The 144,179-nt window shown below is 39.1% G+C and overlaps 4 protein-coding genes across 5 annotated transcripts; 2 read left to right on the top strand and 2 right to left on the bottom strand.

Moving 5' to 3' along the window:
• Window positions 1-28,054: 28,054 nt before the first annotated feature.
• Window positions 28,055-29,465, bottom strand: LOC140245571 (uncharacterized). Its single transcript, XM_072325136.1, has 3 exons — window positions 29,315-29,465; window positions 28,576-28,876; window positions 28,055-28,517 (listed from the first exon to the last, which is right to left on the bottom strand). Exons 1-3 carry the CDS (start codon window positions 29,463-29,465, stop codon window positions 28,055-28,057), a joined length of 915 nt encoding a protein of 304 aa, XP_072181237.1.
• A 44,259-nt stretch (window positions 29,466-73,724) lies between these two features.
• LOC140245455 (histone-lysine N-methyltransferase EZH2-like) lies at window positions 73,725-99,036 on the top strand. The gene is made up of 21 exons (XM_072325033.1): window positions 73,725-73,791; window positions 76,013-76,200; window positions 77,861-77,989; window positions 78,868-78,984; window positions 79,688-79,808; window positions 80,599-80,694; window positions 82,165-82,315; window positions 83,310-83,473; window positions 84,087-84,178; window positions 85,617-85,788; window positions 86,396-86,559; window positions 86,924-87,012; window positions 88,778-88,818; window positions 90,136-90,261; window positions 92,018-92,131; window positions 92,656-92,729; window positions 93,174-93,269; window positions 93,911-93,992; window positions 95,495-95,575; window positions 97,849-97,933; window positions 98,926-99,036. Exons 2-21 carry the CDS (start codon window positions 76,027-76,029, stop codon window positions 98,999-99,001), a joined length of 2,244 nt encoding a protein of 747 aa, XP_072181134.1. The 5' UTR covers window positions 73,725-73,791; window positions 76,013-76,026; the 3' UTR covers window positions 99,002-99,036.
• Window positions 99,037-109,107: 10,071 nt separating this feature from the next.
• LOC140245570 (uncharacterized) lies at window positions 109,108-120,795 on the bottom strand. The gene is made up of 10 exons (XM_072325135.1): window positions 120,422-120,795; window positions 119,456-119,579; window positions 118,258-118,375; window positions 116,521-116,678; window positions 115,514-115,721; window positions 114,476-114,694; window positions 113,359-113,439; window positions 112,100-112,222; window positions 110,157-110,369; window positions 109,108-109,490 (listed from the first exon to the last, which is right to left on the bottom strand). The coding sequence occupies exons 1-10, from the start codon at window positions 120,793-120,795 to the stop codon at window positions 109,108-109,110; spliced, it is 2,001 nt and encodes a 666-aa protein (XP_072181236.1).
• A 2,936-nt stretch (window positions 120,796-123,731) lies between these two features.
• LOC140245072 (dynein axonemal assembly factor 19-like) lies at window positions 123,732-133,693 on the top strand. Of its 2 annotated transcripts, none has more exons than XM_072324669.1 (4): window positions 123,732-123,812; window positions 128,771-128,921; window positions 129,774-129,942; window positions 130,998-133,693. In XM_072324669.1, the coding sequence occupies exons 2-4, from the start codon at window positions 128,773-128,775 to the stop codon at window positions 131,577-131,579; spliced, it is 900 nt and encodes a 299-aa protein (XP_072180770.1). In that variant the 5' UTR covers window positions 123,732-123,812; window positions 128,771-128,772; the 3' UTR covers window positions 131,580-133,693. The 2 variants fall into 2 exon arrangements, with proteins under 2 accessions (XP_072180770.1, XP_072180769.1); XM_072324668.1 differs by lacking the exon at window positions 123,732-123,812 and adding an exon at window positions 124,080-124,320.
• Window positions 133,694-144,179: the final 10,486 nt, after the last annotated feature.

Genomic DNA, 144,179 nt, shown 5'->3' with positions numbered 1-144,179 from the left:
TTTGGGTTCATGTCAGGTTAATGTGTGTGTGTGGCACACATACACACACTATAGCTTCTGACCACACGAGCAAAGAGAGTTAAGGGTTTGGGACGAACACCGATCTAGGGCTTTCAATAGCTCAGTCGGTAGAGCACCGGTCTAGTAATCCGGAGGTCTCGGGTTCGAATCCCGATGAAAACCCATTTTCTTTGCTCAAAGTTTTCGCTATTTATTATTACAATTGTTTCTGGTCAGTTTTCCTTTCCTTGTTTCAAAATATATTACAAAAAGCTGCATCGCTTCGGCGATCCCTCACATTTATTCCAAAGTTGATTTACATCCTTTGGGTTCATGTCAGGTTAATGTGTGTGTGTGGCACACATACACACACTATAGCTTCTGACCACACGAGCAAAGAGAGTTAAGGGTTTGGGACGAACACCGTTCTAGGGCTTTCAATAGCTCAGTCCGTAGACCACCGGTCTAGTAATCCGGAGGTCTCGGGTTCGAATCCCGATGAAAACCCATTTTCTTTGCTCAAAGTTTTCGCTATTTATTATTACAATTGTTTCTGGTCAGTTTTCCTTTCCTTGTTTCAATATATATATATATATATATATATATATATATATATATATTGAATTGAATAACTGAAACTGCACTGGTCTTGCACTCGAGACACAGTGAACAGTTCCAGCACGTTTATTTTCATATTTCACTTGACATCAAAATACATCCAAAAAAAGAATACAAACCAAGTAAGATAGAACATATGTCATACGTCGGGACATGAACAGAAAAAGTGTGTCAGCATACATAATGTACATAATACTATTCTCTATAACTTGTGAAATATGATGGAACCGCAAAAGCAAAGCTTGTAAACGCAGGTTCCATGAAAAAATACCGGTGTAAATTTGCTATGCAATCAATGGAGATAGGACACAAAGTAATAATGACGAAACGATTATGAAAGCTAAAATATCAAAGTACAAAGGGAAAAAGAAATAAGAGAATAAAAAGAAAAAACAAAACAAAAAACAAGAACCCAAAGAATAAGAACTAAATGAAAATATGGCATATATAATTAGGTACACAAGTATATACGTGCACATCATCTATAATCAACTTCATAATGAGGTCAAAATGTTAATACAAATACGGGTGCAGTGATTATATAACGGGAGCATAAACCAGAAATATACATTGAACGAGGATACTGCGCATATAACATATTGAAATATTCTAATCAGACTGATTATATTCATTTATTAACATTAATTTCAATTTTTGTTTAAATGTAAACATACTAGAACAATTGATTAAATCGGCGGGAAGATCATTCCAGAATTTAGGTCCGGTAAAAACAATTGTTTTTTGAGCAAGGAGTGTGCGAGTACGTGGAAGGTGAAATGATTCTCTTTGTCTTGTGGGGTAAGCATGGACGACATAGTTCTTCTGAAACATATGAGTAAATACGTCAGGCAAGCCGTTGGCTGATAACTGAAACATAAATGTGCCTTAAGTTGTATAAAAACAAGTCAGCAACCTTGAGGAGTCTGTTTTCAAAGAAGAAATAATTCGTGTGACAATAATAATCGGCTAGATTTATTGAACGAATAGCCCATTTTTGTAGTTTGAACATTTTATCAATGTATAATTTGGCACAGTTTCCCCAGGCAAGTATTCCGTAACAGAGGTAGGGTAAAATGAGCGTTGAATATAAGTTTTTCAAAATATACTTTGGAAAAAAAATGTTTTAGCTTATTTAAAATCCCAGTATTTCTCGAAAGCATTTTAGATAAATAATTCATGTGATATTTCCATGTTAATTCATGGTCAATATGAAGACCTAAAAATTTAAACGATTCAACTTGAATCAAACTATTATTATTCATTTTTATATCGCCAGGCAAATGGATCACAGAATTACTAAATAACATATAAACAGTTTTGTTTATATTAAGAGACAACTTGTTTGCTTGGATCCACGTTTGAACCGACTTTAATTCTCTGTTCACTACATCTAAAAGGGTTGTTGGGTTTCGATGGGAAAAAAAAAAGATATTAGAATCATCGGCAAAAAGAAGAAAAGATAAAACATTAGATGAATTTTTGAAATCGTTTATATAAAGAATAAACAAAAGTGGGCCTAAAAGGGATCCTTGAGGGACCCCACAAGATAGTGTTTTTAAGTTGGAACTGAAACCGTTGATATTTATAAACTGTTTCCTGTTAGTTAGGTAGCTCCTGAACCAGTCCAAGGCCTTTCCACGTATCCCATAGTGCGAGAGTTTGTATAGCAAAATACCGTGATCGATAGTGTCAAAGGCCTTGGACAGGTCCAGGAATATACCAACAGTATGTGACGAGTCGTCAATAGTGTGGGCTACTTTATCGATAAAAGCAAGCACAGCATGAGTAGTAGAGTGTTTTTTCCTAAATCCAAATTGAGACTCACAAAAACTATTGCATTCGTTTAGGAACTTAATTACACGAGAATATATCAACTGTTCAAGAATCTTAGACATCGCCGTCAAAAGAGAAATTGGACGATAATTACTTACATCTTGCTTGTTACCTTTTTTATAAATCGGAACAACTTTAGCAATTTTCATTTGACTAGGCACTACGCCAGTAACAAGGGACAGATTAAATATATATGTTAAAGGAGACAATATTGCCGATATAATATTTTTCAGTAAAAAATTTGTAATACCATCATGTCCAGCACTCTTTTTTGCTTTCAACTTCAGAACTACATCCCTCACCTCGTATTCTTGGATGGGAGCAAAAAACACAGATTGAGGATTTGGATCAGTTAGAAAATAATGAAATTCTTTATCTGTTACTGGGATATGACTAGCAAGACTGGGGCCTAAATCAACAAAAAAATCATGAAACGCATTAGCAACATGTACCGGATTTTGGATCGAGATACCATGCTGAGATATTTCCTTCACTTGTTCCGATTTATCTTTAACTCTGAGAACTTCATTAATTACCTTCCACGTACTCTTGGTATCATTTTTGTAAAGGTCAAACTGCCTCGTGAAATACCTCCTCTTAGCAAATCTCAAAGTTGTTGTAAGAATATTACGATAACATGCATATTTACCTTTCGTATTTTCATTCGGATTCCTCTTATATTTACAAAATGAATTATTCTTATGATTGATAGACTTAAGGAGGGATTTGGTGATCCAAGGCATTCTTGGTCTTTTTTTATAGGTAGAACGGGTGGATTGTCGTAAAGGAATAATTTCATCATAAAGCCTAGAAAATTCATCCAGAAAAGTATGAAATGCAGTTTCTGCATCATTATCAATACCAAAAACTTCTTCCCAGTTTAATAGCAGTCAACAATCTCTCCCTGAGTGTATCGATGTTGCTCTCAGAAAAAAAACGACAACTAAATCTTTGAGTCTTAAGACAACAGCTTTTCACAAGAGGAACCTTGGCGTATATCGGGAAATGATCAGATATATCAGATACTATAACACCAGATGATACAAACGAAATATCGTTAGAAAAAATATTGTCTATCAAGGTGGATGATGTATCAGTCACACGGGTAGGTTTTCTAATTAACGGTATAAGATATTTGGATAACATCAGGTCTAAAAATTCTTGGCAGTGGACATTTTCATTGTAATGAAGCAAATTCAAATTAAAGTCCCCCATGATAAAAATATTCTTTTGGTGTAGGGAAGGCGTTAGCAACAAATCAGAAAACGTTTCAAAAAAGTCCCGGAAATTGGAAGGCGGCGGCTTATAAACTTCACCAACTACAATGTTCTTTTGTTTTGATATTTCAATTTCAATAAAAATACATTCCAAACTATCACACATTATATTTAAATCCTTCAATGTTTTAACTTCCAAATTGTTTGTAACAAAAAAGCCTACACCACCCCCTCTCCTGTCAAGCCTATTATTCGAATGAAAAGTATACCCTGGAATAGAATAAAATGAAGACGGCAAGTTGTTTATCCAAGTCTCTGATACACCAATAACAGAACAATCAGATTTCACTTGATTTAAAAATGTTTCCAGCTGATCAATCTTTTTATTAAGACTTCTGATATTATAATGCAAAAGAAGAAGTTCACTCACAGGAGTCTTTTGCATTTGTTCAATCATTTCATTCACGGAATAATAATTAGTGGTAATGTTGTAAGCTAACCGATCATTGGGATCAAAATCAAATCGCAGCTCAGGTGTGGCCGTGTAAAGGGACGGTAAAAATACAGGGTTGTCAGTACAATCAGAGAGGTGAGTCACCTCCTTGGTACAATCTGAAGTCTTGGTCACAAATGATATATATATATATATATATATATATATATACATTTATATATAATTATATATACATAATTTTCAGGCCCTGGAATTTTGATATTCAACGCCAAAATAACTAAATTTAAGCAACACCGGAAAGATACCAGAAAGCACTCATTACCAGCTTTTTACCTTCAAATGTATTTCGTCACTTCTTTTGAAGTTTCAATAATTGATAATAAACAACACTTTAAACCAATTGTTACCTCTGGCGATAACTAGACATTATTGTGTTGTATGACAATGTATCGTATACATAATCATTGTATCGTATTATCGATACGGAATATTCGTCGTCAGATGGAAAAATAAACTTCGAGCAGTCCCACCACCCACCGGCCATGACATCCAGAACGTCAGCTAAACAGTTGAGCACACCATCCTTGTCAGTACCAGGATACGTCACTTCCGTTTCCTGTGAATCCGAAAAAATAAGAAATCCTTGGTTTTGCTCGTTAACTTTTTTTCTTGTTTAAATTCAGTTCAATTCAATTCAAAGCGGCCAACGTAATCATACATTTCAGTTCTACACTTCACAAGAAAAAACGATTATTCATATTTTTAGCTTGTGGTCTTTATGATTCGCATTAATCAATAATTGATATACACGGCCTTTTGTCGTTACTCACATCCAAAAACCATGTCCTGTCATTATCATGACTAGGAGTGTCTCAGAAATCAGAAACAGGGGGGTACCATGGTCACTGTTATTGTACGTTATAGCATTATCCTCTCATGGGCAAAATATTATGGGACTGTTCTTCCATTTCTCCCGCTGGATAACCCTTGTGAATAATGCATCAATATTCTGCCAGCGGCCACTATGGCACCCGAACTGCTCTTAGTTTCTAGTAATTAGTTCTGTTTAATTTGTCACGATCACGTCTTTGTAAAGCACGTCGAGAATTGAAAAAGCACATTAGAATTAAAAAAAAAAAATCAGAAGACATGATAATGAATTATTGTGCTCATGCCTTTCTGTTGCCTCCGAGTTTCGTATAAAAAAAGGTCTGAAATACGGAACACTATACAGTGGTTGGATATAGATAATGGACAGGAGGGGTACTGTATAACGTAGTGAGGATATATTCTCACCCCAAATACAAATCCCGCCACACTCAGAAGATCCTTATGGGCGTTGAGACTGACTCCTCCGAGCATCTCATCCAGAGCATCACATGACACCTTTGAACGTTCATCGCCAACGATGAGACGGTTAACAGCCGACTGAAGCTGAGAAAGTGTGATTAAACAGATTCATTTGCATTGAGGAAAAGCAAAGTTTTGCCGTCATATTACATCGAAGCTTTGAACAAAAGAAAACCAAAAAACTTTGTATACGGCCTGTTCGAAGTCTCTGGCACCTAAAGGGTGGAGGAAAGTCCTACGAACTCATTACCGCTACATATATTTGAGTTTCTCATCAGCCGGTCTCTGGTCTTAATTTCATGCACAAGTCAGGTTGAAGAAAACAAAAATCGATAGCTATGTCTCTGTTCCAGCTGGCATAATAGTACATGCCCTGTTAAACTTTAAAATCAAGTTTTCTTGCGGATGTAGTTTGTTTGTGTTTTTTTTTTATAATTTCTAGAAGACGAAACAAACAAACAAAATGTTCCGGCACCCGAAATTTGCATTTGGCTTATGTTAGCCACTGTTGAAATATAATGGACTGTTAATAATATTCTTCACCATGCAGGTGTACATAAAATCACGCAAATTTTACAGATGATGTCAATTCAAGACTGAAAGCTTCTACAAGATTTTAAATGAGATGAATGATGACAAAGACGAGAAATACCAAAACATAAACTATAATGTCAGGTACAAATTGGAGTAAGTTACCTTCTTGGTTATCTGTTTATAAACTATAAACACTGACAAATCGAGAATTATCAAACACTATTTTGGACCTAAGAATTGCACTTTTGCAATTTTCACTCGGTTTTATTACAGTAGAATATTCTTTTGAAGACAAATAGATTTTACAACGCACAGCACATCTTACCAGGTCATTCAGCTTGCCAAGTGGCGTCGTCATTAGGTCAATAAGAGACTTTCTTACGACACTCAGTCCGTCGTCTGGTAAATCGAAGATGGCCTCCATTCCTTCTGTGATTTCATTCCACAATTCTCTTCCTGGATCTTCTTCTTCTTCTTCTTGTGCTTCTGCTTTGCGAACTGCTTCTGCTTCTTCTTCTTCTACTTTCTCGTCTACTTCTGCTTCTTCTTCTTCTTCTTCTTCTTCTGCTTCTGCTTCTAAATAGGCAAACGTACAGGAGAAAAAGCTGTATCATGTTTTCGGTGCGTTCGAGCGCTCTCCTAAAGCGGACCGTGCAATCTCTTGGACCGCACCATGCCCGAGCCAGAGGACAGTTCGAATGCTCCTTACCTCATTGAAGACCAGTCCTGCATATACTCGGGCAGGTATCAATGGGAAATACATGTTGGAGCAATATCAGCCCGTCCTCAATGGGTTAAATTAGTGTACCGTTGTAACAAACGATACCGAGCCAAAAGTGGACCACTTCCCGTTGCGTTCAGAATGTGATGTACCAACACCACCGAACTACAAAAGGGCTTTTTACACTTGCAAATTTTTGCTTAGTCCGGTACCAACGGTGGGGCTGGGGGGCTTAGCCCCACCGTTGGTAACGGACTTTCCTAAGCCCACTTTCTGTTTACACTTGTTTTTGCCAAAGTGGGCTAGCCCCACCCTTAATCCTGTACTATCTGGCCCTGCAAAATAGCAGGCGCCAAGAAAGCGAGTGTAAACAGAACGAAAAAAATAATCCGGGGCTAAGCAACGGAGACGAAGTCCGACCCCCCACTGACCAATCAGAAACGAGGTAATCAAGTGCTGCCGGTGCATGCGTGTACTTGTACAGTGTACAGCGTAATCATGAATATTCATGTGCTTTGGAAAGTACGGGACTAAGAAATACGAGTGTAAAAAGGTCAGTTTTCTCCTTAGCCCAGGACAAGAGCTTATTACGGGATTTATTGGTGAGTGTAAAAAGCTGAAAAAATTGGTACGGGACTAACGATAGTCCTGGGTCAGAGAAAGTACGGGGTTAAGAAACACAAGTTATGTGAGAAGTACTGTAACTGTTGGCGGCGGGAGATGAATGCGCGTAACGCACTACGTCATAATACGGGTAAGTAGTCCATTCTCTCATTAGCATGACCTTATTGCTACAAACAGAGCCGTAAATTAAAAAAAAAAAATCGAGAGAGTTCGGTCAAACCGGTTTCAGATCATTTGCTTTATAATCGGTCAAAAGCCCTCCACGTGCCTGCATGACGTCATATTGGGACCAACTTCGAGAAGATAATTGCTGATGCAGCGCAATATTGATATGCACAGCGCTAATTCTGTGTAATAATCAATGCTAGTTAATTGCTGACTAGACAGCATTGCTGGCCGCTCTTGCTTCTTGCTCAAAAGTGAACGTGCAACGTACAATAAAGCATCTGTGTAGACAAGGTACAATAAATAAGCTTAGGCAATAATTGTATGTATAGTTTAGGGAGGTTTTGTGTGATTTTGCTGTATTTATGATTTACGGGCAGAACCCTAATTGCTTATCTTGCTTTCGATACCAGTTTTGAAGCCTGGCTCGAGTAGATTCATTTCTCTCTTCTTTTTTTTTTTTTTTTTCCTTACAAAATTATTCTTTGATGAACATATGGCAAATCCTCCAAATCGCGGATTAAACGGATGACCTAATTTGTCAGTCTTGACAAATTTTAATGTCCAGTTTGTAATCAAACTAGTCACTACTGATCTTATCTCGTCACTCCTTTCTTCCTTTTTCTCTCATCCACATCATTCCTCTACAGGAAATTGATAACCTACCCTAGATTTACAAAATATTCTTCATTTTTCTTCTGCACTCGTATCAGACTTGTACTGTTCCGTCCTTCAACTAAAAAAAGCCCTTTAAAAAAGGGAACTGAAAAGGAAGCAATTGATTCATTTCACAGGAAATCCATACTATGCAGTAAAATGCGAATAAAATGATGTAGTTATGCGACTTTCCATAAACATCTTGGAGCAGGGGATCCCGTAGATTGATTGGCAAAAACCTAACAGCTGAAAGAAAGAAAGATATTATTCAGAGGGGTGAAGGTTCAGACGCGAGTTTCTTCACTTTGTCTCCCTCTACAAATTAAAAAATTGTTATGATCGCCACTGCTGATCTGTAAATTAACAAACATGTCGAAAAAAAAGAGGAACCAGTGGGACTCCAACCTGTCATTTACTGCTTTCCGGGCAGCGACACTACCACCAGGCTGTCCCTGGTTGCCGGCAGTTACACGATGAACATGGAACAAATACCCAAGCTCCGAAATTCCGACATTGTTATGTTAAGTAGTCCAAGGCGGACAAGGCATATGAAATGAAAGAAAGAAAGTTTAATTTGTAGAGGGAGACAAAGTGGAGAAACTCGCATCTGAACATAACAGCTGACAATATAACCGAAAAGTTCATCAATGAATACACAATAAGTAAATTATGATTTATGTAGAGCATAAAGACCGGTAGTTGGAACGTTAATATAAAGACAACAGTACAAAAAAGAAGAAGCTTTATTTAATTTGATTTAGGAGGGGCTCCGGTATTTAATATTAAGTTTGTAAATTCTAAGTTCATTGTTCTGTGTGGGTAATTGATTGGGTTCCTTAAATAACGGACCACACAGTAATAAATTATGTAAGAGGCGGACCTGGGGATTCTGCAAAGGGGAGGGGCACCTCTACAAAATTACAGGCGACGCACGATCCCCCTCCACTTTTTCTTTTTTTTTCTTCATTGCATTTGTTCAACAAAAAATAAAGGGGCTCGCGCCCAGTGCACCCCACCTAGATCCACCACTGGTATTTGATGAAAGAGTAAATCAAGTATTGTAACAATAAATTTGGGAATCATAATATTGAAACCAATTTTGAAAGAAATCCAATACACTGATACGTTACTGAGTATTCAAATAAAAAAAAAATAATAATAATCAGACAATAGTTCTTAAACATTTCTATATTGAACTTCGAACAATTCATCTATTTCTTTTTCATTAGCATTCAATGCTCATACAAATCCGGTCGATGTACTGTACTACACAACTCTCATCACCAGACACTCACCCTACCATTTCGAGGAGCTGGCAAACGCACGCTGGCTGTAAACCTTTTTTTTAAGGCCCTCTCGCAGTAAACGCCCGGGCGAGCGAACCGAGCTCAGCGCTCGCCTAGCCTGGGCTCAAACGAGAGGGCCTTGACAAAAGGTTACTAGTACTATAGGTGGCTGCATGGGGCCCGCGCGCGCATCCACACCCTTGGTCCAAAACATGTATCTTCTTGGTTGGCCGAACTCTCTCTAATAACATACTGTACGGCTCTGGCTGTGAGACTGTTGGACTCAAGATTTAGAAACGCGTCCACAATGTAGAAACGCCCACTATAGTGCAGAAATACATCAACCACAATGCAGAAATCGCCCATAACCGTAGAAAATTTCAACCACAAATATAATGTAGAAACGCCCACCACACGTAGTTAGAAAGTTGCATACATCAACCACAAAATAAAAATGTAGAAATAAGGTACACTAAACTTTGTGTGGTTTATTTCGGCTGTAGTACCTGTATACGGAGAGTTCATTTTTTTGTTCGTAACAGTTTCTGAAGAGTTTTTTGTTGTTGCTGTTTTTTCGCAATTAGGCCTACCTTATTTTGGGATCGCGTGCTTAACAATTTATGTTGAAATCCTCTAAGATTTTCGATTAGTGGTCGACGTTTGCGAATTATGTTTTTACATTTAATTCAGTGCATGTGGCGTATCAACATTTACGGGCGCTGTCCAATTTTTACATTATGTGGGCAATTTTCTACATGTTTCCTATACATTCTACATTGTGGATTCAACAAAATCCCTCTAAATCGTGTCCAAATAGCGTTCCACAGAGCGCTCGAACGCCGATAATCTGACATGGTATGGTACGTCTTTGCATGGTTTGGTTCGCCCTTTTGTTCGAATTTCAGCGCTCGATTAACGTGGTCCGAGCTAATGTATAATCTGATGAAGGGGACTTTGGGTTTTTTTTTTTCTATAATTTATCTACATAAATATTAAATTTCAAATTGGAATTCATTTTATTTCACAGGCTGAAAAGAAAAAAAATCAAGTCTACAAGGCAAACAGATTGACCTCCCTGCAGCCTATCCCGTTCCATACTGAATTCTGAAATGCCCATAAACTTAATATGCAGGCCTACTCGCCTACACGTTCCTGTACGGAACGGATTATATTTATTAATGATTGTGTATATCATTATCAGTAGGCAGCTCTGGAATAAGGAGGACAGAGCATGATGAACTCATAATAGTACGATATCTGATTTATCAGAATGTTTTCTTCAATCCAAGTCAGTGGACAGACACATATATATAGATATTTTCAAAATATCACAATAAGCGATATTTAGAATACTGCTATTAAAGCGGGTGCTTACTGGAAAGGCGGCATATGGCATCTCCCTAATTTGATATCAGCTAAAATTTGCTCATCTAACACATGTTACAGTATAACTCCAGAAGCTCATTATCGACATTGTATCACGTTACATGTACAGTAGCCTATGTAAAAATACTAGTTTGAAAAATGGATGATGTTTCACACGCACGCAGGTTGCGAAAAGGTCCCGAATTAGAGCAGATTTGCCAAGAATTGTCCCGAATCCATTTTGGGCATCCCGAATAAAGCCGAATGCCAACACAAAAAGTGGCCAGAATCAGCCAAAATAATGTCAGGAATGTGGCCAGAATCAAGCCGAATGTTTCCTGAATGCCCCGATTACAGCCGAAAAGAGCCGAATGACGATCCGAATGTCGACCCGAACGAATTTGGCCAAATGCGCTAAATTCGAGCCCTCCCTGCACGCGTATAGCCAATCTGGCTATATTCGCTAGGCTATTCGGGTCATTCTGGCCGCTCATTCGACGTATTCGGCTGCTGTTCGGCCGTATTCTGGGCTATTCGGTTCAATCGCCTGTTTTCTGCACTGTATTCGGGTAACGATTCGGATGGATTCGGGGAGGTATTCGGTGCATTCGGGGCAGATTCGGCTTTTTCAAAGATATTCGGGTCTATTTGCCAAGATGATTCGGGCCGTTACTCCACTAATACACGATTAGACCCGAATCGGTACAGAATACACCAAATGCTTCCCCGAATCCAAACGAATTCTATCCGAACACATCCCGAACGTGGTCTGAAATAAATTTGTCAGGGGCCACATTCGGTAGCAATTTGGAGGGTATCCGGCTGGGTCTCAACATTTCAAAACGAGTCGAATCCCTCCAAGAATGTTCCAGAATCCCTCCCGAATTTTCGCCCATTCGGGAAAGGAGAACAGAATACTCTCGAATCCATCCGAATGCGTGTGTTCGGGTGGATTCGCAGCTGATTCGGTTCCGGTGTAACTGAGGCTTTAGTGGCCCGCTTTAAAATGGATTGGTACTTTTGCTTTTATTTCGGGACATTATATATCTCTTACGGGCCACCAAAATTTGAGATGTAAAGATTGAAGATGCCCGAACGTGCTACCAGACAAAAAAGAAGTCAGTGCCGAGCTGTCATATAACATATATATGTGCATATTATTTCATATTGTACATGTATGTTTGAATTAAAGTAATATAGATAAACGCCGTTTTCCCTTTTTAAAGTAACTTTATATTTTTTTTTTTTTTTTACAATAGCCCCGCACTTGTCATGAATAAAAAGAAATAGATAAACGTAAAAGACGATGCTATCATACACATGTATATTCAATTATTATTTTGATGCTGAGATATATCTTAATAACCCTGTAATGCCTCAAGTGGGGAAAAATAATATATATATATATATATATATATATGAAGGGTTTGTTTGCAAAAACCGATAAGTCCATATTTGCCAAATGGAGATATTTGCGATTAAAGGTCAAGAAAAATAAAGAGAATAATAAGAAATTATTTGCTTCTTTAGACCATAACTTCAGAAGTGTACCTTTATATGTAGTGACCAATATATCATTTTAAAGGTATTATTTTGTACTTTATGACAGATATCTTACTTCAAAATCTTCAAAAATGGACTTATCGGTTTTTGCAAACAAACTCTTCATATATATATATATATAATTTTCATAGAAACTCTATGTCTTCGTTACTCTTTCCTAGTAGAGATCGTATACAATGTGCGATATTATTACAAACTGTCTCTGCTGCCACTACAGCGACATTTACATTGTATTCTTCTTCTTTGAAATGTAAAATGTCATCAGGAAAACTATACATATTATCTTTTTACAGAAATTAAATAAAACTCGTCATATATAGGAAGGGGCATATCTTTAAAGTAAAATTCCAGACCATGCAATATTATTGTCTAAAAAGAAAGAGGTAATATTTCCCTAATGATTTTTTTTCTTTCTTTTAGACTAATTGTCAACAGGTACAGAATTTTCCTTTAGACATGAAAAACAATTTCGTTCAACTATTGACGGCCCTTGTAACCGAAAAAACACAAATTGTTCTTGATTTACAGTAACTTAAGTGAGTGAAAACAACCTATACATGTATCAGGAACTTGATTCCAAATTGGGAGTACTGAAGAAGGTGAATCTAATAGACCGAAAAGCTGCTTCACTATACACCGCTGAGTCATAGACAGGCTTAGAAAAACACTTTCATATCAATTCAGCTATTTTCCCCCGAGCGTCCAATAATCAAGAGAAAGAAATTTCATTCCATTTTATTAATCTAATACTATCTCATATCCGACAATAAATATGGAAGAGGTACCGCTGATATTATAGACTGGCATATTGAATAGCAGGGAAAAGTTCACTTACTCTTAATATTATGACCTCCACTCGGTGTAAGTTTCATTTTCTCGAAACCGCCCTCACGGCCCGGAAGCAGAAGAAACTGCATGGTTTGGTCAGCCCTGATGAGTAGATCATGCATACGGAATGCCATGGTGGTATTGGCGGGAATCTGCAGGCATCGTGTGCCTTCTGAGAAGACTTGCCCACCAACGCAAAACTGATATGCGATACAATGAGTTAAATACCTGTCAGGGATCGTATATATAACCACGTGACCGTGAAACATTTTGATATGCTATCCAGTTGCAGAAATGTGCGTATGTGTGTGTGTGTGTGCGTGTGTGTGTGTGTGTGTGCGCGCGTGTATGTGCATGTGTATTTAATGAAGTAGATATTGATTAATTTTATCAAGTTGATGAAGATAGACTTTTTCTAAGACTCATGCAGCATTATATCTAATTTTTGTGTATAGGTATGCTCTGCACACAAAAAAAAAGGTACGTAAAAAAAAAGTATGCTTCAACAACGTAAGTGTTTGTGTAATGAAGCAGATGGCTTGATTAAGTTGATCAAGTGACTCTTTTCCGAGGTTTATGCACAATTTTATGCCATTTTTTAAGTACACGGTATGATTTCAAAAAGAAAAAACCCACAAAATATATTGTACTGTTAAAATGTTATAAAAAGATATGATTAAGCTGCACAAGAGAGAAAAATACAGCTGCTTATTTTTGTTCACATTTATTTCATTGTGAACATGGGCCTGATATCGAATGAAATTCAAATAAAGAATATCATAAAAGAAAAACGTGTGTGTTTTTGTGTGTGTGCGTGTGTGTGTGAAAATTGAAAAAAAGTTCAAGTGATGGAACACACACACACACACACACACACACACGGACACACACAGACACAGACACACATTACATTGTTTACTGTTTCACCCGGAAAAAATCGAAGTACATCAACATCAAAATATGGCATTATAATGGTTCAATCACGACACCGTCGACTTTTCAAAGCAGAGTATTAGCAAAAGATAAATAAATAGATAAATAAATAAATTAAAACAACAAATTTTCTAAGATACTCCGATAGGCCTATACAATTAGCTTTTATCATGGAAGACCTATATCGTACAATGTATGAGCAGATCATAATTTGTTATACTATTGCAACCAAAAAAAAAAATGTGATAATGAGTTAAAAAAAGAAAGAAAGTATAGGCCTGACTGTACTTTTTGAATCTAGACATATGCATATTACAAATTGAAGAAGGATGGGAATGGAATGGAAGGTCCCACTAAAAAGCAAAGCTTGTACCACATGGGAACCTCAACTTCCAATCTTCGGATGCAACTTTCCGTTAAAAAAAAAAGTGGAGGAGTCAAAAGTGGTAACATCCTATGTACTTCAATGTATTGTGGAAAAAAGTGGGGTATCCCCCCCCCCCGTTCCGTCAGCCCTGTGTCTGTACATCGTGTTTTCTTACTTACCATCTTTGCTCCACCCACACCAACACCGACGTCGCCGTTAACCTCTACTTTGTTCATGGTTTTCACATCCACTTCCGATTTATTGTCGAGTGACGTCACCACCAGGCAAAGGGAATACCGAGAATCCGACATTGCCTCACGAACTAAGGCATGCGAAGGATCTATTTTTCTGAGTAAAAAAGAAAAAAAAAATCACCCCAAGAACATTACTGTAAAAATCTTGAATGTGTAGGGCAAAATACTGCTTTTTCTTTTCTATCAGGAGAATGAAAATGTCAGTGTCTAGGGAATAAACATCAGTACCGATCCGGCGTCACAGAACTCTACTGTGTCCAGGGCCCTGTTTCATATAGCTGTTCATAAATTTACGCATGACTTTACGAAAGACTGGAATATGAAGTGCCAATGTGTTTGAACATTTTGCCCCCTTGATATGACTGTATGTCAATATGTCATTTACATTTGGGCTCATACACTTTCATCTATAAAAGGGTGTCTTATCAGGTACAGAAATGATAACGATCATCTGCAAATTTCCATTTTAGCTACTGAAATGAGCAATGATTACGAGGCCCAATTGGCTTGTCAATCCTAAGTCGTTCGTAAAGACGTACGTAACTCGTACGAACAGCTTTATGAAATATAGCCTCTCAATACATGTACGGTGTATGTATATATTGAACTAAAGAAATGAAAAATGACCAGAAACAAAATGATAAATAGTGAAAACTTTGAAAAGTCAGAGTTCTCGGGTTCGAATATCCATGAAAAACCATTTTACTTGTTTAAAGCTTGCACTATCAGGGCTCCATACTAATTTTTATTTTTGGTGGCCCAAAGGGAAACATCCGACCTTTTTTGATGGCCCGATCAGGCTACCACATTCTTTATTTCTGAAATTTTGGTGGCCCGACTTGCGTTTTTGGTTGCCCCGGGCCACCGGGCCACCGTTAGTGTCGAGCCCTGTATATATATATATATATATATATATATATATATATATATATATATATATATACACACTTGGTGATTCTATCCTACTATGAAGAGTGCTCGATATCCTCAAAGGAATTGCCTGATGATTGCGCCTCACGGAGGTTGCATGAAACTCAGAGTTGCAATAAATACGGAAGAACCTGCAGTCAACCGCGTGAACTTGTTCCAATACTTATATATATATATATATATATATATATATATATAGAGAGAGAGAGAGAGAGAGAGAGAGAGAGAGAGAGAGTGTGAGAGAGATAATTCCCTTCCAAAACGTACGCGGTGCCTGATGCATTGTGGGTAGTATAGTGAAAGAAATTATAGACTTGAGGCGGATATGTAAATATCCATGTATACATCATTATTATCATTTTATTATTTTTTTTTTTTTTGGGGGGGGGAGGGTTCGTCCGATTTGTTGAGTGCTCGAGATCAGCGGTTTGCATGTGTACGTAGTGTGGAGTACGGTCATGACCACTTTGTGTATACGCCTGTATAATGAGTGGGGAAAGCAGACGATTAAAATCGGCTAGTTCAGTATCAGAATCAGCAAATTTGTGAATCTCCTTGCTCTTTTCCTAGGATGCTATTGAAAGGAGATGTATCACTAATTAGTGGGTACTTAGATTAACTGTTCTCTCCCCACTTCTGGCCCCATGGACCCACTTCCTTTCTCTCTGTTTTACCTGTTGTTGACAGCGTTTACAAGGCTTGGGACATCGAGAGAATTATCAACGATGTTGACGAGATCGAACGATATGGTGGCTGAGTACCCGCCTTCCAATTCAACGTCTACGTATCCATGCGGCACGGATGCCTCAACATTTCCTAGAAAGCACATAAGTACAAAAGGGGATCGATATTAGCTTATAGACATGATAGAATAGGCCTATATTTATTTGTATTGCCCAAATTGGAGCACCCTAAACAAAGGTATATAATAAGATAAGAATTGCTCCTACTGTGTTTTCCAAAAGAGACTGCAGTTGTGTTTCCTTTACAATCTAATAATCAAGTATAGGTCAGGCCAACTTGTAGGTGTATTTTGCTATTCACTTGCAAAAAAAAAAAGAAATATATATATATATATATATCGTATACTGTAATCACCTTCAATAGTGGAGTGAACTATAAGTGCCGCTTACCACATCATTAACAAAACGAATTCCTTTTTTTATACCACTTTCGTTTGAAGGAGAATTTTTGGTTTGTAATGCAATACTTAGGGACTACCACTAACAGAAACAGCAACAACAAAAAAATTGCAGTGATTTTTTTCAAATATTCAGTCTTATCAAATACTGTCAACTTCAAAAAAAAAAAATAATAACGTATGAAAGTTCCATTTCGCGCGCGGCAGACCTTCGGGGCAGACCTTCGGGGCAAAGTGAAATACGGAACGGAGTAGAAGCACAAAACTTTCTCCTAGAGGTTGTCTGCAATGCATAAACCATATACCAACTGATAAATTGGCCTTGTATATTCTTGTATAGGTTTGAATGTCCTGTTTGCCTAGAAACCTTCTTTTACTGTTCATCGTTAAAGAGCATATATAGGCCCTATCATATAACAAATGATTTTTTTTTTTTAATATCTTAAGTGTTGAAGTGATGGATTTTTCCACTGGACAGTTTTAAGCGTTTTCTGAACTGCAACTAAGAAACAAATAATTTGCAACATATTTCAATGAATCGCATGCAATTTTCGTAAACTGTCGTGTCACGTGACCAACCTCAGACTAAGGTGTAAAGGGATGATACAATTTTGGTTCAGATAGGGCTGCAGGTTTCAAACTTGTGCGTGTATGTGTTTGTGAGATACAGAGGAATTCACAGTTTATTTGATGAAAATTGAAATGGCTGAGCTTTCGAAAAAGAGGGATCCTAATTAAATGCGACAGGCCACGACTTTGATTGAATCTCTTTGTATTGTTTTTCATCAAATGAACTTTCAATCCATCTTAGAATTGTACGTTTCATGGAGTGCTTTTGAAATATTTATCAACACTTTAAAAGCTGAATCCTCACCTCAACCATAACTACACCATCCCTTTGATGACGTATAAGAAGTGAGTTGAGATCATACTCTGCTAGCGATTCATTCCTTGACACGTACCAAACTGCATCTTAAAATATGGTGAACGAGACATTAAAATCAAGAAAATCATATAAAACAAGGTGTCAAAGCAGAGGGAAATGTCTCCTAAAACAAATTTTGGTCACCAAAATTTGCCGTCAGGTCGGGTACTGGTGGTCTAAAAGGGGTCTAAAAACACCACCTCTCCATCGTTCTGGAGACGTTTTTACCTTCTGAAAGATAAATATTCATATTCATAAGGACTTAAGCTTTCCAGAAATGTATAAGGTAGGCCTACCTTGTTTATTAATATCGTCCTTTTTTTTTTCTTGTTCACCATACTTTAAGCTCATTCTCCTGCGTTGACACCACCATGCTTCCGGTGGGCACGGCGACCGTTTGCTCGAAACGAAGTGCGCCGAGGATTTTCCTGTTCCCCTCTTCCCTTCGTATTCTAGTCTTGTCCGTTCCATGTCCTCGCTCCGGTGAACATACAGCGATCAAACTCTGTTCTCAAGGCGTCTGGGTCAGGTTAGAGTATCAACATTTTGTTGGCCTCCAAATTTTGTTATCATCCGTCGTCGTGTGTTTTGTTGTGTTCACCCCGTTTTTATCACGGCATATACGAGATTCTTCATTAGCACCGGGACTAGCTGCCACGGCATTCTTTTTTTGACAGTTTAAAAATCTGACACGGTATCCATAGCAATCATAGTCCGACACGTCTCACCGCGTTATCTCACGTCCATCCTGTTTTGTCCACGGCGGCCGTCGGGAACATGGTGTATTTAAAACGCAGCATGCTCCACCTTGTCCCCCTCAATTTTTCCCTGACCATTGTATCTTTCCCGACATGCATCACTGTGACTTCGGCCAATTTTTGCCAGCACTGACTTAGGCCCTACCATTTTATTGAAGCTTAGGCCCATGCATCCACCTTGGTTTTCGAGATATTTCAGATAAGCACGATGATTTAGTATAAAATAAGATATCATTATCATTTTTTTTGAGGCATCAAAAACAGACTTTTCCGTAAAAACATAACAATGACTTTTTGCTTGGCTCAGATATTAGGCCTTCGTATCTATTTTCTGCATATTTATGTAACAATTTTCACCAAGAAGTTACCGGATATTCTTATTGAATGTTCAGAAAAAGAAACTTGATTCACAGTTATCCCACCAGCCAGTGGCGTAACTACGGGGGGGGGGGGGCATGGGGGGAACACGTGCCCCCCCCCCCCCCCATCCGCTGGTTAAAAAAAAAAAGAAAAAAAAAGAAAAAAAAACCCTACCAAAATGGTAATTCAAGGGTTAGTAAACTGCTTTTGAAATCGACATGAAAGGATGATCAAGAAAAAAGATATTTTTCTAAGATTTCTTTTAATCATATAATTAAAGAGGTATTATAGTGAAACATTGTTCAAAAAGCCCGGAGACGACAAAAGATTGTGATTCAGTGTGATTCCTGGTTGGCATTTTGAATACAAGCAGGATGTGCGCAGTGTACTCAGAACATCGGAATGGCAAAAAGAGTCGCTGCAATGTTGCGCGATGTGATGTTTGATAGGTTGTATACATTTGCTATCAAAGCTTGATCATTGATTTTGCAGTGTTGCTTTACATACTAGTCTATATTAAAATGCCTTGCATTGCCAATAATAAGACTTGACCTTTATTTAACCGCATTTAACCGTTATATGCCATTCTCCTGATATTACTGCCAGTAATTGCCAGCAGTTGCACCCGGTGCGCCCCCCCCCCCCTGAATTTCCAAAGCGAAAAAATATAGCTACAAACGGCAGTTTTGGGACTGTAAAATGTCAAAATTTTCAAGCTCGCTCGCATTTAATCGTTATGCCATTCTCGCGATGTTACTGCCAGCAACTGCCAGCTGTTGCGCCCGGTGCAACCCCCTTAATTTCCAAAGCAATATATATATATTTTTTTTTCTATATGTTTTTTTTTCGGTTTTTAAGTATGAGTTTTGTTTTTGTTTGTTTGGTTTCTTTGTTCATTTCTGTATAAATTGTATATCTATGTTGTATTTTTTATCCGCACGGACCTGCGGAAGAACAGCCTTCGGGCTGAAGTATGTGCCGTGCATAAATAAATGAATGAAATGAAATGAAATGAAATGAAATATATATATACATATATTATTATATATAGCTACAAATGGCAGTTTGGGGACTGTAAAATGTCAAAATTTTCAAGCTCGCTCGCATTTAATTGTTACGTTATGCAATTCTGATGTTGCTGCCATGAGGTGCCCCCCCCCCTCCCAATGTCTTGACTGACGGTACGCCACTGCCACCAGCCAAAGTGACGCCTTTTACCTTTCACGGACTCGAACAATTTCCGCAAAGAAGTTACCAGATGTTTTTACTTGTATGTTCAGAAAAAGTAACTTGATTCACATTAATGCTACCAGCTAAAGTGACGCCATTTGCCTTCCACGGTTTGAACGTCCCGTTTCCCTAGAAACCTTCTTTGACTGTTCATCGTTAAAGAGAATCTATAGGACCTATATGAATAACATTTTTTTTTTTAAGTGTTGAAGTGATTGATTTTTTTCACTGGAGAGTTTTAAGCGTTTTCGGAACTGCAACTGAAAACAAATAATTTGCAACATATTTCAATGAACTGCATGCTATTTTCGTAAACTGTCATGTCACGTGACCAACCTCAGACTATGCGTAAGGGCATGATACAATTTTGGTTCAGATAGGGCTGCAAGTTTCTAACTTGTGTGTGTGTTTGTGTGTATTTGTGTGTTAATGTGTGTGTGTGTGTGTGTGTGTGTGTGTGTGTGTTTGTGAAACACAGAGGAATTCACAGTTTATTTGATGAAAATTGGTCGTGAAATGGATGAGCTTTCGAATAAGCTAGGGATCCTAATTAAGTACGGGAGACCACGACTTTTATTGAATCTCTTTGTATTGTTTTTCATCAAATGAACTTTCAATCCATCTTAGAATCGTACATTTCATGGAGTGCTTTCTGAATATTTATCAAAACTTTAAAGGCTGAATCCTCACCTTTAACAGAACTATACCATCCCTTTAGCAGGTTGTTTAGTGACGTATAACAGTGATTCGAGATCATTTACTCTGCTTGCATTCATTTCTTGACACGTACAATACCAAAATGCATCTTAAGCCCACACTGCTGCGTTTACACCACCATGTTCCCTGCGGCCACGATGGCCGTTTGCTCGAAACGAAGTGCGCCGAGGATTTACCTGTTCCCCGCTCCCCTTCGTATTCTAGACTTGTTCCTTCCAAGTCCTCGCTCCGGTGAACATACAGCGATCAGACAATGTTCTCATGTCGTCTGGGTCAGGTTAGAGTATCAACATTTTGTTCGCCTCCAAGTTTTGTTACGGCCTATCATCCGTCGTCGTGCGTTTTGTTGCGTTCACCCGTTTTATCACGGCTTACGGGATTCCATTTTAGCACTGGGACTGCCACGGAATTTTTTTGACAGTTTAAAGGTCTGACACGGTATCTACGGCAATCATACTCTGTCACGTTAACGTAGCCCGTCTCACCGTTTTATCTCACGTCCATACCGTTTTGTCCAAGGTGGCCTGAAACATGTCTGCCGTGGCCGCCGGGAACATGGTGTATTTAAAACGCAGCATGTTCCACTTTTCCCTGACCATTGTATCTTTCCCGACATGCATTTTATATACTGTGATGTCGGCCAACTTTTGCTAGCACTGACATAGGTCCTACCATTTTATTGAAGCTTAGGCCCATGTATCATAACCCTGGTTTTCGACATATTTCAGATAAGCACGATGATTTTGAATAAAATAAGATATCACAGTCATTTTTTAGGGATCAAAAACAGACTTTTCCTTTGAAACATCTAAACAATGACTTTTTGCTTGGCTCAGATAGCTATTTAGGCCTTCGTATCAATTTTCTGTATATTTATGTATCAATTTCCACAAAGAAGTTACCGGATATTTTTAATTGTATGTTCAGAAAGAGAATCTTGATTCATAGTTATCAAACTAGCCTAAGTGCTGGAGATGGGGTTCTGCTTGTAGGCCAGTAGGGTTTTCCTCTTAGCTTCAACATCTGGTTTCATCTCATCCAAGTGAGTTTCGTATATATACCAGTCTTCACTCCGACGCTCCTTCTTCCCGAACACAGAGAAGGCTGAGGAGTAGATAGTATCCCGAAGGTGACACCATTTACTATCAATATCATTGTCATTTGGGATAGGAGTGATCATTTTCTCATTGAAGGTGACTTGAAATCGTGGGCCTCTCTCGAGGTCATTGATACAGCTGGTGTTGATTCATGGGAGACCTTTGGTTTTGGTTCGATGTATTTTATTTGTCATCGATCTCACTTTCCTACTGACGAGGGTGAGACCTGAGTCGCAGTCTGCACTGTGAAAGCTCCGTGTGTGGAGAATACTGCTTACGTCTGTAAGCTTGGTGATGACAAGATCAAGTTGGTGCCAGTGTTGAGACCGATGATGTCTCCAGGAGACTTTGTGGCGTTCTTCACCTTTGAAATAGGTGTTTGTCACAGACAGACCACGATGGCAGCACAGCTCCAGCAGCCGCTGTCCATTATCATTCATCTTTCCCGTGCCTTGGTGGCCGAGACAGGAAGGCCAGGTGTTGTAGTCAGCTCCCACTCTAGTATCAACATCTCCTAGAAGGTAAAGTCTTTCAGTGATAGCTGTATAATACATGTATACCACCTTTTGTGTTTTGCAGAACATATAACTTTGCGATAGTTTTAATGCAAAAAACAGTTTTATTACTAGTGTATACTAATAGGCCATATCAATGTAAATCACGTCCTATTTGGGAAACAAATGATAGCTCGGTCACAATATGGTTCACATTTTAGTACAGTTTTCTTTTTCTGTTACTTTTTTCAATCATAGGCATAAGTAACCCGCTTCCCTTGGTACCATTAAATTACCTGGTCTGAACTTCTATCCGTTCTCCGTTTCTCTTTCATAAACACTAATCATTCGTTGCTTACAGCCAGACAAGCTTGCTTTCATTTAGATTTCATCACACTTCTATCTGTACAACCTCATTTCGATTTCGACCAGTTATCATTACAATTACTGTGTTATTATCATGCATCAATTTTGTTTTGTTTTGTACATAGTTGACAAGGTAAAAAAAGCTGTGTTATTATTTCTTATGTAATATTGATATATGAAAAGTATAAAATAAATTGAAATGAAATGAAACGAAAAAAATATCAGAAGATGCAGCATCCCTAAAGAGTTCTTGGAGCATGAGCTTTTCGCATTTTTTTTTCAGACTGCTCCCTCTTTATCACCACTCAGTGAGAGGTGACTTGAACAACTTAGACAAGCATTTCTGAGGCCATTATCCTCGTCAAGCGTTCGCTTATGATGATGGTCTCCTGAATTTCTGTTATATCCAGAGTTGCTTATTTTTTTTTTGTGTTTTGAACGACAGGTGTACGGGATATTATGTTTGTATTACAATTATGCATAAAATAATGCCTGCTTGCTTACATTTTGCATTGTGTTTGAAGAAAATGTTGGATATTCAAATTCAAGATTCAATTATACTGTGCTCAATTAGTTCAAGTTCAAGTATTTCATAACAAACAAACAAATAATTAGGAATACAATGAAATGTTCGCATATACAAATAATGTCACGAAATCGGTACAACAATGTGATGAACATAGTACCAAAGACACAGGTATTATTAACAGAGATACAAATAAATGTTATATCACATGGGAAAGGCAGAGACAAAATTGCTGATAACGGAGGGGACTGCTAACAAACAGAGCCTGTAGTATGCAGCCCCTCATGAGAAAGGGAAAACAAATCTAATTGCCAAAAAAAAAAAAAAAATACACACACTTTGCCAACAGATAGAAAGAAAAAAGACAGACAGTAAACATATAACATGTACAGAACGCACATTAATAATCACGAGCCGACTCTCTCCTAAGGGAAGAAAAGATAAGTAGATAGAAAGATCAATTAGGAAGGTAGTGAGTCCTTGGGGGACAAGAAAGGGGGTAGGAGAAGGAAATGGTGGGTCGTAACCAGGACACCAGATGCACAGAAGCTAGGGCTCGCTGAGGTACAAAGAGTAGTTACGTTAAACCGGAGCAACAACAATTTTAATAGTCTAAACTAAAAAAAAAAAGAGTATCTTACCATGTTGCATACTTACTTACTTATCCCTCGACCTCTGCGATCGTTGGGGAGGCACGAGGAATAGTACGCGGTCGACCGTTTTAGAGGGGGGTGTTCAGTGGCGTACCGTGGGTCAAGACATTGGGGGGGAGCACCTCGTGGAAGCAACATCAGAATTGCATTACTGTACATAAATGCGAGCGAGCGGAGCGAGCGAGCTTGAAAATTTTGACATTTTACAGTCCCCAAACTGCCGTATATAATATATATATATATATTTGCTTTGGAAATTAAGGGGGTTGCACCGGGTGCAACTGCTGGCAGTTGCTGGCAGTAACATCAGGAGAATGGCATAACGATTAAATGCGAGCGAGCGAAGCGAGCGAGCTTGAAAATTTTGACATTTTACAGTCCCCAAACTGCCGTTTGTAGCTATATTTTTTCGCTTTAGAAATTAATGGGAGGGGGCGCACCGGGCGCAACTGCTGGCAATTAATGACAGCAACATCAGGAGAACTGCATAACGATTAAATGCGAGCGAGCGAAGCGAGCGAGCTTGAAAATGTTGACATTTTACAGTCCCCAAACTGCCGTTTGTAGCTATATTTTTTCGCTTCAGAAATTAAGGGGAGGGGCGCATCGGGCGCAACTGCTGGCAATTAATGACAGCAACATCAGGAGAATTGCATAACGATTAAATGCGAGCGAGCTTGAAAATGTTGACATTTTACAGTCCCCAAACTGCCGTTTGTAGCTATATTTTTCGCTTTAGAAATTAAGGGGAGGGGGCGCACCGGGCACAACTGCTGGCAACTACTGACAGCAACATCAGGAGAACTGCATAACGATAAATGCGAGCGAGCGAAGAGAGCGAGCTTGAAAATTTTGACATTTACAGTCCCAAAAACTGCCGTTTGTAGCTATATTTTTTTCGCTTTGGAAATCAAGGGGAGGGGGCGCACCGGGCGCAACTGCTGGCAATTACTGACAGCAACATCAGGAGAATTGCATAACGATTAAATGCGAGCGAGCGAAGCGAGCGAGCTTGAAAATTTTGACATTTTACAGTCCCAAAACTGCCGTTTGTAGCTATATTTTTTCGCTTTGGAAATTCGGGGGGGGGGGCGCATTGGGCGCAACTGCTGCTGGCAATTACTGGCAGTAACACCAGGAGAATGGCATATAACGATTAAATGCGAGCGAGCGATCGTCGAAGCGAGCGAGCTTGAAAATGTTGACATTTTACAGTCCCAAAACTGCCGTTTGTAGCTATATTTTTTCGCTTTGGAAATTCGGGGGGGGGGGGGCGCATTGGGCGCAACTGCTGCTGGCAATTACTGGCAGTAACACCAGGAGAATGGCATATAACGATTAAATGCGAGCGAGCGATCGTCGAAGCGAGCGAGCTTGAAAATGTTGACATTTTACCGTCCAAAAACTGTCGTTTGTAGCTACATGTATTTTTTTTTCGCATTGGAGGGAGGGGGCGCCCCGTGCGTCCCCTGGATCCGCCACTGGTAGTCAAGGGTGTCGGTTTATGTTCATGATTGGGGGGGGGGGGGCGTCGAAGTGACCAAGCGGGAGAAGGATGTCCAAAATCTGCACTTTATATAGAGCATCCCCTAATTTGTTTGTGTTTGTGAGTGTGTGTGTTTCAAATAGATGGAAAGTTAGGAAATAGCCAAGGTTAAGTCTTATTAATGGGCAATGCAAGGCATTTTATATAGACTAGTATGTAAAGAAACACTGCAAAATCAATGATAAAGCTTTGATAGCAAATGTGTACAACCTATCAAACATCGCATTGCGCAACAATGGAGCGACTCTTTTTGCCATTCCGATATTCTGAGTACACTGCGCACATCCTGCTTGTATTCAAAATACCAACCAGGAATCACGCTGAATCACAACCTTTTGCGGGCTTTTGAACAATGTTATACCTCTTTCTATGGTTAAAAGAAATCTTAGAAAAATATCTTTTTTTCTTGATCATCCTTTCATGTCGATTTCAAAAGCAGTTTACTAACCCTTTAATTACCATTTTCGTAGGTTTTTTTTTTCTTTTTTTTTTACCAGCGGATTGGGGGGGGGGGGGGCACGTGCCCCCCCATGCCGCCCCCCCCCCCCCCCCCCCCCGTAGTTACGCCACTGTCAGTGGCGTATCTAGGGAAAACGGCGGCCGGGGCAAGCGCGAAAATTGCGCCCCTAATTTCTGAAAAAGTGTTCAACCTCAACCCCATCCCGGTAGGGACTTTGAAGAAGTCCTCATGATATGCTTTTTGAAGCACTTAAGAGAGGTCTTTTGAGGGTGATTTATAGGCAACCCCAAATTTTGATATATTTTGGAGAGCGAGCGCAGCGAGCGAGCCGAAAATTTTTATATTTCAGCTTTATACATAACATGGAATTCTTGTCATTTTTGGTTATAATACTAATCTTCGAATACAATATTAATCAATATATAGTGACGGCCTTATAGATAACGATTTATACCAACAGTGTCCAACCCCATCCCGGTAGGGACTTAAGAAAAGTCCACATGATATGCTTTTTCAAGCACTTAGAAGGGGTCTTTTGAGGGTGATTTAAATGTAATAGATATTGAAGAATTTTTGTGAGCGAGTGCAGCGAGCGAGCCGAAAATTTTTGTATTTCAGCTTACAAAACATGGAATTCTTGTCATTTTTGGTTATTAAATCTTCGAATGACAATTCTAATCAAGATATAGTGACGGTCTTATAGATAACGATTTATACCAACAGTGTTCAACCCCAATCCCATCCCGGTAGGGACTTAAAAAAAGTCCACTTGATATGCTTTTTTCGAGCACTTAAAAGGGTTTTTTTAGGGTGATATAAAATCTGATAAATTTTGATAAATTTTGGCGAGTGAGCGCAGCGAGCGAGCAGACAATTTTTGTATTTCACCTTACAAAACATGAAATTCTTGTCATTTTTTGGTTATTAAATCTTACAATTCTAATCAAAATTACTACGCGTGAGTGAGCCGAAATTTTTATATTTCCACGTCATCATTACGTTTTGTTCTTTTTATCTTTTTTTTTTTTGGATAAATCTTGGCGAGCGGGCGCAGCGAGCGAGCCGAAAATTTTTGTATTTCAGCGTTACAAAACATGGAATTCATGTTTTGTTTTTATCTTGTTTGATTTGGTTTTCTGCCCCCCCCCCCCCACACACACACACACACACACAATCTCCTTCCCCCCGTCCGGGCGAGGGTTTTTTTTTCTTCTTCTTCTTCTTCTTCTTCTTTTTCTTCGTCGGTTTTTTTTTTCTTCTTTTTCTCGTTTTTTTTCACGTTTTCGTCTTGCCCCCCCCCCCTAGATACGTCACTGTTGGTACTTGATACTATTAACGCAGCATGCATTGTACACACATAATAATCATACACAACTTACGGTATACCGCGTACGGTATAATACCGGTAAACGGTGAACATTATGAGCAATGTATCTTCGCGATTCGGCCAGAAAGCAAAGCAGGGATCGGGAATGTCTACTGTTTGCGCGTCAGCTTCGCGCACGGTGCAGTAACGTAGTATTAACACGTACTGTACACGAGTTCTTTAGTGCGTATAATATTATGTAACTCCATAATGTATCATCATCCACACACAACACATTAGATAAAACAAGGAAGAGAGAGAGAGAGAAAATGAACGCAAAAGAAAGGAAAGGCGGAATTCAAAACGGAATAAAAGCGGTAAAGACAGTTTTTGTTTCATTTGTCAACATCTAAACATTGCTGAAGAGGGTGTTGAATAGCTCAAACACCTCCTTTTGCCCAACGGAGGTGTTTGAACACCTTAACACCTCCGTTTTTGGCCAAGGGGGTGTTTGAACACCCAAAACACCCCCTTTTGGCAAAGGGGGTGTTTGAACACCCAAAACACCCCCCCCCCCCCCTCGGTACGCCCTTGAACATGACCAAACCAGGCCAGCTTGGCGTCTCTTGACCATTTGTAGGAGAGTCACTTGAGGCCCCACAAGGCTGGTGACCTTGTTTCGGACGAACTCGTTGGTTTTGCGTTCCCAGTAGTGGATACCAAGCAGTCTCCTCAGCATTTGTTCTCCAAAGCTTGGATTCGCTTTTCTGATTCGGCTAGCATTGTCCAAGTCTCGCAGCCACAGAGGAGAATGGAGGTGATGGAGACCTGAATAACATGTACTTTGTGTTGAAGCTTATGTTGCCCTTCCATAATTTGTTGAGTCTAGCCATCGCTGCTGTTGCTGTGGCTATCCTGGTTCGAATTTCCCCTGTACAGGTATCGTCCTTGTAGATATTTGATCCCAGGTATTTGAAGTTTGTTACCTCGTCTAAGGTCTCTCTATTCATAGTGATGTTTGCACTGATGTTGTTTGGGCTATTGACCATCACTTTGGACTTTACTGTGCTCACGTCCATGCCATACGCCTCTGCTCTGTCCACCAGTCTGTTGGTGAGGTCCTGTAATCTCTGTTGGTGCCCTCCATGAGGTCGATGTCGTCTGCGATCGAAGATTACTGACGGGTCTACCACCAATTGAGATTGAAGTATGGTGGTTCTGTAGTGTTTCCTGCATGATCTTCTCCGTGCAGGAACAGATTGAATAAGACAGGAGAGAGTAATCAACCTTGCCTCACGCAACTGTTGTCTTGAAGAACTCTCCCAACTGGCCGTTCAAAAGCACTGCACTGCTAGAGTTGGCATAGAGAGCCTGAATAACCTGCACCAGTTGTTTGTCTATGCCAAAATCTCTCATGATCATCCAAAGGCCATCGTGCCACACTCTGTCGAAAGCCGTTTTGAAGTCAATGAAATTGTGGAAGACGTCTCGCTGGTGTTGTAGATGCTTTTCGATCAGCACTCTGCAGTTAAAGATCTGTTCCACTGTGCTCCGGCCAGCTCTGAATCCTGCCTGTTCTTCTGCCAACAGCTCATCCGCTTTGGTAGTAAGTCGGTTGAGGATAACTTTGAGCATTACCTTGCTGGGGTGGCTAATGATGTTTATGGTCCTGTGATTTTGACACTGCCTTGGGTTACCCTTCCTTAGAAGTGGAATGATCAGGGACTGGGTCTATTCTCTTGGCCATCTTTTCTCCTCCCATATCTTCTGACATAGTTTAGTGAGGGCCTGAACTGTAGCTTCTCCTCCGCACTTTAACAGTGGGGACGTTATCTACTCCCGGTGACTTCCCTGGTTTTAAACTGAGGATTGCCTTTTCTTCCTCATCCTTTATTACAGAGGGCCCATTTTCCTTATCATCTTTAACCTGTGTGTCTGCCTGAATACTGGTGTCAAGGTGAAGCTGATAATTGTACAGTCACTACAGTACTCAGTCCATCTTTTCAAAATTTCTTCGCTGTTTGTCAGGAGGTTACCATCTTTATCATCTATGAAAGTAGACTTTGGCTGGCTGGTTTTGGTCAGGGTCTTGAGAGTGTTGTAAGCCTCCTTGATGTTTCCTGCAGTCAATCCTTTGTCTATGACTTTGCACTGGGCTTCAATCCAGTTCTCCTTGGCAGCTTTCATTTTCTTCCTGACCCCCTATTCATCTCTCGGTACTGTATTCTTGCCTCATCACTGGTGTGTTTTGCATACGTCAGCTCTCGCCTCTTGTCACAGAGGTCAAGCACTTCCGTCGTGACCCAAGGTTTAGATCTCTTTTGTTGCTTCCCCAGCACTTCGTCATCCGTTGTCAATAACACTTCATTGATATTACCAGCAAGAGTGTCTATGTCATTGTCGAGTACACTGAGCACTGCAAACTTTCCTCCAACTTGAGCTTTGAATATTTCCACAACCTCTGGTTTTTGAAGTTTCTTGAGATCGAAGCGAATGCGAGGGCTATTCTTTTGATACTTCGAATTCAGCTTCAGCTTGATAGTTATATGCACAAGGTTGTGGTCACTGCCAATGTCAGCACCTGGGAAGGTCCTCGTGTTTGCTTTATACTGGACTTGAAGCGTTGTGGTACCAGAATGAAGTCTATCTGGTTGTGCACTTGATCATTCGGTGAGTGCCAGGTTACAGTTCTGAACCATTTGTGTGGGTGCAGAGTGTTGGCCAGGGTAAGGCAGCGACTTTTGGCAAATTCCAGTAGCCTAATGCCTCTGTCATTAGTATCTCCCATGCCAAATCTCCTGACTGTCCCTGCCCAGTTCTCGTGTGCATCTGGGCCTACCTTGGCATTCCAATCCCCCTAAATTATCATGAGGTCTTTCCTTGGAACTTTTACTATTGTGGCCTCCAGCTGGTGATAGAATTCCTCCACTTCCTCATCATCATGGCCTGAAGTTGGTGCATAAGCTTGGATAATGGTCAGTTTGTGTGGTCTGGCTGAGATGCGAATGGAGATCAGCCTGCTGGAGATTGGGGTGCAGCTGATGACACTGCTGGAAATTTCTTTCCTAACAATAAATGCCACGTCGTGTTGATGCTTCCTCTCATCCCCGGAGAACCAGATCTTGTGTCCTTCATCTGTGCAGGTTTCATCAAAGCCAGTCGCGCAGGCGTGCAGAGTTCGGACATTCCACGTTCCGACAGTTATGCCCTTAGTTGGCGGCTTGATGGTGTTTTTCGCTCCAGTAGTCAACTTATCACGCCCACCCTGGAGTGAGTCAGCGGGACGCGCGGTCGTTGTTATTCCGGGCCCCGACCGATCCGGCCTGCTGGTACTTTGCTTCTTCTTCCTCATGTCTTTTCAGTGGGCTTGAGATAGCTTGGCGGCGCCCATCTCCTCTCCAAGCTAGTTACCGCAGGCCGTAGACCACTAATATAATATTGTTATATTGCATAAGAAGCTTTTAGATAATTCTTTAACTTTAAGGGAAAATATTTAAGGCTTCTCTTACTATTACATGTATCAAGAGAATTCCAGAATATTGGTCCAGAGTGAAGAATAAGATTTTGTCGATTACTAAAATATAGAATTTTCGTGACATGCTATGTTGCCAGAGTTGGCGTAATTATGCTTTCTGGCATAATTTTAGGCGCTTCAGCATGTAGCATTTTGCTTTCATTAATTTGCCTGTTTTTAGCATGATTCTAGCATAATTGCTACAAAAAGGCGTTTTGTGTACTGTCGTACCTCATTTTGGTTTGTCTGTTACTTTGTCAGCTGATTTGTAGATAAAGTATTTAAGTGATAATAGAGCACTATGAAGACCTGTTGTTTGATATACTTTTTTTTTTGGCTTTTTCTTTTGTTTTGTCGATTGAGCGCCACAGTTCAATTGGGAGCCTGAGGACACTTTTTTTCCTTCTTTTTGTTTGTCAGCTGATTGGGCACCATGATAATGTAGCAAAAAAATGGGAGGACGATATTTGGCACCACATTGCGATTGGCGATTGGGCCCGTTAATGTAATTGAGCACCACAATCTAATTCATTTCTATTTGTATTTTGTTTTGTTTTGTTTGTTTGTTTGTTTGTTTGTTTGTTTGTTTTTTTCTTGCTTGTCAGATTATTAGGCACCACAGTTGGTGGACATGATGTGACATAATTTCATGGCAATTTAGCATAAATTTAGACCGCTTCAAGCACAATCCCGTTTTTTTTTTCCCGCTGGTCACACCGGTGACATGTCTCCTATAGCTACATAATATAATTAGCGTTCGTCAGCCGGGGCCAGGACTATGTTGTGCAGGACTGGCTCTACATGACTGTGTCCGATAACTTACCTTGAATCTTACGGGCATAGAGCCTTCTCTTCGGTTGCTCCGCGTTTGTGGAACTCGTTGCCAATAAAATCTTTGGAATTATAATAACCTTAGGACACTTTCAAATCCGAGGTAAAAACTTGTGGCATATTGTGATAGTCGGGAGCCATTATATATTCTGTACAGATAAAATGGTGCTATAAGTGTTCATTATCAAGATGTCAACCTTGTCTCATATATTCTTGTAATGTTGTTGTGCCAGTCTTTTCCGATGTTATTGTTCTACAAAATTCTATTGGCATAGTAATTGTCTCTTTTTTTCGGGATTCCAAAACCTTTTAGATATGTATTTTCTTATTCATATATGAAGGGCCCACTTTATTACAGGCCCATCAGTAGCGGTTCTTTTCATTTTTCTTACATTAAGTATTTTTCGCTTTGATAATTGCTTCAATATTGTTGTATTATTCTGTTTATTTTGCAATGTATCCCCTATAATCCCTTTGTTACAAAAATGGGTTCCATCCAATATTTCTCCATTTCAGTGTGTGCTGTAAAAAGTTTACATTTACTGACTTCACTGGTGACTGATCAAGATGATCATTCAAGCACGAACTTTATAGGTTAACTTTCATCCATTCTAACTGATTCTCCCCCATATGAGTCTCCTTAAAGGGATCGTATAGTTCTTGTTGAGGCCTAACTTCAGGTTTCTAAGATTTTGTTGGTGAGATTAAAAGAGAAACCTCAGACGAAATGGGAAAGATCATGTACTTCCAAGAGAAATCCAATGTTTGTTTGATGAAAATTGGGTTTTGAAATGGCTAAGACATACAAAACAGAGCGATCCTTATAACAGATGGGACCCTCCTTTTATAATGATAGTAATACACTGAAGTGAGTAGATGACTATTTGTTCAGTCGCGTTCAGAATACTCTCGTGAATGGTGTAAAATCACCCAAAAGAGTTATTGAGTGTGGCGTTCCACAAGGGAGCACCTTAGGTCCTCTGTTACACTCTTAAAATAGTTGGGCAAAAAAAAAAAATCACAATCTTTAACCAACACTGGGCAACATACTGTCCACACAACTTTTGGTTAAAATATGCCCAACTGATAGTGGGTAGTGAGTTTGCTGTGGGTTGGGCAAATTAAATTGCCCATCAGCTGTTGACCGATCATACTATATATACCCAACTTTGCAATTTCCCAACCGTCTTGACATGTGTATGTCAAGACATTGTTAATTTCTATCCTATCATAATCCTACAGCTAGTCGTAAAGCCTATTTATACCTACAAGTACATCTAGGCTTAGCCTACATTCTAGACCTAGTAAGTACCAGGGATATTTTAATCACATATATAGGGCTATGTAGTTGTAATGCTTTAAGACATGGTTATCATATAGATAATAATAATAAGGTGTTATTTATCCAGGGTAGCCTCTTCAGTGTTGCCACTGCTCTACCAGAGGGCCCTGCCATTATTAATACCCTAGCGTTGCCAGGTACCCATTTATACACCTGGGTCGAGAGGGACATTGTGGGTAAAATCATCTTGTCCAAGGACGAAAGCGCTGAGCGGGACTCGAACTCGGGTCCCCCTATCGGGAGTCGGGAGTCTAATCCACTATGCAACAGCGCCCCCACATGATTAGACTTTAATTATAAAAATATGAAAATACCTCATCAAAGGTAAAAGTTGAAACTGTGAATTTCACGGCAATAATATTCAGTAATTTTCTAATACATTTCAGACATTTCAGATTTTATTGAAATCATAAAAAGCATTAAATTTAACAATATTTTATCTTTTTCACGAAGAGAATTTGAATATCTTATGAATATTCATGAGCAAAACAAAAAAAAAACAGTAGAAACCAATAGAAACCAACTGGTATCAACTGGTATCAAATTTTCAATGTTTTAGTTATTGGGTTTTAACATGGAATGAAGTGGTAAGCAAGTCCAGTCAGGTATATTGGTTTCAAATTATGTCATCTAACTATTTTCACACAAACCGACACACACACACACACACACACACAAACACACACAAAACACAAACTATGCACACACACACACACACACAAACACACACAAAACACAAACTAGCAAGATTGTAGAAGTATCCTGTAGTTTGCTCCCACAGACAGATATTCCCACAATGTTCATTTTTTAAACCCTCCGGTGTTGACGGAATAAAGGGAAACGTAAGAAAATTATGTCAAAATACGTCCACAATGTAGCTCTTGCCCATATACACTAATTATAATATATATCATCATACTATAATTCGAGCAACGTTTGTCTGTTTGTTCCTCTATACTCCTCCCAGGTCCTTGGTCCGATCTCCATCAAACTTAGTGGGTGGACGCAGGTTCACCGCGAAATTGCCCTTGAGGGGTTCATTTTTGGAAGGGTCAAGGTCACTAGGTCAAAGGTCAAATAACTGTTTTTCGCTACTCCTTGGGATTCCCCCAGAAATATCCTCAATGGGGATTTCCAAGGTGTAGGCCTACTTATATGGGGATTCTCCGAGAAATATCCTCAATGGGGATTTCCCAGGTGTAGGCCTACTTATGCTTCCAGCAAGTTTTGCCATGATCGGACCAGTCGGGCCAAGTAGTAGCGCGAATCAGTTATTATGCCTCCGCCACGAAGTGATGCCGGAGGCATTATGTTTTCGGGTTGTCCGTCCGTCCGTCCGTCCGTACGTCCGTACGTCTGTACGTACGTCCGTCCGCATTCGTTTACGCGATTCGTTTACGCGATAACTTGAGTAATATTGACTGGAATTTTACCAAACTTGGTCCAAGTGTAAAGTATGATGGGGCAATTACTTCATTAGATTTTGGGTGAAATCGGCCAAAGGTCAAAGGTCAAAGGTCAAGGTCAAATCATGAAATTGTATTTGTTTGCGCGATAACTCAAGACTGGACGAAGCAGCTTTCACCAAACTTGGTCCAAGGATGATGTATGATGGGGCAATTAGTTGAGTAGATTTAAGTGACATTGGCAAGAGGTCAACGGTCAAAAGGTCAAGGTCAAATGCTAAAAATGTTGCTATTTCCCCTATATCTATGCCATGCCCGAAGGTATTTTCTTGAAACTTAGTGTAGACATGTACTACTGTGTAAAGATTCTCCAGAGAGAGTTTCATGTCATAAGGTCAAAGGTCAAAAGGTCAAAGGTTAGGTGAAAATGTTACAATTTCACTTTTCTCGCAAATGGTTCAATGCATTTTCATGGAACTTGGTACATACGCATGTACTGACTGGCAGGGATTATCTAGGGAACTTATGGGTCATGGGTCAATATCATTTGGATATTTGTATCCCTAAAAGAAAGGATAAGCGAGGGAATTATAAAACAACGCCAAAGCTTCCTTGGATTTCGAAGTCCATTTTGCGTTCGATAAATAGAAAAAATAAATTGTTTTATGTATTTAAAATGAAAAGAACTGAACAAGCACGATTGAAATATACCTTGTATAAGAATACCCTTATTAAGATAATACGTATTGAAAAGAAAAAATATTATTATAAGCAATTAGAAAGATATAGATGTGATATAAAAAGTACATGGAATATATTAAAACAACCAATGAATGTATCAAATGAAAAGTCTGGTATATCGAAAATAAGATATAATGATGAAATTATTGATAATTCTGTGGATATAGCAAATATTTTTAACACATATTTTACAACAATTGGAGAAAACATTGCTCAAGAAATTCCTGATACTACTAAACATTTTTCTGATTTTCTAAATCAGTATAATATGCATTCAATATTTTTTACTCCTACCACTAGATATGAGGTTATTGATATTGTATCTGGTTTGAAAAACAAAAAAAGTTCAGGTTATGATGACATTAGCAATATGATTTTGAAAGGTGTCATATCTTCTGTTGCGGATCCTCTGGCACATATCTTTAATTTGTCAATGTTAAGGGGTGTGTTTCCAGAACAAATGAAAGTAGCTAAAGTTATTCCTATATATAAGAATGGAGATAAGTTAGATACAAGTAATTATAGGCCTATTTCTTTATTATCTTGTTTGTCCAAGATTTTAGAGAAAATTATATATAAAAGAACGTTGAATTTTTTGAAAATGTATGGTGTTTTTACAAATTCGCAGTTTGGGTTCCGAGAAAAGCATAGCACCTGTCACGCTTTGTTAAATTTTGTTGATAAAGTAGCACATGCTTTAGATAATCACTCTCATATGATTGGTATCTTCCTGGACTTCTCCAAGGCCTTCGACACTATAAATCATGATATTTTACTATACAAGTTGTCTCATTATGGTATACGTGGGAAGGCCTTGGAGTGGTTCAGGAGTTATTTAACTGATCGCAAACAATATGTTTTTTGGAATAATCATAACTCTGATATGAGAGAATTTAAGTGTGGCGTCCCACAAGGTAGTCATGGTAGTTTGTTGGGCCCGCTGTTGTTTATTGTTTACATTAATGATTTTTGTGTTTCTTCCGATGTTTTATCTTTCATACTTTTTGCCGACGATTCAAATGTATTTTATTCGCATGAAGATCCAAACACCCTTGTGCAGACAGTTAATTCTGAGTTAAAAAAAAGTATGTGAGTGGATGCGAGCAAATAAGTTGTCTTTAAATATCCAAAAAACTAAATATATGCTTTTCAGTAATACTTTAGATAATTTGAATATGGATATTTGTTTTGGTGATGCTGTTTTAGAAAGTGTTTCCCATATTAAGTTTCTCGGAATTACAGTCGATAATAAACTCTCCTGGAAATTTCATATTGATAATGTCTGTAAGAAATTTTCACGTAACATTGGTGTTATAAATAGACTAAAATTTTCAATTCCTCAACATTCGTTGTTTACATTGTATTCATCTTTGATATTACCCTATTTGAATTATGGAATTTTAGTATGGGGAAACACTCATCAAATATTATTGGATAGGGTTTTACTGCTACAAAAGAAGGCTCTTCGCATTATTTGTAACACCGTTCCATATTCTCATACAGATCCTTTGTTTTTCCATAATAACATTCTGAAAATTAAAGATTTGTTTTTGTTTCAACTCGGGCAATTTATGTATACTTATAATAATAACTGTCTTCCGTCTATCTTTAACTCAATGTTCATGCGCAACCGGACATATCATGGATATCCAACCAGACAGTCAAATGAATTTCATTTACCTTTATTAAGAACCGTGCTTGCTCAACAAACTTTTATTTATGTAGGTCCAAGATTCTGGAACTCCCTTCCCATGGACATACAAAATGCACCGTCATTGAATTCTTTTAAAAAGAGATTGAAGAGTTTTCTTTTGAAGTCTTATAATGCAACCGAATAAATATAATCCTGTAATGTATTTTCTGTCACTATAGGCAGCACTCTCTTGAGGCATTGACCATTTTTTACCGCGTTTAGTATTTTTGTATTCCTCACGTGCCCTCACGGTTGCAGTCTGTTCCGCTGGAAAGCAGCTCAACACTGTTTCACTCTCGAAAACACGTGGCTATTTGTCTCTGTGGGCTTCGCCCCTTGGTGTATGCATCAAAATAATCTAGGTTTTTTTCTCTCTCTTTCTCTCTCTTCTCCCCATTTTCTGTTCCCTATTTTCACACTTTTGCTTTCTTTTTCTTCTTTCTTTCTTTCTTTTTTTTTTATTCCCAACTTTCCCAGTTTCCCGCAATCTTTGTAGTTGTAAGTTTTTCACCCCCTTTACTTCCCCTCTTTCCCACTTTTCCCTCAGAGGTGCCCACATGTTACAAGCATAGTCTTTTGAGTGGGTACCTCCACTTTTTTTCTCACAGAGTGTATAAATAGAGTGTATATTTCTTTTTGTACCAAACATAAGGACATGAGCATGTTGTTATCCCTGTCTGACTATGTATATATATGTATGTATATAATCAACGACTCGCATGCCAAATGTATCATATTGGTTTTTTTTTTTTTTTTTTTTTACATTCTGTTGGAAAAAGAGTGAAAATAAAGTTTGAATTTGAATTTGAATAGTCAGGGGGTCAACGGTCAAGGTCAACTCCTCAAAATTTTACTATTTCCCTATACCAGTACTAGTATATTATGCAATGCTTGTATTATTAGTTTTAAAACTTAATATATTCATGCATTACCTAATGGAGATTCTCTGGGAAATTTCCAGCCAGAAGGTCAAAGGTTAAGGGTCAAAGGCCAGGTTTAAATGCAAAAAAAAAAAAAACTATTTTGTACTGTACTTACACTCTTTCTTCATACCTTGAGAATTACTCAATGCATAAACTTATAAAAGGGACGGTGAAAAGTCAAGTAAAAATCCTCAGTTCCCCAAATATGTGTACCTGCACTCTTAGACAATTATAGCAAACCCAGTTTGAGGAAAGTGAACATTCAATACATTTCTGACAAACCTGTCATATCAGTATTTTGCCATTTATGTGAAACTGTCATCACACATTGTGAAGACATTGTACTATACACCTATTGGGAGAATCATGCATTATGGCGGAGGCATCAGTCGCCATAGCGACATTTCTAGTTTGACCTCCGTTGACCCAGTGACCTTGACCATTTCTGGGGGAATCCCCATAGAGGATTTCTGGGCACTGGCTGAAGCCAAACAAGCATGATACATGTATACTCTCTCATAGTACATACCAAACTATTGCGATAACTTAATCATAGCCCCACCCCCCCCCCCCCACCCCCATGCCCAGCTTCGACTGATTCAGCACTCCACGGGTACATTGACTAGTATATATATATATATATATATATATATATATATATATGAAGAGTTTGTTTGCAAAAACCGATAAGTCCATATTTGTCAAATGGAGATATTTGCGATTAAAGGTCAAGAAAAATAAAGAGAATAATAAGAAATGTTTTGCTTCTTTTGACCATAACTCAAAAAATGTACCTTTATGTGTAGTGACCAATATATCATTTAAAAGGTATTATTTTGTACTTTATGACAGATACCGTACTTCAAAATCTTCAGAAATGGACTTATCGGTTTTTGCAAACAAACTCTTCATATATAAACAATACCGTATGTGTGTGTGTTGTCTAACCCCTCCCATTCCTAAAACGTAGAACACCCTATAGTAATTCTTGGTACCCCCTACAAAATCGTAAGGTTCAGCCATCCTTCCATACGTAGGCCTATACCACACACACACACAGACACACACACACACACACACACACACCGTCACGTACACACACACATACACGTGTACACGCACTACTTGCCAATGAAAATTTACCAACTTAGAAAGGAACGTAACAAAATTACGCAAATACTGGTAAGAAATACCAAGGCTTAATGTGCAAAATAATGTTGGTAAATTATATAACGCGAATTTCTACCCAAGTATCAGTTGCCCAACAAAAATTACCCAACACGCAAATGGAGTGCGTCACTTACACATCAGCGGAGCAAAAAGTACCCCAATCTCCATTACCAATTTTGTTGGTAAATATTCGCCCAGTATTTAGATAAAGATAATTGCCCAATGTTGGTTTAGTCACCTAAAAGCTCAATCGGGCGATAATTACCCAGAATGATGATTTTTTTTTTTACCAACCCAACAATTACCCAACTAAATTTACCCAATATTTTAAGAGTGTATTTGTTATATACGTCAAGTACCTAACGGAATGCCTTAATGAATGCAACGTGTCTCTGTATGCTGACGACACTTGTGCATATACATTGCACATAAGAATGCTGAATCTGTGGTAGATAGACTCTCAACAAGGATTTGGAAGCAGTAAATCACTGGCTTAAAGAGAATAAACTTGTAAATAATGTAAATAAATGTGAGTATATATTTTTTGGTTTAAAAAAAAAGATCTAAAAAGTGTAAAGCATTTTAATGTGCATATTGATTCATGTAAAAATCAAACGAGTAAGAGATATTACATATTTTGACGTTATTATTGGGGAACATCTAAATTGGAATCATCTTATTGGAAAGATATCAAGGATAAAACGGAATATATGTATTGTAACGGACTTTCCTTATATAAAAGGTCGTATAACACCACAGACTGCATTAATATATTATAAGAGTATATTATATAAGGAAAATTTGATTACTGTCATATAGTGTGGTCAAAATTGCAGTAAAATGTTAATTCGTAAATTGTAAAGTTTGCGTACCTTTCTGAAAATCAATTGGAAGTATCCAACACAATTTTTATGATCAATTAAGTATTTTTAATATTTAAAGAAGAGGAGAGACACAGAATACCATGCATAAAATTGCGCATGAAGTTTATCCCTTAAGTCTGTGTGAGTTGTTTTCATTTACATATACAAATTACTTTTTTCAGATGCAACATGTTGAAATTTGAGTTATGTAGATTTTAAACTAATTTTAAACGTAGAGGTTTATAATGCAGGGGATGTAAAGTGTGAAGTGATTTTCCAGATAATATCAAGATTATGAGTTTTAATAATTTAAGGCTTCAGTTGAAACAGCAGCAGTTGTAGTCTAATATTCAGTGTATTATATATCATAATTATTAATCCTTATCAATATATCACAAAGTTTCGTATCATATTAAGCGATGAGTATTATTGACATTTGCTTCATGTCAATCTCTTGTCGATGTCTGTGTTTTCTTCATGTGTTGTTATATGTAAATATATAGATAATTTCTCCCTATGTGATTTTTCTCCTTTTTGTCTAATCATTAAATTGCTATACTCTGAATCTACTGAACCCATGAGGGTTTTCTTTTATATTGTATACATGCACAGACTTGCAGAATAAAAGCCAATGACTGGGCAAGTTCATTTTTATCACCGTGTTGAAATAAAATGAAAGTGATTGAATGAAAATGATTTTTTTTTTTTTTACTATGCTTTTGGATGTCTTAGCCATTCCAGTACCGATTTCCATCAAATGAACTTTTAATTCCTCCAAGAATGGTATGCTCTGTTCTATATCATAAGTGGTTTCTTGGTATCTCGCAAAAAAAAAAATACATACGCCCAATTCTCATCTCCACAAACACCATACCATCCCTTTAACTACCGAGGGCATTGATAACGAGATTGATAGCCAGAGAGCTAGCGACCACTCAGTATACCCCATCAAGCCCAAAAGGTTTCACCCCTCAGAGTTGCTGGGGCCACCCTCCTATCAACAAAATGCGCGTCAGCCTGGTCCAGGAGGGCGGGTTCGGCCCCCAGGGACACCCTCCCCCCCCCCCCCCCCCCCCGAAAAAGGCCCTTGGTGGGTGTAATTTACCCCATGGAGCCCATGGACCAAACTTGGTCTAAAAGAACGTCATTCATTCATTCATTCATTCATTCATTCATTCATTCATTCATTCATTCATTCATTTCATTCTTCTCCTTTTTCCAACAGAACATAACACAGTATAAATTAGGAATCATATCACACTCGTATACATACAACTTGCAAATGATATCAAATGATACAATAATAAAGTCACGTATATGCATGTATACGCAAAATAATACAATGTTATATGTTTCAGCTGGAAAAAAAAAACTGAGAGGTCCACTAAAAAGCAAGCTTGTAGATTGTGAACCATTCAAGAAAAATCTAATGAAATACTTATTTCCAAATGCTTAGCACAAGTGTAATTTTAGACAAGACGGAACAAAATAGGAGACACACAGCAACATGACACGACTCGACAGAATAGATGGAAAAAATGGAAGGAAGGAAGAAAGAGAATGCCTACACGCTGATCAAGGAAACGAAAGAGGGAATTGAAGAGGGAATTGAAGAGGTGCTTCAAACAGCTGGTGGCTGCATACAGCCATGCAGAGATTATGATGGCTATTTCATTATAAGGAATTCAGAGTTTGATTGATTGATGGTTGGATGATGAACCCTGTGGTTGTTGGGACTTGGTTAATAAAAACGAAATATCAGAGAGGGTTTAACAGAAAGGATTTCAATTTCAATTCAATTCAATTCAATTCAATGTTTATTTCATTTTTCGACAAATAAGATATAAACATCACTTTTTTTGGTAACAGAAAATAAGGTGCGTAAAGTATTTATTTGTTTGTTTGTTTGATTTATTTTTCTTCCAACACAATTTCATACATAAATCAAAATTATCTTCAGTAATATCACATGGAATATCAGTAAGCAGATTACAAGTACATGATTCGAAGAAGGAAAATCGATGTGTAAATTAATTTCATTAACAAATTATAAATCGTATTACCAATTTTCCAAATAATTATCTGAGAAATTATGCGTAAGAAGGACTGCCACTATAAGCAAAAGCTTGAGCACGTGGCAGCCCAGGGACCTATCTACATAATACACCAAAAAAAATTATATTGTTTGCGGAATGGAGAAATACTACAAAATATAAAACACTGTACATACATTGTTTTTTACATATGTATAGTGCATACGTACGAATAAGAGTAACGTGAAATATGATGATGATGATGGTGATGTATGATGATGTTGACAGGGTAATGATGAAGAAAAATGTGATAATGGAGATGAAAGTGATAGTGGTGATGCTGAAGATAATGAGAATGAAATGAAATGATAGACACAGAAACTTTGCGTATATTTATTGTAGTTTTAAATCCAATTTAAAGTATGTAACATGAAAGAATGTACAACGATTGTACCACCTTATGATAATCATACACTATCATATAACTCAAGTGATTAGAAGTAATTATACAGTATGCAAAAATCGAAAAATTTCCGCTTAAAAGAATACAAAGAAGGAGATTTTTTTATTTCGCAACTTAATGAATTCCAGAATCTAGGGCCTGTGTATATAAATGTATTCTGAGTCCTATGGGTGTACAACATAAAAATATAAAAAACTGACAAAATATGTGGTCGGGGAAGGGTCTGCCAGATCGCTAGTTTGTAGGCACAAACCCCTGTTGGGCGTTAAGGAGTCTGCGTCAAGACTACACTTTGTCATAGGCCCTGTACTGTAGCGTCTCCCAACAGTCTGAGGGACAGTGCCAGTTGAGTGCACGTCGTAGTCTTGGCGCAGACTCTGTTACTCCCAGCAAGGGTTTGTACCTGCAAATTACCTGGTATACACTGGGACCCAGAGTAGTTTGCAGGCAGAAATTGAACAGGCACAATAGAACACACACACACACACACACACACACACACACACACACACACACACAAACTTTCACACATTTTACATACCGGTACACAAAACATGTCACATAGGTTCTACAGCCATGATAGTCACCTTGCACACAATAAATGTCAGACCTATAAGAACTTCATACCTTTTGATTGTTTGAATGTAGGCTATCAATGGACTTTTCAGCCGGAACACTAAAGAGAATTAAACATTTGTGTGAGTTTTTATCATGTTTTACTGGCCCCACTGTCTACTTTGTATTCACCTTAATGACACACAAATGGAGCTTTTCAGAAAATGCTGAAGTAAACCTTTCATTGTGAGTACACTTCAGTTACAGACCAACAACAGAAGTACTAAAGGCAAATCTTTATTGTATAACACATTGAAGTAATTAATATCATCATCACTGCATTAAACATAACTTTGATAAAGTTCATGTTAATAACAGTATGTCGGATACAGCTTGCAGTATTTCCTTTTCTCACTTTTTTTCGCATTTAAAATGCAAATACCAAGTCTCAGTCCTTACATGATTCTTTTGAAAACCTCAAAATGACAACTTTTTTTAGTTTTTTGCTGATAAAACCACCCTTTGTGTATTAAAAAAAATCAGAAATGATATCCATCCATTCTCACACTCAGTAGTGCATGTCACCTCATTGTTTTGGACAAATATCTACATGATGATATTATCTAAGAGTAATGAGCATATTATGGCGTTCTGCATAAACTGTGTCCATGTATTGCTGAACTTCCATGAAACATCAAATAACAAGGCTCACAATAGAATGCTTATTTCAGCACTTTTGTCAACTTCTTGTTCCTGGAGATACTTTAACTTTAGTTCCCAGCCCCACACAAATGAAACTCAAATTATGGTGTCACATACTGCACACAAATACTGTCATTGACCCTGGCCAGTACACAACAAGTTGAAACACTGACTACGGTATATAGCTCAGTAGCATGCAGGCTGAGAGTGTGAACTTGATCTTGTGTTCTCTTTACAGCAGCACTTTTGTCAACTCCTTATTTCTGGAGATACATTATCTTCAGTTCCCCTGCCCCACACAAACAAAACTCAACATGTAATGTCACATACTGCAAACATAGCTTATGATTGCCATTAGCCCTGGACATTACACACAAAGTTGAAACGTCAAATTACCAACTGAATGAAACGCTAGCTTCATTTCTTTTCTTTAACTATATAGCATGCATGCCGAGAGCATCTACGTGGCTGTTCTTATTCAAATTCATGATTTTCTTCGTCGAGATGTTTTCATTGCAACTAATTGACAAATTGCCCTACATCGACGTAAATAAGCACTGAATTGGTAGCCATGATAAAAAAAAAAAATCATGAGCGTACATACTCGAGCAGGATTCGAACCTACGACCTGAGGAATGTGTGAGCATGTGTGTGTGCGTGTGTGTGTGTGTGTGTGTGTGTGTGTGTATGTGTGTGTGTACATGTGTTCTATTGTGCCTGGTCAATTTCTGCCTTCAAACTACCCTGGGTCCCAGGGTATCAACCGGGTAATTTGCAGTTACAAATCCTTGTTGGGAGTAACAGAGTCTGCGCCAAGACTACTACATGCACTCAACTGGCACTGTCCCTCAGACTGTTGGGAGACACTACAGTACAGGGCCTATGACAAAGTGTAGTCTTGACGCAGACTCTTTAACGACCAATGGGGATTTGTACCTACAAACTAGCGGTCTGGCAACCCCTTTCCCGATCAGATATTTTGTCAGTCTTTATATCTTTATGATGTGGGCAATTCCGCGGTAACGGAATTACAAATCAGAGAATTTTGGCTCATATTCTTTCACCCTGTATACAAGATTGATTACTTTGCCTTCTCTTGATACATTTAAAAGATGCAGAGGTACTCACACTGTCACCCCAAATACAAATTTGTTAAATGTTCTCACTTGGTAACGGAATTACCAGAAAATTTAGTCACAACTTCAACTCTGACTTTGGGAGTTGTTTCTCTGAAATCTATAACACATACACTGTAGATTGTTGTCTGATTTCATCTTTGATTGTATTGACTTCAATTCAGTTGTATTGCTTTTCAAATATTTCATCACATTTTCAAAGCAGCAGGCTTTTTCCCTATAAAGTCAGTGGTAACGGAATTACACAAATGGTAACGGAATTACGCCTTCTGAAATACACTGGAAACAATATACATTCTTGGTACTCATGTATTCTGAAATGTCTTGAATATAACCACTAAATAAGTACTCTCTAGCCTTTGACCTTGAACTGGTACAAGTGTATAGGTGCCAAATGAGTTTTTATTGTCAAAAAACATAAAATGTTCAGGCTAACGACCGTGATTTGAAGTCGTAACTATGTCAATCAAGATCGCGTAACTTCTAAGTACCACATCCATCAAAATTTGTCTACTTTCAAGTTAAGAATTTCACACTCTGCAGGTAAATGACATCTAAGACACATGGTAACGGAATTACGCTAGAATAGCCCTACACAAGTACAATTCTGTAAATCCAGTCAACAATACTCAAATTTTCTTGTATTTCTTTTGTTGATATCATGCAAGACAGATTTCTCTGTTTTCTTCTTCCTAAATATGCCAATAATTGACAATATGTGTGAATTACTTACAAGTATTGTACATATATATTATGTGCACATGCATAAGAAAATAATAAAAAACTGTCCGGATTGAAATCATAAAGTGCCAATTTACCGTGCAAGAGCACAGTGTGCAGCCCCATCATTGAACACAATGTTTAATACTAAGGATGAACACTAAAGATGCTTGAAACTTTTAATTTGTTAAGTGAAAAGATGCAGTTGTGGTTCAATGACAAATATAACAAATTACAATTTAATCATAAATAGAAAAGAACATTTTCTTATATGATTATGGTACTGCACCAGTGCTTAATCATTATTATCTATAGATATATGTTGTGGCATATATTAATCACTAAAAACTTGTGACATTTTGCTAATAGCTGAAGTTGCCCCCTGGCATATAATGTAGGGCATAATTTGATAATTCCCTTACAGTGTAAGTCCTACTTAAGCCCACAAAAATAAAATGAACTAAACTAAAAGGAAATAGAAAACAGCAAAATAACTTTAACAAACTACAACTTTTACAACCATTAGAGTCCACCAAATTCTGTTACAGTGTATTTCATAGAAAGGTAAGAGGGCCTCTTTTATCTATCTGCAGCTCAACCTGTGAATAATGTTAGTATTTACTTCTGACCACACAAAATTTCCAAATGACGTCTTCAGAAAAATAATCATGACCAGGCCTATAAATTTCCTACAAGTTTCCTGTCTTGTCTTTCTTCTTTGACTTTGTCTATTTTCTCATCCTGAGTGTTGTCATAAATTTACTCACAAGAAATGTGCATCTTCTCTTTTACAGTAAGTTGTATTTTGACTGCCTAAAGGCAAATTATAAAATACACTGTAATGCCACTTGTATTAAAGGAAACTGGATTGTGCAGCAAATGGTAAGATGAAGAGTAAAGGTAGAAGTAGAAGCCTATTGACTTTAATATTTAAAATCTTCTTAGGATGGGAAAGTCTAGGCCTAAATGTTACATTTGAGCTGTATCACAATTACTGACTGGGTAAATGTTCATCACAAATGGTGTTTTTGTCTTTATTCCTTCGAAAAAGAAAGGATTAAAGAACAAATTTCAAAGGGTAGCAGATGCTCTGTATCAAATGGGCATGAAAATCAAAATAGTGGAGGAAAGATCGAAGAAACAGATGAAAGAAGGTCATAGTCATACACTTACCATTAAAGATAAAGGACTTGAGGATGAAAACAGGACATGTTCAATAAAAGGTCAGACTATCGACTTGGTGATAATAAAGCCTTTAGCATACAGAAAGATCAAAGGTGTCACATTCAGTGGGCATCCCGTGTCAATTAATGACTTCTATCACATTGTGTATGATCCTTCTCTTAAATTCTTGATCTTTGCTCAAAAAAATTATCCTGTTCATTTCTCTCTGTCAGTAGCAGTGCTCTCTTTTCCTTTTAAAGAAATTTTATGTCCTTCCTCTTCTTTGTAACCTTTGTTCAATTTATGCTGCATCACACCCATTCAATAGTCCCTCATCACTATACTTAGATTTTGTATGAAACCATGAGACTTGGAAGCAAGAAAATATACATTGATATCTCAGAATTCAGTATGATTTTGAACATTTGAGAATGAGTATCTGTAGCAAACCTTATAAAATTATCAGTTAGCACAGTCTCCATGTGGTGATACACATGTAGTTCTTGTACATGAGAAAAGGTGAAAGAAGGGAGGAGACTTTCAGCACAAGAAGTCTTGTCAAGCGTGTACCCTGATGTCAGGACTCACTGTCAGAGGCATCCAGCTACACTGTATGCTGAGTCATGTCAGTGTATCATACCATACAGTTTCACTCCTTTACTGCCAATCATTAACACTGTTAAGCTCAATAATAATGCCCTGAAGCTATTTCATGAGCAGTTCACATACATATTGGCATGAAAGTAGGATATGTCATTCTCTTCCATATTAGATGTGCGTGTAATTCCGTTACCATGTAATTCCGTTACCACAATTACAGAAGAACTGAAGGAGATATTTCAAAATATGTTTTGTGACTTTTCAGGGAGTCACATGTAGAGAAAAAATTTACAAGGGGAGAAAAAATCAGTGATTAGTTTGTTCAGGAGAAAACTTTTTTCAATTTTATGGTAACAGAATTACGTCAATTTGTCAGTAGATTTTGAAACTTTCTCCAAAAAAATATCATAATGAGAGTGACTGAATGCTTCATTACATGTGATTGTTGAAGCATAGGAAGAAAGATGTGGAAGTATGGATAAAGCAGAGAGGTTTTTAAGTTGTTTCATTTTAAATTTTCATTTAATATTGTAAAATTTTAGATAAATACAATAAATAGTCTTCCAACTTTAAAAGTGTGTACAACAAAAACGAGGAAAGTTATTAGAAGGGTTTTTTGTTTCCGTAAATACAACAATCCATCTGTACGGGAAACTGAAATTTCTGAGCATTTACTTAACTTTGAATTTTGCTGTTTTTGCCCTTCCCATACGGAATTGCCCATGTACACCCATAGGACGTTCTTTTAGACCAGGTTTGGTCCATGGACTCCATGTGGTAAATTACACCGGCCAAGGGCCCTTTTCGGGGGGTCCATGGGGGTCGAACCCGCCCTCCGGGACCAGGTTGACGCGCATTTTGCTAATGAGGAGGGTGGCCTAAGCAACTCTGAGGGGTCAAACCAGGGAGGTGAGCCTCCCTGGTCAAACCAAGGAGGTACTACTACTAAACCTTCTGGGCTTGATGGGGTAAATTGAGTGGTCCCTAGGTCTCTGGCTATGAGTCTTAAGAAGAAGGATACAAAATAGGCTTGATCTCGGTGATCTTGTCTCAGTGACTACATAATCCTATAAAGTCCCCTTACTCTGACCTTTGAGATATTTCTTTTCTAAATGCGTGAGAGTTGCATCGAGTATCAAACTATAGCCCTTTTAGCAAGCATTGCAAGAGGCGAATTACTCTTTCCCTCGGATTTGACATTGTTGTTAACAGAGGCCGCGTGTGTGAGAGAGTGACAGCTTATGCACGTGAAAGATCCCGTCTCATTCATCCATCGCAAATAGCATCGACGGTGCATTATAACCTCGTGCAGTGGTCCAACCTCTCACAAAACTGGACCCCCATGAAAGACCAGCTATAGTACATGCGCATATGAATACGTGTTGTCAAGTCAGTAATCTTCGTCGGAAATTTAATGAGGCTCAATAAAAGCCTTTGATTTATTCCTTTATATCAGTACCAGTTGGAGTTTATACGCAAGTGTAACTCACTTACCGGAGTGGTTATTAATCACCAGGTGATACGAAATTTGCTCCTGGTACAAATTATTGCTCCAGTCAAATTTCTCCAAACACATAAGGTTTAGGTTGCTATTTTGTCATAGGGTTTTAGGTTTAACTTGATAATGAGGATTACGATTAAGTTTAGGGTTATATTTGTGGATAGAATTTATGTTCGGCTTAGAGTACAAATATCTCATGGGAGTAAATGCCATGGAATCACCCACCTTTGTCGAAGAACTTCCGTGATAAGTTGAATTTTCCTTTATCCTCCGATTTGATCGGAGGAAGGTGGAAAGGCCCCAACTTCATATCGACGTCTTCATGTCTCAGTATGTCAGAGAGCTTGAAGGCAGTAGGGGTAATCTTTTCCCTCTGCCAAAACCATTTCTTGTTCTTCTTTACGATGAGATGACCCGGTCTACATTTCTTAGCATGAAGCAAGTCTGGGGATGGGATGAGATCCTTTGACACTTGTTTGACAAGCTCAGTTGCTATCGAAGTGAATATGACAGGAAACATTTTGAACTATTGAATAGTCATAGGCCCTTTTTATCTCTATAAAACCTCGTCCTCCTCTTAACCGAAAGAGTGCTCAGTCGGTAACCTGTCAACCAAATGACACCGCGGTTTGATGCACAGTGCGTCTTGCTAAGCAACTAAACGTCGTGTGCTATCCGATCCCCGTTACGAGCTATATATAAACATTCCGCCCTCCGATTAATGAACGAAACTCCAGTGTGTGAGCATCGAGGTGTGAGCGAATCATAACTCACGTACGTAAAAGATCCTGCTTTATTCATTACTGTTTAAATGCACCCAGCCTCTCAATCGAGTGAATTTTTATTAATTTCCACAACATGCTCCACCCACAGACAAACAAGGATTATTTTTTCAACTATAGCACGCTACATTTTGGTTGACCTTATTAACATTTCTTCAAAAGCTTAAAATTGTCATTAATCGAATTGATTTCAGAACATAGTATGCTGCATAGATATACTCGATGTTACACGTCATGCAATCGTTATGTTCGTCAAGTTTGTTGTCACTTCGCATTTACGTATCCCACAATGTCACGATGGAATTGGAGGTTATTTTGTCTCGTCACCTTTTCCCCTATCGAAAACCAAAAACAAACAAAACTCATTCGTTTACATTTCTGATAATATAAAAATGGAGTATGTTACGTTTTTCAAAGAACCGTTTCGACTATGTATCACCACTCTAGCCAGAATGACATGAAAGCATCCTGTTCAGCTTCGAAGGGTAAAATAACCAGCTTTACCTTTGATATGTTTATTACATAGGCAGTAGTTCTTACCCCTAACTTGTCCTTGTTCACTGTAAAGTACCATCATTTCATTGCTCTCTCCTTTATACCCTCATAATTTTCACATAGTTACGTAGCACACTCCTGGCAAAGAGCAGCGAGCTTAAAGGGGCTGTACACAGTACTGGTTGAGGTGGAAATTCATGTTTTTTTACATTCCTAAGTGAGATAATGAGAAACCTCTTGTGAAATATGAAAGAGCATGTGATTTTAAAAAGGATTCAACGTTTATTTGATGAAAATTGGTTTTCAAATGGCTGAGATATCCAAAAAAGTGAAAATAATAAAAGACTACATGCCACAACTTTATTAGGATCTCTTTGTTTCACCTTGTTTTGCGATATCTCGGCCACTTCAAAACCGATTTTCATCAAATAAACTTTTGATACCCCTTAGAATTATTGCATGCTCTTTGACATCTCATAGAGTGGTTTCGGAATATCTCGCAAAATGTTAAAGGCTGTAAATCCTCACCTCGACCAGAACTGTATACACACCCTTTCAGATATGAGACGCGACCGCTAGGACAACGCTTAATAGACAAAAAATAATAATAATAATAAATAAAATGAATCAAAAAATGATGTTCTGCACATGCGCGTGAAGCTGTTTCCATGATAGGTTCAAGACTCCAACTCTCCCGTTTTCGACGGGAGATCTCCCGCCGAAAACCCATTTTTGCAAAATCTCCTGTTCTCCCGCTTGAGATTTAATTTCCCCCTGGCTCTGTGTCTCCCGTTGGAAAGGATTTCTTACTTATTGGTATTGTATGTTAAAAAAAAATAAGCCTTAGATAGCACCAGAGAGCATCTAGAACCCTATAGGAACTTCCCGCTTCGCACACATCAACTTGGAGTCTCCCGTTTGCTAGGGGTTTCAGGCGGGAGAATCTCCAGATCAAAAGGTGCTTTGGGTTGGAGTCTCATCATCTTTAATAGCTTTTGCGTTACAGATCTAAAACCTACTAGTATACATTATACACTTACTCTATACTCTGCTCTGTTCTGGTTGACTACAGTGATTGTGCACTGTACGACATTAAATCCTTTCGACTAAGAAATAACCATTTACAACGTTTCCATTACCCGCGTTATACAAAGTTTTTTTTTTTTTTTTTAATGTTCACGGCATATTATATCAATACGTATTATACACTTCCCCCTGTTACAACAAAATCACGAGGTTTCAGTTTTGCACGAATATCTAATTAGAAATAAATACCGCATGGCAGATTATGTTAACGTGTAACTTGTATTCAAGCAAAGGCTTAGAAAGTACCTCCTTGCTTCCTATTATGTTGATTGATTAATAATATTACCTATGATAGATTAATTCAAGATGTGTATTTTGTACTCAAAGATGCAGTTGGAAGCCAATCATCTAATTGCCATTCAATAATGCTGAACTCGCACTCTTCTGAATATCACTATGTTCTTCACAACTCTCTTTCAGAGTAAGAATAAACCTAGTCAGTAGAATTTTACAAGATTTTCGACATATATTGAATGGTCGGCTTGTTTGCCTTCGAATGAAATTATTCTCCCGAGGCTTTATCTATTAATGCAGCATATCACTTGAAGCCATAAATACCTTGCTACTGCACAATATAGTATGCTATAATATTAATTAGATATCTCATGAATTAATTTTGTCCTGTGATTGGTCGACAGCATTGAAAGTGATAACAATATATTTCTGCCATGAAAATTCTTGTCCCATCACGCTGGTAATTTGCTAAACGTACCACTAATAAGCCACATTTTCATATATGAGATTCTGCCAAGGATTTTTCTCCTCACCACCACTTGTTCATTTTAAGACCTTTGGATTTTGCTCATTGTATTGACGGGAATATAGTACGGTTGTCCGTGAACGAGCAAGAAGACTCATGGTTATATAGGTTTCAAGGACAAATATGAAAGGCGGTGATAGGCAATGCGGAGCCTCAGATCATGCAGATTATAGCTTCCCCTGTCCACATACAAAATAATGAGTGGGTACCGCTCACCGCAGATCAGGATGCATACACTTGGCGTGTGAAAATCTTTATGGGGGCAGAAGAAAATGATTTCTTTAATTGCGTAATCGGTCAACTTTAAAACTCTTAAACATTGATTAAATCCCACTTCATTTGCTGTCAGTATTGAAATTATTTGTGAGGGTTATAAAACATAATATTGTTCGAGGTGCGGGCTAAATCATGTGCTTTGGTTGTCTTCAATAGCATCATTTCCTTCGGGCTGCGCCCATAAGAATATATTGCTATTGAAGTCAACGAAACCACATAATTTTAAGCAGAACCTCTCATGAGTCCTGGTATATTATAATATACCATGATCTCCTATGCGGTTTTTTCTTCCTTCACCACTTCCCACCTCAGTCGGCCAGCCTATTATGAACCTTCTGAATTATATCACTTTCACTTCCTGCATAGTACAACTCTGACATTGCGGAAGCGAAGCGGAAACGTAGGAGACTCGAGCGCTTTCCAACGGTAAAAGTGAAATTGACAGAAAATTATTGTGTGCTCAGAAAATGTGGTAAACTCCCTACTGAAGAAGACCAAACGATCTTACTATGTGGGCCTCATCGAAGACTGTGGCGAAGATTCCAAACGGCTCTTCTCCGTTGCCAACCGCCTTCTCAATCGAAAGCAATATCTTCACCATTACCATCCCACACGAACAGTTCTGCAATGGCCGAGACTTTCACTGATTATTTTCGGAATAAGGTAGAGACTATCAGTAACTGCCTCTGTCCAGGCGAATCGGCGCATGAGACCCTCACGACAGCTTCCCTTGAAACCCTGAAGCCCACTGATCCCGACGAGGTCCAAGCTCTTCTTCGCAGATTACCTCCCAAGTCATGTCCTTTAGATCCAGTCCTCACTATATATATTGATAAGAGATTGTTCATTCACTTTCGCTCCTATTATTTCAATGATTGTGAACCTAAGTGTTGATCAGTGTAACGTCCCCTCATGTTTGAAATGTGCATATATAACACCTCTTTTGAAAAAACCTTCCTTACACCCAGACTCACTCCAAAATTACCGCCCCGTGTGTAACCTTCATTTTTGTTTAAAATTCTTGAAAGGATTATTTTCTCCAGACTTACAGAGTATCTCTTGGTTAATAATTTATTCGATCCTTTTCAATCCGCATATCGCCCTTACCATAGCTGTAGAAACCCTTCTCATTAATGTGTCGAATTTCATTCTACATGGAATGGGTCGGGTAAATGTTACTGCTATGATTTAACTTGATTTGTCCTCCGCCTTCAATTTTGTTAAACACCCTCCAATCTCTTGGTGTAAAAGGTCAGGCATACGAATGGTTTAAATCTTACCCTTCATGCCATTCACAGCCAGTGTGTGTCAACAGTTGTAAATCAAATGCTATGCCTCTCAATTTGCGGTGTTCCTCAGGGCCTGTGGGCGGGCCCACCCTGTTTTGTATTTATCTTATTGGCCTGGGACACATATCGCGTCAACACCAAATTAATTATCACATATACGCTGATGACATTCAACTTTATTTATCTTTCAAACCTAACCAGGCCGATGCCTTACATGCTTTGAGTCAGCTTGAGAATGCAATGAACGATGTTTATTCGCGGCTGAACTCACATTCTTTGAAATTGAATACGGCTAAATCTGAGTTTTTAATGTTTGGTTCGAAGACACAATTAGGTAAACTTGACATAAATTTCATCTCTTTTTCCGGCATGTCAATTAGTGTGTCCCAAACCTGTCGCAACCTGGGTGTAATGCTAGATTGTAATATGACTATGTCTCATCAAGTTTCTAGCATTTGTAGATCTGTAAGATACAAACTTCGCAATATCGGCTTCATTAGAAAACATTTGAACCGATCTTCTACCGAAAAATTAATCCATGCTTTGATATCCTCTAGGCTCGATTTTGGAAACTCCGTCTTATTTAATTTACCACAAACTCAGCTCTCCATGCTACAGAGGCTTCAAAATGCGGCAGCACGCATCATTACCGTCTATCCAAGAAGCACACTCACATCACCCCTATTTTGAGATCACTTCATTGGTTACCAGTCAAAGATCGCATTATTTTTAAGATTTTATTTCTGACTTTCCATTGCATTCAGGGCGCTGCTCCTCAGTATAACATTGACCTACTCCATGATTACATCCCTGCTAGATCTCTACGCTCATCCAACTCCGGCTCTCTTATAATTCCAAGATTCACTACAATATGGGGCACACGTGCCTTTGGCCATGCTGCTCCCACCTTATGAAATAACTTACCTTCAGCAATAAAAAAAAAAAAAATTGTTCTTCATCAGACTCCTTTTAAAAACTCACCTGTTTAAGGCCTCCATTTGATTACTCATTACATGTATTTGTTATTTGTATGTTCTTTATCTCCTTCATTTTCTCTTCCTTCCGCGCCTAGAGCACTCTGCAGAGTGGATTTGGCGCTATATAAATCATATTTATTATTATTATTATCATTATTATAGTTTCTGTTAATAAGTCTTTGTGACCCTTTTCAACAAGCTGAGATTATAATGGCCCTCACAACATTCAAAATCGTTCCTATGCGGTTTTTTCTTCCGTCACCACTTCCCACTTGGTTTCAGTCGGCCAGCCTATTATGAACCTTCTGAATTACATCACATTCACTTGCATAGTTTCTGTTAATAATTCTTTGTGACCCTTTTCAACAAGCTGAGATTATAATGGCCCTCACAACATTCAAATTATAAACCTGCTTCAAGTTCGTAACAGTTAATAGTACATAAGTAGGCCTAAATATACCCATGTCCACGTAAGATGTATAGAATTACGTAATATGAGTAAATGTTATAACTATGTGGATGTTTGGGAAGAATAAACTAAATTGAAATCGAAACTGAAAGTGAAACTTAATAAGAGAAGGTTCTTGCTCGATTGTTAATGCGGTATTCATGCATTGAAATGGTGCATGACGACTGAATTGTGAACGTGCTCACGCTTCGTGCATTGGTAAATCATACCTCGAGCAAAAGAAATGTGCCATTCTACAGTCGCAAAAGTGTCAATAAAATGCGAGGAAATCTATTACACCAGCCATCATAGTATATCCTGGTTCATTCGTTATTTTCAAGAACCTGTGAAGGCCAAATTCTTGTTTCATTATTCTCGTTAGTTAACATGCCATCCATGACTTTAGATAAAGTCACTGGATCCGGTATATTATATTTTGTGTCGATGAAAATCCCCGTGCATTTCCCCCTATACAGGGTGGCCCAGAAAAAACGGAACATTTAAGATCTTTAATTTCAGCACTATTATTGCAAATATGTCATTATTTTGCATACTGTTGGAAATGCCATTCTTTTTCTAATAGAATGACACCAAATTCTTTAATTTGGGTTAATGCGTTATGACTTTAGGACCATTTTTGTCAACCCTTGCAATTTTCAAAATGTGATCATTTTGCACTCTCAGAGATACCGAAACCAGCGAGAATTCAGCTTGCCATAGAACCAGTAGCGTTCACAATGTGTGGAATGTGGGGCGGAAGGTGTAATTGTCATTAGGCGTTTTCACATCAGCCCGATAAAAATCCAAGCTCGAGAAATTTTTTCGCGATTGCGAGTTAGCGCGCTATTTCATTTCTTATTCACATCAGCCCGAATTTTTGTCGAGCTAATTCGACAGCTGAGTATGTGCAAACAGCATAAGTAATGTGTGTGCCCTCTCAAAAATTCCTCGTGATTTGTGTGCAGTTTGCCTCGATCTATCGGGTCACACACGCTAGGCATAATGGGATGCATCGCGCTAATTTCTCGAGTCGTTTTCATTATCAAATAGCGCGCTACTATCCCGCTATTTTCTCGATCAGAGCGATACAATTAGCGCGTTAATTTGTGTTCACATTATCAAATAGCGCGCTATTTCGCTATCGGGAAAATTTCCCAAGTCATAACAATAGCGCGCTATTTCGAAACATCGGGCTGATGTGAAAACGCCTAATGTCCGTTATCAGTAGGCGTTTTCACATCAGCCCGATAAAAATCCAAGCTCGAAATATTTTCCGCGATTGCGAATAAGAGCGCTATTTCATTTCTTATTCACATCAGCCCGAAGAGAGGGTAGCCCGAAAATTTAAAAAATTTTGAATAGCTAATTCGACAGCTGAGTATGTGCAAACAGCATCAGTAATGTGTGTGCCCTCTCAAAAATTCCTAGTGATTTGTGTGCAGTTTGCCTCGATCGATCGGGTCACACACGCTAGGCATGATGGGATTCATCGCGCTAATTTCTCGAGTCGTTTTCACATTATCAAATAGCGCGCTACTATCCCGCTATTTCAGAAATTTCCCGAGTTGGAATCGAGAAATTTTCTCGATCAGAGTGATACAATTAGCGCGCTAATTTGTTCTCACATTATCAAATAGCGCGATATTTCGCTGTCGGGAAAATTTCCCAAGTCAGAAAATAGCGCGCTATTTCGAAACATCGGGCTGATGTGAAAACGCCCCAAATGCCCAAAGGTTTGTTATTCCGAAAATGAAAAAAAAAAGTTCGTAGTTAATTCAGAAGGATTCTTAATTAAAAATGTTCTTATTCCGAAAGTTTGTTATTCCGAAAATTTGATATTAATGCTCATTATTCTTTAGCTCCGTTCTTCTAAAAGTGGAATGGGCCTGATTTCAGTTTAGGGGAAAACGATTATTATGATGCTTTGAAATCTGGAGGATTCGGTCATTAATTTGTTTCTCCACATTTGGATAAACGAACCTGATTTTTCATGTCCCAATTAACAAACCTTCGGAGATTCCAATAGAACCACAATGGAGTAACGTATCTTTGGAAGAGCGAGCGTATCAAAGCACAAACACCTTGACAATCTATCTGGCTGTTAAATGTAAAATAAAAAAAAATCTGGGGCGGAATTATAAATTAACACTGCTTTACATCAATGAGTATAAAAAACACCATGTCATGATAAACGAAGGATTTGCGTGTTTTCAGCAGACAATAATTGTAAACTACATTATTTCTCTGTGTTGGTGCTCGATCCCTTCTCCGTTTCTTTTCATTTTCATTCAACTGCTTCCACGTCCTTTTTAAACTTTTACGTTACTTCTTGGCACATGCCCATTACAGACTTCTTCCGTCATTTTTCATCCTTTTTTTTTAAATATATTCTGAATGTGACTGCCGAGCACTTTTCGGATTTGTTTTGTTTTGTTTTGTTTTGTTTTGTTTTTCTGTTTGGTCGCAGCGTGTTCAGGCTACTTAGGAAATGAGAGAAAAATCGTTGTGAAGAGAAAAAATACAGCGAACGTCCATGATGGAGACCAAAACTGGATGTGTTCTGTTTGAGATGGCAGCTACCTTACTCAAAAGATATACACGGGGAGCATCTGTCACTAAAAAGTGGCACTGTTCCTCTATCTCCTGCTTTTGTAATCCATGGACTTATTCTACTAACGAACATCCGTAGCAAAACGTTTTCCTTTTGTTATTACAGGTAAATTGAATGCTGAACGTTATTCACTTTTGGGTATGAAAGACTTTTGTGACTTGGTAAGATTTTCAAGTAACATTAACTTAATGTACAGTGACATATTTGTAATTATCAGAAATTTCCTTTCTCCGACCGAACGTCCGTCAGCGAAACTTACTATAACAATGCAAATTGTCTCCAAAACCTCATCAGAAAGAAATCTATAAATGCACAGGAATTACAGATTACGCAAAATTCAATTTTCCTATAACTTCGTTTTCAGTGTTTAGCTGTTTTTATATAATTAGAGGGAAAACAAGCGTAAAATTGCGGGTAAATTTTGAGCTGTTTGTTCATCATGATCACATACCGCCTTAAAAATTCTGAAACTACTGCTCTAAGCTCATTGTTTACTTTGTAAAACTTTGTTTGTCGCTATTGGAGATTAAAGTTTTAAAGAATAAAGGACACTTTCGAGACAATTAAGTACTTATTCCTATCGGTCGGATTGCATACGTCACAGACGTTCGCTGAAATTGTCACGGACGTTCGTTCTACTACTAGGGTCATGTTCCAGGACGGGTATCTAATCGACAGAGAGTACGTAGCCTTCCTAACTCTTTCAAAAATCTGAAAAGGTATTGCCAATGCAAATTATAAGAACTTTGACATACTTTCAACATACATAGTGCTCAGAGAGGGATTAGGAGGTGAATTTCAAAGAAAATATTAATTATTTGCTTGGTTTTCGGTGAATCGTATGGTCCAAAAACTGCAGACGAGCCCCAGTCCGCTCCAAATATGACATGCAGCTCCTCGGCTATGATAGAGAGCCAAAGGTAAAATATACCTTCGCCATCAAAGCAAGATGGTGCCCCACTCGATAACGTTTTAATCATCACGGACGTTCTTTTTTTTTTTCGTTTAAAAATGTAATTTCGGTTCGCATTTGACAAGGGATGGACAGAAACTCAAAACAAACATATTATCGTGTTGCTAGATCTTAGTTGATTACGACTCAGAACATTATCGCCAATAATATTTAATGGGCTACGATCTTTATTAGTAAATAGCGGACGCACGTCCGTGACGAAAACTGAGTATAATCTTGTATAAAAGAATGTTACGTCCCATGTACAGCCAGCAGACGTACAATTTTTGCAGGATATGTACATTAGGTGCATGGAACACCAAATTTTCGTATATTTTACAGTTGGGACAACAAAGTAGAATTTGCAGCAGCGATAGAAATAAAAGCATCACGGACGTCGTCTATTTAGGGCTTTGATATTTCAATTGTTCTCTGTAATTTCATACGTGATCATAAAGTTCTTATAATTTTGTGGTACATACCCATGATAATGTCAGATCCAGAACACGGTCAGATACTAGATGTCACGTACCATATATACTAGATGTCACGTACCATATATACCACATAAAACATAAAACAGTGCACATCTCTCTATTCCTTTAAGGCAAATACAAAGAAATATTTCTTGGCACAATATCATACGGTACAGTAATCATTAAACATGTACCTCTTATACTCAACAACAAGGCAATATTTGGTCCACCCCCTTTTCCTTTTCTTTTACTTTGCTGCTTGACCCTTCGCCCATATTATAACATATCCAATCATTTTCTTAGAAGTGCTGACCATTAACACTTTCGCGCTTCTTCACCTGCACACGCACTCACAGGCACCACTCCTGTTTACCAAGTAATTGTATAAAACTGGATTTACACGCACTTTAACATGGCCCATCTGTATTAGTGTTCAAGTACTACAATAAAAAATGGTAATTTAACTCTGGCTGTCCGTCTGTTCAAGCACGGCTTATAACGGCGGCCCTCTGCATCACATGTATATATTATATATTGTACTGTGAATTAAGTCATTATTGGCCATATAAACATTTTGTATGTTATTTAACGTTTCATTTGTCTTTACGTACAAAATATGACTTACTATGTAATATGTCAATAATTTTCAGAATTGTATTTGTGTAATTGAACCTGCCTTTGTTATTTTTGTTATTCTGAAAGAAAATATGAAATGCAGAAAATAAAATCTTTTCAAATATAAAAGGCACATCATTGGTTTGGAAGAAACAAAAAATATTGCGAAAATAGCGTGTTTACCGTATTTTTTACGCTTTAAGTCCTTGTCAAATGCAAAATATCAGTCAAAAGCCAACCAAACCATACATTTCCTGAAAGGAAATTTATCAGGCTTTGAAATGAAATGAAATAATCTGGTTTCATAGATCAACCTGGTGTGTTCTAAGGGAAAGAGTGTCATATGGTGCGAAAATTGGCAATTGTACATCTTTCAAAATTCTCATCCATATACATTTATAAAGGAAAAACAACTTGTTGATTGTGCTCCTTTCTCTGTTGTTATCAATGAGAAAAAAAAGTATTTTACTAATTAATGAGAATGACATGTGCAATAATGTATCTAAAATTCTTCGCCTAGTTAGGTAGGCCTATAGTAATAGAGAGAATAGGCACAACTTTTAGTAGCCTCTCATTGTAGTGAAGTCTTGGGATCAGCAGTTTTCTTTTGTTATACGATCAAAATGTTGTTAAAATCGAGCAAATCAAAAAAAAAAAGAAAAAAGGAGTGGATAATGTTGTAAGCGGAATTTCGATATAATGTACTGTGTTCACTTTAACGGGAGTGAACGGTATAACTAGTGGTTATAGTAGGCTATATTTGAGTGGATGCTTAGGATACTTTGAATTGAGAGAGAGAGTGATCTGAATGACTGATGGCAGAATGAAACTGATAATCAGACAGCACTTCTAGTCGACGTAATCAGAAGGGTGGACAAAAGCAAACCAAACAAATATATTATGATTTACAAGAACAAGGGAAGACATATAATCGAAGAAAGAGAGGGAGAGAGAGAGAGGCCCAGCAAGAGGCAGTAGACTATTAGTACCTGATGTCTAATGACAGACACAAGTACAGTTAGACGCTCATAACTGACCATGTCGAGTAGTACGCTGCCTGGAGTCACTCATATTCTTAAACACACACGAACAAAGGAATCGAGGACACACGTCAATTTCTATATGTGGGACAGTACTGTATTTTCGCGATTTCGTGCCGAGAAAAAAAGGAATGACATCCCTATGATTTCAGCTGGCTGCTGGCACATCAATAAATTATCACATTACACTTTAGGTATCAACTTAAAGCTGAATAATTTTTCTTTAACATGGTATAATTTCAGTTGGTGCCCTAAGATAAAAAAAAAAGAAGACTTTTAGGAGAATTTTAGAAGAATTTTAGAATATCTGTATCCATTATTTCCGGAACATCGGCAATTAATTAGCCACGAAGTTGATAATCTTTCATTTCGTTCTTGGAAAAATTAACAAGATCACATCCAAGTTTTAACCTTTACCTATCAAATAAAAGAAAAATCATGTGAAAACGTAATTCAGTGACCAAGATATGAGCATTTCAAAACGACTCTGCAATCGCGCTCTCCCATGACCTGCCGGGTCAACTCGAGGTCACGCGTGCAAGACTTGGATACTAGTACAGTATTCTAGACGGGTTTTTCAGGCTTGCCGACTGACTGGTGACATGTGCGCGCGGCTCGCCGACTGACTGGTGACATGTGCGCGCTAACCGATAGAGGTGGCCCGCACACAGAAATAAATAGGTTAGCCTGACTTCAATGTCATATTATATTTTATTTGTTTCGTATTTAATGTCGACAATGACGCAGGCAATTTAATTCTAAACAAATTCTATTTCATTATAATACATTTCTTTGCATTTTAAGGTATTCTTATTCGACAAATTGAATTTCTGACAATCTAAACCATGTAGGAAAAACTTATTACTGATCATATTGTCTTGAATACAGACTACGACTTCGTTTTGCATTCAGCCTGATTGGCATGTCAATAAGCTAATCAGCGGAGGAGTTGGCAAATTAGGTGGAGCCTGGCTTTACGAGTTCCCCCTGCAATGAGGGGTAGATGGCAGGTTTGACTGGACTGTATTCAGGAGGGGTATACACCTTTCAACGTACGTCCGTACGTGGGCACACTGCATGTGTATAATGCTACGAATACAGTCCAGGAAGTGGACTAGTCCTGTACCTGCTTGCCGACGGGAATGGCGTATCCCTGCATTTCGGTGTAGGAGTAAGCAGGCGACATCTTTTCCTAAAACCTGTCCACTTTCTTCTTCTGTAAATATCTCATTTGTAAATATTAAGAATAAAATGTAATTAGATTTTTGTAAATAATTAGAAGTAGTGTAGGTTTTTATAATTGAATTTTTAGTGAGTGATATGATGTGTGTATATGTTTGTCCGTATTGCAGGTCTGCAAGTAAACACTTCACAATAACACCTACTCACTAATTAATTAAGGTCGAATATAGTAAATAAAGACATCAGGCACTCCGGGCGTACATTGTAGATTGGATGATTTTCTTGGGTGCTCTGCACCGAGGCGAGTTGTCTGAGCAAGTAGCTCATGATGAAATCGTAACACACTCTGCATGTTCACACAAAGAGCAGTCGGTATTTATACATGTAGAACAGCAGAGAGGTGAGTATCAGGCAGGAAAACAAGGGTGCACGTCACGAGACCGACACCCACGAGTCATACAGCCCACAAGTCATACAGCTCACAAGTCATACAGCTCACAAGTCATACAGCCCACGAGTCATACAGCTCACAAGTCATACAGCCCACCAGTTATACAGCCCACGAGTTCGACACTGAGTAAATAAAGCCCACGAGTTTGACATCAAGTACAATAAGCCCAGGAGTTATACGGCTCACGAGACCGACACTACACACAAAAGTCTCATGAGACCGACAGTAAGCAAACAAAGCCCACGAGACCGACACTACACTTTAAAGGTCCACGAGACCGACGCTACGCATGCAAGGCTCACGAGACCGACATTACGCAAAAGAGGTTCACGAGACCGACACTAAGCATAGAAGGCCCACAAGACCGACAGGATGAACAGCGCCACCTATAGACCAATAAATTGTTTAGGGTGTCCTGATAATAGCATAGGAAGATATGAAAGATGGAAAAGAAGAGTTGCCATCTCCGGCAGGGTGTTACCCCATCAGTTGCCCCCCCCCCCCCCCTGAAATGATCAGGATCTTTAATTGTGTTTGCATGGGTGTGTGTTTGTGACCAACAAAAATTAACAAAATACAGTAAAAGTGTGTAACAGATCTTTCCACAATAAACCTCCGAGGGTGTTGATTTAGTATTAATTAAAAATAAAAAATAACGGAATCATCTATTAAGGTAGCGTTAAGGATTCGGAAAAAAAACCAGATGCCTCCATGAAAACAGCTATTACCTATTTCACGATAATGTACTGTTCGGAGGAGAATAACACAAGCCACAAAATTGAGGTGAATCCCTGCGATATGAAACGTTTTAATCAATAGAATTACATTATAGTTACAGAGAAAATTACAAATAGATCTTACTGCAAAACGTCAAAGCAGGAGGATAGAACATGTAAAATAGAATAACTAACTAGTGAATCGGGAAAGAGAAGAGGTAAAATTTATATCTTGTCCATCTTCTAGCTAAAAACTGAGAAAGCCTATTAAAAATAGCATGATGGCATTATCAAAGCTCTAAAATTAATCCATACATCGTTATTGTCCTCTTTTAAATTCATTTGTGTTTTTGTCTCTTTTTGGGGGCATGAAGAATACAATTCAATTGTTCTGTCGCTCCCTGACACACTTGCCCCCCCCCCCCTCCTCCCCAGAAGTATGTAGAAATACATATTTGATGTCGTTCATAATCATGTAGATGGTCACCATCTTTTAATTGATAGCGTTACGAAATTACACCCGCCAGTATGTTATTTTTCCGTTCATGGAACACCCTGTACAGGCGATTGACATGTAGATGGCGCTGTTTATCCTGTCGGTCTCGTGGGCCTTCTTTGCCTATTGTCGGTCTCGTGGGCTTTCTTTGCTTAGTGTCGGTCTCGTGAGCCTTTTTAGCTTAGTGTCGGTCTCGTGGGCCTTTTTTTGCCTACTGTCGGTCTCGTGGGCTTTCTTTGCTTAGTGTCGGTCTCATGAGCCTTTATTGCTTAGTGTCGGTCTCGTGGGCTATGTTTGCTTAGTGTCGGTCTCATGAGCCTTTTGTGCGTAGTGTCGAACTCATGGGCTGTTTGACTCCTGAGCAGTATAACTCGTGGGCTGTATGACTCATGGACCTATTATTGATGTCGGTCTCGTGGACCGTATGACTCGTGGGTGTCGGTCTCGTGGGATGCCCCCGAAAACAAGGGGTGTCAAAGGTTACAAAGCAGTGCAGTGGTCAGTGTTGACAAGCGATTACCTTGTTTTGAGGTTATCAATGGGCGGCCTTATTTATATACATACAGCGGCAGCCTAAGAAGACGAGTGGACGTCAGGTGGTGTCCGTTGACAAACCACAGGAGAGAATTAATACTAAGAATTTGTATGTGCTTTAGACACTCTGGCGAGCAGAGGCTCGTAAATCATCTAGAGAGTTTGCTGAGATAGTACAGGATAGAGAAAGTGATTGTTTGAGGAGAACCAGCGGAGAGGAATGACCCACAGAGAGAGGAGGAGAGAGGGAGTGGAAAAGACGGAGAGATCAGAGCGGAGAGAAGGAGATTGAGGAGGAGAGAGAAGCAGAGAAAAGTTGAGCTGCTACAAATTTAAGGAATTATTTGAATGAATATATTTTTTGGAGCAAATTGCCCACCCGGCAGAGAGCTCCACATTAATCTAAAAGAACAACAAACAACGGGATTGGGGTAGGGGGCAAAGCAGTCATTCAAAAAAGATGTAATACGCCCCGGCCCGTCCCATGGACACTCTGGGCTGGGATCGAAGAGATGGGTCGATTCAGCTGTCCATGTAAAAGAAGCAGGGACCTCGTCGAGTTGCGACGGTACGGATAGTGTACGGTAGAGTATTGTCGGGGGCAAGCTAGCAGCAATGAAGATGTACGCCTCGTCCCATGGACACCCTGGGCTGGGATCGTACAGATGGGTTGATTCAGCTGTCCATGTAAAAGAAGGAGGGACCTCGTCGAGTTGCGACGGATACGGTAGAGAGGTACAGGCAGGTCTAGAGGAGGGACTGGTCAGTGCAGAATGGGGGTAGTTCTGACTGCAGCCTAGATCTGTGTAGCGTACGCAGGCCGGGACGGGACCTGAAAGAGGTTCGGGACCTGGAAGAGTTACGGGACTTGAAAGAGGTACGGGACTTGAAAGAGGTGCGGGACTTGAAAGAGGTACGGGACCTGAAAGAGGTACGGGACCTGAAAGAGGTACGGGACTTGAAAGAGGTGCGGGACTTGAAAGAGGTGCGGGACCTGAAAGAGGTACGGGACCTGAAAGAGGTACGGGACTTGAAAGAGGTGCGGGACTTGAAAGAGGTACGGGACCTGAAAGAGGTACGGGACTTGAAAGAGGTGCGGGACTTGAAAGAGGTGCGGGACCTGAAAGAGGTACGGGACCTGAAAGAGGTACGGGACCGGGTCTGCGCGGTGGTAGAAGTGAATTGTGTACATACGTTACGGGAATGAGCTGGACTGTTGTTGTGAAGTATTTCGCGAATAAAACACTACAAATTAACTGTTGGAATTTACACAAGGACTGGAAGAGTGGTCTTTTCTACCAACAAGTCCTGTCCAAGTGCAGGAGAGCGTGATTAGTGGCGATTGGTAGTTAAGACTTTTGGTAGAAGTATAAAGAATGAAGCGGACTGATGGAGTTGATAGTATAGTTTGGAGCTGGTAGATACGAACTGGTAGACATGAATTGGTAGACAAGAACTGGTAGACATGAACTGGTAGACAAGAATTGGTAGACAAGAATTAACTGGTATTCTTGGTCGTATACTGCGGCCAAACGGATCCACGCCTAGCTCGGTCATCCTGATCAAAGTTTCGTCGTAGGGCCTCATCTGATGCCATCTATCAGCACACATCTACGACAACAAGTTTTATTTGCTACACGTGGTGTCAGGACTGGGGGATCTCTACGACCTCATATATATATATATATATATATATATATATATATATATATACATATATATCATATATATGTGTATATGTATATATATATATATATATATATATATATATATATATATATATATATATATATATTTATATATATAAATAGCGAAATCTTTGAGCAAAGAAAATGGGTTTTCATCGGGATTCGAACCCGAGACCTCCGGATTACTAGACCGGTGCTCTACCGACTGAGCTATTGAAAGCCCTAGATCGGTGTTCGTCCCAAACCCTTAACTCTCTTTGCTCGTGTGATCAGAAGCTATAGTGTGTGTATGTGTGCCACACACACACACACATTAACCTGACATAAACCCAAAGGATGTAAATCAACTTTGGAATAAATGTGAGGGATCGCCGGAGCGATGCAGCTTTTTGTATTATATTTTGAAACAAGGAAGGGAAAACTGACCAGAAACAATTGTAATAATAAATAGCGAAAACTTTGAGCAAAGATTTACATCCTTTGGGTTTATGTCAGGTTAATGTGTGTGTGTGTGTGGCACACATACACACACTATAGCTTCTGACCACACGAGCAAAGAGAGTTAAGGGTTTGGGACGAACACCGATCTAGGGCTTTCAATAGCTCAGTCGGTAGAGCACCGGTCTAGTAATCCGGAGGTCTCGGGTTCGAATCCCGATGAAAACCCATTTTCTTTGCTCAAAGTTTTCGCTATTTATTATTACAATTGTTTCTGGTCAGTTTTCCCTTCCTTGTTTCAATATATATATATATATATATATATATATATATATATATATATATATATATACACATATATATATATGGATTTTCAGTACCTTGCGTTCTGAAAGTGATATATTTTTGACCAGTGATGCCAAGTTCAAAAAAATTTTATGAGTGAGATTTTCATGATTCGGCGTCTCGGCGCTCGTGCGCATGCGCGCGCGAACTAGGGGTGTCCCCCCTCCCATGGTAGGGAGCTTTTTTTTTTTTTTTTTTTTTTTTTTTATTATTAGCTCTTAATGATGCGATCTGGGGCCCGTTTCATAAAACTTGTCATCAGTGACAACTGCCACATTTCTATGACAAATTTGCTCTCAGCCAATCGATGCAAGGATTTCAGTAGCTTGTCACATCTATGACAACTTGTCACTGATGACAAGTTTTATGAAACGGGCCCCCGGTGCATATACTTAAGTAACTATTTTCTACTTATTTTGAAAGACAAAAGGGAAATATTCCTTTAATTGCAACTAATAATCCTTTGAGCTATGCTCCTTATTTTTGGCCCAAGTTGCAAACTTCACCCGATGCGTGAGAAAAATTGATGCCATGCGTGAGATCGTGAGACAGACCCTAAATGCTTGAGTGCGTAAGACTTGGTAGCTCTGTTTTGACATCATTAGAAAGAGCATCTTCCGCAGAAGACAATGATACCAAAATCATTAAAGGGGATGGCTAGTAACTGATCAGTGGGAATCAGTGGGAATGCTGGGGGATGATTGTTCCAATCCTGGTGGGATTCATTTAAGAGTACATTATATATCTATTGTTGTGTGAAAATTATTTGCTTCAGAATGGTCTCATATTCAAGTAATGTGCAGTTTAATCGCCCCGTCACTGTACAGGCATGCTAACCGGGAAACATTAAACTGCACATTATATACTTGAATATGAGACCATTCTGAAGCAAAATTTTCACAGAACAATAGATATATAATTTACTCTTAAATGAATCCCACTTTGAACAATCATCCTCCAGCATTCCCACTGATTCCCACTGATTAGTTACTAGCCATCCCCTTTAAATTTGGTTCAGTTTTTTCTTTTATTCTACGCCAATTTCTGTAAATGCAGTCATTGTCAAAGTTCGCTGGATTTTTGCGACGTATGAGATAATAATTTGGGTGCGACACGCGGTCCATATCACGGTGAATTGTGTAAGCTCGTTGATCCATGTCAACAAAAGATACAGCTTTCTTTTTTGTCCCCGCCGAACGAGTTCGAGCAGGGGACTATGAAACGGGCTCCGTACGTGTGTGTGTCCGTGTGTCCGTCTGTCCGTCCGTGTGTGATCAAAATGTTCAAAATGCTACTCCTTCGCCATTTCTAACCCGATTTTGATTCTGTTTGCTTTATATTATAGCACTACATGGGAGCTTTGAAACTTCTATACAGAATTTCAGTTGTGACCTTTGACCTTGACCTTTGACCTATATTGTACATTTTGTTTCAAAATGCTACTCCGCCATTTCTAACCCGATTTTAATTCCGTTTGCTTTATATGATTGCACTAGGTGAGGGCTTCAAAACTTCTACACAGAATTTTGACCTTTGACTTCTTTGACCTTTGACCTTGATTTTTGACCTATATTGTACATTGCCTACAAAATGCTACTCCTTCGCCATTTCTAACCCGATTTCGATTCCGTTTGCTTTATAATGATGGCACTAGGTGAGGGCTTCAAAACTTCTACACAGAATTTTGACCTTTGACTTCTTTGACCTTTGACCTTGATTTTTGACCTATATTGTACATTTTGCTACAAAATGCTACTCCTTCGCCATTTCTAACCCGATTTCAAGTCCGTTTGCTTTAAGTGATGGCACTAGGTGAGGGCTTCAAAACTTCTACACAGAATTTTGACCCTTTGACTTCTTTGACCTCTGACCTTGATTTTTTACCTATATTGTACATTTTGCTACAAAATGCTACTCCTTCGTCATTTCTAACCCGATTTCGATTCTGTGTGCTTTATGTGATGTTACTAGGTGAGGGCTTCAAAACTTCTACACAGAATTTTGACCTTTGACTTCTTTGACCTTTGACCTTGATTTTTTACCTGCATTGTACATTTTGCTACAAAATGCTCCTCCTTTGCCATTTCTAACCCAATTTCATTTCCATTTGCTTTATGTGATGGCACTACAGTTTGTAGGTGAGGGCTTCAAAACTTCTACACAGAATTTTGACCCTGGACTTCTTTGACCTTTGACCTCGATTTTTGACCTATATTGTACATTGGCTACAAAATGCTCCTCCTTTGCCATTTCTAACCCGATTTCGATTCCGTTTTCTTTATGTGATGGCACTAGGTGAGGGCTTCAAAACTTCTACACAGAATTTTGGCCTTTGACTTCTTTGACCTTTGACCTTGATTTTTGACCTATATTGTACATTGGCTACAAAATGCTACTCCTTCGCCATTTCTATCAAAACCCGATTTCGATTCCGTTTGCTTTTTGTGATGGCACTAGGTGAGGGCTTCAAAACTTCTCCACAGAATTTTGACCTTTGACTTCTTTGACCTTTGACCTTGATTTCTTACCGATATTGTACATTTTGCTACTAAATGCTACTTCCGGCGGGGACATATTTTACGCACCGCGTAATTTCTACTTTTCCTTGTTCAAGTTGGGAGATGGACTCAAGGTTTGAAGAAGTCTCTAATTATCTCAATTTCTGTGAAACATCAAAGTGAAACATCAGATCAAATGCAGCACAGTATAGATGGCTCGTTTAGATTTTTCCTAATGATATTCGAACCTCGTCATTGTTACCTGCAATATCGAAAATTTTAGAAAAAGTAGTATACAAGCGTCTCCACTCGTTCATGATTGAAAATGAAATATTAAATGCGAATCAGTTTGGTTTTAGGAAAGGATTTTCTACCGATTATGCTATAATTAAATCCGTTGATAATATTATTGATGCGCTTACTAAAAAGGAGCACATAATTGGAGTTTTTATGGATCTTAGTAAAGCGTTTGACACTATTGATCATGACATTTTACTTGAAAAATTACATGATTATGGTGTGAGAGGGATTACTCTGTCGTGGTTCAGAAGTTATTTAAGTCATCGAAAACAATATGTTGCATTTAAATCCACTCACTCAACATATTCTAACGTGTTATGCGGTGTCCCTCAGGGGTCTATCATCGGGCCCCTACTCTTTTTGATTTATATTAATGATATTATTAACTCCTCTCCTCGTTTAAATTTCATCTTATTTGCAGACGACACCAATGTTTTTTATTCCCACAGGGACATTGTAACACTGGTTGATACATTAAATACGGAATTAAGCAATATCTCGAAATGGATTAGAAGTAATAAGCTTTCATTGAATATTGATAAGACATGTTTTATACACTTTCATACGTTGCAATCCCAACCCACCCTTCCTCAAAGTATTTTTATTGATGATATAAACATTGCTGAGAAACATTCAACCAAGTTCCTAGGAGTGACCCTAGATAGCAATCTATCTTGGAATACTCATGTTCAGAATATTACAACACCAATATCTAAAGCAACTGGTGTTTTAAGAAGAATAAAATATTTAATTAATGATCAAACTTTAATTATGTTATACAATACTTTATTTTTACCATATGTAATGTACTGTAATATTGTATGGGGCAACAGTAGCAAAACAAAATTGAATACAATTTTTCTTCTCCAGAAAAAGGCTCTTCGTATATGCACACATTCAAATTTTTTGGCTCACACTGATCCCATATTTTATCGCCTAAAAACTTTGAAAGCCCATGATATACATCTATACCTAACTGCCATATTTATGTATAAACACACTCGAAATTTATTACCATTTTTTCATAATACCCTAGTAACCAATGACCATATTCATTTATACCCTACTCGTCGTTCCCATGATTTTCATTTAAGTAATCCGAAGCTTTTACTTGCTCAAAAGTCAATTAGACATCAAGGTCCGGATACATGGAACACTCTTCCTGAGGAGTTGAAACAGTGTGCCTCCTTGTTTTCATTTAAAGCAAACTTAAAGAAGTATATTCTATTACAGTATACTTCAAATACGAACTGAAAACAAACAAATTATACAATTAATGTTGGTCTCCCGATAGCAACAACGCATATCGTCCCCTCTTTCAGTAAACCAATTTTATTATTCTAAATTCCAGCCTATCTGCCATTGTGCACCTTCAAGCACCTGCACACACATTCACCACCACCACCATCACACACTAGAGTTTATTTTCCCCTGCTACTTTCGCAGCAGAATTTATATCGTTACGAATCTAGTACGTCCTTATCTTTTCCTCGGGCCGGCCATCTTTTCAAGCAATGCTTATAATGGCGGCCCTCTGCATAATCGTTTCTTAACTATAAATGCTATTCTTATCACTGCTGCATAGACATGCATATTGTATATTATATTTCTTTCATATCGTTGTTTATGCAAGTCAAAAGACTGTGTTAAATTCATTTTATATATTTCCTACATGTTCATGATTATGTACTTATATGTATCGCGGTTTATGCAAGTCAAACGACTCTGCGTTGAATTTACTTTGTATACTTCCTGCATCTTCATGATCATGTAACTTATGTATATTGATTTGCAGAAAATAAAGTATCTATCAAACAAAATGTGTTTTAATGCTGATGACATAAATCTTCAACTCATTGTCTCACTTTCCACTCGAAGTTCACTACTTCTGGCATAATTTTATAATTTTATGTCTGGCACCTGTGAAGATCCAACAGTTTATCTAAGCCGATGTCCAGTCACATTGTATGTGCTCCATCGCCCCATGATAGTGGATAATTATGATCAGGGCTGCCCCCCCCCCCCATTTTTTTTTTTAATGGCTTAACAACATAGTGTGATAACGATTCCCTAAATTTGTTCAGATCTCTGCAGTTCCTCGTTATTTGCAACATTCTTATAACAGCCATCAAAGTAAATTGACTGAAAATATTGCTCATCCGAAAGCTTGTTATCCTGTCACAGAGGGGGTGAGGGGGTCATCCCACTAGACCGACACCCACGAGTCATACAGCCCACGAGTTCGACATTGAAAACAGGTCCATGAGTCATACAGCCCATGAGTTCGACACTAGGTAAAAACAGCCCACGAGTTCGACAGATACAACACGGCGCGTAATGTGTCGGTCTCGTGGGCCTTGTTGGCTTAGTGTCGAACTCATGGGCTGTATAACTTGTGAGCTGTGTGACTTGTGGGCTGTACGACTTGTGAGCTGTGTAACTCATGGGCTGTATGACTTGTGAGCTGTATGAGACTTGTGGGCTGTATGACTCTACGGTGGGTGTCGGTCTCGTGACGTGCACCCGGGGTGAGAAGGTTGTCTCCCCATACTGCCATATTATGGTAGTCCTTCCGACCTTGGAACTGTCATGATGCATTTTGCTTTCTCTTTGATGTGCATCTCACCTGTTCACCTGAAACACAACATTTGCATGGTTAATTCGGGTAGACTTTAGCAAAGTAGTTCCTAATTTGTTTCGCCTTTGTCAATTCTTGTGTCTGTGACAATATTGGTCATACAAACCAAACTGCCTGCGTCTCTCAGGATAAAGCCACTTCTTGGACCACACCTGCCCTCTCTGTTGCTTGCGTTGCCTCCTCCAGGCGGCAATATACTTCTTGAGGGCCATGTTGGCATTCTGCAGATTCGAATTTTCCTGCAGTAGGGCTGCCCTAGCTGTAGATATCGATGTCCCTTATAGAGCCGGGGTGGGAGTTCATCACGACATAAAGGCATTACATGAGAAGAGCGAGGTCCTACGACGTTTATGCTCTTAGGAGTCAGTTGCAGCAAGGCGGGTACATATTCGATAAACATCAGCGTCATGCCCTGTTCATATTGTGTGGATGTGCTGTAGACATCCTGTAGATATGCTGTCACCATCACTAATAGCCGTCCTGTCATCCGTTACATGCGTTTGATGTGCTGTACACAGCCGTGCCATCCGTTCCGTCTCTTGCAGCAACGGACTTTAAAAGAAGCCTCGCGGATGGAAATGAGTTAAAAACGGCAAAGTACAGTACCCTGGAGAAAACGTGCAACTATCGGACAAGGGTCGCATCGCGCTATTCGTTTTGGCGAGGAAAAAACTTTGTGCATGCACACGGTTTTTTGACGAAAATCACCGGAAGATAAACGTCGAACCAAAGGATAAAATGGACATGAAACGCATTTTAACGGATATCGGAATTCGTTTCTCATAATTACGTTTACCTTATCCGGTAAAGTGTGACAGGGACATTCGAGGGATTTGTTGAACTGTTCTCAATCATTGCACCGTCACATCCTTGGACGGTTACAGTTCGTTATTCCTAAATTCCGAAGGTTCGTTAGTACGCACCGTACACTACAGGTTTCGGACTAACTTTAACTTTCGGGACAACGAACCTTATTCCAACGGCTGAGAATGAGAAAGGCATTAAGGTGCTTCGAACAGTTTGGTTTTAGTGGCAACTGAACGCCCTTTCATTTCTGAATAAGAACCATTTGGATTAACGAACCCACTCTTTTTCATTTTTGGATTAAAGGACCTCTTAGGCCTATAGTTATAGAGAATTTGTGTGTTTCCAAATAATATCCAGTATGAGAAGGTCCCCAAAAGATATTCCTGTCCGTGCAAGAGTGCTAAAAGTGTGGACATATCGCGACTCTCTTCCTTCATTTAGGGGGTAATTTTGTTATAGATTCCCTTTTTGAAGCTGTGACAGAGGAGTAATTTTGATGGCGTCCCACGGCATAGGGCGCTATAGGGGCCAAAATTCTAACCCATTTCCATTAGTCCTAACGGGGGGGGGGGGGGGGTTCTAAGAATCACGGGTATATTGTAGTAAGAATACTACTAGTAACTGTAGGACCTATGCATGCTCATGGCTGACCGTGGGCGTGAGTATGGGTCGGGGAAGGGGGGGGGGGGGGCTGGATCAATTGTGGGTAGTCAGCAACCTGTCATGGTTATTTTGTGTAGATTTTTATGTGTTTTTCTGTTTGTATTGTTTTGCTTTCTTTCTTCTGTTTCGTTTTGTAAACTTAATAAAGAAATGAAATACCTCTCCTGTTGCATTTTTGAGGTTTTTGGAAGAATCCGCTCAATTTTGTTTTTCTCTCTCTTCTCTTTTTTGTTTTTGTTTTGTTTTGTTTTGTTTTGTTTTGTTTTATTCTGTTTTGTTTTGTTGTGCCTTGTTTTTTCTTTTCTTTTTATGTTAAAGCGCCAGCTACGTTTACAGACTAGTGAATTGAGGATTAATTCCCGCGTTGTGATTGAATAAAAATAATGAGCGTGCGATCGCGAATGCGTGTAGTACGAGATTCTAGTATAGTACGTGTACATCAAAGAGTATAGAAGCGCACGCCACTGCGTGCGCTCTATACTCTTTGACATGGTACTGGTGTACACATGTACATGTACATTGTACATGTACGTCAATGCTGACCTTTTTTCTGTAGGTAAGATCAAGAGAGCGCAGTCTGTTTGAAGCTATTGGTAAGGAAAAATTATTTTACTCATATTATCAAACTTCTCGAGACTGCCATTAGCTTAGGATAATGTGAGAATCTTTACTAGGCCCTAGTCGTTTTTATGCTATAGAGTTTGCCGGTGGACTCGTGCCTCGAGTCGTCGAGAGTCATACCATCGAGATGTTGTAGTCCCACGTGCAGTTTTCCATGCAACTAACGCGAGGAAACTGTATCCTTCGTAAATCCCGACCTATTTATTTAACGTTAGATCCTAGACCTAACTGTTCAGTGTTAGGCAGTGGCTGAGTGAGAGTGAGACCATGGTCATGGAGCTACTATTTACAACTATAGCTTCGTGTTCAGACTAAAACGAAATTGGCATTATCGCGAAATAGTCCACCACTCCATTCACCGCCATTCATTTCGTCATAGCCGGGGCACTTCTTTCAACCTCCATAGACTTCACACATAACGTTAGCATTATTGGTTAGAGGGGCCAGGGTGTATAGTGGAAACGCACACGCAGAATTGAACTGAACGAGAGGGGACCGATATCACGATTTGGCCACGAAATTTTGTTGCATTTCAACATGTTATTTGTGAAAGTGAGGCAACATTGACCTAAACTGCACATGTAACGGTACATACTAGACTATAACAACACAACATCATAAATGACCGGCATACATAATTAACATAAACTCAATTTATTTTTTGATACCTGGTAATCATCATGGATATTGTATTTGTAATTTCCTGTTTTTGTTTTGTATAGGTTAATCTCATTGTGCAATGTTTAAGATTAAGTTGTTTTGTATTACGGTCTATAGGTTGATCTCATTGTGCAATGCTGACCCTTTGTTCTAACGTTGTCGTTATGTATTTTTTTTTTCATTGCTACACTGTATTTTGTGAGTATTTTTAATGTACTGTATTCATGGCCATCTGTTAACGATTCCGGGCTGCGATAGATATTGATGAATAAAACACCTTTTCAATTCAATTCAATTCAATTCAATGTTTTTATTACTTTAAAGTTTAAATGGCAAGTTTCTTTTTCTGCCTCCTTCAATTGACAATTCACACTGTTACTGATGCAAAATCCTGGCTAAAGTGAACTTGGTGGTCTTGTAGCTGGTGGTGCATGGTGGTTCTGGACCTGGGCCTGGCCCCACTCTAATCTAACTTGGTTGGACTTGTCTAAGTAATTCATCATGTTTATCAGTGCTTGAAATATGCATCCACTGTTATTTAGGAACAGGTTAAGCTTTGTTGGAGTAGAACCCAATTATTTCATTGCACCATTTCCAGCGTAGTGTCTGGCAGTTTTCCAGGCAGGAAAGTAAGAAAGTCAGTCCAGGAAATCCGTTTGTGAGGGGGTCTCCGTCTCACAAGGCGCTCTCCCCCTCATGAGCACCTCTGGGGTACTCAAGAGACTCTCTCCCTGCAGTGCTCATGAGGTCTTCTCTTCACTTCTCATCTATCTCACATCAGATATATGGTCGCAAGTTCACACTGATTTTTTTTTTTTTTTTTTTTATTACACACGCATCTATTTCTTTTGACAAAAACTGAGTTTTAATCGGACTAGAAAAGTAGAACTGGAATGCTTTCTACTTCTTATTGTGTTATTCGTAGTTTGTGTGGCAAGCTTTACTGGCTTTGGGAGGGTAGAAAAGCTCTAGTCCGTGAGGAATTTCACACAAACATAGACCCTACAATGTAATGCACAGGTCATTGGTTTAAAAATCATAGTTCTAACATTAGATCTATATGACGAAAGTTACAAATCACAACAATGTACTCTTTTGGAGTCTTTGTACGAACTTTAATTGCACCACATATGGTTCTAAAAAATGGTGTATGTACACAAACATTAGAGTACTGTACGAGTTGAAATTTTTGCGTACAGATATTTTTGCGAATTGCTACTTGAGGACATTTTCGCGTGTTGTTAATTTCGCGGTTGCGAGGGTCTTGCGTGTTTTTGTTTTTGCGCGTTGTTATTTTCGCGGTTTAAAGGCGATTTGTGAAAATAAAACCACCACAAAAATTTCAGCTTGTACAGTATTTCTAACTTCTATCTCTTAAATGTAGACATCTGTAAATTAATCGTATCAGTCATAAACAGTCAATGTACAAGATCATTCCAGTGCCAATGATTCATTTATGAGTGCTTTCTGGCTTTGTTTAGAATGCTTTTATCCAATTTTTTATTCCATTTAAAACACACACACCAACAAAAGATTCTAGCAACCTCATGGCTTCCTCCAGTGGGGCCAGATCGGCCACAGCAACACCAGAGAAGGTGGAGAAGACGGCTGAGAAGAGCGCTGCCTCAAGGAACACCATGACTGAGCTGAAGCGCAAGGTTAAGTCCGAGTACATGAGGCTGCGGCAGCTGAAAAGATTCAAGAGGGCCGAAGAAGTCCGGGTGAGTGTTGCTGATCACATTGTTCGACCCAGCGCTCTTTCCCATGCAGCAAAAATACAGGGGAACTCAAAATTGCTTTTCAAAAAGAGACACAGAGAGGAAAAGGGTGTCAAGATTCAGCTCCATTTTCATTTGGAACCACAGCTCGTACTATATAAGTCGTAGCTACAGCAAACTGAGCTTCACTGGACAGAGAGATTAACAATGGTTTTGTTGTCATATGATAATAATGTGCAAATTTGCCTCCTTTTTTTTTCAAACCTTCGTATCACTAGTTGGTTTGTATGTGCTATGATAAGTCAGTTGATTCTTCCATGTTTGCACAAAGACTTTAAAGACTTTACAATACTGAGGAAGAGAGGTTTGCGGTTGCACGACAATGGTGTTACCGCAAAACCTCTCTTCCTCATTTACATCACCGTTCACACTTTCAAACAGCACATTGCTGGAAGAATGTCAAAATGTTCATAACCGTCTCTCACCTTTTGTTTTCAAGATATGTGTACTAAGCACAAATATGACAAAATAAAAACCCGTGTAAAATTTCTAAGACTTGGTTGCAAGAAAGTTGCAATCAATTGCAACTTGCAACTGATTGTCACTGGCCAATCAAAATGATTGTTGCATGCATGTCTTCTTAATAGGGCAGACCCTGAGCCAATCAGAATGGTTGTTTCAAAATTAGTAATTATTTGCAATTGCAACTTTCTTGCAACACCCCATAAGACTGACATTTGAGTGATTGGATGTCATGATGTGGGATAATGGTAATGTAAGATTGTGCTCCAAACAAAGTGCATGTAGACTGTAGGCCTCACAGCTTCCTTTGTTGTAACAAGTGTCCATGTCTTTGTGCCTTCAAGACATAACTGTACTTCAAGTGAAGTCACTGATATGTTCATGTGGCCTGTGAGATTTAAAATCAGCTGTCATAAGGTTGCTTGTTCAGATTTTCCCTTTCCTTTTGATGTGATAGTTGATATCACTGGTGGTGAGCACACAGATTTCCTCACTTAGTTTTTGCAGTGCTCTTCATATGGTAACAAGTGATGTAACGTTTATCAAATGCATATTTTTTTTTCCATATTTTTGTAACTGAGTGGGCACTTATAATGACTATTATTTCTGCCAAAGCAGACTTTGTTTGTTTCTTTGTTTGAGTGCTTGTATTCAGATATTTGTGATGAATGCCTTCAGCACAATGTCCTAGTTAATTTCAGTTATATGAAACTGAAGAGCATAGTATTAACATTTGCAATCAAATTTATACTTGAGATTTACAAAAAAGAAAGTTATGGAATCTGAATGATTCATATTATTTCACTAAATGTTGATGTAGGAGTATCACCATATTTATTTGACATATTGTGGTTACAACATTATTTCATGGAAGCATTTTAAACTAATGAAGCCTATTCCAATCTGCTTGTGTGATGTTCCAGAAGAATCAAGTCTTTCTGAGCCAGGGACTTTCGACAGTGTGTAAAATCCTAGGGGTTTTCTGTGCCAAATGACACCTGGAGAACACAAAGGTTTACTATGCCATCTTGAACATTGTGTTGAGTCACACTTTGACCCGAGAATCCGATGTCATGGCAAGTGTTATGTTGTATCTGAGTATTATGGCAGCTGAAGGGCATTTTGCAAATAACTATTTCAGACAATCTGGGCCAGCAACAGAAAGAACATTGAGGAGAAGACAGAAGTGGAGGAGAAGAAGCACCAGGAGAGGCCGTACCAGTCCATCCACACAGCAGCTTCTTTTGACCAGCTTCCCATCACAAGGAGGGTATGAACACCCATAGATTATAACACAACCAACTTATCATTCCCCTTTCCTATCCTCAGCACTTCCCTTAACTTTACCTTTTCTCTTTCCCATCTTTCAACCTTTCTTGTCTTCCACACTTTTCAAAAAAAAAAGAAAGAAAGTTCTTGTTACGCAGATTGTGGTCCTGATCAAGCTCTGAAAAATGCTTAAAAACTTGATTAGGGTATGTTGAATTTCATTGCACTTTCGCAGTGTTCCCACTAAAGTGGGTCCTGATTCAACATTGAATATTGTGGACCAGTAAGTTCATCACTTAAGATTTTATAAACCACTTTTACGCAAACTATCACTGATGTGTTTTACGGAATGTTTTGAATTTGCTGAATCACCATGTACTGTCTCAGGAAATGAAACTATTATCGGACAAACCTACAGTACAATTGTAACACCCCCCCCCCCCCATTAATTAATGTCATTCCTGTTTAGCCCTACACTCTACTTTTCATCCCCATGAATAATGAACACTCACAATCAATATATTTTCTACACCCCAGCAAGCATAGTGTGAAGATCTTGGCTTCTAAAGGTTGACAGTTTTTGAATCTTTCTGTGCTTTGTTCATCAAATGGCAGAGATATCTTGACACCAATTTTCAATTAGTAAAGACTACCCAATTCCCGCACCCACTTTTGTGTCACTTTGGCAGTCCTTCACTGAGGCACATTGCTGCACCTCAGTGCGCTTGTGAACTTTACACGTAGGTCAAGTTTGGATGGACTAACTGAACGCTGATGAAAAAGGCTTATTGAGTTATGCTCGTAAGTGCCAGAGTGCATAATGGGTAAAGAAACCTGAATGTGCCAAGAGGGCAATGTTTCATTTTCTCTTTATCACAGTGCACCATAGAAATTGGCAACAATAAGCAGACGCAGACAGCACCTCTCTACACTCTCAATGGGGTCAGTTCCGTGCCTTGTGTCTACACCTGGGCCCCGCTTCAGCAGAACTTCATGGTAAGTGCAAAGAGATATCCACTTTGTGTCTGCACTGCCCCCAAACTTCAGTACCATCACTTAAGCCCGCCGCACACTATACGACTCACCACTATACGATCTTAACACCATAAGACCGAGTTGTATGATCTGCCAACGCACACTATACGACCTGACCTTACGAGTAGGCTTACGACTGTTCTGTCTTCAGTGCATTTTACCAATGAGTATTAAAACGCACACAGTGTGCACTGCGTGTGCTTGCATTTTACTGTATCATGATTGGCTGAAAAGCCCACGACCGGTCGTGGAAATTCAACATGTCAAATCTCTACGACTGGCAATAAGACCCAGTCGTATGACTGAAACTGGCAAGGCTGGTGACGTCACACTTCCGGTCTTAAGGTCGTACGACTGGTCGGATCGTATAGTGTGTGGCAGGCTTTACTCTCAAAGACAGGTGAACTTAGGCAGGAATGGAACACAGAACCCTCTCATTCAAAGCAGTATTCAGTCCACCAGACCACTGCACTGCCACAATTCAATGCCCAGTTAAGTTTGTGTGTACCTGGGTAGATCAATCATAATGGCTGTGAATCGACATGCAGGATGCAATGTTCTCAAGATTTCGCAGACCCAATTTCTCCACATGAATGCATCTGCTGAAAAGTTTCGCGAAAAATATTTGCTCTTTTCTAATGGGAGATACAACTTCATCTTTCAGGTTGAGGATGAGACTGTTCTCCACAACATCCCATACATGGGTGATGAGGTCTTGGAACAGGAACAAACATTCATCGAAGAGCTCATCAAGAACTATGACGGGAAGGTGCACGGAGACAGAGGTAGGATTCAGGTTCAGTGGCAAGGGTGGTGCTCTTTTCTGGTTTGTTTGAGTGTTTTGTTTGCTTTGCCCAATTACTAGTTGTTTACGAAGATAGGAGTGGAATCATTTAGTGCAGTTGCAACGAGAATATGTACATGTACTTCTGTTCAAGCAACAGCAATGCAATTTTGTCCCTACAACATTGGTGTTATGCTAGTTCTAGCAGCGGTGGTATACTTACATTCAGGCATCAGATATGCAAGTTGGTTTTAGTAAGAGGATTGCAAGGTGTTAAGGTTTTTATTGTTGGTGTGATGGCAATCCTAATATAAGGTACTCCAAGCAGTCGTGTTGTGGTGCAGTTTGGCTCAAGCAACGGTGAAAGAAATTAATCCCATCAATGGTAGTGCAGTTTATAATTTAGACAGATGCCAGAGTTTTGAGGCAAGATCTACTGTGTGACAGTGGTCATGTGAACTTCCAGAAGCTAAAGGACACAGGTTTAATTTATTTTTATTATCATCTGTGCATTTTTGTTTCATAACAAACGCACTGCCGAGTAAATACAATAGCTCTGCCCAAACAAGAGCAGTTAACTTCGTCACACATAAGGGCTGCTTCCACGAATGTTGTAATGTAGGCAACAAAATACAGTGGTGTATTTAATTGCCCAGATATGAAAATGCTTTTCACTCAAGGTACACTTTGCACATTAAAAAAAAAGAAAAGAAAAGAAATGCAGACTAAAACAGCTCTGCAGTCGAACAGTCCTAATTTTCATTTGTATTCTGTCCCCCCGTCATCCCCAGAGGGCGGCTTCATCGATGACGAGGTCTTCGTTGAATTGGTGAAGAGCGTTGCTACCACGGAGCTCATGTCGACGATGCAGCAAGAAGTCGAGAGCGGTATGTAGAATCCAAGAAGATTTGAAAAGAGCAAAGATACGTGAAGCATTATTTTCTGGAGTGATCACATTATCCATTTGAGGATGAGCTGATTTTACTACATCACACATTTCCCATAGGACACCTGCCCCGAGTATACTGTAAGACCGCAAATTTTTGTATGCATTTTAATTTTGCGAATTCTGTGAGAGCCAAGATTCAGGAAATTAAAAGATAAAGATACACTATACACTATAAAGCATCGATGCTAGTGGCAGTTGCCAAAAAAAAAAAAAAAGAATCATGCCACGAAAAAAGCTATTGGCTCCAATTTGCAAATATTTCTTGGATTCCAGTACTCTGAACTAGTCTTCAACAAGCTAAGTGATTGCCAGACATATGATGTGAAGACTTGTTTTTATCATCCAGTCATTATTTTGACTTGCCAGCGGTTGTTCATTGTCTGTGGACTTCTGTAGAGCTTTGGAGATTCCCTGATTGTGTAGGAGTCTTCTTTCCAACATCTCTTTCATATCTAGAAGAGAGAATTTGTAAATCTTCTTGATTCATAGATCCCCCCCCCTCCCCGTAAAATGCATGTATTGCCCAAGTATCTCCCCAATTGCTCTATGAAATCTCCCTGAATTTTTATTCATGAAATGTTTGCAGCCCTGCTCTTGATAAATTGTGTTTCAAAATGGCGCATGTTTTGATTTTGATAGGTGCCTTGCATTATCATATTGATGTTTGTACAAGCGACTCCCACTATAACAAAGTCCTAAGGCAGGGTTCCACACTAACTTTTATTTTTGGTGGCCCAAAGGTAAACATCCGACCTTTTTTGGTGGCCCGATCAGGCCACCAAATTCTTCATTTCTGAAATTTTGGTGGCCCGACGTGCGTTTTTGGTGGCCCTGGGCCACCGGGCCACCGGGCCACCGTTAGTGTCGAGCCCTGCCTAAGGACCGACAGTTTTCTTGCGTTATGTCAAAATGCCATTATAGCTGAACAATAAAGTGTGCAAAGATATATAGACAGTAATTCTAGGGTCTGAATTTTTTATTTTGTTGTAACGAGAATTTTGTTATAACTATGTTTGTTATAATGGGAGTGCAGTTTATACTAAGTATTTCCTAATAGACAGAATAACTTGTAAAAATGTGAAAATAGATCCCATGCCATGACTTACTGTATGCGCCATATATATCACAAGTCTAAATTTTCGCGAATCAGGAATTCCCGACGATTTCGCGAGTGGTTAAATTCGCGATCGTGGAGTCCTGTACTGAACGGAGAAGCCAGTGTACATGCGTACGTCACATTCACATCGGGATCAGGGTCAATATTGTCGCGTGTCTTTGATTTCGCGAATAGCACCTGACTCGCGAAATACGCAAAAATAAAAACCTTGTGAAATATTCGGCGTATACAGTATTTTGTATCATGAATTTGTGAATCCTGTGACCAGCGTAAGATATCAAATCTTGACAGCTTTACCTTGCGACGTGGCTGGTGATGTTTGTGCCGATAATCAGGAGGAGGCGGGCGACAAGATGGCGACAGAGTTTCCCCAGGATATTGTCTTCCAGGCCATCGCCAGCATGTTCCCAGACAGAGGATCGACAGAAGAACTCAAGGAAAGGTGAGATGGAGGAAGCTATTCAGATTTTTTTTTTTCATCTTTTTTTGCGAATGAAATTCTACTCCACTGTGTTGATTGTTTTTTTCAACACCATGTTTGAATCAGCTTCAATAAATGAAAGTTGCTGAGATGAACTCAGTGGTAGAAGGTTCATCAAACTCTGATGTAAAGTGAGAAAGTTCATGAACTTTTAGAGTTTCACATGATTTTGCAAAATGGTGATATTGGGAGCGACCAAACTGGGTGAGGTGGTAATGTAGCTAACTTACAAGGCTCCCAGTCACCTGTATTTTGAGGAGAGGAGGAGTCCACGTGCAAGACAGATCCATTTGATTTGTTTATTGCCCTTTTCCAGATGTAGCATGATTTAAAATGGTGTTGATGAAGGTAAATTCATATCATTCGAATAATTAAAATGATTTGAAATAATTTCTCTGTGATCTCTCCCACTGAGATGTTTATTATTAGTATATCATAAGTAGAATATTTATCCAAACAAATGGACATGTTAATATTTCTATTTATCAAGGTGCTTTTGAAACAAGGAATGAATTGTCATGCCTCAGCACATCATCACACTACATATCAAGAAAACAAGTGTCTAGGCAAATACCAATTTTTCTGAAACACATACAGCATACAATTATTTCTTACAGTAAAATTTGTCATTGATATAATATTCTCAAATGCTATCCTTGCGTACATGAAAAAGGGTACTATTCTTCTGAATTAACATTCAAAAATTTCCTGTCTTGAAAACATTCTTGTACATTTTAATGCTGAATTATGGACACCAATAAAACCAACTAATTTGTTATCTGGCGTAAATGTTATTTCTAAAACCGTAAAACTATGAGTCCATTCTCTAACTCCTGTCCTTAATATATCCACATGTAGGCACCCACTCAGTAGATGCATTAAAGATGCATTGCAGTAAAGATTCAAAATACCCGGAATCTGATTATAGTGTATCCAAAAATACCGCACAACACAGGTATCGTGAGTTAACAGAACGCCAGGATCCAAACATCTTGCCTCCAGAGTGCACGCCCAATATTGACGGACCCAACGCCAAGTCGGTGCCACGGGATGAGACGATGCACTCCTTTCACACCCTCTTCTGTCGCCGCTGCTACAAGTACGACTGCTTCCTGCACCGTGAGTGATGTCGCCCTCTTGTGTTAAGACTAAAGTAGTATCAGGGGACTGGAAAGAAAACAGAAAACACCAAAGTGGATCTCCATGAACTCCTATTGTTTTCATAATATGCATCAAAAATTAGGGTTTTCTTTTACAGGAATGATGTGTGGCAAAATTTTATTGGAACAAACATAAAAATCACTTGAGTGGTATCACATATATGGTATAATACCCATATATGTTCAATATCAAAATATTGTGCAACTTTTCTATCTTGATATTTTTGGGGAAAGATAAAGGTTTGTTCTTGTTGCATTGACTGAGTGATTTTTTCCTTACTATTCCCGTTCAAAAGCAACAGAGCTTTGAGTACTTGACAAGGATTGTGTCGAATTTTGGAGCTCACAGTGAGTCTTGCAGCATTCGTGGGCACTCAGAATTTGGCAGGTATTGTTGGATGACTTTAAGCTTCGGATTTGCTGTATCATAACCTGTTGAAGACTAGTCCCGAGTATACTTGGGTAGATGTCTATGGGAAATGTGTGTTATAGCAAAAGTAGTTCGTCCTCAACAGGTTAAAAACTCTCACTCACAGTTTGTGTGTCTGTGTATGATTGTCTTTCTCAAACAGCGTACCACCCGACACCGAGTCAAACCAAGCCCAAGAACAAGGAGTTTCGCCAGGGAACGGAGCCGTGTGGACCTAACTGCTTCATGCACAAAGTAAGCCTATATGTGACCCGCCACAACAAAGGGATCCTAAAGTCGCTGACGGCTGAGCCGAGAAAATCGAGTATGAAGTCAGATCATCAAAATCAGTCAAAATGATCAGGTTTTTGTTTTTGGCATAATTTTGTAGTCTAATGTGTCATCTATCATCTGCCAAAATTTTGAAGCTAAATGATCAAAGGAAAGGCAAGAAATTAGGGTTTTTTGGGGCCATGATTTTCTGACTTTCAATGGAACAGGAACGTGTCCGGAGACTTGGCCTTAGTGCCGCAGCTAGACTCCGCCCCTAGCAATAAGGGAGTGATCTTATTGGTCAGTGTGTGGTATGTGTTGCTGATTGGTCATGCGTAGACTGCTGGCACTAAGCTTGAATGAACATCGCGAACGCTGCTAGGGGCATGCCTTCTATTGTCAAGAGGTGGAAACTGTCTTGCCTCCTGTTGATCATAAAATGCTGATTTCTTCAACCACTCGACATGTGCTTGTAAAATCATCGATATCTCCGCAACTGAGTACTTGTATGATTGGAGTTATATATGAAATTTTAGCGCAAGAGTATCGGAATAATGTCATGTCAGTTTCAGAAAATTGTTCTTCCCTGACTTTCCGATCCTTTTGTTGTAGCGGGTCACATATATTCTATGGGGATAAGGTAAAAAAAAAAAATCTTGTTTCATGTACATCTGGTTTCCCATTATCAAGGGGCACATATTTACCATCATGTCTCATTTCTTAAATGACACATATTGTTGAAAATTTTTGTATAAGTTCTGAGACAACACAGGAGTGTGTTATGAAAAAAAACCCATGTCCGAGTGTAATCAGAATTTTATGCTGTGTCAGAAACTGCAATTTGATTTCAGTTGAGAGTTGGCCAATGTGCCCAGGCATAAGAGGTGCCTCAGTCTAACCAGGAAGGCCATGGTGACATGATGGGGATGTATCGGGATTAGGCAATCCCTTTTCATTGGCAATTAGTTTCCAGACATCTGTCCCTATCGGAAGAGAGAGCATTCCAGGGGGATGTGCTTATCAGCGATATTCACACAAGAGGTAGTTAAGCTATTGGGCTTTTAATTTTTGAACCAGTAATCACATTCCTTAAATTTCAGCCAGTTCATCTAAATTTTGCAGTTTTCCCAGCGACACTGCCTGCAACTTTATAAGAGTGGCATTTTGAGTGGTCACATATACTGTAAAATGAGGAATGTTCGTGTGCATTTTAATTTTGCAAATTTCACGAGAGCCAAGATTTGTGAAATTAAGGTGCACATGAGAGTTCTTGTCTACACTACATGTATATGCATTGAATGTTAGAGGCATCTCGCGAAAATTTCATGCCATGAAAAAGGTCGTCGGCTTCAATTCACGAAAATTTCATGCCGCGAAAATATCGTGTTTTACAGTAAAACGTTTGTTTTCCTGTGTGCAGCAAGAGTACATCATTCCAGAACTTCCGGGGCCCGTTGCGGACAAGAGCAAGGGCTCCCCCTTCCGCCCGAGTCACAAGAAGCTGGCTGGAGCTCGGTCCAACACTAGCACCCCGACCAAGTTCCTCGGCGAAGTGGACCCAGAGTTCCCGGCTTTTGACAAACCGTTTATAGGTGGGTGCCATGGAGTTTATGTCTGTGATGCTGGGGACAGTGGCGGTGAGGATGATGATGATGGCAGTTGACAGGGTTGCTGCGTAGATGACGGCTACAGTGAAATTATTGATTATGATAATTATGAACGTCGATTGAGCGTAAATGTTGATGCCTGTTGTGATGTGGAATGAAAGCTTTGGTGAAAAGGCTGTAGAAATCAGAAGAATTCTTGGAAACAATGAAGTGCAGTGTTGTGCCCATGGAGTTTCATTGTTTGTAAGGCCTCTGTAGTAAAGAGGTTTTCTACAATTCGTTTAAAGCATGTCATCAAGGGGTAGTACAGGGAACTTTAATCAGGGCTGTATTTGTCTTGAAGCTCTGGTGTGCCATATGATTATGATTATGATTATAATGATGATGATTATAATTATCATCATTACCTTTACCATCATCATCTTTCATCCTTACCATCATTATTACAATAAGTCCAGAATAAATGATGCTCTTTGTAGCGACGTCCAACTTTACTTTTTTTTTGTATTGGTATTCTGCATTTGCATCAAGTAGGAAGTAAAAATTGACTCTTGAGCAGTCACATACAGTGTCTTTTTCCTCTCTCTTGCAGAGCCAGAGAGTAGCAGCAATGACAGCCTCCCAGCGGATACGGTAGTCATGACAACAGAGGAGTGGGTGGGGCGAGAGATGTCGCTGTTCCGTGTACTGAGGACAGTGTACTACAACAACTACTGCACCATGGCCAAGTTGATAAAGACCAAAACTTGTGCTCAGGTGAGACGGGAGACGTTGTCTCCATAATCTGTTCAAAAAAATTTTTATCTCGCCCTCTTCTGAGAGGATTTTAGCTGATTTTGATCATATCATCTTAATAAAGTGATTGTTTTTGTCATTAATGTTCTGTGGTCGGCTTCATGTTCACATTCATAAATCTATATGCTTGTGGGCATTGTTTTTTTTTTTGGGGGGGGGGGGTTTGTAACAAGGTGACTTACGGATTTTCTGTTGGGAAATGAAGTTAATTTCTGACTCAGAAAATGATGTGATCAGCCATCCTTATCAAATTCAGTTTCTCTAGCTACAGCTCCTTACTATTTCTCGTCTGTTTGTGTGTCTGCCGATTTTCGTTCCGTCCCAGGTGGCCGAGTTTGCCACGAAGGAAGGAGAGGTTGTGGAGCTGTCTCCGGAACATACAACTCCGCCGCGGAAGAAGAAGAGAAAGCAGAAGTAAGCATTCTTTCTCCCCTTTTCGTATGTGTGTTTGTGTGTGTCTGTGTTTGTGTTTGTCTGTGCCGTTGTCTGTTTTTCTGTGTATATTCATGTCTGTGTCTGTTTGTTGTCCCCGCGGAACGAGTTCGAGCAGGGGACTATGAAACGGGCTCCGTACATGTGTGTGTCCGTCTGTCCGTGTGTGCGTCCGTGTGTGCGTCCGTGTGTGATCAAAATGTTCAATTTGCTACTTCTCTGTCATTTATGAGCCAATTTTTATTCTGTTTGCTTTACTGTACGAGCTGAAATTTTCGCGGTGGTTTTATTTTCGCGAATCGCCTTTGAACCGCGAAAATAACAACACGCGAAAATAACATCGCGCGAATAACTAAGTTCAGGTAGACCCACGCAACCGCGAAATTAACAACACGCGAAAATGTCCGCAAAGTAGCAATTCGCGAAAATTTCAGCTCGTACAGTATATGATAGCACTACATGGGAGCTTTGAAACTTCTACACAGAATTTCAGTTGTGACCTTTGACCTTGACCTTTGACCTATATTGTACATTTTGCTACAAAATGCTACTCCTTTGCCATTTCTAACCTGATTTCGATTCCGTTTGCTTTATGTGATGGCACTAGGTGAGGGCTTCAGAACTTCTACACAGAATTTTGACCTTTGACTTCTTTGACCTTTGACCTTGATTTTTGACCTGTATTGTACATTTTGCTACAAAATGCTACTCCTTCGCCATTTCTAACCCGATTTCGATTCCGTTTGCTATATATGATGGCACTAGGTGAGGGCTTCAAAACTTCTACACAGAATTTTTACCTTTGACTTCTTTGACCTTTGACCTTGATTTTTCACCTATATTGTACATTTTGCTACAAAATGCTACTTCTGGCGGGGATATATATTACGCACCGCGTAATTTCTACTTTTCCTTGTTTTTTTTTTTTATTTATGTCTGTGTCTGTACATGTTTTGCAGTGTCTATGTCATGTGTCTCCTTCTCTGTATCTGTGTCTGTATTTGTGTGTCTGTTTGTGTGTCTCTTTGTGTCAGCGTTTTTGTCTGTGTATGTTTGTATCTATTTTTCTGTCTGTGTCTATGTCTGTGTCTGTGTTTATCTTGTGAGTGTGTCTATATCTGGATGTGTGTCTGTTTTTGTCTGTATCTATTTGTGTGTGTATATGTGCGTGTGTGTCTGCTTGTGTTAATTTGTGTGTGTGTCCATGTCTAGATGTGTGTCTGTTTGTGTCTGTTTCTCTATTTGTGTCCGTGTGTATGTCTGTGTCTGTATCTGTGTAACTTTTGTGGAAAGTGATTAGCCTTGTCCACAGATACAATATGTCATAATTCTTTTGAAGTTCCTTTTAAAGGCACCTCTCCAGGACACAGTGCAGTTGTGATGAAATTTTGTGTAATTGTACAATGCTTTCATGTGAAATGTTCATCACCTCTGCATACACGTAACTGAAGACACCTGGTTAATTCAGAGTATAACTGTGATACAACTTCTGCTAATTAACCTTTTTCCTGTCTCTTGAAAGAAAATCACGTCCCCATATTTCAAGATGTGCTCAGCCTCGGCAAAGTGGCCCACTCAACGCACAATTGTAGGTGCTGACAATGGGGAGGACTTTTGGACAATGCTACAACTTATGTTGAATCTTATCTGGCAGCCTCAAGTCTCCCCTACTACCGCCACCGACTATGTGAAGGAAAAAAAAATGCATATATTAATAAATAGATATTTCTATATCTCTTTAATGCAGGTTGTGGTCTATGCACAGCAGGAAAATACAGCTCAAGAAAGGTGAGTGTTGATATGCAACTGCTTGGCTAGCCCGACCAGACGGGGCCTCGCCATCACATCGGGAAACCACAAGACAACTACAGTTACGTTACTGATAGAAATGTATACGTTACTCACATAAAGTGAATGCTTATATTACAGAAGGTACATAAGTCCATAGAGAGCCCTCGCGATAAGTCCATGGAACAAAAAAATGGCACTTTCTAGCGCAATCCCCGACTGTCGGGGTTCATCGTTGCAGAATTCAAATTATGCGCGCGCATGCGTGGCTGGAAGTGCAGTGATCTTTTGCGTGCGTGCGCTCTTTGGTAGCAGCACGGTCGACAGCGTGACCTTTAAAAGTGCATTCAGATCGTGTGAACTCTGGATAATCAGATGTACCATTCACACATGCTGCATATAATCTTCATTTTCGGTAAGTTGTGAAATGTGTATTTCAATATCGATAACATAGCAATGTAGTGTCATTAATGAAGATTACACTTAATGAGTTTGAGGTGACAAAAAAATGATGTCAAGTATCAAAACTCAACGCAATCGTAAAATTCGCTCTGAGCTTGATCTGTGTTGTGGGCTGCTTCGGTACAGCCCTGTCGCTATTCATACAGTAACTTGGCTGTGTATAGTTACTGCTTGGCTAGAAACTTGGCCTATCATCAGGTTCTTTGACATGTTGTTGCTTTTTTGTTTTTTGTTTTGTGCTTCCTTATTCAAGGAAAGATTTCATTTCTGCACTGTCTGCATACAATCCTCGATCCATCAGCCAGGAATGATAAAGTTCGTAAATGTTCTCAGTACTGTATTTGACTGGTTTCGGACAAAAATGACCAGCTCCACTCTGTCGGGCCCCTGTCACGACTTTCAATCGCTTGAAATTTTGATGATTGGATGTGGCATTTGAAGGTCAATTTGCAGTGAGTAATAGGTTGCTCCACATTGGTGAATTAGGCGTATTTTGATTTGTACTTAAATGGAGATCTTGTAGAACTTAGAATTACATTTTGCTATCCCGTCATCATAATAGCATACATGTACCATACACATGTGTTCGATGGTAATGTTGGTTTACATAGTTAGTGTAAAGTCTTATGTATATATATATGGTACACGTTTCAATAATTTTATGACAAAAAAAAAAAAAAGAGGATACACTTTTCTTGCATCACCACAGAAATTATCATGTCAGTCTAGCTGTCTTGTCTCCAAGATCTTGTATAGAGTAATTTGAGCCCTGGTCCACTGGGCATTCACAAAAGCCCAGTGAGTAGGAATGGTGATAATTGATGCCCCCTTTTCCCCTATTGTGTCTGTGAACAGAAAATTCTTCAACTCACGTCTACAACTACCAGCCTTGCGACCACCCGGGCAAGCCGTGCGACTCCGAATGCACCTGCGCCATGCTTCAGACCTTCTGTGAAAAATTCTGCCAGTGCAGTCCAGATTGTAAGTCTATATGGCCAGTGTTTCACCACACCCACACACACTCTGTTTTGTTTTTGTTTTTTGCCCTAACCAATTCAGTCCATGCTTATTTAAGTAGTTAGACAATACCATGAGACTAGTTATGTCTGGAGGGATCTGATTGCTTGTGTAAAGCAAGATGCCCCCTTTCTGTAACACAATAAAATGAAGGTTAATGTTTGATAGTTGTACACAAAAAGATCAATTGTATAGGATGCAGACAATTATCATGTTTAAGGCTAGGTTGATGACATATACTAAGACAAACAAACAGGATAGATTATTCATTAGTTTGACATTCTCTTTGGTGACAGTGCAATCAGAAAAAGAAAATTGAAGAAATCTCATAACAGGTAATTATTATTTCATCTTATGAATGTAAATTTGTATATAAGAATATTCCTTTTTAAGTTTTCTTGCTTCTGTGAACATTACAGCATTTGAAAGTGCTAGGTGAATTGTTTGAAGCGTGTGATCTACAAAATCTACTTGATTGGTTTTGGGCAAAATTTTGCATAAGAGTGGTAGTTTGATTTGGACAGAAACAAGGAGGAAAATTGGGTAAATCATAATAGCTTTGAGTAGAATCAATTTATCTGGTGACAATAAATTTAAAGCTACGGGGGTCAGTGTGAGCTGTGTAGTGTGCATCAGACCACTGCAGGATTTTTTTTTTCTCCTTGTTTGTTAGCATATAAAGAGGGTGCAAGCACTGGTGTGATAAATTTGTTAAAACTTTGCTTAAGATACACATACTCCTGCTGAGTTGTTACCTCCGCCAAGGGAGGAGGTTATGTTTTCATTATCGTTGGTTTGTTGGTTTGTTTGTTTGTCTGTGTGCAAAATAACTCAAAAAGTGATCAACGGATTTGGATGAAACTTGCCTGAGAATGATACAAGTAACAGATGATAAAATAAGGGGGTGGGGGCATGTGGCTACACCATATGTATTCTATATATTATGCAAAAAATTGGGGGGGGGGGGGGGGCTCCATCCCACGGCCACAAACAAGATAGAATTTCCGTGGCATGAAGCAGAGTATTAAAGTGTGGTTGAATGGTTTTTGTGAAACCCAAATTGTTGTGAAATAAGGCGATGATTTATTCATAGATAAGTACTTGTAAAGTCTCTCATGCACAATGAATTATTATTTGTCTGGGAAATAGAGCCGTAATTGTTTGAAGTATTTGCATTTCCACATTAGTATACCTTGATGACTCTAAAAGCGTGTAAATTCTTGTGAAAATCACGGAGAGAACAGTTTCGTGGCTCGTCCGAGTCACTTCTTCAGCTCTGTCTGGCTGGCGAGCATTCACCAAACTGTTCTCTCTGTGATTTTCATAAGTAAGTCCATTCGAACAGATTTAATTTACGCGCGTTTATCATACTACCTGGATGAATCAAAATCTACATCGATATCTTGATGACTTTACTTGAACTTTGTGACACAGGAAGTCTTATCTTCCCTGTTCAAGGGATAGAGTGGAGATATTGGAGATCAGTACTGATGATCTGACTTGCACTGTCAAATCAAGAAAAAAAAAACCATCCAAGAAGGATGTTTTATGCAGTGGGCGGGATTTGAAGTGGGAAGTTTCTGTTTTCGTGTCTAATACCTTAATCACCGTACCTCAGTGGTCCCATCAGTATTAATTGCACCTGTTGACTCTCTTGATGTTATTGCAATAGGTGTTATTTCTGTTTTTTGTTATCGTCGTCGTTGTGTTCTTTTGTCAGGCCAGAACCGTTTCCCGGGGTGTCGCTGCAAGGCCCAGTGCAACACGAAGCAGTGTCCCTGCTACCTGGCTGTTAGGGAGTGTGACCCGGACCTCTGCCAGACCTGTGGGGCGAGTGAGTGGCTGTCGGCTGTTGGTGATCAGCAGCTTTGGCCCTTCTGTGGCCGTGTCAGCTCGAGAAATAGAAAGGCATCTATCCACACACACACTCGCAAGCATGCACTCCCCAAATACTCGTGAATTTGATACAGATTTGACGGAAATGAACCAAGATAACATGAATTTGACACCTGTGTAGTTGCAGCAAGTTATCAAGTGATAGATTTCATTATATTGTAGAACTTGGTAGCTGACTTTGTACAGAATCACTTTACAATGGAGACATAAATGAGAGACAAGTTTTCTCACATGCTTAGATGAAATATATACGCCTGCATTTTTCTGACATATGCTTTGAGGAAAGTTGTGTGGCATAGGCATGCACTGCAATAATTTCTTTCTTATATGTTTTTTCTCTTCTTTTTTTTTTGCAAGATTTTGTAACTCACTACACTTATTTTACTTATTGTTCTACTGCAAAGAATCATCCTGTGGCTTAATTTTCCTCACACTATCTCTCCCACCATCTATCCTGTTCAGGTGTGTTCACTGAGAAATCAACCAGTGAAAGCATCTCTTGCAAGAACGTCAGTCTTCAGAGGGGATGGAAACGGGTAAGGAATACATTTGATTTGTTTTAATTTGATTTCTACATTCCTTTCTCATCCATGAATATAGCACAGACTGATGTGAACTATGTTACTGAGTAATACATGAATCTAACAGCGAAAATACTTGGATAAAGGGCAAACGATTGACGTGAATGGACAGTATTGTTTCTCGATACTTCAAAAATTTTGTTCCTCCCTTCGAAGCTGTCTCCGCACTCATGTGGAAAAGATTTTCATTTTTATTTTTTGGCAATGACAGATTCCTCCCAAAGTGACTTTTGTACCATTCTGTACTGTGACTGTAGACTTGATTGCCTGTTAGCTTTCAGTAAAGATAACAGGTCATAGATGTCAGGAGAAGTGCACAAAGTAAGTTTATTTGTCATGGAAAGTTGATTGAAGAGAGGAGAACCAGTTTGTTGATTGTTTTTCTCCTCTTTGGTGCAGCATCTCCTCCTCGCCCCATCAGACGTTGCCGGGTGGGGCATCTACATCACGGACTCTGTCGCCAAGAACGAGTTCATCTCCGAGTACTGTGGTGAGGTGAGTGCACGTCAGCCCCGGGCATTACATCAAATGGTGTCATTTGGTCATTTCCCGACTAATCTCTTCGTGGTATGTGACTTCGCCATCTACAAGTTGTACTTCTGGCATTTGACACGATAATGCACCTTGTTAACAATGTTCACTCACTCGCTGCTGATAGCCGTTAGGATGTACAGTACTCAATCGGTCTCTGGGTGTTCGTGTATGAATAGGTGCATCGTCCATATACGTACATTGTAATATGTGATGGTGCTTTTTTTTTTTATGAATGGCTACATGTAGGTGTGTGTGCCCATGTGTTTTTATGTGTTTGTCAGTCTGAGTCTCATAGGCTATTTCATATAATTTTTACCATTTTTTTAATTTTTTTATTCCCATGAACATTTGGGTATTTCTTAAAACAGTGCTATGGGCAATGTCTGGTGTTAAGTCACCTCAAATGTGAATTATGTTCATCAATTAAACTGTGAATGCCTCTAAGAATTACATGTTCTTTCATATTTCATAAGAGGTTTCTCATTATCTATTAAACACACACACACACACACACACACAAATTGGAGACCTGCAGCCCCATCTGAACCAAGACTACCACTCTTTTATTAAAATCTCATTGTCTCAATGTCTATCTTGCACAGATAATATCCCAGGAGGAGGCGGATCGACGAGGCAAAGTCTACGACAAATATATGTGCAGCTTCCTCTTCAACCTCAACAACGGTGAGTCGCATCTTACAGCCATCATTTTCTGAACATTGTTTTTTGTAAATGTATGTCGGCACTTTGTCATTCCTTATTATACCCCCGCCAAACGAAGTTTGAAGGGGGTATATAGGAATCAGCGGACGGTCGGGCGGTCGGTCCATTGCAAATCTTGCGTCGCGAACTACTTCCTCAGTTTTCAACCGATTCCCATAAAACTTGGCACAGATGTGTGCCTTGGGTTGTAGATGTGCAAGACGTATTTTTTGACAGTACCCAAAAGTACGTTGCCATGGTAACGGCATATTATGGGCAAAAATGGGTACAAATCTTGCGTCGTAAACTCCTCCCACAGTTTTTGATCAATTTTTATGAAATTAGGTACAGATGTTCATCTGAATATATTAATGTGCAAGACACATATTTCCGCAGTGGCAAAAAGTGTGTTGCCATGGTAACGGCATGTTATTGGTAAAATATAGGGCAAAATGCTTCATGGCAAAACTGCTTCATCAGTGTTCTTCCAATTCTCATGGAATTCATATTGAATGTTTGTCTTAGGATATAGGTCAGCATGACACATTTCTTGACAGTGACAAAAAGTATGTTGCCATGGTAACAGCTCACATATTATGAGCCAAAATGATGGAAAATTTTGTGTTGCAAACTACTTCCTCAGTTTTTGCCCAATTTCCATGAAACTTGGTACAGATGTGTGCCTTTGGTTGTAGATGTGCAAGACGCATTTTTCGACAGTACCCGAAAGTACGTTGCCATGGTAACGGCATATTAATGGCAGAAGATCAAGGAAAGATCTTGCGGATTTAACTACTTCCTCAGTTTTTTGACCAAAGCTTATGAAATGTTGTTTTGACCAAAGCTTATGAAATGTTGTTTGGTGGGGGTATAACCAGTCGCTGTAGCGACATTTCTAGTTATTTTCTATTCATGCATTTATCATGATATTCCTTTACTGCTGATTACCCTTACTAGTGCATATGGCAGTATTGTTTTTTCCGTCGAGCGAATTATTTGAGCGTTATTGTCTTAGTGGTTTTTTTAGTGATGATGTTATATCATGTCTCCCATAGACACCTGCATGCATATTTTCAGAACTAGTCTTCAACAGGTGAAAATGTGCGTCATTTCGAAAGCAGGAGATGGATGAGATAAAGTAGATAGCAATGTACAGTCCCGCAAAGAAAAACTCTGAAGAAAATTTGTGGATTCCTTAATTTTCTTATATCCTAGTCCCCAAATTTTGTCCCTAAACAAAATCTCCTGCATATCACCAAAGTATCAGCAAATTCCACCAATATTTCATGCCTGAAACTTTTTTCTGCAAAGGTATATTGAAAACAAAAATACTCAGTATTCTTTGCTTTGTGACTCAGATTACCATTTGGCAATGCAGATTTGTTGGCAGGCTCAGTATTGGATAAGAAGCAACTATTTTGTTTTTTCATGCATGGCTTATAATAATTCCTCCTCATCTATTCTTTCCACCTTTCTTTTTTCAGACTTTGTCGTCGATGCGACGAGGAAGGGCAACAAGATTCGCTTTGCCAACCACTCGAACAATCCAAATTGTTTTGCCAAAGGTAACATTTCTTTCCCCACTTCACTCCGCGATGCGCACACCAGTGCACACCAGAAATACAGATGCGCAAAGAAGTATAGATTCGTGAAATTTCCCATCTCATCATGTTGTACCCTCAGTCTCTTTTCCTCTGAGTTATGCACATGTCCCTCATTCTGACCTTCACAGGGTTCGATATTATACAAATAGTGAATGGTCATGAGTGCCGTGGTACAAGATTTCGCACGAGGTGAAAGATAGAGGCGCTTTATTCAACAAGGCAAAGCCGAGTTGAATAGTGCTCCTCAACTTTCACCAAGTGCAGTATCTTGTTCCATTGCAGGAGTAAAGACAATACTCTGTTTGTTTTATACAACACCTCGAACGTCAACAGATGTGGTCCGCACAGATTCTTGAATTTAGCACAGAAATGGCAACCATTTCCGTGAAAGACGAATGAGTAGATGCACAGTCACAGTCACTGCGTACGTATGTACGCGAAACATTGAAGTTGTTTACAAAAATGAGTGACAAAAGTATGCGCTTGTAAGCACGCTTGTAATTGTTGAGTGCACGCAGCAAATGTTTGTTTATTGTGACATCAGAGCCGTGCAATGGAACAAAAACTTCGAGTCAATCGTGAGTTTAACACGGGAACCAATGGAAATGGGTGACGTCAGCCTTGCGCTATCCATTTTTATTAAACAAAATTGCACGGCTGACAGTTACAGCTTGCGATGGTACTTTTAACTGAATGTCACATAACGGACAATCGACCAGTTGAATAGCTATATTCTTTTTAGGTGTTGTATAAACTGCCACAGCTCATGGTTAAAATGATTTCAGTACTTGAGTGATTGTACAGTCCCCCTCAATAAATCAGGATGATGTAGGAGTGAGATCTTTTCCCCCTTTGAGCGGCTGTTCGATCAAACCCTATCTTCATCAAATGGCACGGATCACCTGAAACTAATTGCTCGTGAACAGAGATTAGCTAATCCCCTTTAGTCCCTATGGTGTAACCATGGCCGTCCTGTTGGACCGAGGTACATTATTGTTCCTAAATGGGCTGGCCATTAAAGCTACGATTTGGTGAAGTTGGAGGAATTAGCTGCATGCTGATAATAAAACCGTGGCTAGTTAAAGTTAAGTGCCCCAGCACAAAAGGGTTAACGGAAATCAGAAGTTGAATCCTTCCTATTCTACGAGGAATTTATTATATGTGTCTTGAGTCACACCATAACTTGCCCTCAGTATTTAAAAATGATGTTACAAACAGGCTGAGACTGCATTTGTACCAGTACTGTATGCATTCAGTGAAGCACAAGTTCTTACACCACTGTTGCAGGCATATTTTGTTCAAATGAACTTGTTTGACAGGAATAGATATGCATATGTGTGAATAACAGCATATTTCATGTGAGGCAAGGCTAGGCTTAGTTTACCAGTGGACTATGCGATATAATTATGTTGTGTACAACATTTTATGTTTCTGTTAATTTGCCCTCGTACACATCGTCGCTGGGGTGACAATACCTCGTATCTGAAATTTTGGTGAAAGTGACATTATTTGATTAGTGGTCAGATAGTTGGTTAAGTGATGTCCTGTCCAAATCCTAGCTGTCTTATCCCTAAAATGAAGCCACCACAGCATGTCAAAGGAAAGGCTCTCCCATTTGATACAGTGCTTTGGCTGCCATGTTTTTCTGCTCTCCTGAACATTTGACTTTTTGTAGATACGAGGTCTTGTCGCCCCAGCGACGACCTACTAGTTTCCATTACTGCTGAAAGGTTATTGAAAACACATAGCCACATTTTTATTGTTAATCTGTTCATTTTTTTGCTTTCTATGTTGGGTTGCCCCTCCATCAAAACACATCCCAACATTCCTTTTGTAGAGTACTAGAACTGACAATACACCCTCTCTTAGATTTTAAAACACAACAACAACAACAACATATGTAGAGTAGTAGTCATGATAAAAACCATGGGCTTACATACTCGGGCAAGGTTCGAACCGACGACCTCCTGACCTGATCACTGGACAGGCGTCTTATCCACTAGACCACGGAGCTTCCACCCAACAGCCAGTGGTGGTTTTAATTCTTACAGCATGCAGCAAATAGTGTGTATTTATTCAAATTAATGAAATTCTTCCATTGACCTCTTTTTATGTCCACACAGGGCAATTTGTCAATTAGCTTCAATAAAACCAACCAAGAATTTAATTAATTTGAACAAAATATGTTCAGGAAAAAGTGTCATTCCCAACATGTTTTTCTCTGTGGATTTCAGTGATGATGGTGAACGGCGACCACCGCATCGGGATCTTCGCGAAGCGCAACATTCAGGTTGGTGATGAGCTCTTCTTCGACTACAGGTGAGTGACTCGACAGATTTTCAGACACGAACTTTTGGCAGGGCAAATATGTCAGTACGTCAGAGTGAGTGGTGCTTTGATGCTCTATTGCTTCTCTTATGGCACTGCTGGAAACTGGGTGGGCCCTCCAGCAGGAGCTAGCAATCTGCGAATGAGTACAGTGCACTCTTGTTATAACGTAAATGAAAATTCAGGCTGCAACATTATCCTCCCTATGTTATTTTATTGTTTACTTGTTCAGTTATAACGAAAGTTCGATATAACGAAAGAAAACTGCCGGTCCCGAGGACTTCGTTATAACGGGAGTCCACTGTATGTGGAGCCGTGGTAATGAGGCACTTTGAGTTCAACTCCTCTCCATATCCAAGTGGACTTTAGAAATTGGGGAAAAATAGGAAATAGAAAAAAAGCAAGCAAGTGAAAGTTGTATCACAAGTCAAAAGTGCACACATAGATTAGCATTATCAGGATATTGGTGTGGATGCTGGACTCAATATACTCAGGCAATAATCTTGCAGCTTCATTGGCTTCCTTTATTCAACAGGTAGCCATGTTGTTTTGTTTTAGTTTTTAGTGGCGTGTATCACTCAGGAGTGAGTATTTACACCTTCTTCAACAGACTCCCTAGTCTTGTTTCAGGTCATGCATTTTACATCCTATCAACACCAAGAAGCATGTTATACTGTATTTGATGTGCCAATAACTTCAAGGGAGGGGGGGGGGGGGGGGGAGTGGGAAATTTCTTCTAAAGTCTTACTGTAAAACACGATATTTATTTGCGGCATGAAATTTTCACGAATTGGAGCCAACAGCCTTTTTCATGGCATGAAATTTTCACGAATTGCCTCTGGCATCCAATGCATATAGTGTAGGTAAGAACTTTTGCGTGCATTTTAATTTCGCGAATCTTGGCTCTCGCGAAACTAAAATGCGCGCGAACATTCCTCGTTTTACAGTATTTCGTAATTCGCTGCTCTTTTCAATATTTGCAGATACGGTCCCACGGATGCGTTGAAGTACGTTGGCATCGAGCGCGAGATGGACGTGCCATACATCGCTGGCAAGTGATGAGAAGACAGCAGCAACAGCTCCGTCTCCTACTACAGTTGAACCTCTCTTATCCGGCCTCCCTTTATCCGGATCTCTCTATTATACGGACGCAATCCTGCCGTGATTTTTTTTTTAATAATTACGGGAGGAAAGGGGGATTCCCAACTCAATCTAACAATGGCGATCTACAGTCGACTTTGCCGAGTACGGTTTATTTTCAAGATCTACTTGATACATTTCTTAATAATTATTTAGGTAAATCATTCCAAGAATTTATAAAAGAAAATGATTTCATTCTTGCAAACACGAACCTCTATTTTGGGGTCTGTTACTGAGTGTAACAATGAAAAGGTTGCAGTATACACATTACTACATGTGGTACTACAATGGGTTACATCAGTACACGTGTATGTATATGTACATGTATAAAGCATTGAGTCTCCCGTATCCGGCCAAATCCCTTATCCGGATGAGCCCCGGTCCCGACTTGTCCGGATACGAGAGGTTCAACTGTAGTGTCATCTCATTCAGTTGAATGTACCCACATACGACATGTCAATGATCACAAGCCACTGATTCCATCAGTCGTGCCAAAGGCTGTTCCGTGGTCGTAGAGTAATACAGTTTGACCTCGGATTATCTGGCCTCCTTTTATCCGGAAATCTCTATTATCCAGACGCGTTCATGCAGTGAAGGACTTTTTTTTTTAAAAATCCAAAAATTGAGAAAAAACAGTGACTTTCATGGATGTATTTCACTAATTTCATTAGATGTGCATGATATGTTTCTCAATATCTAATGAGGTAAAACATGTGTGATTTTCACATAAAGATATACTTTATTTTTGTGAAGAAGGGACTACAATTTTGCGCAGGCTAGCATAGATTACACCACCGTTGCAGGGTACGCTACCTGCCTAGCTGCCAGTGAACTGGGACGGCAGCTATATACATTAACATTGTGTCTCCCATATCCAGCCAGTTCGCTTATCCGGATGAGCGCCGGTCCCGACATGGCCGGATAATCGAGGTCGAACTGTAATCGTTACTCAAGTATATTTACGTGTAGTGAGAGATGAAGAGGAGGATGCCAGCGGCCTGTCGCAAAAAAAAACAGAACAAAAAATGTAAAAATGCTGGCTTATGTGCTGCAAGGGCAAGGCTTTGAACCAAGGATTTTTTTTCTTTTCCTTTTGTGAAAACACGGCAAAGATGCTGCTTCGCTATTATACCAAATTTTTGGCTGTGATCTGGCTGCAAGCATACCAGCAGATACAGGCATCCATTTTTTTAGTCTCCAAGACAACAGCGCAACTGTTTGCCTAAGTTTCGACTACCTTCTCGCTCTTTATTCTCGAGTCAGATTACTTCATCATCTCGCCACTTTTACTCACCACATGTATGAGACGAGAGAGAGAGAAGGGGATTATATTATGGTTGATATTTTAATAGAAATAGCAAGGCCGGTGCTTTTCAGATGTCCCAAATTAGATGCTTCTGGCTGACATTTGTGATGATTTTCTGGCGGATCTTGGCAATCTCGCCTTTTTCTTTTTGTTTTGTTTCTTTTTTTTTGGACATTGTAGAATGAAACTCTAAGAGGCTTGCGATAAGATGCAGTTGTGATGTAGAGGTCTAGACTTTTCAACTTCATTGGAGATAATTCCAGCTTGTAAATAGCGCACATTGGGCATGAACCTCACAAACACACAAAATTCACCAATCACAGATTAATGAATAGTATTTTTCACGTGACAAAGTGAGGTTTGCACAAAACAGAAATGCACCTTTCATTATTGAATAATGCTTCATGGAAGGCAGTGACTTGTTAACATGGACATAACTACAGGCATTTATTTTTGTACCAGATTAAACTTGTTTACTGGTAGTAGTTTGAAATAATGGTATGATTTGCTTCACCATGCAGTATTCAAGCTTTATGGTGAAATGAACGGGCAAGTTCCCCCAAGTATACATGTGGAATGAAAATTTGAAAATTTCATTTCTGTAGTATCATGAATGAGCATATGACTTACCTCTTTCAGAAATCAGGGGGAATATTGTATTTACCGTATGTCAGTAACACGTCAAAGGAATGTGTACTGTTCATATGATATGATATTTTGTAGAATTCTCTTTTAATACCATATTCGCCGGCGATAAGGCCGCACTATTTTCAACAAAAATGAAGAAGTAAAGTGGGGGTGAGGCCTATATGCCAGCACAAGCAAATTGCTCTATTGTCTTTCCAACTCAAGAGAATCACCTGCCTAGCCGACACACATAATCATGTATGGGACTATACAATGTGCCGATCGTTATTGTTATTGTTAGGAAACATGTGGAAACACCTAGAAATAACAAAGTTTCTTATTAAAAAATAACATAGAAAGTAATGAAGTTTTGATCAGAACAAAATCCCTCTGATTTTTTTTTCTGTCTGTTTTTCATTACCAATTGCGGCCTTTTTCATTACCAATTGCGGCCTTATTGCCAGCGAATACGGTATAGTTTCCTATATTGTTCTGCAGTGACATCACAAACTGTTGTAGTCTTCTTATCCAGCAATGGCAGCACCAAAACTTGAATTGAAGCATTTGAACAGATTTTGTGAATTTCCTGAAACTTCATGGACGTGTTCTACTTATATTGATCAATTGATATTCTACTGATATTGATCATGTTCACATTTTACTGATATTGCTGCATTCACTCAATCTACATGTATATTTGGGGAAACTTCCCCTTTACATTGAATCAGATTGTAAAAAAAAAAAAAAAAAAAAAAAAAATGTGTGAAATGTCTACTTTTGATACTCTAATCACCAATCCAGTGACTTCCATTCAGATGCAAGAAGTTTTGCATCATTCTAACACTGTCAGAGAAAAGCGACCAAATTGCTATCGTTCCTTAGTCCACCGTTGGAAGAAGGAAAAAAAAAAATGTCTGTTTGTATGTATACAGTATATGTACACAGGTGGTGTGTATTCAAGTAAGATTGTTATTTACTGTATTTTTCTACGCATGATACTGTGTATATTTCACAGAACAAGTCAGGGAGAGTTAAATTCAGGCAGAACATAGAAAATTATGTTTTCTGACTTGATTGAAATCTTCGTCCATCCCAGGTTCATGGCTACAGTGAAGCTGTAATGCAGATTTAGATGTCCTTCAATAAGGGAGTTCATGGTTGCGATTTGCGCATGTGCAAAATAAAGGTCAAATGAGAATGTTTGTGTATTTGCCATTGACTTTCAAACGAAAAGAATCCTTAGGCAAATGAGGATTTGGAATGTTAAGTTGTGTGTTTCACCTTGTTAGAACGCACAGGTGAAAGTGATTCATCAATAATAACAAAAGCTGCACATGCATTTCATTGACATTGATTACAAAGGTGGCATGCTTCAACAAAAAATGCTCTGTCACAGGTCCTTTCCATGTTATTTGAAAGTCTGTGGTGTAGGGGTCAAATGAGACATGCGCTAACCATGAACTCCCTTATTGCAGTCTAGGGGAAATCCAGTCCAAAAATAAGTTAGTCTGATAAAAAAGAGTAAAATCTTTCGAGTTCAATGGTAAAAATTTAACTAAAATTGGATGAAAAATAAGGAAGTTGTGAAACTGAAGTTCTGCTAATTTCTACAAAACAGTTCTTGTACAGTGAATGTGAATATGCAAATGAGTGAGTTGACCATGTCATAACCTCACAATTTTCCATTGATTGTGTACAAAAAAATGGCAAAAGTTCAATGTTTCTGTCATTGAAGTCTGAAACATGATGTTATTCATGGTTGAATGACTTCAGAATAGTGATCAGCAGGGTGCTACATAACATTTTTAAATCACTTGCTCGGTCGGGCAAGCAGATTTGCAAATTATTGCAAAACACTTGCCGGAACAGGAATTTCACTTGCCCCCCCCCCCCCCCCCCAAAAAAAAAAAAATCAGAAAATATGAATAATGCAAAAAATTGATAGAGTGCGACATAAGCGCTTGCCCGATTGCCCGGGGCAAGTGAAAATTCGGGCAAGCATTTTGGAACAACAGTAGATATCAGGATTTGAGCCTCGGCATAATTGTGTTTGAATGACAAACTGGAAATTTCAAAATTCTATGTAGAAACTATATGGCAAGGTGTGAGGGAATGACATGCTCACTTTTCCATTTGCATATTTATATTGACCGTTCAAGGACCGTTTCCTGAAAAATTTGCGAAACTTCAAAATGTCATAGCTTCCTTATTTTCCATCCGATTTCGATATCAAAATTTTACCGTTGAACTCGCAAGATTTTGCTCTTTCTTACTAGACTAACTTACAGTATATTTAGATTGGCTATCCCCTTTAACACCGACCTTGTAAAAATTATCCCACAGGGAAACACTGGTATGACAAACTTGATTACATCCCTTTTATCGGGGTTAAATCAGCGGTCTCAATTTCCCATTACTGTAGTTAGCTGGTGTCATCGTTCAGTACGTTTATGACGAGACATTTATTATGACGAGATATGATTGGTGCTGTGGGTTGACAGCATGGCAAATGAATGTGAAAGAAATGCACATCCATGCGAATATGAAAGTCCCTGTTCCACAGATTTCAATCTCACTTGGCTTTGTTACAAATAGGGAGGGGGAGGGGGGGGGGGGGGGGAGCTGAGGGGTGAGCACCAGATCTGTGTATGCGATTTCTTTGTAATTTCATCTCTTTCTATAAGATGCAGTCAGTCTGTAAATGCACACAACAGTGACCAAGGTCGAAGAAATGTCCCCCTGCCTTATTGTGTGCGTTCATTGCACATGTAAAATGGGTTGACTTTACACTGTATAGTTTTTAGCCTTCTTTACCGAACAGAAACCAGCGTGTTTCTTACTGAATACGTCTTTAAACACGAGTATTACACATTTGCCTGTGTCTATTTTGTACAGTCATTTGTGTGTGTATATACAACTTTAGTATGTTTTATGGGAGTGCATGCTTGTTTGCACGTTTGAATGTATTTGTGTATAAAATGTGTGTCTGTGTTTGTATGTATGAATGCCTGTTTGTGTGTATGTGTGTATGCATATATGTACCCAAAATATGTTTGTGTCTGCATATATAGATGCATGTGTGGGTGTGTCTGTGTGTTTACATCTAATATTTTCGGGTTTAGTGGACTAAACTAGTGATGCTGCTTTTGTTTTGTCCCTTTCCGGAATATCTCATTCAATCAAAATAATTAGACAGACAGAAAAACAAAAATACATTTTTCTTAGATTTCATAATAAATGCACATTGTAATCTCTCATATTTTTATTTTTTCTCTCCTGCAAATATAATACATATTGCAGCTGGCATGCTTAGATGCCAGTGCTCTTAATAAACACTGATATATTGAACACATTTGTGTACTTTTCATGAAAAAAACCAAAAAAAAAAAAAAAACATAGTGCAAAGTATAATGTATGTATCATACAAGAGTCACTTCAGATTACTTCTGCAAAAGAATATTGAAAGAAAGACATAATTTCAGTAGAACAACTAATCCAAGCATAAAAAATATGTCACATTTTGCATTTATTTACTGGAGATGATGGGGATAATGATGAGCTACATGTACATTTGTATGGTTACATGTTGGCATGAAGCACAATTCCTAAAATAGCGGGAAAAAAGAATCCCAAAAAGAACCCCAGTTATCACCTATACCCAGAAATGAGACTTGCCTGACTGCATTCTACATCTTGTTTTCAGTCGACATCATTGTTGAAGGGGAATTCCAGATGATTTTCATAATTTCACATCATGTAGTGCAAAAATTGAGTGTCACATAGATTTATGGAATTTATTCTGGTCCTTGAGCAGAGAAACCAATATTTGAAAAAAACCCTAACAAATTGCATTGAACAAGGATGACGACAGAAGAGATACATATTCCAGTAATGTAGCAACGTAATTCCATGACAATACCACAAACTTCACCCGTGTAAAATTCATCCATGCTTCTTCTTTTGTTCTGCTTCCTTGAGCACCCAATCCTGCATTCCTATGTTGAAGCTGCCATGTCATCATCCTTGTTCATAACTTGTAATATATTTTGAAATTCTTCTTATTTCTTACCCCAATCACTATAAATTTTGTAACTCTGTACTCGGTATAACCAATATATAGATGTTTAGATGCAAAAGTCAGAAAATCACCCAGAGTTCTCCTTAATAAAAGTCTAAATGTCAGATGAGCTGTGAAACGTGAGCACTTGCTCTTGACAGATGCGCTATCAATGACGATCTTCACTTTTGGCTTCTTGCACTCGGGTGCCTATCACAATAGTGTGCACCCTCTGCCATTAATATGTGCGGTAATATATTGCACTTTATACTGTACATGGGACTAAGCACTTGGAAGACTTGTTGCTGTAGGTTTGTCTGAAACCCTTCACCGAAACTTCGTAGCTGTGGTAGCCCGGGCGCTGATACAATTCAGTAAGTGTAGTGGAAAGCCCCCTCTAAACCCCATCCGCCTGGCAATTCCATACAACTTTGAAGCAAACTTTCTCAAAACTTTGTTCCACTACCTAATGGCAGAAAATCAATTCTTCCCGAGATTTCTTGTTTACAGATGCAATAAATTGATAAATTATCTACCACCAGTAAGCCTATATAATATTCTGATAAATTCATATATAATCAAATATAGAAAATTAGTAATTAAAGGTGACTTTATCTTTCTTGCATGACAATGTGCTATGCTGTAAAACCAGAAATGGTCGCATGCAAGAACTGTTACAAATTTTGAAAGGAGCCAAAATTCATAAAAGTAAAATGGACATGAAAGGTTCTGTCTACAGTATACACAACGCAATGAATGCCAGTGACAATTCTCTCGAGCTTCATGCTGCGAAAAAAGGCCGTCGGCTCCAAGTTGCGAAAGTTTCATGCCACCAAAGTTTCTGGTTTTACAGTATGTGTAGCTTTATTACACAAATAACAACTTCATTCAAGATCAGACCCTACTTAACTTCCAATGCTGCTATCAGTAAAGAATGTGTAATAACCCTCTCAGCTCTGCCATCTTGAAATATCATAGAAGTACAGTTCAGCCTATTAAGAAGAGTTTTGCGTGTTTTTAATTCTGCGGTATCAAGACGGTAAGTATGGGAACATTTGGCAACCAAAAATATTTGTCAGCTTTTATTTTTGCACTAGTTTCTGGTTGCGCGAAATGCACGAAAATTTCAACACCACGAAAATTTCCACTTTTACAGTAGCATAGGCCTACAGACATGTGTTTCTCTTCCACACTAAGAGTTATTTTGGGGGGGATGGAGGTTATGTTGACATACATTATCTCTGTAGGCACAAGAAGAAGAGATGGACGAACTCATTGCAACTGGATAGATACAAGTAGGAGAGACAGTGCATAACATATCAATGTTCAAGTGTAGTAAGATCATCGATTATAACCCCCAGTAGTGGCAAGGAATACCATGTAATGGAAAGGCTGGCCTGACTTGTACATACTTTACAAGCGGAAATGTTTAGGTGCAATTAAATTTCATGAATTTCACAAAAGACAAGATTTGCGAAATTGAAATTGCATGTGAAAGATCTTGTCAAGTGACAATTAATGATCAATTTCATGCCACGTAAAAAGGCCAGCAGCTCCAATTCACCAAAATTTAATGCCACAAAAATATTTTGCTCAACAGTAAGAGGAAATAGGCAATACATGTGTACAGTGGACTCCCATTATGATGAAGTCCTCGGGACCGGCGATTTTCTTTCATTATATTGAAGAAAAAAAAAAACATTGAGCCAATACCGTTGCGGCCTGAATTTTCATTTCATTGTAACAGATTTTTGTTCTAACCATGTTCATTATAACGGGAGTGCACTGCGTAGGTAATAGGTCACGAATCATGTGCAGCTTTATTGCAGCTGAAGAATTTTTACTGGTGGGCAAACACTTTGACGCACATATTGGCTGACCCGCAATTCTATTCTAGCAGACATGCTCTAGACCCAGTTTCTGAATGTACCCCTGTGAGCAGCAAAAGAAAATTAATTCAATCTCACAAACACATTTTCTCCGTGCTACTGGGTGTTCTAAAATGAGTACCACTGGAATCACCAATATATATAGTGCAATGACTTCCCATACCAGTCTGTTACTGTATACACCGAATATTACACGAGGTTGTTATTTTCGTGAAAATAAAAACACACAAAAATATTGACTCTGATCCTGATATGAATGTGACATATCGTCGCTGGGGTGACAAAACCTCGTATCTCAAAAATGTCAAATGTTCAGGAGAGCGAAAAAACATGGCGGCCAAAGCACTATAGTGAATGGGAAAGCCTTCTCTTTGACATGTCATGGTGGCTTCATTTTTGGAGTAAGGCAGTTAGGATTTGGCCAGGACATCACTTGACCCATTATTTGACCATTAAGCTAAAAAAAAAAAAAAATTTGACATTTTTGAGATACGAGGTCTTGTCACCCCAGCGACGATATGCGTACATATTTCTCCGTTCAGTACAGGACTCCACAATCGCGAATTTAACCACTTATGAAGTCATCGGGAAGTCACGATTTGCGAAATATATGGCGTATACAAGTAAGTCACTCTACTTTAGTATCAATGGAAATTGGGGGGGGGGGGGGATGGGTAAGAGTACTGGACTGGTTTATATTAAAAAAAAAAAAAAAAAAAAACTTTCTAATCCTCTCTCTCTCTCTCTCTCTTCCTTGTTCCTCTACGTTGTACCATTTTCCACTCTCTCTCTAAAGAGTTATGATATGTTGCAAAAAAAAGAAAGAAAGAAATAACAAAAAGACAGAGCAGTTTGATCAAACAACATAGCAGCCAAATAGTTCACACAGAATTACAGCAGATGAGTGAATTGTGTGTGTTTATGTAAACTCATTACATGTCTACATATACCTACGCGTGATCGCTTTCAATTCAAATAGCAAGTCAACAGCCCCACCGTGTGAATAGAAATGGTGTGCTTGAGTTTGTTTCCAGAAAAAGAAATGACTTGATTGATTAGAACTCAGTATGACCGTTACATTGTCATCAGAGACTCGGAGACTTTACAGCAGAGATGGAGTGGCAAGGTAGATCCAGATCAGATATGTGACCCGCTACGACAAAAGGATCCTAAAGTCGCTGACGGGTGAACCGAGAAAATAGAGTTTGAAGTCAGATCATCAAAATCGGTCAAAACGTTCAGATTTCTGTTTATGAGATAATTTTGTAGTCTAATGTATCTTCTATCATCTGCCGAAATCTCGAAGCGAAATGATCAAAGGAACGGCAAGAAAATAGCGTTTATCTGGGCCATGATTTTCCGACTTTCAAAGGAACAGAAATGTGTGCGAAGATTTGGATATAGCACCGCAGCTAGACTCTGCCCCTAGCAACGAGGGGGTGATCTCATTGGTCAGTGCATGGCATCCTTGTTACTGATTGTTCGTGCGTAGACCGCTGGCGCTAAGCTTGAATGAACATCGCAGAGGTTGCTAGGAGCGTACCTTCTATTGCCAAACGGTGAAAACTCTCTTGCTTCCCCTTGACCATGATAGCAATGGAAGGAAAACTTTGAAGGCAGTTTCTTCAAAATGCTGATTTCCTAAACCACTCGACATGCGCTAATAAAATCATTGATATCTCCGCAACCGAGTACTTTCATGATTCATGTTACGTATGACATTAAAGTGGAAGAGTATGAGGGAATAATGTCATGTCATTTTCAGGAGATTGTCTTCCCCCGACTTTCGGATCCTTTTGTTGCAGCAGGTCACATATATATTCTAGAATTCCTGCAACGGATCATGAACAGCTTCATCACTAATCTCTATGTGAGTACACATAAACAGACAGCCAAAGAATTTCCACTGGAGTCAATCATTACCGATGGTTGTGTGCTTCAATGCACATATTGGCTGGCATGTGGCTGACAGGCACTATTCATGGTTTTCGAATACCCCCAATGGAAGCAAATTCAATCCGAACACCCATATTTCTTCGCGCTTCTAAAGTTTTTAAGTGTGACGATGTCTCTATCAACAGCAACCTGTTGAGGATACTGGCTGCATCCACTAGAGTTTTCCTTTAGTGCCAGACAGTTCCAAGTCCTAAGAGACTTTGCTGAAGAAGATCTGTTTCCTGAGGGTATGCATGGGCATTCCGATCTGTTTGCATTGCTGCTGGTCAGCGGCTTGACTTAGCACTTGGTTGACCATGGTCAGCATGGTGAGGAGGTCCACCCTGGCATAGTATGTGTCGATGACACGGCAGAGGGTCGTGATGTACCAGGAGCCCTGAGAGACGCTGCGATTGGACGAGAAGCCCGGAACCGTGGACAGGCTGACGAGGATGTCGGCGTCGTTCGGGAGAGTTTGGTGCGAGTCCTGCTGGATGTCCACTGGCTTCTGGGCTTCCCTGCCCTGGCAGGCCTGGATGAAGAAGAGCTTGGGCTTCCCTCCAAGAGACCTGCAGTACTCCCCTCGAAATAATCCTGGATCCAAAATGAAAGATCACCAACTTTAGAATGATGCAGCAATAGAAATGATGCAGTTCTTTGTGATCCATTATCAAGTTACTCTAAAAACTAGCACACATCATGGCCAACAAACTTCAAAATGAAATGATTTGAAGGTGCAATTAAAAGAAATATATATATATATACACACACACACATATATATATATATATATATATATATATATATATATATATATATATATATATATATATATTTGACAGCTAGTCAGTTTACATTCTGTAACTTTCTTAGTTTAGAACCGATTTTGATGAAACCTCTACCAATTCATTTGTCTGATATTCCTCTACTCTTCAAAGCCAAACTGAACGTGGTATGAGATGATGATTAAACCCATCAAGCCTTGGGGGCATTCACGGCAGATATTGCCATCTTAACCCTAATCAGGCTGGGCTTTTTTGGCTATGCTAACACCGAAGGGGGCGGATTCCGCCCCCCCCCCCCAATTATTTTTATTGGAAAATATCTGATTGGAATAAGCAAAAGTTACTGACTCTGCACAAATAATAAAGAAATCTGCAAAATTTTGCAGGTTTGAGAAAGAAACAGGAGCATAAATGCATTGTCACTGAGAGAACCAGTACATTTTAGGGTCAAAAGGTCACAATAAAAAACACAAACCTGTCATAGCATCAATGGGTGTGGTCTTGCCGTCGCTCCCGTACACGACATCCTTGGCACCGTGGGAGAGTATGATGCAGACGAAGCAGTCGAAGTTCGAATGATCATATTTCTGCAAGTCGCTCAAGACATTTATGTAGCCATGGGCCGGAGGGTCGTGGATCACATGGGTTTTGAACTTCAGGTTATTTCCGAATGTGTTCAGCAACCTCTCTGTTGGGTGGGACAAGAAGAAATGCAAGGGATGACTTTAGTGACTGAAAGGAGCACCTGAAGGTTTGAACTTTGACCCGGCAAACAAGACAGATGCTAATTCATTCCTCAACTTACGCCACAATCTCCCTGGGTTGCCCAATTAATAGCTCGACTACACTACTGACATAATGATGCGCATATGGGCCACCCCATTTCTTTCCCACAACAAGGTAACCAAAGTAGGATCAGAATACAAAATAAAAAGGAAGAAATTATGATTTTCTCTCTGTGCCTGCAGATAACTAGGGACAATTTCAATGAAATTTCTCCCCCCCCCAAAAAAAAAGCAAATCAAGAAACTAAAAACCACCAGAAGCTCTGTTCTTTTCATAAAACATCTGAAAATTACAGTCATCTTTTTCACAGCGGTTTATAATTTCTGAAATATTTTTTTTAACTTCCTTAAATTTTTACTGATCCCTTCTTCTGCATCACTGCATTCATTCATCATGACATCCTTCACAGGGTAAACCCATTAAAATCAACTTGATGAGTCTCATGCAATGTCCGCTGGAACTTCAGAACTCCTTGTGAAACGAAATTCTTCTTAAACGGTAAAACAAAAAACACGTGCTTGGAACCAAGCCACCTGGGTAATGTACTTCCCCAGCATCTAGAGTATTGATTGAGACTAGAAATGTCGCTATGGCGACTGGCATGCCTCTGTCATCTCGCAGTGTTCTTCCAATAGGCCAATAGTAACATGCTGACAATGCAAGACAACGGTTTTACATGATTGGCCAAAAACTGAAATGATGTGTTAGAAGTTTGACAGCACAACCCCAAATGTGCGGAGTGTTCATACATTCCTTAAACCAGGTTGCCTCTGCACGGCTGCAGTGTTTCAGCAGTAATATTCCAACTTTCACGAAATGTCTTCAAATGATCATAGCTGATGATATAAAATTTTCATGCATTACTTGAGCTTTTTTTAAAATATGGGGAAAAAGAGTGATGCATTCACTTGACCTATGACCTTATGTCCCAAATCTTTCCCTGCAGAAGCACTGTGCAGTAAGGCATGTATATACCCAGTTCAATTAAGTGTATGCATTGAATGATTCCCAAGGTGTTGGAGATGGAGAAATAGTGTCATTTCAGCACCAAGTAGAACTTCAGGATTTTGACCTGACCTTTGATATTTGACCCCATGGCCCTAAATTCCAAAGAGAATCATTGTAATATAGTACATGCATATTACATCAAGTTTCCTGAAGATACCTAGAGCCATTTTGAGATATGGAGAAAAAAAAAAAGTTTTAGCATCTTCACTTAACCTTTGACTTCAGCCCTTATGGTAGTCTAATGGCCCAAAACCTTCCTTAGACAATCTTAATCTGGTAGTACATGTGTACACAAGTTTCATGAAAACAGATTAGGCATTGCAGAGATATTGGGGAAATAAGCAAAATTTGAAGAATTTGACTTTGAACTTTAACTTTGAGTGAGTGCACCAATAGCTAATAGGCACAGCTTAATCCACTCACATGTACAGCTGTACATAAGCCAAGTTTCACTTGGATACCTCAAATGGCTCTTGAGTTACGCTATCAACAAAATCAATTACGGACGGAAAGATTGACAGACGGAAGGACGGATGGAGGGACGGACAACCGGAAAACATAACACCTCCAGCGACACTTTGTGGCGGAGGCATAAAACAAGTTCGGTCTACGCCAAACACTTACCTACGTCCCTCTCCGTCCCATCCCGCTGTGACAAGCTCACGTCAGCCTGTCGTCGAAAGTGCTTCGCGTTGAAGATGATGCAGAAACCGCGCGGGATCCTGTCCATGCGGTACCTGGGGATATCTGGCAGTTGCACAGGTGGGAAAAATAAATGAGCTATGTGGGCTGTTCAGTGTAATGTCAATCAACCTCTTTAACATCTTGAGCAGATTCACCCATAACTGTGCAATTCCAATCCACATTCAAGTTTACATAAAAAGAGTAAAATCATACCAAAGACTGGTTAATTTTAGTCAAAATTTGACACAATGTTTCTGATAATTTTAACTCTGCCATTGGTTCGTACAAAAAAAAGTGACAAAAACTTCATTTCTGTCAATTAGTTAATCACTAGAGAATCTTCTTCAGGGGAAAAATAATAATTGATATCCTATTAAATGACTACATGAATTTGATATGCGGGACACAATCCTCCCTAGTTTCATGTAAAAATCAGGACTTACAGTGAAAATTTGCACACGAGTTGCTAGGACACTTGTGAGGTGATTGCATCATCATCTCTTGACTATTTTAAGGAAATGTGGAATTCTGAAAATCTTTAGCTTCCATATTTCAAAGGGGAAGTTTTCCCAAATATTCATGTGGATTGAGCGGGTGCAGCAATGTCAGTAGGATACATCAGTGGAAGTTTGAGGAAAATCAGGATAACTGAGACAAACTAAAAAAAAATTTACACCTCAACTTTCACCTTTCTGATTAATACTCTCTTGCTTTCAATTCGTTCTAAAGTTATAAATTTTGAATGAGAAGACTACAACAGTTTGTGATGTCACCATGTTACAATGATAGAAAGTAAACATAAAGAGAATTCCACATAATTTTATTTTTTATGAAAAGTACACATTCCATTGACTTGTTACTGATGCACATAAAAGGTAATATCATTACCAATTGAAAGTAGTAAGTTATTTACTGTTTCTGCTGAATTTCGTTTACATTTTCTTAATGTTAATGTTCTGCAGTACCATCACAAAATGTTGCACTCTTCTCATCCACCACTGGCAGCACCAAAACTTCAAGAATTTATGACTTTCTAAAGATTTTCTGCTTTTTCCTCAAACTTTACTCATGCGTTCTACTAACATTGATGAATTCCTTTGTTCTACAAAGACATGGGGAAAAGGGTAAATTCCTTGCTATTTTCTATAGCAAAAGAACTCTAGATTATCTTTAATAGCACAGCAAAGTTCATTACATACCCATTTCTAATTGGTTCAGCACCGTAGCTGTCTGTGCCGGTACCACTCTTGGTGGGGCAGTTCTTGCTTGCATCTCAGAATCTGAATGAAGGGTGATGAACACTTTGTTATTGTAGAACGAGAAACAGACTGGCTACAACAGATTACGCATTATTCTGTCAGGCATTTTTTAAATCTTTCCACATTCAGACACATCCGGAGCAATACTTTCAAGGAAAAATTCTTTGCATCAGCGATAAATAATCCATTGATGATTTCATCAGGATAAGTTTTGAGTACGAGTAGCATAATGACGCAGAAGGTATTTTGCAACTTATGCTACATTCATGGGGGAAGGGGGGGGGGGGGAGGGGGGCATCATTCTCCATCTGACTTGCTCTGCACTAATGTCCAAAAAAAAAAAAGTGTCAAAAGGGTCTTCTTTCACACATTTGGTGTCCTTGATGTTTACCTTGATAGGGAGTGTTGTTGTTGTTTTTTTTTTTTCCTTTTTCTTTCCAGCAGCATTTAGGGATCCTATTTCACAAAATACAATTTTTTATTTTCACTGTCACCACTACTGTTGTGTATGTACTACATGTACAATTAAATCTGACATCTGTATAACTGAACAACTTACATTTTTGATTTTCACCGGCACCACTATGTATACTGTTGTGTACTACAATGTACAATTAAATCTGACATCTGTTTAACTGAGCATCTTATTTTGTAAATCAGGAAAGTGCTCATTGTTACTATTTTTCAACTTTTGTCAGAAGTATCTACTAAAAAAAAAAAAAAGAAAAAAAAAAAAAGAAATGCCACTTAAGACATTGTACAGAGTACAATGGCGAAATATGTCATGAAGGACATTGTATTATTGTACTTGGTACCATAACAGAAAACGGCATTTCGGCTATGTTTTTCAGGTGTGACAGCATTTTAGGAGTGAAAATTTGATGTGTTGTAATATGTCATTTAGGGTCCATTATTGAGGTGTTTAGACAGGGGTGGGTACCACAATTATCTGAGAAACACTCTGAGAGATACTCCACTATCTTAACCATAGGATTTTGACTAAAAATGGCTCCTCAGAAAAAAACGAGAAGTCTAAATGGATGAAAGATGGCCTCACCACTCGTATCCACTCCCCTATGCATTTCTTCCTCGTTGAGTACAGCCCTCGCATAGGGAGAGGTGTCAGATGACACGGAGCTGGACGTGGTATCACTGGGAGGACCCGTTCCCATGGAAACGTCTCCCTGTGAGATGTGCAGGCCGGCCATTTTCTTCTGCAGGTCTTCATGGGACATTGACATCACCCGCCCCCACAATGCATCCGCATAGTCCTTGCCTACGAGGGCAGCAGCACACAAAATAAACAGAGCCAGGATTTATATTCATACATCCAAAACTAGCAGATGTAGGATACAGAAACACATACAATACACAGAGCTGGGATTTATATGATTTACTATCATACATCCAAAACTAGCTAGATGGTATAGGATACAGAAACACAATCCCAAGATTTATAGAATTTATATTCATGCAAAGGTGGGACCCAACTTTTATCAGGACTACTTCGTTTTTGGATATCTTGGCCATTTCAAAACCGATTTCCATCAAATAAACTTTGAACTCTTCTTAGAATTGTATGATCATTTATATTTTACACATAGTTTCTCATCGTCTTCCAAAAAAGGTTAAAAACCTGGAGCCCCATCTCAACCAAAACTATACCATCCTTTAAGATCTGTAGATTTTGCCTGTTTGACTGGAAACTTCCCATAACTTCTTGCGAAACCTCACACGAAACTTCCCACTCAAACTAGGGAAATTTCCCAGACCCCCCCCCCCACCAATCTTCTAGAGGTTTGGGTAGTGTGAACGCTAGCAACTGAAACTTTGCAAAGTTTGTCATGTGATCAGTCCACCATCGGTTTGCTGGCAATGCCTCTGAAACGTGCCGTCATTGTGATGTACAGGCGTGCATTGTTACGTCACAACCAATCACTGTCAGACGGCGCACTCTTCCTTCATTCTTGTGCACACGCAACAGTGACCCAAACTTCGAGAACTTCAACATCGAGAAGTTTGTCTACCGGTGTGGATGAGCAAATTTTGCAAAGACTTAGTGATCTTTTGCCCGTGCGACCGTGGCTTGTCTCACCTTTTTGCTCTACAGCTTCAATATACCACGCATATTGTTCCATGTTCTGGGTTCCTCCTCCACCGTTCCGCCTCTCAGGGAAAGCGCCTTGGGATGATGCAGGCTGTTGGCCCACTACTGGGTACCCCAATTGTTCCCTTGATTGTTCCAACTCCCTTAGAAGTATCTCCAGGTATTTTTCCCTGCGATGTGCTTCCCCTTCAGAAGTCTGCCCCATAAGAAGTATAACAAGTGGCAGATTCACAGTGTTATCATGGATATGAGTATTTGGGACAGTGTTATCTACAACAAAACAAGAGATTGATAGTACCTTTTGTCTCGCACTCCTGTAAGTAATGTTTGCACTATTATAACATAAACATTTTTGTAACAACTGCCATAATCAGCAGGACAAATACTACCTTCAATCATATCACTGTTTTTCCCAGTTGCATTTTAATACAAGCTTTCAAAGAAAGAGTCTTGTGTGTACATGATACAATTAATTCCTTTTTAAAGATGACAAAATGGTATCTCAGAGTTTGCTTGTTTTCCTTCATTGTTGAGTACTCTGCTGCTCAATCAATTAGGCCACCCTCACTCCTAAACACCTTTCACAAACTACATTAAAATTTCTCTGCTTAAGCATGCTTTCATGCACATACACACACCACATGCATGCAATTCCCATCACACTCACAAATTGCTGTGTGCGGCAAATATTTCGCAAAATGTTAAATTTGCTAAATATATGGCACATACAGTATATTGATTTTGTATTTGCTTTTTAAGAATTATCCATGCTTTCTGGATGAGAACTTTCTTGCACTTTGAATAGTATGTAAAACATGAAGAAGATACTTGGTATCAATGGGCTAAAAGATGAAAGAGTATTCCGAGAAAAATAGTATGATACAGCCCCATCCAGAGGAAGAGATTTGAGCAGCTAAATTGTACCCTCTAAATATTACCTCCCTAAGATGGCAGAGCGAAAGAGACAGAAACAGACAGACAGACAGACACTGTACCTTCTGCAAACCTAGTCCCGAAACTTCTGAACTGGGGTGGACAGCCGGAGAATAAATGCTGGGCTCTGAGTTGCGATGGCTACCAAATGCTCGGAGGGGCTGAGCAGGAGCTGGGGGAGGCAGCTGTGGCGCTGACGTGGTTCGGTTGAAGGGTGATGCTGTTCAAAAGTTCACGTGAAGGGGATTGATACAGATGAGTGAATTCATGTCATGTGGACCAATGTTGTGTGTGTCTGCAGGCTATGACACTGCACAGGCAATAATCCAGTGGAGATAAGAACCATTTAACCATCATACAAGCCAGCTTGCTCCTGGAACCATGAATATCACTTGGGACACTCAAAGAATTCATTTGCACATTTCATTTTCCCAACAACTCATTATCATTCAAAATTTAGACTGCGCTATGTCTGGAATACCTTCATTATTTTTCTCATATTGGCTGCAGAAGTGCGATACGATGGTATGATACGGTAATACGGTAGTATTCTGGAACATGTTCATAAGCAGTATATATGTACATAGTCTCAGCTTAATAATTTACGAACATTTACCCACAAGTCACTGACATGACCCTGCTGAACTCTAACTGGCGATGACTGCTTGGCAAACTCACTCCCAATCATGACAACTAATGCCTTGCTAATTCTGAACTAATTTGAAATGTAATGCAAATATTCATGTAACCATCACATGTAGTTAAAGGTGTCACTGTACTATTTCTTTTTTTTTTTCCTGCTCCTTCTTCTCTTTTAAAAAGATATAAATTTACGAGTATCGCGGTGCGCATTATCAGGTAAGTGTAACATAATCATTAATACACTGACAAACGCAGTTTAGGCATGTAACATAGGCACTAAGGTGATTTTAGGTGTGCACATAATCTGCCCACTGAAAGATTTTCATATCATATCAGGGCCCCGTTGCTAGAAACTTTGCGTTTAAACGCAACTTGCAACTGATTGTCACTGACCATTCTGATTGGCTCAGGGTCTGCCCTATTAAGAAGACATGCATGCAACAATGATTTTGATTGGCCAGTGACAATCAGTTGCAAGTTGCATTTAAACGCAAAGTTTCTAGCAACGGGGCCCAGGACATACAGAAATTCTATTCGTCTCACTCGCCCATAATGGGCATCCAGGAAAGAGTCCTGTACCGTATGTCCCCCCAAAAAATTACAATGGGACCCTCCGCAATGATAACTTTAAAAATTGTGAATCAATCCAAATACAATTTGAGGGTACAAAACTATAACTCATTGCCCACATTTTACAGTAAACCCCATTCAATTTACTTCAGTGGTCAAAGAGAAATGAGGAATTTTGTAGAGCATGTCAGGAATCTCTTCCCTCCGAGTTCTGTCTATTGTGTTCACACACAAGAGCATCCAGGTGCTAAACTTGGAAGAATCAGACTCATGACATGCTTTACAACAATCCACATTTCTCTGTGACCGCTAACCAAATTGAATGGGGTTTTCTGCAAAATAGAGCTAAGATGTTACATTTCAAGACCCTGACGTAGCATTTAGATAGTTTAATCATATTGGGTGTTGTCAATGCGAAAATCTGATTGTATTTTTTTTTTTTTTTTTTTTTTGGGGGGGGGGGGGGACATACTGTACTTTCAACACCCAGACACCCAATTATTTAACTTGCACTACAGTGAGATTCAGCTGCCCTGGGCTCACATGGTTAAATGGGTTTGTAGCACCCTGTCAATATTTCTCTTTACCTGTGTACGTCTGTATATCTTTGGCAAGTGCTGAGTTTCCGACAACGTGCATCAACTGTGCCAAGAAGGAAACATTATCAGGGCCTATGATGTCGTATCTCTCCATCTGAGAAAAGAGCTGAAACAGAATGAAAGTACAGGAAAGTGATTAAAAAAAAAAAATTGAAATTCATTACAGTATCTATATCACAGTCATAATACAATTATGTCAGATTGGATGGCTATGAATGGGATACCAGGGAATATCGCCAGAGTTAGGGCCAATATTGCATGAATCGAAAAATGAGTGCAATATTCCCTGGTATTCCATGAATACCATCAAATATAATGTTATTTTCATCTATAATCACTATGTAGAGAAAGCATAAACTGCACAAAAGTACTGCACTTCTACTCATCTTTGCAGTTGACTCAGCACTGCAAAATAGTAGCCCCTATGCAACTAACTGTGTATGAAGCAAGCAACTACATTGTAGTTAGATGTTTGCGCACTTGTGAATTGTAACAAGATTTCACGCACTAGTAGCAAGGATTCACACTTTCAGCAAGAGCTCGCGCAACAGACGAGACAAAATACGGTGTATTCTTGAACGGCCATTTAATTAACAACGGTAGCCTGTGGGAACTTGATACACTGGCGTATGCATTTTGTTCAATATGCTCTCATACTGAATGATAAAAATTGATATACAATTTTAATGTGCCCTATTAAACGTCCTATATAGATGATAATCTAACTTACTGGTTGGGCTATAATTATGTTTTCATCTATCCTTCCACTACCTCAAATAACACTTACATGTACCTCATGGCATGTACAAGTAATGTATCATATACTGTATACATCAGGCCATATATTTAGCGAGTCTCATTTTTCGCCAATCGGGACTTACATGTACTAGCAAGTTTGCCAGTGGTGAAATTTGTGAAATTGTGGAGGACAGCACTGAACAGAGAAATGTATGCATGCAAATCACATTCATGTCGGGATCAGTTTATATTTTCATGCATTTTTATATTTGCAAATAGCACCCTAATCGTGAAAACAAAAACTCATGAAATATTTGGCAAATAGAGTATTAAAATCAAGTGTATATTATTCATTTAAATACACCAGACATGTACAGTTGTAGTTGTTGGTTTCAACGCAATAGTGGGGCCAAGTCGATATTCTCTTGGACTGGTTGCATCTTTTTACCTGGAGAGGGGTTTTGCAGTCTTCGATGACAGAGATAGGCAACGTGTCGCCGTCGCTCAGGTAAAACCTCAGCTGTTCTCGCTCGTCGCGGGTCAAGCTGTCGGCAATTTTCAGCATGAGTCGCCTACGAACCATGGCAAATAATAAGGAACATTTTACTACCGATATGATGCAAGCACAGCAATGCAATCAACACTTGCAAGAGAATGTGAAGGTGTTCATAGAGTAGTCAAATGCTGTACGGGATGTCACATTTTTGGAGGGATGACCCTATCCAGATCTTGACACAAATGGAGAAAATATTTCTCAAACAATGCCATATAACATCTTGGAGCAGCAGAAATAGAGGAATACAAATGCAGAGTCGACTGATGGCAAAGTTATAATATTTCGTGTGTTTTTTTGTGGTTTTTTAAATTAAAATCAGAGACATCGTTTGTCTGGAATATGTTACATACTAGATTGCCACCAAAATCCTGCGAATGGGGAAAACACATTTGCATGCAAATGAATGGTTATTTCAGGATGATATGATTCTAACGTACACAACCACAAATTTACTTTTTACAACCTCATAATGACATGTGAATAGAATGCCAAAATATATGTTTGATTTTACATACCGGTATCTGAAATGCAGCCATTTATTATGTCCATTTTGGAAAACTCAGAGCATAAACAGGGGCTAAAAACATGTATTCAAGGCCGTCTCCTAATCCCTAGTTTTGCTCCTTGAAAAGGATAAAAGCAATATACTGGTAACATCCTCATGTCTACAGTCTATTATTTGCAAAACATCATGCACATCAAAGATACCCACTGCATATGATACACAGTATCATAACTTGTTCTAGTAAAAGAAGTCTGCTTGTTTCCTTTACATGAATACTGTGGTACGACGAAAGAGATTAAATATCGATTATAATGTAAGGAGAAGCATGGTGAAACTAGGGTTTGCGAACCCACCTGTAGCCACTCAGCCTGTGCGCCAAGTTTCCTTCTCTACCGCTCCACGACTTCAGTTTCTTCATCAGGTCGAAGCGGTTGATGGCCTGCATCAGGGAGACGAGGAGGGAGATGTCGTCCGGCGTCAGCAGCGCCAGCTTCTCCAGCTCCGCAAACAGGTGGATGCCGCGGGTGATGGTCTCCAACTTCCGCGGCGCCACGCCCAGGTCCTGGCACAGGTACCGCAGCTTGTCCATGTCGCGCACCCCGAGCCCGTTGTCGATCTCTTTCAGCATGCCCCGATACTGGAGGCTGCTGCCCCCCGGGTTCGCGTCGCTGCACACATCTCTGTTGACCAGCACATTGCTGCTACCATAAGGCCCAGTGCTCGCCATTCTCATTCAAAGATCAGGACTTGTGTGAATAGGTAAGTTAAATGACCAGAACCCTGTAATGAAATGTTAAAGAGGAAAATAGTATTTTTCATGATAAGAAAACAATTCAACATAACCTAAAACCTTATCATGTTAACAGAAGCAATGTGGCTTATTTTTGTATTAACCTTTTAGCAATCCTTTCCTTGTTTATCACCTACAGATATATTTCCCTTGATTTACATATAATTGCAGTGTGCAATTTTCATTAACCAAGCTTTGGTAGTTATAGTCATATTTATGGTCAATTTCTCCAATCTTTATTTTTCCCCTCAAGCTATGCCAGTTCTAGGATAAAAATCAGTAGAAATAATACATTTGCAAACATAATTAGCAAAGAGTAGAGTGCAACTTTACTCCATTTTATGTTCAATTCAAAATCATATGAATTGGTGAAGATTTTATTTCAACTGTAGATCTACCTAAACTTAGAAAAAAAAAACACATCTTGATTACAAAATACTAATTTCAGTTACAATTATGATATGAAAAAGACATCATTATATATTAAATGTCAGTGCACTTTAATCCAAACATTCCTTTTCTTTAATATGCTGATGAATCAAAAGAGCTGTAGTTGGTACCTTGTCTAAGAACATTAGCATTTTTTGTGTATGAGTGTACAACAATAGAAGAGAATTGGTGTATTTACACGTGATATCATCCTCTCATCAACCTTGCAAGTGTTGCTATCACCAATACTGCAATGCAGTAAAAACAAGTAAAACTTTTACAGGCGGAGGCTATGTATATGCTGTCAGCACTGGCACATTTTCACTTCCTGTTAAAACAGTGCAACATGCACAGGCAAATAGACATAGGAACATGGACCACTCTACTCTACAAGAATAGAGTCATTTACTCAAGGAAAGTGGATCACAGTTGGGAGAGAAGGGTTCAGCAAAGAGTGTGTATGGTATACAGTTCACTACTCTGTATTCACAGGCCACTCAACAACCCAGATAAACACTGAATTCATACCAGCAACTGTCATCTCTAAATGTGGGAATCCAGACAAATTTCAGATCATCAAGTATGTTAAAACTCAAAGGCCCAATTTCACGAAGGTGGTACAATCTTGTATTTTAATCTCTTTGGTAGCAGCACGGTCGACAGCGCGACCTTTTAAAAGGGCATTCAGATCATGTCACCTCCCGATATTCAAAATGGCCTGGCATGAAAAGACAATGTACCGTTCGCTTATGCTTCGCTTATTTTCGGTAAGTTGTAAAATGTGCATTTCAATATCATGAGAGCATAGATATGAAGTCTCATTATTGAAGATTTGCATTAGATGAGTTTGAGGTGACAAAAAATGATCTAAAAGTATCAAAATTCAAAGCAATCGCAAGCGATTGCTGAACTCTCTTCGTGTTGTGGGTCATATCAGTACAGCCCTGACGCTACTTACAGCGACTGGGCTGTATATAGTTTTAGTACCCTCCATACAATGCGATGCGGATGTCACGGTTACAATTAATATGTAGCCCGCTACAACAAAATGGTCCTAAAGTCGCGCACAGTCGAAGCCGTGAAAATCGAGTTTGAAGCCAGAGCATCAAAATTGGTCAAAACTTACGATTTTCTGAATTTGACATATTATTAGAGTATGGCATGTCTTCTATCATCTGTCGAAATTTTGAAGCAAAATGATGAAAGGAAAGACCAAAAAATTGCGTTTTTCTGGGCCATGCTTTTTGGCGTTTCAAGGAAGCGGAAACTGGTTCGAACATTTGGATTGAGCACCACAGGTAGGCTCCGCCCCTAACAACGACCAGAGTGATCTCATTGGTCAGTTTGCTGCTTGCCGCTAACCGAAGCATGAAGCTCGCACACTGCCCAGTCGACTGGTGCGTGCTGGCGGGGTGCGCTATGCCCAGCCGCTTCTCCTCATCCTGGTCACTGATTGGTCGGTGAGGAGACCGCCGACGCTGTGTTTGAATGAGCATTTCGGGGGTTGCTAGGGCTTACCTTCTATTGTCCGGAGGTGAATACTGACTTGTGTGTCCCTTGATCGTGATTGCGTCGCAAGGAAAACTTTTAGGGCGCTTTTCTCGAAACAGTGATTTCCCAGACGTCTCGACATGCTCTCTTTTAAACATCGATATCTCCGCAGCCTATTATTTTTATAAGATGTGTTATATATCAATGTAAAGCAGAAAGATTAGGGAATTGTGTCATGCAATTTTCAAATAATCGACCTCGCCCGACTTTAGGATCATTTTGTTGTAGCGGGTCACATATTCTTTTGGCAATTGTGCACTTTATCTTTCTGTAACAGGCTGCTTTAGAATGAACATACCAGCAAAACAAATGGGTAAATATTCTACCCATGTGAAGATCTTTATTTAGATCAATTCGGTTTAGACTCTATTTTGTTTCTGAGATTGTACTGGAGATCACCAAACCAATGCCGATGGCAATGACTTGTGTGTTTGTGCATCGGTATACATAACTTGCAAAGGCAGTGCATTCAGAATGAACACGATGAATGGACATGGAAGTATTGTACACATAACTGCGACCAGCACTGCAGCCCCATATGCCTATCTATGGCATGGGGCTGCTGGTCGCAGTTTATAGGAAGTACACAGCTACACAGGAAAAAACAGTTCAGATAGAAACTATAATTTTCATAGATAAATAGACTAGAACTCTAGATCTACCTAATTTTTACCAGTGATACAAAGTCGGTCACGCTCAGCATGCTCAGGACTCAATGAATCAGCAAGTGCTGAATCGACAAAAGAGTTTCTAAAATCACACTTCTCACCTCCCTCCGTCGCTTGAACTGGGTCAGTGCATGATTATCAGATTATTGTAGATAAGTTGGTGAATTCGTTGACTCGACTCTGCACAATCAAATTACAAATGTACATTGGTACGCCAATACATTGTAATTTATCTCCTGTCCTCTGCGTTCTCCAATGTTTCTGCCAAGCAGCGCAGCGGCAAAATATGAGCTACACAAATTCCCGGTGAGTATAAAAATAGATGTAACTGTAATATGGTGCTGAATATGTTTTCATACGCTAAAGTCCCCTGCTTTACTGCAACTGGTCGTGCCCACGGTCGGTATGATGCGTAAAAGCGGACACCGCTTCTGGCAGCTTCCGAAAGAGGGTTTTCCCCACCCGTGCACAAAGTTCATCGCACATGCGCATTTCCATAATAGTGTGCATTTCGGCAATCGACATCGTCAGTCGGAGCTCGTTGCCAAAGACGCTTTTATCTGACAACGTGAATGGTGACGTAGGGCCTAACAATTTAACAACAACGGCGACGCTCGCACCGACCTAAAACGCTGGCATGGCTGCAGTGCAGTGTGAGTGAGCAAGCGGAGTGCAACCGAACTAAGACAGAGACCAAAAAGTAACCGGACGGCCTCGCTATTGATCTCGCTCGAGTTGTGGACAGTGGACCTCCGGCCTCCTCCGCTACGGCTACGCTCCACCGCCATTAAAATTAGATTTTATACGCACACAGGTAGGTATGGGTGGGACTTAAAGTTAAAGGTAAGGCTGCATTCGACATTTAATAAACTAGAATCCTAAATTTATTCACTCTCGCATTAGTGATAACGTTAGTGGTTTGAGTCTTGCCTTAGATCTGATCTGATACATCATGAATTTGCCGTTCAGATTCTGTGAAATGCCAGGGGTCTGGTCTCTACCCGGTAAGATCGGGGGGGGGGGGGGGGGGGGGCGGCGCAAGGTAGTCCGCAAGGTCTTGTCGGGTGCACTTTGGAATCTTTCCAGCCCAACCAGACGCTGTTACTAGTATGGTAACCCTACTATCGACCACCCTTATTGAAACCGACCGCGTATAATTCGCGCACTGAACACTTCTCTGCGCGCAAAGCACATAAAAATGGATTGGCTTTGAATGTAGATGAGGATGGTGTGGGAAAACGCGATAATTCACTGTTCATTAATGGTTTTAATCAAAGACAAAATTTCGAATCAATATTTTCACCGAATCGTAATGACAGCACAATGTAATGACAATGTCTATGGAAGTTTCTAAAACTAAGGCTTCTGAAAAGCTTCGTACAACACGGTATTCAATACAACTTGGTTTGCGTGCATTGTCAATGCAAAAACAGCGGTCGATCCTAATAACACGATTTCCCGTGGGGAGCTGAAACGAGGCCACGCAAGTTCGTCGGCGATATTTTTGCACTGAAACTTCGAATCGAAAAGGGAACAACGGCATTTGATAGAGCTGGATTTTCTCAATCACGTAGGTCAAGTTTTTTACCTGAATTTCAGTGTGAAATATTCTTATCAAGCAAATAAACATTAGGCGGTCGATTAGTAGTAGGTCCAACCATACATTGTATACGCTGTACGTACAGGGACTGGGCTGTGTATAGTTAAAATCTTTCCTGAACACCTGTGGAACTTTCCCATTTGTTTTGTAGCTCATTCTCTTGGCAGTCTTGACTTGGGAAGCAAACTAACAGTTAGCTACGAATGTATGTTGATGGGGTAACTACACAGCCGAGTCGCTGTACGTACGTAGCGCGACAGGGGTTAGGGCTGTACCAGCGGAGCTCCAAAAACGAAGAGAGTTCAACGATCGCATGCGATCGCTTTGAATTTTGATACTTTAGATCATTTTTTGTCACCTCAAACTCATCTGACAAACAAAACAATAATGAGACTTCATATCTATGCTATCAATATTGAAATTTGAATTTAAAAACTTACCTAAAATGATGGTTATATGCAGCATGTTTGAACGGTTAGTGAACGGTACATCATCTTTCATGCCAGGCCATTCCAATCGGGAGGTAGGTAACGTGATCTGATTGCCCTTTCAAAAGGTCGCGCTGTTGACCGTGTGTGCCAACACTCAAGCAGCGCATCGCACGCATGCAAAAGATATCTCCGCAGAGATCAAGGCGCAATTTTGAATTCTGCAACGATGAATCCCGACGGTGTCAGGGAATCCGCTAGAAAGTGTTATTTTTTGGTTCCACGGACTTATCACGAGGGCTCTCAATGGACTTACGAACCTTCTGTAATACAAGCATGCACTTAAGGTGACTAACGTTTGGTACAATCGTGTACATTGTTTATAAAGAACGTATAAATTTTCAAAAGTTTTGTAGTTGTGTTGTGGTTCCCCACTTTGAAGGTGCCCGCTCGCTGGTCAGACGCTGTATTCGCATAGCGTATTAACAGCGTCTGGTCGGGCTATTGATGGGGTTGCATCACCACATCTCGTTGCCCCGGCCCAGTAGGCCCATAGGCATAGCAGTCAATTTACATGATGTAGCATACGGTAGTTTATAGCTTCTGGTGTGAGCTGTGGTGAGCTGCCGGAGCTGCCAAAGTATTGTAACAAAAAAAAAAAAAAAAGTGGATTTAGTGCCTACCCGTAATTAATTGTGACCCACTGCAATTTTCTGAAAATGACATGACATTATTCCCTATGCTCTTCCACTTTAATGTATAATGTCATACAAAACACGACTCATAAAAGTACTCGGTTACGGAGATATGGATGATTTTATCAGCGCATGTTGAGTGGTTTAAGAAATCCGCATTTTGAGAAAACCGCCTTCAAAGTTTTCCTTCCGACGCTATGATGAGCAAGGGGAAGCAAGGCAGTTTTCACCATTTGACAATAGAGTATGCTCTTAGCAACCTCCGCGATGTTCATTCAAACTTAGCGCCAGCAGTCTACTCGTTGCTAGGGGTGGAGTCTAGCTGAGGCGCTAAATCCAAATCTTCGAACATGTTTCTCTTCCGTTGAAAGTCGGAAAATCGTGGCCCAGAAAAATGTTATTTTTCTTGCCTTTCCTCTGATCATTTAGCTTCGAAATTTCAGCAGATGATAGAAGACACATTGGACTACAAAATTATGTCAAGAACAGAAATCCAAATGTTTTGACGGATTTTGATGATCTGACGTCATACTCGATTTTCTCGGCTCACCCGTCAGCAACTTTAGGATCCTTTTGTTGTAGCGGGTCACAATTCTTCGCACTTGGCTGAGATAGTAAGAAGAGTTTTGCGTTTGGTGGGGTAAGAAGAGTTTCACATCTTTTTAATTCCATGGAATCAAGACATCAACTACCGGTACTGGAGCATATGGCAAGCAAAAATTTTCGTGTGCCTTTATTTTTGTGCTAGTTTCGGGTTACGTGAAATGCATAAAAATTTCAACACTGCAAAAATTTGCACTTTTACAGTAGTTAATCAAAAGTGTGCAGTTAATGGTCAATAGTGACATTTGGGAGTATTTAAACTTAGGAAGTAAAGAGTGAAAGGTGCATTTTTACTACAAGTAAAAACATGAAATTGTACATTCGATATCTTACTTATCAGCAGAATGTAAAAGACCCTAGAACCTATTGAAAACAACAAAAAATTAAAATTTAAGGCATGCACATGTATGAAATATAAAATAATCTAGGTCTAATAAAACATTTAGTCTACTAGTAATTTACTACTTCTTACTGTTGTAAATTTGATACAGTCAACTCCTGTTATAACAAAGTGCTTGGGACTGGCAATTTTCTTTTGTTGTTCACTGTAGTTATGGGTAAACTGGGCCTAGAGGCGAAACTCAGCCACTTGTAATGAGGACGCTAGTGGCCGATTTACCCATAACTACTTCTAAGGTATTGAAGTTTTTATAACCGAACAAATAAACAAATGAAAAAAAAGAAAAAAACCTCAGAGAACGCAAACCGTCTGTCCGTCCGTCTGTCGTCTGTCCGTAACGCTAGAAAAACTTAAATAACTCTTTACTCTGGGCTTCAATTGCAATCAAACTACAAGGGCAGAGGGGTCATACAAAGTTTCACATTTTACCATATATGAAGGTCACCTCAAGGTCAAAGCTCACAGGCAGGGGTCAACGAACTTTTAGAGCCCAATGTTAAGTTTTTATGGCGCGTTTCTATTATGGGTCATAACTTTTGATCCATAGGTCCATTTGTGACTAAACTTGGATGGTAGATGTCCCTTTGGGAGTGGATGATCACCACAAGGTCAAAGGTCACAAGTAGGGTTCAACGAACTTTTAGAGCCCAATGTTAAGTTTTTATGGCGCGTTTCTATTATGGGTCATAACTTTTGATCCATAACTCCTTTTGTGACTAAACTTGGATGGTAGATGTCCCTTGGGGAGTGGATGGTCACCACAAGGTCAATGGTCACAAGCAGGGGTCAACGAACTTTTAGAGCCCAATGTTAAGTTTTTATGGCGCGTTTCTATTATTGGTCATAACTTTTGATCCATAGGTCTGTTTGTGACCAAACTTGGATGGTAGATGTCCCTTGGGGTGTGGATGGTCACCACAAGGTCAAAGGTCACAGGCAGGGGTCAACGAACTTTTAGAGCCCAATGTTAAGTTTTTATGGCGCGTTTCTATTATTGGTCATAACTTTTGATCCATAGGTCTGTTTGTGACCAAACTTGGATGGTAGATGTCCCTTGGGGAGTGGATGGTCACCACAAGGTCAAAGGTCACAGGCAGGGGTCAACGAACTTTAACGGCCTAATGTTAAGTTTTTATGGCACCTTTTTTTTTGCCATAAATTTTTACCCTTTTATATCTCTTTATCTGTCATATCTCTTTTTTTAATCTGTTACTTGTATATCCCATTCGCGTACAATTTCTTGTATGCGTATGGGCGAGACACATTATGGCACTTGCCTTGTTTTGCATAGTGCTGGTACAGTCTTTCCATGCTGGATGTATTTTATACTTGAGAGAGAATGTGTTTGCTGTGTGTCATGTGCATAAGAACAATTGCAAAATGTTTCTCTTTCCCCAGGGGTCTTGAGAATCTTTCACCATTAATTTGTGCAAATTGTTTGTTTGTCTGTGAATGGTATCTCACAGAATGTTCGTAAATTTGGTTCTATATCTTATCAAATTTAAAGGAAGTTGATGTTATTGTATTTGTTAATGCAGGCATGGCTGATCTAAAGGAGGACAGAATAGACTTTGACAAACTGGAGAGGGAGCTATTGTCTGCAGTCGACGCTGACGCACGCTACTGGAGGGAAAACGACGCCAAACTGAGGGCAGTAGACCAGCGCGTGGAGACGTACGAACAGTTCAGGTTAGGGACCAAAGGGCATGACAGTCTTTGTGAGGTTTAAAGGGATGGGTATATACTATAGATAGTTTTGGTTGAGATGGGGCTTCATGCAGGCACATCAGGTTTCAAGCTTTTTTGTGTGAGATAATGAGAAAAATATGAAATATGAAAACTATGAAATATGAAATATCATGTAATTCTTTAGAGGGGTTCAAAGTTTATTTGATGAAAATTGGTTTTGAAATGGCTGAGATATCCAAAACTAAGGGATCATGATAATCGGTGGGACCCACCTTTTATTGGTATCCCTTTGTTTTATTTAATCTTTGGATATCTCAGGCATTTCAAAATAGATTTTCATCAAATAAACTTTGAATTCCTCTTAGGATTGTATGTTCTGTAACATTTCATTCATAGGTGGTTTCTTATAGTATCTCCAGTTCCAAAACAATATTAAATCACAACTACTGTACTTATTCGTCTTCTTTTTTCCTTAATAAAAATCATATTCAAGCCACCTGTTCCTACTATTGGAAAATGCATGTTTAACCCGTTCAAGACAAGTCCCGAGTATACTCGTGCAGGTGTCTATTGGAAATGCGTGTTGTAGCAAAATTGGTCCATCCTCAACGGGTTAATACTGTAAGATCTTGTTTGCATGCATCTGTTGTTGCGTCATCTGGACTGAGGAAAGATTTCAGTTTGTTGTTTACAATGTCAATTAGGAAGACGGGCTCTCTGTATGAGATTTGAGTGTGCTATTTCAAAGATCTCTCTACAATTTGTCCATCTTCTTTGAGCCACTGCAAGGACTCTTCACATTCACACAAGCTTTTCACTCCTCAATCTTTGCTTTCTCTCTGTTTTGGACAGAGACATAGTTGCGGCCGCTCACATCCAGCCACTGGAGAAGAAAGACAAGTTTGGTCAGGGGAAACGCTCACAGCCATGGAACCCTTTTTCATCGTCATCGTCATCATCATCTAACTCTTCATCCTCCTCCAAAAAGGGGCCTGAATGTCCCGACGCTGCAAGCAAACAGGTAGATGTGCACCTTAGGACATTAGCCTTAGAGTTGAATGTTCTCCAAGGAGAAAGGTGTCTTGAATGAGAGTACAACCAAAAAAAATTCTACCAGAAAACTACCAAAATCCATCAAATAACAGAGAGATTTAAAGTGGCAATATTGTTAGTGATGTAATGTTTTGGCTTGATTTGATATTTGTGTGATGTAAAAATTTTGTGTTTCTTTTATTTCTGATTCTGCTCCACTTGTTAAAAAAAAAAAAATAAATAAAAAGAGTCAAGCACTGATCCATTGTCTGAAAGAATCGAGCAGCATTACTGAATTCAGCCTTTTTTTCCCCTTGTGCCATTGACCTCAACAGAATCTTTCCTGAATATGTATCGCAGGCCCCTTTCATAAATTATGATCTTACAAGGTCTGATCAGATTTCATCAAGGATTCTTGACTTATTCTTTGAACTCCAAGATTGTTAGCATTAGAATGCGACTTGTAACATTTGATATTTGATTTTAGGGCTCAAAATATAACTCATCTCTGTGATTGATAGACTCACAAATGTTTTATTTTCAAAGCTGATTCAAGTGTCTCTCAAGTTGTCATAACATCACGAAATTACTGTGCAGGGAAGGAATGCACACTTGAGAGTATTTGTCCAGCATCAGCACAGCCAGATTGTTAAAGTTATTTCTATGGGTAACTCATTCATATATGATCTCCAAGGCATTTTGCTGTGTGTAGTCTTGAGTAGTTGAAACTATTTCTAATCTCTTTCTTTCTTCTTCTTCTTCTGCTTCTTTTCATGGAAAAAAAATGTTTATATGAAGTGATTTTTACTGTTGTTTGAATTGCTTCAACCTATCAATAAATGCAATAGGAATACATTGGCAAGACTTGGCAAGTGTAGAGGCATATCAAATATCAATCCAATCACTGGATGCGATTTGATGGACCAACCATGAACAATTGAGGTAACCTTTTTTGAGGCCATGGAAGCTGCTCCATTTACAGGCATGGGAATATATTGGGCATAATTTTAGATTTGTATTTGTTCCTTCGGATTTGTTTGCCAGGTGAAAACGCTCCCCCAAAATGGCCATGAATTTGTAAAGGAGTGGCGATTGCGGAAGAAATCTTCCACCGATGCCTGCTACCTGTACCTTCTGGAAATCGGTGGAGAGGCCCTTGCGAAAGTCTTCCGATCCGAGATCAGCTTCGGGCTCCTGGGGGAAATCGTTGCGGTGCTTGACGGTGGGTCGCGCGCAGACGATTCGCGAGAGGTGGCGGACATTTTGCTGCATCTGTCGCGGGCGGGGAGGTTCGGCCTCTCCTTGGACTTTCTCAGCAAGGCAGAGCGGCAAACGCTGAGGAGTCTGTTTGCAAAGCTTGAACACTGGGCTACGGAGATTGACAATTCTCCTCCTCCTCCTCTTCCTTCTCCTCCACCGCTCTCATCCTCCTCAAGTGTTGGAGCTGATGATGAGGATGTAATTTCAGGACAAGACAGTAATGATGCAGATGATGCGAAAGGTGAACGAAAACCAGCGGAGGAGACGACAGGTAGCAGTGTTCAAGTCCCGCCCACAGTTGCACGAGTGACACAATCAGACATCAGCCACCTCAGAAAGATATACAAACTGGAGGAGGCATCTTGATGCGAGGGGAAAAACCTCTCAAAAGTTGCAGGTTGTAAATGATGATGGAAAAATATTGTTTCTTTGTCTCTATTTGCAAACAAACAAGGCAAAACTTCCTCTGTTCTCATTGTTTCAATTCAGTTATTTTATTTAACTCTACATGTACTTGACATTTTTTTTTTTGATTTTGTCTCCAAAGAAGATAAAATGCAGAGAGCTCAGATCTTGATCTACCCCCAATGTACATGTGCCTTGTGTTTATGCAACTGTCCCTTCTCTCTCCACTTAAAAGTTTACATTCTCTTGTCTGACAATTCTCTCACTGATGTCAGCACACCGTATTGACCAACAAAAGTATATACCTGTAAATACTGCTATTCACAATAAAACATATATCTGCAGTGTAAAAGCACATTCCCCTCAAAAACAATGACATGCTAGTGTAGCAGTATATGTGACCTATAGTCGTGGTACCTGATAAGATCAGACATCGATGCTGAGAACCTATGTTGTAGACTATACGGTGATTCGGCTGTAATACTGTAAAAGTGGATATTTTTGCGTAACTAATTTTTCTCGCTCGGCTGGGTAAGAAGAGTTTCGCATGTTTTTAATTCTGCGGAATCCTGACATCAGCTACTGGAACATACATGTATAGCAAGCAAAAATATTTGCATGCTTTTATTTTCGCGCTGATTTCAGATTGCACGAAATGCGCAAAAATTTCAACACCGCGAAAATTTCCACTTTTACAGTATCTTAAATCTTTACTTGCATAAATTGGAAGTTTCATATTTTCCTCCTTTCCAAGAATCAAAGTCTATGAATGCAAACCAAAAAAGAAGAGAAAGTTTTCATTCTTCATGAAGCAAGTTTTCATGGGATAGTTTTTGGCCCTGTTGGGTTTAAATATCTAATCTCCTACATTACAGTGTATTTACTGCATCATAACTTCTGTAATATTCAATTTGCAAACCCTGGAATGTCTGATTTTCAGCCCTCATAATTTCTGCGATACACCATACTTACAGGTTTTGGCAAATGAAATGGGACACATTATGCCTCAGTAGAAAGTCTATGGAGACTGGACAATACACGAATGCCCAAGTCAGAAACTTAAATTTTCAGTGACTTTATCTGATTTTTGTGTTAATAGTTTGCATATATGCATAGTTTTAATGAACTTGAAACAAAAACAAAAAATGAAAAATAGATCACTCAGAGTCATGGAAATTTTGTGTCTTTTTAGAATTGCTAGAATATGCAATGGCTTTTATTTTGTTATTGTTGTTGTTGCTCTCAGTATTGTGTAGACATTAGTTTCCAGATCTATGCACATTCCATTACCCTTTCATGTTTTATTGGCATACATTTTGTAGAGAAAATTGTAAAAGGTTTTCAGAATGAAAAAAAAAAATCAGTATTTCTTTTACATTTACACTTTTCTCCAAATTCTTTGTTTCCAAACAGCAGAACAATTGTCATGTTTGCTGATAATTAATACTTGATTTTCATATCAAACTTGATTGAAATGAATGAGGTTTTAAAAAGGGTGATGGTACTAATGTTACATGTATCTCTTTCACTACAAACACCAGTTTGTATTCATGCACTGACTATAGTATTTCTACCTATAGTAGTTTTGGATATATTAAAGGGAAGTCTTTCCTCAGTGTTGCACCTTGAAAACATAATCAAAGCTTGAGATACCAGTATTCACAACAGTCATCACTGCCACATAATGGTTGTCAAATTTGAACTATCATGAACTACACACAGAAATGCCGAACTTCCAAATGTTCTCTTTTTTCTTTTTTCTTTTTCTACAGGTGGCCAAAAGAAAGAGAGATTATACTCTTTGAGGATTCAGGGTTGCAATCATATAGATTGGCTTTATGTTGCAATGAAGAATACAAAATTATTTTGTTGTATATTCAAATTACTGATGGTTACACGTCATATGCAGAGTGTGCAGCCGTTGTCGGTTTGGCTCGAACATTTTATGTTGGCTTCACCACCTTTATAATCTGATTTGATATGAAGTATTTGTTTCTATTTTGCATCCATATATGTGATTGTCATATCTAATGTCTTTCACGAAAATAAATGAAACCTTGAAGTTCCATAACTTACTATTCCTCATTCTAAGTCTGCTTCCTTAATTCTACTCTATTGCAGTTCAGCTTCAGCGTAGTTTATTTTCATATTTGTCAAAGATAAATAATAGGACCTACATTGTGGTAACACAATGGTCAACTCAAAAAAGGGACATTAAGTTCACTTTGAGAATACAATCACAACATCATATATATGTATATACACATGTATATATATATATATATATATATATATATATATATATATATATATATATATATATATAGACCATGAAGACAAACAAGTTGACATAATGCATTAGAATCCCACTTCATTTATTTGTAAACCAAATTCTCGACCCTTGCACGGATCTTCCTCAGGGAAACAGTGATATTTGTATTTGAAGCTCAGCACAGAAATATAATAATAATAACAAAGAAACGCGCCTGGTTGTTAGCTTAGAGTTTGAGCTAGCAACCAACACGCACGGTTGTTAGCTCAAAATTTGCGCTATCTTCATGAGTGCAAAATCCTTAAACTCAATTATGACGTAACAATGTATCATAAAATGCATAAGAAGTAAGACATAGACATCTTCAAATCAAACTGATCGTTTACCAGCCGCGCAAAATGCATACCAACACGCACGGTTGTTAGCTCATAATTTGCGCTATCTTCATGAGTGCAAAATCCTTAAGCTCAATTATGATGTAACAATGTATCATAAAATGCATAAGAAGTATTAGACATAGACATTTTCAAATCAAACTGATCGTTTACCCGCCAGCCGCGCAAAATACATACCAACACGCACGGTTGTTAGCTCAAAATTTGCGCTATCTTCATGAGTGCAAAATCCTTGAACTCAATTATGACGTAACAATGTATCATAAAATGCATAAGAAGTAAGACATAGACATTTTGAAATCAAACTGATCGTTTACCAGCCACGCAAAATACATACCAACACGCACGGTTGTTAGCTCAAAATTTGCGCTTTCTTCATGAGTGCAAAATCCTTAAATTCAATTATGACGTAACAATGTATCATAAAATGCATAAGAAGTAAGACATAGACATTTTCAAATCAAACAGATCGTTCAATACCAGCCGCGCAAAACACATAGCAACCCGAAGTCTTATGCATTTTATGATACATTGTTACGTCATAATTGAGTTTAAGGATTTTGCACTCATGAAGATAGCGCAAATTTTGAGCTAACAACCGTGCGTGTTGGTTGCTAGCTCAAACTCTAAGCTAACAACCAGGCGCGTTTCTTTGTTATTATTATTATATTTCTGTGCTGAGCTTCAAATACAAATATCACTGTTACCCTGAGGAAGATCCGTGCAAGGGTCGAAAATTTGGTTTACAAATAAATGAAGTTGGATTCTAATGCATTATGTCAACTTGTTTGTCTTCATCGTCTTCATGCTCTTATTCCAAAACGCGGATAATAATACCATTATATACACACACACGCAATAATAATTGTTGTTCTCTCAGTATCAACACTTGAGAAAAAGCGAATCGCTCGAAAATTTGTGTGCAGAAATAAACTGTTGGTGAATACAGTATGAACTTTGTTCCAATTTTGTATTTCATCTTATCACGCTAACACGTGGACAACCTACTCAATATACGATGTATATATATATATATATACGCACACACACAATTGTAAATACATGGATATAAATTTCCACTGTATGACTTTTATTTTATACTTTAATCCCAAATACCTAAAGCCTGTAAATGTATAGGTCAACAAGAAAGTAGACCACAGCATTTGAGGACACACCCCCCCCCCCCCAAAAAAAAAAAAAATACTGTAATAACATTAGGATTCCCATTACCTTATCTGTTTGTCTACTGTATAGCGGTAAATGTTTAGTAACATTTGTAAATTCAGTTTTGTTTCCTTTTTCTTTTCTTTTTTTTTTCTGTTTAAAGTAACCATAGCATTATGACAGAGATCTACCCTAGATCGGAATCCATTTCACTTTACATATATGATGCATCACGCATTACCCCGGGGTACCGTAGTACCCCAGGTAACCACGTTGTGTAGCGCCACCTCACGTCCACTCGAGGACAGCCAGAGAAAAATGCATGCACTGTGTGTGCGTGTACATAGCATTCCCATGCCACTGCATGTTATACTATGCGTGCATGGAAGCTGCGATACCACTAGCGTGTGCTTTAGTGCAGTGCAGTGCAGTGGTTAGTGCGCGCTAGCTCCAGCACCAAAATAATTTCCTCTTTTTGGTTCCCAGGGTACAACCTTTTTAAAAAAATAAATAATTCAACAAAATGGCTGATTTTCGTTTGGTACCCCAGGATACCATTTATGTCATCATATACAACTGTGCAGTGGAATCCACTTGCTTGTACATAGTCCATGTGGTAATGAGATTTATATAACACCAAGATACAGTGTAGATCCTTGTCATTTGACTAGTTGTTTGATATTGATAATTTGTCCCATTTCACTATTACATCATTTATTTTTTTTTGTATGTTTTATTGAATCATATCACAAACGATCAAATTATTTACAAATGATTTGCAATGATTGGAAAACAAATAAATAAAACAAATAGGGGCTCCATTTTACCGTGCAACCTAGGGTCCATGGGATTTGCTCGATTGTACGCACACTGAGAGCCCGGCACACTACGTACGTAAAACGCTCGCCTTTGCAGTGTGCATATAGCGCTCAGTGAGCACTCTCGATCTCAGATCTCGCACATCTCTCTCGTTTCTAAATTCATAAAACATCAAATGACATGGATCTATCTCAAGGTGTTATGTAAAACAAATGTTTTTCATTTGTGCAATGGACTGAATATTTCATTCAGTGAAATATGAAATTATTGATCCATTCAACTCTGCTGCGCCTCGTGGAATGGATTATTTCATCTTTTATCTCATGAAAATTCTGTCCATTGCACTCATAATCATGCATTATTTGTATGTTTTAAATGTATCATGTCAGTCACTGTCTTTAAGGTACAATTTAAAGTGCTTTTAATGTAAATTGAGAGTATTGTCAATTGCAAATAATATAAGTACAATGTAATGTACTTGCAAAGTTGTAAAGCTTGTGGTTGGAATTATGTATGACCATTTGCTGTGATATTACCAGGTGGGTCTGCAACTTGCTTACATTTCAGTCAGGAGTGTGACTGTCAAATTTAATTACAAAAATGATAAAACTTACACCTCTCACATCGCACATGAAATCAGTGGATATCCTTGGACATACGAATCACACCAAAACACTGATATTTTTTTTCACATTTTTTTTTTAATCTGTATTGTTCAAAAATGTAAATTTTTTGTTGCTTACAGTAATGTCTTTTTTTTCTCTCTTTTGCCATCTCTACAAACTTTTCCCCCAACACTTTTCCATCATCAACAAAATAAAACACTCTTCCTACGGCTAAAAAGCATTATCTTAAATATTTCACAAATTATCGAACACAAGTTAAACCTCAACATGGACATTTAAGTTCAACTTCTGCATACTTTAATATCTCTGTTAACAATGAGTGATCTATCGTATATAGTGTCACATCGTAGATATACAAACAGTAAAGGAAGTGAACACAGAATTTACAAAACAATAGGAGGCCAAAATGGCTCTGCTTTCTTTTTAATTATTATACATAGGTCATGATTCAAAATATATATTTAGAATATATATTCATGTTAACATAAAAAAACAAAAATGATGACAAATAGCCAACAAAGGTTTAAAGGGAACAATTAAAAAGTACAGCATGACTGTTGATTAACAATGAGTGAAACAATATGCGGTAAAATACAAACTTTCAAACAGCTTAAGTAGTCCAACAGTCACGAAAAGCAAAGTAAAGGGTATGATAAATGCAAGATTTACAATTTCCTTATAGCGAAAGGAACAACAGACATGTAAGGGAAATGTTTTAGATAGAAGTAGTGATGAGAACTACACCACAAAAAAAAAGAAGAAGAAGAATAAGAAAGAAATGAAGATAAGACAGTGAGCATCTTGGCAGCCGGTTTACTTTTTGAGTTCTTGCTCTAGAGAATGAAGACGAACAGTGACTTCCAAACTTTTATTTGTACATTCAGAGTCTACAAGTCTCTGCGTGATGGAAAAACCACACATCTTCATTTTCGTGGTTTTGTTCACCAGCAAGAGCATCAACTCTTTATCAACGCACAATTCACGGAGTCAGCACCTTAACGGCACAAACCTATGGTGATAGATATAATTCAAAGCAACACGAGGCATCTGAATAGTGTAAATTCATCTCAGCAGTGCTACCTCCTTTTAGCAATGCCAAGTCCGCCAACAGCTCACGATAGAGTCTCTTCGTCACTCGTAAAGCGTATACAGTGGACGTTTGCATAGATTAGATACATCATTACAATTTATATCAAATGTTCCCCTCGCTGACGGCGAGCGAGTGATGAACTGTTGATTCCAACAACACCTGGAGTTGTCTTCAACATTTCCGAATTAACATTAATCGAACACAATAATCGATCATTTACGCATTCCATTATCAACCAACAATTAAGCGCTCGTTCACACGTGACCTGCGTGAAACGCTGAATGCCTCCATAGAGACTCGGTATCACATTGTTTGGAAGGCAGTTTGGGTTCAGACGCGGAGCTCCACCGAGATCCGCGTGGCCGAGAGGTCTGCTTGATGCGCAGAATACGGATGCGGACGGTTGCCATAGGAACAAGAAATGAGCACCGTATCACCATCTGACGCTCACCCTCCTCTTTACTGTTGTTTTGATATGTTGGCGACTGGTTTAACTTTCTCTATGTACACTGAAAACAATCACAAATTGTGTCTCGCAGTCTAATCTTGTGGTGTGCTTTTCCTTCTTCTATGACTTGTAACACAAAGCAACAAAACACAATGAACACTTTCGTCACTGTCTTCACTATCTCCTGCCTTCAGAACGGTCATTTGCATCATTTCTGCACAATATGTTTGGAAGAAACAGAACTCCTACCAACTTTGCACACCCTGACACACTGTCTAATACACTACGCTACTACCCGCTGCATTCTATCCATACCGCTACGATACTACAATATTACTTCATATCAACATTTACATCTGTCTCAGGAAAAACAAAAATGAATAGAAAAGAGAGAAAAATCATGCTATCCAAGAGAAATAAATGAAGCTTATTTAGTTTACAAATTTCAGTGAGTTCTTACATTACGACACCAGCTGCAAAAATACGCTAAAGGATTTTTTTTTTTAATTTTCATAAATACAGAACCCACTCTCTTCGTCATCACCGACACTACCTTTTTGACAATGGGGGAGTACTAGAACCAAGAACGCTGCAGCCCCTTCTGACGAAACTAACTGTCACATATCATACACAAAATATAGGGGGAAGGGGTGTCATCAAAGAGATTAAAACTGAGGTTGTTTTACTGCTTGCATCTTTTGGTTCACTCACCCTGGAAGAGTCAGGGTGTGTGCCGACAGCTGTGTTGCTTACAAAAGTCAGGGTTATTAGGCTCAAAGTCTGCTAGCACTAGTGTACCATCAAAAATTGTGTGCGTGTCCAAATATTTCTGACTGAATTCAACTGGCACGCAAGCATTCTTTGGTGAGTTACGGCACTGGCTATAAAGAGCATGACCTGCAAACTTAGCAACAATGACCCAAAAAAAAAAAAAAAAAAACACCAACAACAACAATTGTGAGATTTTGTTTGACAGCAAGTTTACATCACACTTAGGCTTCAGGGAGAGGATTTGAAATATGAACACTAAACTCCTCGTCCTGAACAACTTGTTTTAAGTTCTTGGACCAGTTCCCGAAGAGAGGAGAACTTAACTGATGACAATTCATTCTTAAGAATGCTTTATACTCTGTCAATGCCTAGGACTTAATTCTACTAGAAACAAAAGAACATAAACTTTGTATAAGCAATCTAACATTATATATCTTTCTCACTAATTCATTTCCGCAACCTATAGATTGAAGAAAAAACTAAAGAGGGAGGCCTGACTGATCTGACCACACAACATCAAGACGAAACTGGACATTTTGTCGGCCTTCAGTGAACTGATATTCCTAATCTTGCAGAGCTCAGATAGTCTCTGGACTGCTCGGCTGGTCTTGTGGGAGTCAAGAATGTTATTCGTCATATCTATTGTTTGACAAATATGGAAGCATCTTCATATGGGTAGAAAAAAAAATACCAGAACAAAACATATCCTTCCCTCTTTGGATGAGATGGCTTTTAAAACTGCAAAAAAGACACAACTCCCCATATCTTTAATGTTCGTCCAGGTAAAAATCACTCTCGACATACCACGTCTGCGGACTTTGTTTTGGTGGCTAGCTATCACATTGGAAAGAATAGGAAGGACAAAATATTTCATTGTCGCGAAGTCTGATGTACAGCTGTACACATCGGTGGCTCTTTCACACTAACAAGGAAGCGACTGTGGAAACATCACTGCCGAACATCGTAACTGTGCACTACCTCACAGTGTGCAAATCGTTGCCCACTTTGCTAGCTACGAAACTACGGGCAAAATCAAACATACATGTGTACCGGTAATTTGTTCTCCACATTTTGCCCGTGTGATATGATCCTAATACTAAAAAAATGTCAACAGTTCGAGAAACAAAAAAAAAAATTAACTAAATTCATCGTACATGACGTAGCACAAGAAATCTATCGCGCGAAAATCTTCTCTTTTGCAGAAACAGTAATATATTCATTACTCCTTTGAGGTCGTTTATGAAATAAGCACGAAGATGACGAATGCTTAATAACAGAACACCAATCTTTCACTTCATGGTTTTTGAAATGAGAATGATAAACGTCCTTTCCGTAACAAACAAATAAAAGGGCAAGAATGCTTTCTAAGCCAACCAAGAGCAATCTTTGATATATTTTTCATGTGACTTTGAGCCACTATTAACACATTTTTTTTTTTTTTTTTAGTACTGCAGGCATGACAACAATAAGATTTGTTGAGCCATAGATTTCTTATATTCTTCAAAATACATCTCCCACAATCCACAGCTGAGTGCGTGCAACTCTGCTTTGAACCACTCACCGACAGTCGCCCCCAAAACTAAATTTGATATCATGCCTGTTCTTTCTAAAGTGCAGTAAAACAAAACAACATTGTCACCATAGCAGTTTAACAATAGCCTGAAGCAAGCTCTGGCAATAAAAGAAAAGGAAGAAAAACAAAGAAGACGATGTACAAAGCATACAGTACCTTAAACTTTATTCTGGAAAAAACAAAACAAAACTACATTGTATACCTACAGACTTTTGTACAATATTATCCCATTTTTTTTTTTAATAACCTAAAGGCAAACAAACAAACAGACAAACAAACAAAACCCCTACCTTAGGACTACATCACAGTATTTCAGTTCATGTTTGACTTAATTATTTGTTTGTTTCCTTTATATAAACAACACTAATTTTTTTGTACACCTGATTTAAGTGTTACTGCCATTATCACTAGGATCCTTCCTCACAAAATCACGCAACTAATAACATCTCAGCCCACCACAATTACATTGATTGGGGAATCTTGGATGGCAACGATCCAACCTTTCACAGCAAGTATCAGCATTTTTTTTTTTTTTTATGAAAAAAATGTGGTGAAAGGACTAGTTGCCTAAAAAAAAAAATAAATAAATAAAAACAATGATCAATGCACTTGAGAGAGAGAAGAAACGAAAGCAAAGGGAATGGCGTATGGTAGAGCTCAACACTTGTGCATACAACCGAAAAAATGAGCACTAGGGGAGTCGGGGATCGCCGAGATACCGAGAGAAGCGTGAGCATGGGGCCTCGTTCGCAGAAATGAGGGGGACTTGGTGGCAGCTCTTTCAGTTCGTGTTGTCTCTGCTTCACAATCTCCCAGCGCTATTTGTTATACATACATACGTACAAATGCTCGTGTGAGTTCACGGGAAATATAATTTCTCCTGGCTCGGCGCCTTACAGCAGTATTGTACTCACGTACGGAGCGAGCGAGAGAGAAGAGAGAGAGAAACATCATATTAGGTTTAACACACAATTACATCTTTTGAAATAATTTTTTATTGCTGCTTATTGCAGACAGAGAGGCATCTAAACCACACCCAAGAATTTCAGCCACCTCTTTCTCCCGAATCTTTCACCATCCGAATCTCCCCGAATGCATTTTCCGAACACCGGGTGCCAACAATGACGTCTCGGCGATTTGTGTCACCTCCCAAACGTTCAAGTGCTTTGGAAATAGAGAGAGTCAAAACTCATACCGCCGGCGCACTCTGACGATCTCGATGCTAACGGCAGCACAGAGCAGTAATGCGCTTCGGTCTCCGCACTTTTTGTCTCCGCGTGGGATCCCCAAGCAGTCGTGGCATGCAACCAGTGTCGGCAGATGACAACGGAGTGAAAAGAGATATATTCAACGGCGTGTGGGGCAAAGAGCGCCCTCCTCACCCAATCCACATTAAAAAAGAAATCATGTCATCGTATCAGAGGCGGTCATCCGTTCCGGATGGATGCGGCAGTGAAAAGTAGCATCAGGCAAAGCACTCGATCCCTTCCCAGAATTCCACAGCGGTCATACGCATAGCGCGCGTCCCCTCGAAAGACACGCACAGATCGCCGACTTCACCCCCATCTCGTTCCTAATTTGTTCTCATTTTTTTTTCTGCGTATCACGTTGCTGTGTCTAGATCTTTGTTGTTGTTTTTTTTTTCCTGAGAAGGTGTAGTCGTATTTGCTGATTGAGTGAATTTTCACACAGGCAGCATTGGAGAAAGAAAATGATTCTCTTGCGAAAAAAAAAAAAAGGAAAAAAAGAATTCTCAATCTCTGAGTAAGAAATCATTGTATCGTCATCTTTACATCTATTAGCACCAATGTAAATCGTAAAAGTGTCGGTAGTATTCCAGTAATACACATGATTCTATTATCTCGCACATGATTTCTTTGTTTTTTTTTTCTTCTTCTTTTTTTCTTTGATGCACAAGTAGTGCACGGCAACAGTAAACGACATTGTGAACGACAGATATAGATTTTACACGCAACGGTTGCCACACAGTCTTCTTGAACGAAGAACCGATGACTGTTTTTGGTAGACCGTACAAGATAGACATACATTACTGAAATTTCAAAAAAAAAAAATGCTCTAAAACAGACAGAAGGAAAGTTTGACCAATACAGTATTTTATATGTGATGCTGACTTTACAATTATTAGTAATGCCATTTTGTGGGAAGATGGGCAAAAAAAAAAAAATAATAACAATCATATATATCTATATACGTATGTATGTATACTATATATTACATCGCGGAAAACAATTCATATGTACATTGCGAGAGCTACAAGGAAAATGTCGGGAACGGGAGGAAATTCAGTTTCCAAATTCAATACTCGCAAACTGGCAGTGGAATTGAGTTGGACATGACACGCAGTGGAAGTATACGATTACTCGTCCCCCTACCTGCCATAATGAGAAAAAGAAGTGTTGGTGGGGGCTGGGGGTGGGGGATGGAGGCGGGAATGCTTTTACAGTTATCTATGATTAAATTATTGGGGGAGGGGGTCCCGGCATAACATCCCAATTCCATATCTCCACAGGACAGCTGTGCTGTGTGTAACAAGACATCCCACAGGCTGTATTTTGCCAAGATTTCTAACATTACAACTCGGCATCTCTAATAAACTAGCTATTCAACGAACTAAAATAGGACAAACTTAATAGTCTGTCACAGTGGCAGTTATCATATCATTAAATATCTCAAATACAAAGTACATGTTTTCATTCAGACATGATTAAAAAAACAACAAACAAACCCACCCAATGTACATGAAAGAAAATTTCTTCAGCTGGTCCTGACTAAAGAATCTTTAATTTTTCATCTTGATGGAATGCAGTTTAAGTGCTTGCTGGAGACACCCCTGGAACTGTCATTACTCCTCCCCCCTCCTCCCCCACCCCCCCCCCCTAAAAAAAAAAAAAAAACTTTTAAAGGGAATATCCCATTTCTCAACTGGCAGTGAGCTGAGAGAGTGCTTTGACAACCACAAATTAAATGTGTAGTCAGCGTTGTAATGACTGATACAATTATGGCGATAATTACGTGAGGGGGAGGACATGAAATTTTAGCGACAGTGCAGGATTATACTAGAAATGATCTATTTGAGATAGAAACGCAGTATAGAGGACCCACACCAAAGTACTCAAGAGCATCTGCCAAATGTTGCAACCCCAACCATGGGGGCGGGGTGGGGATTTCCTTGCATTACGTGTCATTCGGGGTATTCACAGTCACAAGGTTTGCGATTTCTGTGCCAGTTTAATACAGCATTGGAGAATTATTCGTGGAAGAAATACGGAATTCCCTTTCATCTGCAACCTCAATAAAGGTAAAAGATAGGTCCTTATCAACTAGCCTTACTCTGGGAATGAACTCTGCAAGAAGATCCTGCTGTTCGCAGCAAGAAAGACAT

This window comes from Diadema setosum, chromosome 22 (assembly GCF_964275005.1).
Source record: "Diadema setosum chromosome 22, eeDiaSeto1, whole genome shotgun sequence".
NCBI classification, from domain to species: domain Eukaryota; kingdom Metazoa; phylum Echinodermata; class Echinoidea; order Diadematoida; family Diadematidae; genus Diadema; species Diadema setosum.
The sequence above is the reverse complement of the archived record's forward strand: the minus strand, read 5'-3'. Positions and strand labels throughout refer to the sequence as shown.

Bases quoted from the DNA above. Each gene is read 5' to 3' on its own strand.
- LOC140245072 (XM_072324669.1), top strand. From the start codon at position 128,773: ATGGCTGATCTAAAGGAGGACAGAATAGACTTTGACAAACTGGAGAGG. The intron at 128,922-129,773 runs GTTAGGGACCAA...TGTTTTGGACAG, and splicing joins GAGACGTACGAACAGTTCAG to AGACATAGTTGCGGCCGCTC. The intron at 129,943-130,997 runs GTAGATGTGCAC...TTTGTTTGCCAG, and splicing joins CCGACGCTGCAAGCAAACAG to GTGAAAACGCTCCCCCAAAA.
- LOC140245455 (XM_072325033.1), top strand. From the start codon at position 76,027: ATGGCTTCCTCCAGTGGGGCCAGATCGGCCACAGCAACACCAGAGAAG. The intron at 82,316-83,309 runs GTGAGATGGAGG...CGCACAACACAG, and splicing joins ACAGAAGAACTCAAGGAAAG to GTATCGTGAGTTAACAGAAC. The intron at 84,179-85,616 runs GTAAGCCTATAT...TCCTGTGTGCAG, and splicing joins CTAACTGCTTCATGCACAAA to CAAGAGTACATCATTCCAGA.
- LOC140245571 (XM_072325136.1), bottom strand. From the start codon at position 29,465: ATGAAAGCTGCCAAGGAGAACTGGATTGAAGCCCAGTGCAAAGTCATA. The intron at 28,877-29,314 runs GTAACCTCCTGA...TTACTACCAAAG, and splicing joins TTTCATAGATGATAAAGATG to CGGATGAGCTGTTGGCAGAA. The intron at 28,518-28,575 runs GTGAGGCAAGGT...TGCACGGAGAAG, and splicing joins TTCTTCAAGACAACAGTTGC to ATCATGCAGGAAACACTACA.
- LOC140245570 (XM_072325135.1), bottom strand. From the start codon at position 120,795: ATGGCGAGCACTGGGCCTTATGGTAGCAGCAATGTGCTGGTCAACAGA. The intron at 119,580-120,421 runs GTGGGTTCGCAA...CATGGTTCGTAG, and splicing joins CACAGGCTGAGTGGCTACAG to GCGACTCATGCTGAAAATTG. The intron at 112,223-113,358 runs GTATGTAATGAA...TGCAACTGCCAG, and splicing joins GCTGAACCAATTAGAAATGG to ATATCCCCAGGTACCGCATG.